The 130,017-nt window shown below is 38.6% G+C and overlaps 7 protein-coding genes across 8 annotated transcripts; 2 read left to right on the top strand and 5 right to left on the bottom strand.

Annotated features, from left to right (window-relative positions):
• Positions 1-12,810: 12,810 nt before the first annotated feature.
• LOC114279625 (malate dehydrogenase 2, cytoplasmic) lies at positions 12,811-16,555 on the bottom strand. Its single transcript, XM_028221896.2, has 7 exons — positions 16,258-16,555; positions 14,899-15,057; positions 14,584-14,759; positions 14,026-14,303; positions 13,764-13,899; positions 13,511-13,622; positions 12,811-13,046 (listed from the first exon to the last, which is right to left on the bottom strand). The coding sequence occupies exons 1-7, from the start codon at positions 16,298-16,300 to the stop codon at positions 12,952-12,954; spliced, it is 999 nt and encodes a 332-aa protein (XP_028077697.1). The 5' UTR covers positions 16,301-16,555; the 3' UTR covers positions 12,811-12,951.
• A 6,738-nt stretch (positions 16,556-23,293) lies between these two features.
• Positions 23,294-59,160, bottom strand: LOC114279595 (putative disease resistance protein At1g50180). Of its 2 annotated transcripts, XM_082875518.1 has the most exons (4): positions 58,604-59,160; positions 35,539-35,918; positions 23,713-25,493; positions 23,294-23,633 (listed from the first exon to the last, which is right to left on the bottom strand). In XM_082875518.1, exons 2-3 carry the CDS (start codon positions 35,858-35,860, stop codon positions 25,429-25,431), a joined length of 387 nt encoding a protein of 128 aa, XP_082731644.1. In that variant the 5' UTR covers positions 35,861-35,918; positions 58,604-59,160; the 3' UTR covers positions 23,294-23,633; positions 23,713-25,428. The 2 variants fall into 2 exon arrangements, 1 of the variants encoding a protein (XP_082731644.1); XR_014333579.1 differs by lacking the exon at positions 35,539-35,918 and having other exon boundaries at positions 58,604-59,009.
• Positions 59,161-62,942: 3,782 nt separating this feature from the next.
• LOC145793848 (cell wall / vacuolar inhibitor of fructosidase 1-like) lies at positions 62,943-63,633 on the top strand. The gene is made up of 2 exons (XM_082876725.1): positions 62,943-63,482; positions 63,625-63,633. Exons 1-2 carry the CDS (start codon positions 62,943-62,945, stop codon positions 63,631-63,633), a joined length of 549 nt encoding a protein of 182 aa, XP_082732851.1.
• A 13,102-nt stretch (positions 63,634-76,735) lies between these two features.
• Positions 76,736-80,200, top strand: LOC114279623 (putative glutathione S-transferase). The gene is made up of 2 exons (XM_028221891.2): positions 76,736-77,193; positions 79,664-80,200. Exons 1-2 carry the CDS (start codon positions 76,879-76,881, stop codon positions 80,036-80,038), a joined length of 690 nt encoding a protein of 229 aa, XP_028077692.2. The 5' UTR covers positions 76,736-76,878; the 3' UTR covers positions 80,039-80,200.
• LOC114279624 (uncharacterized) lies at positions 79,851-85,367 on the bottom strand. Its single transcript, XM_028221893.2, has 3 exons — positions 82,975-85,367; positions 81,993-82,105; positions 79,851-81,078 (listed from the first exon to the last, which is right to left on the bottom strand). Exons 1-3 carry the CDS (start codon positions 83,017-83,019, stop codon positions 80,910-80,912), a joined length of 327 nt encoding a protein of 108 aa, XP_028077694.1. The 5' UTR covers positions 83,020-85,367; the 3' UTR covers positions 79,851-80,909.
• Positions 85,368-92,646: 7,279 nt separating this feature from the next.
• LOC145793847 (putative disease resistance RPP8-like protein 2) lies at positions 92,647-93,474 on the bottom strand. Its single transcript, XM_082876723.1, has one exon. It carries the CDS (start codon positions 93,472-93,474, stop codon positions 92,647-92,649), a length of 828 nt encoding a protein of 275 aa, XP_082732849.1.
• A 13,036-nt stretch (positions 93,475-106,510) lies between these two features.
• Positions 106,511-107,448, bottom strand: LOC114294151 (putative disease resistance protein At1g50180). Its single transcript, XM_082876722.1, has 2 exons — positions 107,347-107,448; positions 106,511-107,194 (listed from the first exon to the last, which is right to left on the bottom strand). The coding sequence occupies exons 1-2, from the start codon at positions 107,446-107,448 to the stop codon at positions 106,511-106,513; spliced, it is 786 nt and encodes a 261-aa protein (XP_082732848.1).
• Positions 107,449-130,017: the final 22,569 nt, after the last annotated feature.

Raw genomic sequence — 130,017 nt, 5'->3', positions numbered from 1 at the left:
TTATTTTTCATATTTTTTTGTTTTTACTGAATTTTTAAAATATTTTAAGCATTTTTTTTTATTTTTTAGACACACTTAACATAAATACACCTAAAAAGTAAAAAAATTGGAAAAAAAATCTTTTAAAAATTCACTAAATTTCAAAAATACAAAAAAATACAAGAATTCAGTACAGTTTTTATATTTTTATGTATTTATTAATTTTTCAAAATATTTTTTCATAATTTTTTTACTTTTTAAATACATCTAAGTAAAGGGGCATCTGGAAAGTAAAAAAATGTTTAAAATTTTAAAAATATTCACTAAAAACAAAAAAAAAATATGAAAACCAAAAAATTCAATTTTCAAAAAATTAATCTAGAAAACTCAAACCAAACACATTGAATAACTTTTCAAACATTTTTAAGTTTGATTTGTTTCTGTTTGGCAAGAGCTTTTTTGGCTATTTTAGCCACAACAAACAAAACATCACATCTAACCCATAATCATTACACTCTTCTCCCACAAAAAAAGTCAAAAAGTCCTTCCTAAATTAAATTTTTTTAATCCAGACTAAAATAATTAAAAAAATTAAAAAAACCAAAATGTCAACCCCTTCGCAAACGGAGGCAACAAATCAATCTCAAAACATGACTAAAGGTCCTCAAAAAAACAAAACATGACTAAAGCTCCAGTGCTGTTTTGATTGCGATTTGCATCATATTGATGGCAAAAACAGGTAGTGATTGGTAAATTTTTAGAATTATAATTTGATAATAGAATTATATTTTGAGTTTGTGAGTTTTGAAATTATAATTTAAAAAAAGAAAATTTGTTTGGTTATGAGTTTTGAATTGAATTTTGAATTTTTGATGTGACATATGAAATGAGAAAAATTATTTGATTATGAGTTTTGAAAAAAATTTTGAATTGAATTTTAAATTTTTGACGTGACATATGAAATGAGAAAAATTATTTAGTTATGAGTTTTGAAAAGAGTTTTCAAAACTTAATTGAAAAACTTATAATTCATAACCAAACACACAACTCAAAATTCTAAACTCTATTATAAATTCTATTCAAAACTCATAATCAAACTCTTTTTAAAATTTAATTTAAAAAAATAATTTGTCATTTTGGTCTAAAAAAATAATTTCTATATTTAAAAAATATCAAAAATATATATATATATATATATATATTTTTCAAATAACAGGTGGCGATTGGCGATTGGCGATTGGCGATTGCAAAAAAAAAAAAAAAATCTATTCCGATCAATCGGCCGATCAACCGGCCAAATGTCCGGAAGGATGACTGGATAGACTCAAAATTCGAAAATTTCTCTGCTTTTTAGAATGAAAAAGACAAAAGAGAGAGAGAGTATGTACGAATCTGTCAAACGTGAAACAAAAATATGTTTTGAAATGTGTGGTGGAATCATATTTTCAAAACTCTATCCAAATAACACATGTAAACAGAGGGGTGGAATTATGATTATAAAACTGTGCCAAACACTCAACTTTTTCTTTATCTTAATGGAAAATTTCCCATTTTTGAAAAATCAACATTTTCTTAATATGTTGGTGGAAAAATTCCAATTTTCATAGTATGTGAAGACAAGTAATTAAAGTGTAAGTTATCAAAATGATAATAGTCACGCCGGACCAGCATACAAATGTGACATTTAGGTCAAGTTTGGCATTTTTAAAAAAATCTAAAAAGTCAAAAAGTCACTATCTTATTTGAGTCATATCATCGTATTTTAGTCACATCACCTCTCTATCACATCACATCACTTCAAATCCAACCCATATCTAACTCATATTTCATAAAAAGTCAAAAAGTACACTTATTTAGAACATTCCAAACAACCCCTTAATACTTGCAATTGGTGAAAAATTATAGGAATGGACCTCTGGGGTCTTTATATCCATTAACTGACTTGGTGACTTTCTTTTGCAGACTACCACTTTACCACCTTATTCTTTACTGAGAAAAGTTTAGGTGGAAATTCACTAGATGTGGTCCTTAAAACTCTCTTTTCCTTTGAAGGCCTCACTGGATTTTATTGGTCCTTTTCTTTTTCTTCTTCATTTCTTTGTTTCTTTAATCAACAATACAGATATAAATCTGGCTTATTCCTAACGGCTGGGACAAGGAGAGCCCGCTTAGTGGCACAACAAATAGCAGATGAAACAAATGGCAAAGGGCAATAAAAAATATACAATCTTTTTAAATCGTTTAAATATATCTTAAAAACAAACATTAACAAAATTCTTTAATTAATAGGTACTGCCTTTTTTATCAAAATTTTCAATTTGCTCTAATTCCATCCTCCAGTATCTTTTTTCACTCTTATTTTTCATGTACGAAGTACTCAATAATCTTCTTCATCTACCTCTTTAGGTAGTGGAAGGTTCTACCTGAGAAGCCCACAAGAACTAGGCCCAAGCCCAACCCAAAATCTTAAGCCCGCCAAGGCTTATATGCCAGTAAGGCCATGTTATTTTATACCGCTTTTACTAGTGGAAGGTTTTTCCTGAGAAGCCCACAAGGACTACGGCCCAAGCCCAACCCAAAAGCTTAAGCCCACCAAGGTTTATATACCACGCTTGGGACCTATGCTTTTAAGCCTTGTTTGGAAAGTAGAGTTTTTATTCAAAAAGTCAAAAAAATTATTACAAATTGTCAAATCATTCTCTCTATCTTTTTTTACATTCTTTCAAAAAAAAAATTTAAAAATATTAAAATGTCTTTTCTGTATGTTTTTTTTCATAAAAAATTTAAAAACTATTGAAAAGCCAATTTCCAAACACTCCTGAGTGATATGGAAATATAGCTAAATCCCATAAAGAGTTTGAAAGCATGCATTATTTTGGTGCCATTTGGTAACACTTACCTTTTCAGTTTATATTTACAAAAATTTTAAAATCTCAAATAAAAACTTGTTTGGTAAATTTTTTATTTATAAATCAATGGTCTCAGTTTATAAATTTAACCAAAAAATGTAAATACAAAAAAATGAGTTTACGTTTTGAGTTTTGAGTTTTTTTTTTTTTTTTATCACCCAACAGTAGCCACCACCTGCCACCATTTTCCACCATCGTCTTCCGCCATCACCACCCACCACCCATCACCTATCCCCCGCCACCACCTGCCACCACCACTCACCACCAACCACCCGCCACCACTACCCACCTGCCACCCACTCGCCACCACCACCACCACCACCCACTATTCGCCACCACCACCACCGCCGCCACCACCACCACCACCCACCCACCCCTCGCCACCACTACTACCACTCACCCGCCACCACCCGCCACCCGCCACTCACATCTACCGCCCGCCACCACCACCCGCCACCAACACTCACCACCTACCTGCCACCACCATCCACCACCCGCCACTAGCACCTACCACCTGTTCGCCACCACCACCCACCACTACCACTACCACCACCAACATCACCCACCAGCCACCTGCCATCCATTTGCCACCACCACTCACCCCTCGCCACCACCACCACCCACCTGCCACCCACCTGCTACCTACCCGCCACCAGTACTCACCACCCACCTGCCAGTACTCACCACCCACCTGCCACCACCATCCACCACCCGCCACCACTAGCCACCAGCCACCTACTACCCACCCGCCACCACCACCCACCACCCACCACCACCATCACCCACCACCCACTCGCCATTCACCTGTCACCACTACCCACCACTCGCCACTACCATCACCACCACCACCACCACTCACTCGCTACCACCTACCACTCGCCACCGTCACCCATCCACCCACCACCACCACCACCACCTGCCATCCACCACCTACCTGCCACCACCCCCACCACCACCACCACCCACTCGCTACTACTCACCACCCGCCACCGTCACCCACCACCACCACCACCCACTCGCTACCATTTTCCACCACCGTCTTCCACCACCACCACCCGCCATCATTTTCCACCACCGTCTTCCACCGCCACCACTCGTCTCCACCCACCACCCGCCACCACTTGTCATTTCTCACTCTTTTTTATATTTTTAAGTTTTTTTTTTTAACATTTTGTCTAAACTAAACGCGTTTGTAGTTTATGTTTTTCTAAAAATAAACAAAAACCAGTTTATAAAATTTTTGTAAATATAAACTGAAAACGTAAACGTTACCAAACAGGGCCTTTATATTTTTAGTTTTTAAAAATCAAAATTAATTTTTTGATATTTTCTAAAACATGAGTTATTTTTTAAAAAAATTGTTGAAAATAATTGAAAATTTTGCATTTAAACAGGAATAATTCAAAATAATTACTCTACTTTCATGTACTTGCATACTAGCCTATCACCCGTGCTATGCACGAGATAATTATAGATATTTATATTTGTTTTAGATTTTTTTTAATACATAAATTATGTTTTTTAAGATTTTTTATAAAAATAATTTAACAATCTTATCACTAATCATAATGTATGGGAGAAGTTGAAAAGGATACTGCAGTAACTATGCACGAGTTGTATATATAATTATTTGTATGAGGAGATTTTAAATGCTGATGAGGAAATTTTGACCAAATTAATAAATGCAAACTTGTGGAAAGACATGGGGATTGAAAAAAGTTAATAAATGCTGATCAAGAAATTTTGACCAAATCAATAAATGATGAGTTTTTTTTTTTAAATAAAAAATTTAAAAAATTCAGATTAAGATATTAGAGCTACCACAAGACTTGGGGGTTACAAACCTCCTTTCCTTTAATATATACTAGCATATCACCCGTGCTATGCACGGATTGTGTTTACAATTATCTATATATGTGAATTGTGATTTTTAAATGTTTTCTTCTCTTTTTTTTTTAATGTCTTCTTTTTTTCATTTTTTATATTATATTAAATTTTAATATTTTGATAATAATCATATGTGTTAGACTTTTCAAGAAATTAAATGTCTTTTTTATTATATTATATTAAAGTTTAATATTTTGATAATAATCATGTGTTAGAATTTTCAAGAAATTTTTTTTATGCTTGTTCTTAATGCATTAAACTGTTATTATGATGGATAATAATCATATGTGTTGGATTTCAAATAATTTTTTTTATGCTTGTTCTTAATGCATTAAAATGTTATTACGAGGGTAAGACTTGAGAGTTGGGAGAAGTTTTAAAATCAAGAAATTTAGATCGGGAGATTGGAGCTGTGAATTGTGATTTTTAAATTTTTTTTTAAATCTCTTCTTTTTTTTTCCATTTTTTATATTATATTAAAGTTTAATATTTTGATAATAATCATATGTGTTGGACTTTTCAAGGAATTAAATGTCTTTTTTTTATTATATTATATTAAAGTTTAATATTTTGATAATAATCATACGTGTTGAATTTTTCAAGAATTTTTTTTTATGTTTGTTCTTAATGCATTAAAGTGTTATTATAAGGGATAATAATCATATGTGTTGGGACTTTTCAAGGAATTCATATGTGTTGGATTTCAAAGAATTTTGTTATACTTGTTCTTAATGCATTAAAGTATTATTATGAGGGTAAGACTTGGGAGTTGGGAGAAGTTAATAAATGCTAAGATTTTTTTTAAAAAAAAAATAAAAAAATCAGGAAATTTAGATTGGGAGATTGGAGCTCCCACAAGGCTTGGGTTAAAAACCCTCTTTTGCTTAATATATAGTATAGATACTAGCCTATCACCCGTGCTATGCACGAGATAATTATAGATATTTATATTTGCTTTAGATTTTTTTTAATATATAAATTATGTTTTTTAAGATTTTTTATAAAAATAATTTAACAATCTTATCACTAACCATAGTATATGAGAGAAGTTGAAAATGATACTGCAGTAACTATACACAGATTGTATCTATAATTATTTGTATGGGGGATTTTAAATGCTGATCAAAAGATTTTGACCAAATCAATAAATGCAGGCATGTGGAAAGACATGTGGATTGAAAAAAGTTAATAAATGCTGATCAGAAGATTTTGACCAAATCAATAAATGCTAAGTTTTTTTTTTTAATAAAAAATTTAGAAAATTCAGATTGGGATATTGAAACTCCCACAGGCTTTGGGGTTAAAAACCTCTTTTTGCTTAATATCTATACTGTATATACTATATATTAAGCAAAAGGGGATTTTATGCTATCTATCTACAGAAAATAAAAAGATTAAATCACATTAAAAAAAGAACCATTGAACAAACTACAATTATCTAACTTCAATCATATTAGAAAATCAAATTATAAACAAAAGGAGATAACTTCAATCATATAGATCACAATTTTTTTAATACTATCTAACTACAATCATATTTTTCTCATAATAAAAAAATAATTGAAAAAAAGAACCATTAAAATAGTAAATAAAAAGATTATTTAGAAGTATTGAACAAACTACAATCAAATTTTTCTTTTTGTGAGTGTTTATGTTTATCTAACTTAAATCATATTAAAAAATCAAATTATAAACAAAAGGAAATAACTTCAATCATACAAATCACATTTTTTTTAATGATATCTAACTACAATCACATGTTTTTCATAATAAAAAAAAAATTGAAAAAAAGAACTATTAAAATAGTAAATAAAAAGATTATTTAGAAGTATTGAACAAACTACAATAACATTTTTTTTTTTTGTGAGTGTTTATGTTTACCTAACTTCAATCATATTAAAAAAATCAAATTATAAATAAAAGAAGATAATTTCAATCATACAAATCACAATTTTTTTCATGCTATCTAACTACAATCATATTTTTCGCATAATAAAAAAAAATTGAAAAAAGAACCATTAAAATAGTAAATAAAAAGATTATTTAGAAGTATTGAACAAACTACAATCACATTTTTCTTTTTGTGAGTGTTTATGTTTACCTAACTTCAATCATATTAAAAAAATCAAATTATAAACAAAAGGAGATAACTTCAATCATACAAATCATAATTTTTTTAACGTTATCTAACTACAATCATATTTTTCTCATAATAAAAAAATAATTAAAAAAAAACCATTAAAATAGTAAATAAAAAGATTATTTAGAAACATTGAACAAACTACAATCACATTTTTCTTTTTGTGAGTGTTTATGTTTATCTAACTTAAATCATATTAAAAAATAAAATTATAAACAAAAGGAGATAACTTCAATCATACAAATCACATTTTTTTTAATGATATCTAACTACAATAACATTTTTCTCATAATAAAAAAAATAATTGAAAAAAGAACCATTAAAATAGTAAATAAAAAGATTATTTAGAAGTATTGAACAAACTACAATAACATTTTTCTTTTTGTGAGTGTTTATGTTTACCTAATTTCAATCATATTAAAAAAATCAAATTATAAATAAAATGAGATAACTTCAATCATACAAATCACAATTTTTTTTATGCTATCTAACTACAATCATATCTTTCTCATAATAAAAAAAAAACCTTTAAAATAGTAAATAAAAATATTATTTAGAACCGTTGAACAAACTACAATCACATTTTTCTTTTTGTGAGTTAACTTCAATCATATTAAAAAATCACATTATAAACAAAAGAATATAATTTCAATCATACAAATCACAATTTTTTTAATGCTATCTAACTACAATAACATTTTTCTTATAATAAAAAAAATAATTGAAAAAAATAACCATTAAAATAGTAAATAAAAAAGATTATTTAGAACCATTGAACAAATTACAATCACATTTTTCTTTTTGTGAGTGTTTATGTTTATCTAACTTCAATCATATTAAAAAATAAAATTATAAACAAAAGGAGATAATTTCAGATCATACAAATCATAATTTTTTTTAATGCTATCTAATCATCATCAATAATTAAAAAAATTAATCACAAATTAAGTCAATTGATAATTAAAAAACACAATAATTTATTTTTCAACAAACATAGTGAGTTAAAAAGATCAATTACAATTTTTTTTGTCAAAATGCAATCTAATCATCATCAATAATTGGCACATTATGTGACCTTAATGAGTACAATCCATTTTGTTTTTCAAAAAACACAGTGAGTTAAAAATCAAATCACAAATTAAGTGAATTGATAGTTAAAAAAACACAATAATTTTTTTTCAAAAAACACAATCATTTTTTTTCAAAAAACACAGTGAGTTAAAAAAATCAATTACAATTTTTTTTTTCAAAATACAATCTAATCATTATCAATAATTGGTACTTTAAAAATCAAATTAGAAAAGAAAATCAAATCAAATCACAAATATTTTTATACTATCTAACTACAATCATATTTTTTTCATAAATAATTGTAAAGAAAAACCATTAAAACAGTAAATAAAAGATTAAATCACATTAAAAAAAAAACCATTGAATAAATTACAATCACATCACATTTTTTCCATAAAAAGAAAAACAAATAAATGAAAAAAAGAATCATTGACTAACTACAATCACATTAAAAAAAAAAGAATCGTTAGACTAATTACAATCACATTTTTTTCTTTGTGAGTGTTTATATTTATCTAACGTCAATCATATTAAAAATAAAATTAAAATAGTAAATAAAAAAATTAAATAACATTAAAAAAAAAGTCATTGAACTAACTACATCAATCATATTAAAAAAAAAAAGCCATTGAACAAATTACAATTACATCACATTTTTCTCAAAATAAAATAAATAAATGAAAAAAAAGAACTATTAAACTAACTACAATCACATTAAAAAAAAGAATCATTCAACTGATTATAATCACATTTTTCTCTTTGTGAGGGCTTATATTTATCTAAATTCAATCATATTAAAAAATTAAAAATAAAATTAAAATAGTAAATAAAAAGATTAAATAACATTAAAAAAAAGCCATTGAACTAACTACAACAATCATATGAGAAAAAAAGAGCCATTGAACAAATTACAATCACATCACATTTTTCACATAATAAAATAAATAAATGAAAAAAAGAACTATTAAACTACCTACAATCACATTAAAAAAAAAGAATCATTCAACTAATTATAATCACATTTTTCTATTTGTGAGGGTTTATATTTATCTAATTTCAATCATATTAAAAAATCAAATTATAATTTTTTATTCGTTAGACAAATCACAAATATTTTCATGCGCTATCTAACTACAATATTAAAACAATAAACAAAAGGAAAAGTGAATAAGGAGAAAACAAAAAAAAGACTTACTGTTTGCATACGTGGTCACTGAAGTTGAAAGTGTAGAAGTGAGAAGTCAAGAAGGAGAAAACAAAAAGAAGACTTACTGTTTGCAATAGATATGTGAAAAGTTAAAACGGGTGTGTGTATTGGATAAGTTAAAAAGGCCTGGAAGAATTTAATAAATGCTAATTTTTTTTTCAAAAAAATCAAAAAAAATTAAGAAATTAATGTTTAGATATTAGAACTCCCACAAAACTTGTGGGTTAGAGATGGATATAAATAAATAGATAGATATAGATATTTATATTTGTTTTAATTTTTTTTTAATATACAAATTATTTGTTTTGGAAAAGGTACTGCAGTAATTATGAGAAAAGTCAAAAAGTCTTGTGGGTTGAGAGAAGTTAATAAATACTGAGGTTAAATTTTTTTTTTTAAAAACAAAAAATTAGAAAATTATGATTGGCATATTGAAGCTCCCACAAGCCTTGGGGGTTAAAAATCCCATTTTGCTTAATATATAGTATAAATAGATATAGATTTTTTTAATATACAGATTATTTTTTTTAGTTTTTTTATAAAAATAATTTGACAATCACATCACTAATCATATTGTATGGGGGAAGTTGAAAAGGGTGCTGTAGTAGTTATGAGAGAAGTGAAAAAGGTTTGTGGGTTGGGAGAAGTCAATAAATGCTAAGGTTATTTATTTTTTTAAATCAAAAAAATTAGAAAATTAGGATTGGAATATTAGAGCTTCCACAAAACTTGTGGGTTAGAAGCCCCCTTTTCCTTATATAATACTAGCATATCACCCGTACTATGCACGAATTGTGTTTACAATTATCTATATATGTGAATTGTGATTTTTAAATATATATATATTTTTAAATGTCTTCTTTTTTTCATTTTTTATATTATATTAAAGTTTAATATTTTGATAATAATCATATGTGTTGGACTTTTAAAGGAATTAAATATCTTTTTTTTATTATATTATATTAAAGTTTAATATTTTGATAATAATCATATGTGTTGGACTTTTCAAGGAATTAAATATCTTTTTTTATTATATTATATTAAAGTTTAATATTTTAATAATAATCATATGTGTTGGACTTTTCAAGAAATTTTTTTTATGCTTGTTCTTAATGCATAAAAGTGTTATTATGAAGGATAATAATCATATGTGTTGGGACTTTTCAAGGAATTCATATGTGTTGGATTTCAAAGAATTTTTTTTATGCTTGTTCTTAATGCATTAAAATATTATTATAAGGGAAAGACTTGGGAGTTGGGAGAAGTTAATAAATGCTAAAAAAAAATAATTTAACAATCTTATCATTAATCATAATGTATGAAAAAGTTGAAAATGATACTGCAGTAACTATGCACGAGTTGTATCTATAATTATTTGTATGAGGAGATTTTAAATGCTGATGAGGAAATTTTGACCAAATTAATAAATGCAAACATGTAAAAAGACATGTTGATTGAAAAAAGTTAATAAATACTGATCAAGAAATTTTGATCAAATCAATAAATAATGAGATTTTTTTTTAAATAAAAAATTAAAAAAAATCAGATTAAGATATTAGAGCTACCACAAGACTTGGAGGGTTACAAATCCCCTTTCCCTTAATATATACTAGCCTATCACCCGTGCTATGCACGGGATAATAATAGATATTTATATTTATTTTAGATTTTTTTTAATATATAAATTATATTTTTTAAGATTTTTTATAAAAATAATTTAACAATCTTATTACTAACCATAGTGTATGGGAGAAGTTGAAAAGGGTACTGCAGTAATTATGCACGGGTTGTATCTATAATTATTTGTATGAGAGGATTTTAAATGCTGATCAGTAAATTTTGACCAAATCAATAAATGCAGCCATGTGGAAAGATATGTGGATTGAAAAAAATTAATAAATGCTGATCAGAGAGATTTTGACCAAATCAATAAATGCTTAGTTTTTTTTTTTTTTTTGAATAAAAAAGTTAGAAAATTCAGATTGGGAGATTGGAGCTTCCATGTACGGATTGTGTTTACAATTATCTATATATGTGAATTATCTATCACCCGTGCTATGCATGGAATAATTATAAATATTTATATTTGTTTTAATTTTTTTTTAAAATGTGAATTATGTTTTTTCTAAGATTTTTTATAAAAATAATTTAACAATCTTATCACTAACCATAGTGTATAGGAGAAATTGAAAAGGATACTGCAGTAACTATGTACGGATTATATCTATAATTATTTGTTTGAGAGGATTTTAAATGCTGATAAGAGGATTTTAACCAAATCAATAAATGCATACATGTGAAAAGATGTGGATTGAAAAAAAGTTAATAAATGCTGATCAGGGGAGTTTGACCAAATCAATAAATGCTGAGATTTTTTTTAAAAAAAATAAAAAATTTAGAAAATTCAGATTGGGATATTGGAGCTCTCACAGACTTTGGAAGTTAAAAACCTCATTTTGCTTAATATATAGTATAGATAGATTGTGATTTTTAAATATTTATTATTATTATTATTATTTTAAATGTCTTCTTTTTTTCCTTTTTTTATATTATATTAAAGTTTAATATTTTGATATTAATCATATGTGTTGGACTTTTCAAGAATTTTTTTTTATACTTGTTCTTAATACATTAAAGAGGGATAATAATCATATGTGTTGGGACTTTTCAAGGAATTCATATGCGTTGGATTTCAAAGAATTTTTTTATGCTTGTTCTTAAAGCCTTAAAGTGTTATTATGAGGATAAGACTTGAGAGTTGAGAGAAGTTAATAAATGTTAAGATTTTTTTTTTTTAAAATCAAAAAATCAGAAAATTTAGATTAGGAGATTGGAACTCCCACAAAACTTGGAGTTGAAAATCCCCTTTTACTTAATATATAGTATAGATATATAAATATATATATATATATATATATGAATCTGGCTCCAGCGCAAGTGAGAGTATTTGTCTGAAACAACTCTTATTTGTTCTGACTTGTGCTCGCATAATAATAAAAAGTACTATTTGTAGACAAATAATTTTTAAAACTTATTTAGCCTCCGTTTGGGAAGTGGGTTGACTTTTTGGCTTTTTGACTTTTTTGGCTATTTTAGCCTGGGCTTAAAAGCTTGGTTTGGGAAGGGCTTTTTGACTTTTTGACTTTTTTGAGTTTTTTTGTGAGAGAAGAATGTAATGATTATGGGTTGGATGTGATGTTTTGTTTGTTATGGCTAAAACAGCAAGTGTTCTCATCACTACTGCAATTGATAGGGGTGATCTAAGAATCCATGACACCACATAGCCTCTGTTTGGCAAGTTGATTCTTGGGCTTTTTTGGCTATTTTAGCCACAAAAGACAAAATAGGCTATTTTAGCCATAACAAACAAAACATCACATCCAACCCATAATCATTACATTCTTCTCTCACAAAAAAACTCAAAAAAGCCAAAAAGCCAAAAAGCCCTTCCCAAACCAAGCTTTTAAGCCCAGGCTAAAATAGCCAAAAAAGCCAAAAAGCTAAAAAGCTAACCCACTTCCCAAACGGAGGCATAATGTGTTGTCAAGTATTGCGTCAAAAATCATGATTGTAAATAAAAAATCTTGGACAAAAACTGCCCGTACAAATCTCATTCATTTACCAAGTAGAGGAGTTTATATCTATCCTTCCATTAAGTGTTCACATAACAATGGCATTATTCAAAACCGTAGCTGTTTCTTCCAAAAACACACAAAAGCGTGAGACCTACTACAGCATAAAGGAGGTTAGGAGCAAATTCAAGAAAGGCAAGAGTATGCCAGAGCCTTTTCCTCAGTAAGCTCTTCGGCAGTCAAGTCCAACTTTTTCCTTGAAAGATCATCAATTGGGAGACCTGAGACACAGAAAGGGAAGCAAAACACTGGTTAAGAATCCATCTAGAAAATCAGAAATTGTTGATCACCAATATATACATTTAACCTAAACCTACTAATTATCTCTTATTGGTATTAAAAGTCCAGAAAAAATCATTAAACCTAGCCATCATAGCATGCAAGTGCTAAACCAATTAAATACTAACAAAAATATGAGACCAACTATTGGAAAATATATAGGGAATATCAAGACATCATTGCAAATTTTTTTTAACAAAAAGGGGAATATAAATGCCAACAATGCAGGAGGACTAGAAAAGGAACATATCAATATCACAGGTTGGATGCCCGTATGTTCAAAATTGATTAAAATTAAAAACACACCTAAAACATAAGACAATTGCTGATATAGTTTCTGATCCCATAACTTGTCCATGTATGATACGAAAGAACTACGCATTAACTTTATTAGATGCATTCTTACCTTGAACAATTGTCCATACTCCATTGCAACAAGTAACAGGGAAAGAATAAATAAGCCCAGCTGGCACATTGTATGAGCCATCAGAGTATACACCCATAGAAACCCAAGTTCCCTGCAATGTTCCAACAGAAGAAAAGATAAGCAAAGAATGTTTTCGCTCAATACATCCCTGAACATGCAGCAATAGAAAGACAAGGAATGTGTAGGATAATTTTCGCTATAGAAATGTAGGCTAGGCAAGAACAAGAGCAACCTCTGGAGTTCCAAGGACCCAATCACGAATGTGATCACAAGCAGAGCTAGCAGCAGACAATGCGCTAGACAACTTTCTAGCCTTGATAATAGCAGCTCCACGCTGTTGGACGGTTGTTATAAATTCTCCATGCAACCTAAGGAAGGAAGTGCACAATAACTCTTCAGTGAAAACCATAAAATGTTGATCAATGCTTTAACAGCAAATCCAAGCTAACACAAACACATAACGGCCAAATATGTTATTTATACTTTCTTCATACCATTCATCATTAGCAACAAGCTCACGGACAGGCTTCTCTCCAGCTGGTGTCTTGACAGTTGCATGGTTGACATCAGGATACTGAGTTGAGGAATGATTACCCCAAATAATAACATTTTTCACATCAGATACTGGAACATTCAATCTCTCTGAAACTTGACCAAGGGCCCTGTTATGGTCCAACCTTGTCAAACAAGTAATGTTTTTCTCAGAAATTGATGGTGCAAATTCCTTTAGAATCAACGCATTGGTGTTGGCAGGGTTAGCAACAACCAAAACCTTGAAGAAACAAGAAACAAAAGTTTATCTTCAATAGAAAACATACAAACTCAGATATTACGTAGCATAATTAGAAACTTCTAACTATACTATTGAAGAAAAATTAAAACTTGTAACTCAACTTTTGCAGTTATTTGTTCTATCTATTTTCATTATTAAAATAAATATATAAAAAAAACCCCTTAAAATATTGCTTTCACAGTTCCATCTAATTTCTTTTCCAATTATTTGCTATCATCCCATTATTATTTATTCTATATCTTCTCAAAATGGCAATCACCTTGCAGTTTGCAGCAGCATAACTCCCCAGAGCAGAAGCTTGAGATTTGTAAATGGCAACATTCTTTGACATCACATCTTTTCTTTCCATGCCTTCTTTCCTAGGGAATCCACCAACCATGACTGCAATGCTGACGCCAGTGCATGCCTCAACAACATCAGTGGTAGCAACAACACCTGATACAAATATCCCATTAGATAGGTGACACAAGATCTCAAACACAAAACAATAACAAAAACCAAAAAACATGTAGTAGAAAGTAATGATCTATCATCTACGTCATGTAGTCAAAAAGAACGATCAGGAGTTGCATACCTTTAAGAAGAGGGAACGCAGCATCCACCAATTCCATTTTCACTCCATTCAATGCCTCAGCAGCAGGTGGAATATCAAGCATGTGAAGGATCACGGGCTGGTCTGGTCCCAACATAACTCCTCTGGCAATCATAGGAACAAGAGCATATCCAATTTGTCCTGCAAGTACCAACAACTCTCTCTTAATATATTGCTTCACGAAAAGGTAAAACAGGATATCCAGGTGACTCTTTTTTATTTTGAGATAAGTTATTCTTAAGGGCCCAAGTGCACCACTTGAACATAAAGAACTGTACCTAGGTACTTTTCCTTGGGGAGCACTAATCACTCAAATGATTTTGAAAAAGATATAATGTCATTTCAGAAAATTATAAGAAATAGAAAACAATAAAATGCCAAACTGTGATATGATGAAGTATTCTATTCTAAGTTATGGCCCCAATTTATGGGCTTGATTTTGACGTAAAAATGTCATATAAAGCGGTTCAAACTCAAGGGGCATTCAAGCTCACTCACATAGTCTGTAGTCTAGGTGGCTCTAAAACAAGAAGTAAACTTGGTCAAGTACATTTTTTTCCAGCTCTTAGAGATCAAAGCATAACCATAACATCAAACAAGCTTTTCTCCAGGCACAAAACTTAAGATTGCTTTATGCTTCCTATACTTAAAAAGTTCCCACCAAAAAAAAAAAAAAAAAAAAAAAGTTTTGAGAATTGCACTCAAAACATTCTAGACTAGAAAGAACAGACCAATCGAGCAACGACAAAATAGCAAAATCAAGCACACGAATTGTTCTCTTCGTACTCAGAAATACAGGGGTGCGAGCGCACATTACTTGTCTCAAGGGATGAAGACTAACAGAATCTATTAAAGCTCTTCGTACTCAGAAATACAGGGGTGCGAGCGCACATTATTTGTCTCAAGGGATGAAGACTAACAGAATCTATTAAAGCTGCTGCTGCTACTACTACTAAACAAACTAAACAACCCCTGCTTCAACATGTTTCATCAAAAAAAGTATACACTAAAACCAAGCGATCCACGATCAACACGCCGATCCAATCAGACAAATCCAACTCCCCAAACCAATCCACAACTAAAAGACAACTACAAAGACACCATCTTTATGAAACAAAACAATCTAGCCAACAAACTATGATCAATTTGGTTTTCTAATCAAGAACTTGAATTGAAACAGCAATTCAGCAGATCTGGAGTCGAATCAAGTAACAAGAAACGAAGATCGGTGCAGATGCTGAGGGGGGTAACAGTGACAAACACAGATTTTGTTGAAATATAAACAGATCTGAGAGTGATTAGTGAGTTTGAGCAGTGAAAGAGAGAAAAAGAGATTGATACCTGCAGCACCAGTGACGAGGACGCGAACTGGTTCTTTCGCCATTGTAGAGAGAGATCTGACCAAAGAGACGATGCGAAATGAGAGTGCGTTGAAAACCTGAGGAGGAAGATTGGGTTTGTGTGGTGTATTTATTTATAGTGATTTAGACAAGGAAAAATTTCGACTTTGCAATACGACGGCGTTTGAAGATTTAAACTGGTGGAACGTTGTCGTATTAATGTATGCCATTACCGTGCCGGTGCCGTGCTTTTTAATGAGGTAGACTATGTGCGTAGGGATGGCAATTTAAACCCGGCCCTGCCCCGCCCGTTGCCATTTCTATATGTGCGTGATGCGTGGAGCTCTCGTGCTTGTTTTTTGTTTTTTGGGTTTAATTTGTCTCAAGTTGAGATTAAGACTGGATTCGTCCAGTTTGGTTTATGGGATTCATTTTTTAGGTCTATTTTGATAATTCGAACTGTTTAATGTGTAGAAATTGTCGAGTACTATATGCCTGTAAAAAATCACGTTGATCGGATATCAATAGCTATGTGATCAAATCAGTTTTGTATAAAAAAAAATAGACGGTGAAACAATTAACGGTTGATAAAAAACTATTTTGTTCACATAGCTATCGATATTCGATCAACGTGATTTTTTACAGGCATATAGTACTCGACGAGTTCTACACATTGAACGGTTCAGATTATCAAACGGAATCCGTGGTAAACCCTTACGGACCTAACAGCACGGTCCAGTCCGATCTTGGACTGGACCAAAGCCACTGCCTTTTTTTTTTTTTAGTATTAATGAATTGCAGGCGCTCTCAGCAGTAGTTTAACCAAACTTTTTTAAACAAAATAAATCAAAAATTTCTTTTAAGAGTAATAATACATAATCTAATTTGAGAACTTTAAATGGAGCTCTACTGAGATAAAAGAGAGAAAGTAGAGAAAGATAGAGGGTTACCAAACCAAACCACCCCCTAGTTGATTATTTGGGGGTAAATGGATCAATTAATTATGAATAAATGGGTAAAAAACTATAATATATAATAAGTGATTTAATTTTTATTTTTCAACTATTTAATAAAAAATATCATCAGCCAAAACATGTTCCACAAATGAAATTATGAACTTATTTACATCATTCTATTTAATCATATGAAAAGTGTATTAAATTGTGTGTTGATTAATTCAATAGGCAAAACTATATCCTATAAAGTAAACAACAAAACAATTTCGTATGATTCTGCACACCTCTCTCTCAAAATATTTTATAGTGTATGTGAATGTTATTTGCTATATTATTGCACGTTCACAATAAATTTCAAGATGGAATTACAGAAAGAAAAAAACAATTGATATGAGGTGGGTGTTGTATCGTGTTGATCATATTGGTATCATGTTATTTTGAGTCTGTATCTAAATTACTTCAATATTAATCCAGCTAGTTCATTTTTTTATGTTGTGTCATATCGTTTTCAATTTTGTATTGAGTTCCTGTTATTATTTTATGTCAAAAAAATTTACCCTAATTAGAAATACCAAATGTATGGTGAAATTAAATTTTTTTTCTCCACAAGTTGATGAAATTATTTGTGAAAATATTTGAAAATGTTTCAATGAAATTAATTTAAACAAATGTTTGATTAGCAATATATAGGAGCTATAATGAAACATTTTCACAGCCTAACGTGGCATAAGTCCTTGGCTTCGGATAGCTAATGAATCTGCTTGTGATGAACTGGGAAAAGGTTAGTTTCAGCCAAACAATAATTAATTTAGTAGACTCAAAACAAAAAAAAAAAAAAAAAAAAAAAATTCGAAGTTTCAAAAATGTGAATCAAATTTATTTTGAGACTGATCCACACTATGCCAAGTCTAAATAAATTCTAGATAATTTTCCAGTTACATAATATTTCTATTAACCAAATCTATTCCAATAATAATTATAAATTATTATAACAATACTGAACTAGAAAATTATATTAAATTCTATATCCAAGTAATAATACAAAATGAAATTTCATTCCACAAAACTTACCATAAAAAGCACGTCCATTGTCTAGTTGTTTCTTAATACGCATGTATCCCTCTTTTCCTAAAACAAATAAATATCTAAATGGATTTGTTATGATGAAAATAAAATCCATACATAAAATTCAACAAGTGATTTGAGTAAATGATTATCTAAATAGATTTGTCTTGATGTTAACAAAATCAACAAATAAATTCCAACAGGTGATCAGAGTAAATGGAAGGAAAAAAAATCTAAATGCATGTGGTACACAGAAGAATCTTTAGACCCTCTAGTTTGAGTTTGAGTTGCATGCATGTAAAAGATATAAAACCCTAGCTTGTTCAGATTTACATCACCACCAGACATAAAATCTTCTCCATAATTTTCATTTTTTCCTCTAGCACTGTACTGCATGACATGACATAATAACCTAAGTATTTTAGACTCCCTCCTCACATTCATCCTTCTCCTTATCATCTTCCACATTTCCTTGAGCCACTGTCAATGTTCTATCACCCTATGTGGGAAAGATCTGATAACCAAAACATGCAAGAAGACTCCCAATTACAAACTTTGCAAGTCAACTCTACAATCAGGCCCTCAGAACTCCCAAACTGGTATCAGAGGTCCATGCAACATTGACACTAATACCTCGAAGGCTAAGTCAAGCTGGTTGTATAGCGACATTGGCTTGCAATGGCAGGTGTATCCAAAGGTCCAAGTTTGCTTAAATAAGTGCAAGGATAATTTAATACAATTCGGAGGGAGCTTATTCCAAATGCTAATCAGGCTTTGGAAAAAAATGATACTTCTAAAGTTGCTGAAGAAGCCATGTTGAAAGCTGTTACAAAGGCTGATGAATGCATAAACAGTTTGAAGAACCCAAAGCCAAAGATGTATCCAGAGGATAACTGGAAAAAACTCAAAGATGATGCCAAAAATGTGTATAATCTATTGGTTGTGAATGTAAGCATATTAAAGCAGATGATGTTTCGATAATTTACCAGTAAAGTTCTGCAGAAACTACAATGTATAATTCAATAAATGTGCTTATTTAGAGGAATACATTCAGGATGATGTCAGGATTAAATTGGAGTGATGACAACAATTTGGATAAGATAAAAACTAGAGAAGCATTCTTCAATTCATGGTATTTACAATTTTATAACCTCAACAAGTTTACATCAGGAACAAATAAAAATAGCATGATAGCATGAATGGTCTGAGAATTTCAAGTTTGTTCAGAAATGCATAGACTTTTGTTTACAAAAATCAAAATGCATAGCCATATCCTACTGCTGCTTTACATTTATTTATATATATGTGTGTGTGTATTTTGCAACTTTTTCCCAAGAATTCTCTGGCACGTCTCGAGATCCAGAATAGACTGCTCATGTGTTTTCAGCCATGAAGAGAAAGCCTGAACAACTCAATCAAAACATATGCAAGCTATAAAACCAAATAAAATTCCATATATCAATCCTAATAGACTCAAAATAGAAAATGAGAAGCTGATCGGGAAGATCAGATCCATAAAAGTGTTTCCTTTATATTACCTGTAGAAATTTAATGTATAAAGAGAAAAAGAGAATTGTATTATTGATTGATGTAGATTGATATCTATTACAATGATTCATGATTCCTATATATAGAAGAGGGTGAGTGTGTAGTAGGTAAGGAGTAGGTGAAGTGGAGGTGGTAGTGGTGTAGTGGGTTAGGTTTAGTGGAGTAGGTTTAAGTGGGTGAAGTAGGTGGAGAGTAGATGAATTTTAACAGCCCCCCGCAAACTCAAGGGGGATAGGAACTAACCAACTTGAGTTTGGAGAGAGTAACAAAACAAAAAAATACATAAAAATAAAAGAGGATAAGAGACACTGTATGGTCGTGTCAGACCATTGGTGAAGACACTGGATGGTGGTGTCATAACGTTGTAGAGGACACTGTATGGGGGTGTCATAACCATGTAGAGGACACTGTATGGTGGTGTCATAACGGTGTAGAGGACACTGGATGGCGGTGTCAGACCGATGTAGAAGACAGTTTATGGGGTCATGTCGGACCGTTGTAGCAGACACTGTGTGGTCGTGTCAGACCGATGTAGAAGACAGTTGATGGGGTCATGTCGGACCGATGTAGAAGACAGTTTACGGGGTCATGTCGGACCGTTGTAACAGACACTGTTGTGACAGTTGTTGTGACAGTTTACAGAGTCTTGCTGGACCCTTGTAGAAACTAACCGGAATCAATGTCGGGACAGTTTATAGAGTCTTGTCGGACCCATAAAGGAGCTAACCGGAATCAATGTCGGGACAGTTTACAGAGTCATGTCGGACCCATGAAGGAGCTAACCGGAATCAATGTCGGGACAGTTTACAGAGTCTTGTCGGACCCATGTAGAAGACACTGTATGAGTGTGTATATAGGCTGCCCAAAAGATATACATGTAGATATATATATCGAGCCCGCAAAAGTCGCGCCCTCAAAAGGCGCGCCCACTTTATCAAAAGATGTGCCCGACAGAAATCATCGAGCGACGAGCCATCAAAAGGCGCGCCAGACACGCGGCGATGCACGTGACCGACAGAACGCGTGTCGGCCTCTTCGTCAGGGTCTTTATAAACCGAAGCGGAGGCTGAGGCTTGAAAGCATAACAAACCAGTTGAAACCTCTGCATTCTCAGAGAGCTTGTCTCGAAGAGCTGCAAATCTTGAAACACTCTGTAACCAACCCTGTCTGACAGTACCAATCAGTAATCGCTGCTTCTCTGAAACACTTAGCAACCCAAAAAACATGGCCTCTTCTTCCCGTTCAGCTACCCAGAATATGACCTCTTCATCCCGTGGTCTACTCACTCTCTTTCCCGACCTCAATGAGTCAACAAGAGAGAGAACTGGTGCGGTGGCCAGTGAACCTCAACCAAACACCTCTGTGTTTGCTCCGTTGAACTTTCCGATGCGGTCGGTGGAGCAAAAAATGGCGGTGCAAACTGATATTGAGGCCAATCAGTATACTCTGAAGTCATGTGTGGAAACTATGACTGCGGTCACAAACTTGTCGCACCGGCTGCAGAGCAGGACAAATGAGGTGCAACAGTTAAACTCCCAGCTGGCTCTGCTCCAACGCATGTATAAGGATGCACGAGCAGAGATAAGTGTGCTAAAGGCAGAAAACAAGGAGCTGAAGCGGAAGGCCACCGTGATGTTCCGATTCGGAGGTCCGCCATATGCTGCAGTGAAGGAGCATGGAGGAGGCAACGTGCTTGGTGGTCTAGGAAACACGGAGGCAACACCGTCAAGGGCCGGTCAGGACGGAGGCAAGAAGAAGAGACCAGCGGAAGAGGCGAAGAAGTGAGGTCGGTGGGTGGCCGTCTGCAAAGAAAACAAATCTTTGGTTGTTGTGATGGTGTTTTTTTTTTTTTTTTTTTTTTTTTTTGAGTTGTGGTGTAAAATGGTGATCGAGGTTGATCCCGGAGATGAATAAAATATGGGTGTTGTGCAAATGTGTAAATTGTTTTTGTTGTTGTTGTTTTTTTTTTTTTTTTTTTTTTTTTTTTTGTCTGTGTCTATGGGTGGAGGCATGCACTTGTGGGTCCACGGTTTTGGTCAAAAAACACCAGCCCATAGTTTGGGTTTTCTTTTGTTTTTTTTTTTGCACACTACCAGCAATGGGTTTTGCATAGTGGTTTGATTGGAGATGGGGCCCGCCACTACACATGTTGGGCATCTAATATTGTTGTTAAAGCCATGTTTGAGGAGCTGCTTTTGGGTAGTGGGATTTTTTATTCTTTAAAATCATGCTGTGTATCCCCCCGAGAGAGAGAGAAGAGGAGAATGGTCTGTGCAAGAGATGTGCAAGATATTAAAATAAACATAGATATATATATATATATATATTAAAATAAGAGAAAGTTGAGTGGGGTTGGTGGGTGATAAAAAAAAAAGAAAAGCTGGGTGTGGTGGTGAGTGCTGTGTGCGTGTGTCTAGGGCGGAGCATGTGCTGTGTAGCCAATGTGTCTGTTGTGTTGTGTATGGGTATGTGTGTGTGTGGTGGGTATAACAGTCAACAACATGATCAACACCCATTATGCTCTATCCCTCAGCAGCTCAAAAAATGCATGTCCAGATCCCTCCCCTTCTCATTCATTGTGTGTTTGCTACAGTCAAATACATACATTTCAGATCCACTAGTCTTCGCTGCAACAAGAGATGGATTCTGAAACATACAGCATGCCCTATTCCCTTCACCGTCAACATATATCTTTTGTATTATCTCAACCTTGGGAATCGCAGAGTCGTGGTCGGGATCAGTCACCGGAGCCGTGGCCGGATTAAGGGGGAGATGCGCATTGGTGACCATGAGGAAGTTTGGGAAATCATCAGATGTATGGGTCCCTAGAATCAGCTTGTGTACAGCGAATAATCCATCTGTGAAGACGGGTAGCGGAGGCGATGGAAGCCAATGGACGGTGAGAGATGGCCATTCGAGTGAGTGCGAAACGATCAGATCGTAGAGAAGTGGAGTGTTCTTCTTCCATACCGTGAATGCGGAGAGGGCGAGAAGGCCGAGGAGGATTGACACTTGGAGGAGGAGACGATGGTGGCTCGATGTCGCCATTGATGAACAAATATGTGTGAGGCAGAGAAGAGTTCAGCTATGACTTTCTAGCAGCGGAGTGAAGGTATGTGTAGAAAATAAGCGGACTAGATTGAGGTCCAGCGGACAGCTAAGGTGAGTTTGCCGCCCGCCGGGGAAGCGAAAATATTAGGTTCTAAACCTGCTCTGATACCATGTAGAAATTTAATGTATAAAGTGTTTCCTTTATATTACCTGTTGATGAACAGGCTGTTGGATGCACCTCTCAATCTGCAAAAACATCTCTAGATCACCATGCCATTTCTTTACATCAACTGGCTATCAGTATTGCCAAAGAAATGTAGATGGAAAGACCTTCATCCCATTGCATGGACCAGAAAGAGCAAGAGAAACCAGAACCAAATATATCAAGGCAAAAATGCTAGAAATCAGCTAAATCGGGTGAAAAGGAAAATGAATTTACAAATATAGAATGTAAATACGTGCCAGACTGCTAGTTTTAGCCATGAAAAAAATTGCCGATGTAACCCTTTTTCCCTGTAGTGTATTGATCTCCAAATCATTGTTAAGAGAGAGATGTACACAGTTTGTTACTGATTGTTACAGCACAACTTAACTGACTAAAACTAATTACAACTGAGTTTATCCTAACTAATTGCTGTGACTAACTAACTGCAGTTGATTTTTTTAGAAAATGCTCAACTGAACTTGCATTGGTGCTGCCATAGCTATGCTTGTTAAGCTTCTGAGGTGAGCCATGGGCTGATAGCTTGTCAGGTTCCTGCAGCAATTCACAGTAGGTTAAAAACAAGACATAATAAGGGAAATCATAAGATCAAATTCATAAGATTGTGGCTTACTAAAATACTTGTTGGAACTTCTTGAAACTCCTCTACAAAAGGACTTATGTACTCGAAACAAATGTGAGGGATGTGGCGAAATTTGTGGAAATCCTCTCCTCCTTCGCTAAGCCTATCATTGAATGCTGCGGACATATCACAAATATTCAATTCATGGAGGGTAGAGATGAATCTCAATCCATCCAGAAGCATCTTCAAATTCTCACATGATGCAATGAATAGAGAATAAAGAACAGGCATGGCTCCACCATCCACCCTCCAGGTCTCCATTTGTAAATATGAATGACAGAGATCTGTGAGAAGGGGAAAACCATGAGCTGAGTTTCCTTTCCCACAAAGGATTTAATTAAGTAAAGGACCTTTAAGTTAGGAAGCTTCTCCAGTGTCACCATTGGGTCATCCTTAAGGTGAGAGCCAAACAGGGTTAAATGGGCAAGGCTTCGACAGAAATGGTGGTCGTATTCTGGTAACTTCCCTGTAATCCCATTAATGTACAATTCAACTAAGCAATTACACTCGAGCAGTTGTATCTGAAGGCTTAATCCTTCTCCTGAAGAAAAATCACAATTAACAACCAAAGTGGTTGTGTATTGTAGCCGGTGGTTGCTGACAAGGTAGTTATTGACCAACTCCAGGTCCTCAAGATTTTCCTGTATGCGTACATCTAGTCTCCGGAGATTGGTTAATGTGGTGAGACCTTTAGCATCAACCTTATCTGTAGCCAAGTTTTCTAGAATCTCCAATTTTCTCGAGCCATCTACTTGTAGTTTGCCTTCCGTAACAATAAAATAATCAAAATGAAGATAAAGATATATCAATCCTTCCATCTTCCACAACACATTTGGCACACTGATCTCAGAATTTGTCCGCAAATCAACGGTTTCCAAGTACTTTAGGTTGCCTATTGTTGACGGCAACTTTGTGAATTTAGTATTCCCAACCCCAAGTACCTCAAAAGCATTAGTTTTCCTATTTCTTTTGGCACTGATCCACCACCTTCCACCGTAACCAACTCTTCTTCAGGTCTATCAGTAGAGTCAGATTGTATTTCATTGAAATGAATAGCTCTGAAAGATCTGACATGTCTGCAGAAACGGTTCAATAGTCTTCCAAACGGATTGCTAAAGTACCCAGTGTTGAAGAATGAAACTGACAGAAGGTGCCTATCTCTTTCTTCTTGATTGAGGAGGTGAAGGTAGCTACTGTCCTTATCTTCATAGATGGCAAGTCTATGTATTTTACTGCCACTGCTGGTACCAACCAAGGTTTCCATCGATGAAGAGGAGAGATGCACTTGCTCATTTGTATGTCGATAATCAATGATTTGAAGGAAGTTTTTCTCCTTGCTAGGCATAAATCTCGCATGAGGTCATGAAGTCGACAATAAAGAAACCTTCTGCTTCCTCTATCTGTTGAGTACTCCTCTGGCTTTAATTCTACTTGAACCATGCACCTTTGTGCTAGTTCGCCCAAGAAACGTTCAGCCACATCCATCAGTGTTTCTTCTTCTCGTCTTTCCTCTTGGGATATGAAGCCTTCAGCCATCCACAATTGATATAAAGTCTCGACATTTATATCAAAACCTTCCGGATAATTGCCAAATGTAGAAAACATGACTTCAGCTGATATGGCAAGTCCTGGTAGCTGAGAGCTAACACATCCAGTATCGTTTCGTCTCGTCCTCCTCCATCTCGTCCTCCTCCATATCGTTTCGTCTCATCCCCCGCATCCTGCAACCATTTCCATTCCCAACTTCTCCATTCCTGCATCAACTTTGAATTCTGTAATAAAACGAATAGAAAATTTATCAATGCATAGAAGACCTCAATTTTTACTTAGACAAAATTACGGTAATTTCTGATTGACTAGCTGTTTTAGGTTTAGTAGGTCGACTTTAAACAAGCACATCTCCCATACAAGTTCAATTCCAGCAGGGTAGACTCAATTTAGAGAATCCAAACAAAATACAAACATGATCTTATTTAGATGAAATCGTTGTCATATAAACTACACACATTAAACCTTTGATCCTTAAAAATTATGTTTTCAAAGTGAAGATAAGTGCAGAACGGATCAATTTTCAGCAGCTTTAGTTTAATTTCAAGGTCAAGTTAGGTCTATCACAAAGCATGCTCATGAACTGGATCCATTTTAATCCATATATAAAAAGAGGGTGGTGATATTCTACGTCAAGGCAAAATACCTGCCCTGTATGTTCTTGGGATAGCCTTCATCTCCAATAGCTTCCAAGTCTCTTCTTCATTTAAGCAATTGAGTTCATGTACCAAACAATTTTGACCCACAAGTGCGGCCACATCTTTGTTCCAAGTTGTAAGGACAACTCTGCTACCCGTTTCTGTACTAGGGAAGGCTGGTGATAATCTGAGCCAATGATCTACCGACCAAATGTCATCTAGAACAATCAAGCATTTCCTTTTTTGTTGAACTTCATACAACAACTTGATTAGTTGTTCATCTATCATTTGACCAAGTTGCTCATTCTTCTCTGGTATGAGCTGAGAGACAATCCGTTGTAAAATACCTTTGAGATGGAATTGTTGAGAGATGGAGGCCCATCCAAATGAGTCAAAGTGATGCCTCACATCTCTGTCACGATATACCTTCCTAGCAAGGGTGGTCTTTCCTAGACCCCCATGCCGCAAATCGAAACCACTATTTCGTTATTGGTTTCTTGGCTAACCAATTTTGCAATTACCATCTTTATATCTTGCTCGAAACCTATAGGCAATGTTTGTTTGGCTGGACTGGATTAGGTTGGATTAGCATTCCATGACTAATAGTTCTAGGACTACGAATCTCTTTGGATTGTGTATCATATCCTATGTTTGGATTGAGGTAGGATTATAAGGAAGGACTAATAGTCCAAACTTTGACTTAGTCCTCCAATTTATATCTCACCCCTCTCTGTGGCATTGAATAGTCCATCAGATATGGAATACCATGTTCGGATGGATTGTTAGTCCGTACTTTAATTGTTTAACCAAACATCAGTTTCATAATTTTGTTGGACTATTAGTCCAATCCCAAGCTCATGTCCACCCAAACAAACATGACCATAATGTGATCCTCATGCACATGAGAATATGTCCGCCGGAGGTGGAGTCTGGAACTCGAACCTTCTCTGGCATTTCTGGAGATAATTAGACCGTAGCTTAGTAAGCTCGGTTTTAGCCCAGTAATTTTGGCTTTAAGGGTCTTAATCTGCCAATTTTATACCGAGCTGTGACTTCATTGTGTTAGGGAAAATATATAATTTTTCACAAGTAAATCAATTAATTGAAATAAAAATTAATGCGGAAAAATTAAATCAAGAGTGACACAAGAATTTTTACGTGATTCCCTCAATGTGAGGTACGTCTACGGGATCGAAATTCGATTTCACTATTGTAGACACCCCATTTTTGACGGCCTTTACGACTTGGATGTCATCACTTGCACACCCAATGATGAGTCTATATGCTTGTTAAGTACTCGAAGCCTTCAGTGGAATGCCACAGCTTTTAACCTTTCAAACCTTGCACCCCTGTTGCGTTGTTTTTGGACCAAAACCTTGGATTTTCAAGCCTGTAACCTCTGGTGGCCTGCTGGCCACTACTATGGGCTGTCGGCCATTGTTTTTAGTTGCCGGCCACTGATGTGGCCTGTCAGCCACCAGCAGTGGCTTGCTGGCCACCATTAGTAGCCTGTTGGCCACCAATGTGTTTTGCAGATATTTTGTGATAGCTGTGCCAGCTGTTTGCACAGATGCTTGCATCTGCTCCCACGTGTATGGCTGGATGTTTCTGAGGGAGGTTCATGTTTCTCTATATATAGAGGACCTCCCCTCTTGCCATGGGATTAGAAAAATTTTGGAGTAAAATTTTTCCTCTCGCTTTACAATTCTCTCTCTTTCTTGCAAATTTCTTCACCTTTGCCTATACACTCTTCACTTTTTCCTATACACTCTTAACCTTTTCCTATACACTTTTAACCAAACCTCTCTATCTATGAGTTGAGGTACCTTTGAGCCTTGTTTGAGCTCTTGAAAGTGTGTTTGTCTTGGTTTGTTGCTTAGAATTGGTTCTTTTCTTCAAGAGGTATAAAACTTTGCTTCTCTACTTGCTTTATCACTTTTTTTCCTTACTGTTTTCCAACTGTTTTTAGGCTGTCTAACTTCTGTATTTTTGGGCTGAAACTTGGGTTTTAAGGTCAATAAAGGTTGAGGGGTGATTCACCATTCTTTACACTTTGCTCTCAAGGCCTTTACACTTGTGTTTCCCACCTTTATACTATCTTTTTTTGAGCTTTTAAACACTGATTTTCAGTGTCTAAAATCATGTCTTGAAGTCCAAAATTGAAGGGGTTAGCCTCCCCTCCTTGTGTTTTGCTTACTAGCCCAGCATGATCCATATTTTAGCTTATTGTTCTAGCTATTTTTATCTTAATTCCAGCATGTTTTAAGATTTATTTAGGATTGTTTTAAGACTGTTTCTATGTGTTTGTTGCATTTGAGCTTTGTTTTGCATACTTGTAGTGCAATTGTCTTCATAAGCTTGGTGTTTTAGGCATTAGACACCATCTTATTTGAGTTGATAATGTATATTTATGGCTTTCCATTCTTGTGATCACTCGTAATCACCTCTGCAACCTCCCTCCTTTCTTGGCTTTTGTTTTGCTTTAAAAGTGGTTTCAAATTACTTGTTTGTTTAAGCATGAGATTGAGATGTCATGCTTAATGGTTTAATCTTTTTGGGGGTTCATTACCAATGGTATAATGTCTCTTTCATGCCAAAAACAACACTTGGTTTGAGCCCTCTTTCCATTAGAGGACTTAAATTCACCTTTTGGACTCAATTGATTAAAGAATGAATAGTAATCTAAAATGAAGTAATAAAATTGGTGATTAAAAAGGGTGCAAGATAATAATTTGCTTTTGGGTTCAATCGGACGTTAATTGAATCCTTGAGTCTTGAGTCGTTTCATACTCATTAGTGATGAAAACGGTTCAAAATTCATTGTCAACTATTTCCTTTGATCTTTCATGATAGGGAAGTGGTTTTAGGAGTCTTGTTTTATTGCATTCATTAAAATTGCACACTTGATTCATAAGCTATTATGCAATGAAATTGCATCCATTGGTGATTTGTGAATCAAACTTATTACCCCTTTAAGCTGTTTAAATGATAAGGAGGGGTAAGTTGTGCAAACAAACCCTTGAGAATACACTGTCTCTGCTCTATTTGCCCTCTGTTGCAGCAGGACAATCCAGTCAGCAGTGGCCGGCAGGCCACCTGTCAACCACCAGTGTAAAACCAAGCAGTGTCCTTTTGAAGCAGAACAGAGTTGGTCTGGAGGTGGAAATCAGTGCAAGTGTTCTACTGTGCAACAGAGGTATTCAGCAACAGAAACAATAGCCTTTTTTCAGGTGGCAACCACATTCATGCATGAGTCCTCCATTGATCCTCGGGATCTATGTTGTAATAATATTAGTGTTGTGATTAAATATTGGCTTTATAATTAATTAATTAGAATAATTAATTTGTCTCGCATTGTAATTATTTTAATTAGCTAGAATAGTTAATTAATTAGGTTTGTAATAATTAGTTAAGTAGTTTAGCTATTTATTCATTTCGTTTTGTAATTGTTAATTAATTAGCTTAACTTTAATCAGTTAGCTAGTTAGTTTATTCGGACCCTCCTGCGTGAGGGCACAAATGTTGTAATAACGTGTATGTCTTCCAACCCCACGTCTTTTTATTTTTTATTTACTAGCTTATGTTGGTTAGATTAGGACATCATGTTTTGATTAGCATGCTTCATGTTTGCATCCACTTGTAATGCATACATTGGGCTCGGCACATCATTCGAACTTACATTGTTAGTTAAACATTCTTTGAATACGTGTTTAGATTTAATTGATTCAAATGCCATGTTAAGTAGCCGACCCTATTTAGATTGCATATCGCGTGTGTTGCATTAGTCATATCGCATAAGTTAGGATCATGCATTTTTCTAACTTTATCATTTCTTTTTGGCTTGGAGTACTAGGTAAGCCTTTACTCGCTTTAGCATATTGCATGAGTGTGAATGTTGCCATTTCTAGCATGCTTGCCATGAGGCTAAGCGCTTAAGTGCTATAATTGTTTGAATGCTTGTGGATGAAGGTTATTTGCTTGAATTGGAATAATTTGAGTAATGTTCATATGCGATCACTTTTTCGAGTGGTACATATTCGAAATGATTTTCAAAACAAATATGAAATCAAATGTTCCAAATTTCGCAAATTAGTCTATACCTTATGCGCGCATCACATAATAATGTTAGCCTAATAATCGGAACAAGAGTATATAGCGTAAATAAAATTCATATCATGATTAGTAGAGGCCAATCTTTCATCGGGCGAGCGGGGGTGCTCAATTCATGACCTTCCCCTCTCGTACCTAAGTTCCCGAGCCGAGACAATCTTGGTAATGACGGACAAGTAGCCTTTGGCACGAGTCATGGGTTTCCTAAATTTCTCCAAAAAATATTTAGATGGTGACTCTGTATTTGGCAAAGCAGTCCATTTTTGGCAATTTAATTCAAAATCAAATTTTCAAAAGATTTGCTGGATTTGGGCTCTTTGGTGTTTATCTATTTCACATTACACTTGTGAGATCAGATTTAGAACCGTGAGAGTCCGATACTGTAGGCCTTATTCATCTTCCGAAAGGGGGGCACGAAAAGTCGAGCTACAACTATCAACCAATAGTTTCCAAACGATTACAAACGAGACACAAATGGTCTCACAAAACTATCCTCAGGTGAATTTCAAATAATCACAAATAATCTAGAGGAAAGACCTCACCAAATAGACGAATAAATTGTCTTTGAAACAAAATTAAAAAAGACCTAAAATAACGAATCCAAATCAACAACTTTTGAGCCGAAGTTGTCAACAAAACTACAAATAGTACTTCAAAAACAAAACCCACTGAGAAAGAGCACTATCTCACCCAATAATCATAACCCTGGTTGCTCACCTTTGGAAAAACCAATTAATAGGACAGCTGCTACACTTCATACAAATTAAATAATATTTCTTGGGCTTTTTATCAAAACCCTAACTACTATCAAACTAATTATAAAATATTCATTGGGCCTCCAAAAGTTAGGTATAATACATTAAAAATATATTATAACCAACACCAAACCAAACTAAATATTTTAATAAACCAATTGGGTCCCATATTCCACTAAGGAGGTATACCCAATAATTCTCCCCCTACTGACATAGGTGGAAGCATCAACCATATTCGCCAAAGTTTGACACTTCAAATGTTTGTCCCTCGACAAAGTCTTAGTTAATATATTCGAAATATTATCATCCGTGTGAACTTTTTCGAGTGGTAACAATTTCGAATCTAACACATCACGAATCCAATAGTATCTCACATTAATGTGTTTCGATCTCAAATGAAAAGTAAAATTTTTACTCAAATAAATAGCACTTTGACTATCACAATAAAGCACATACCTTTCTTGCTTCAAACCCAATTCTTCCAAAAATTTCTTCAACCATAACTCTTCTTTGCAAGCTTCCGTAATGGCAATAAATTCAACTTCGGTAGTTGAGAGAGCAACACATTTTTGTGATTTAGATTGTCATGCCACAGCTCCCCCTGAAAATGTCATCACATACCCCTGAAGTAGATTTCCTAGAATCAACATCACTGGCCATGTCTGACTCCGTGAACCTATCAAGTATCGACTTACCATCCCCAAAACACAAACACACCTTCGAAGTCCCTCGAAGATATCTTAGAATCGACTTCACCGTTGCCCAATGTTCTTTACCCAGATTAGAGAGAAAATGACTCACCACACCAACAACATGAGTAATATCCGGCCTTGTACAAACCATGACGTACATCAAAGAACCAACCGCTGAAGCATAAGGAATTTTCAACATCTCTTCATTGTCTTTCTCACTTGTAGGACAATGATTCGAACTAAGTTTGAAGTGACTCGCAAATGGACAACCAACCGACTTTGCTTTATCTATGTTGAACCTCTCAAAAACTTTTTCAATGTAGCTTTCTTGAGACAATCAAATTAGCCCCTTTTTGCGATTACAAACAATTTTCATGTCAAGTATTTGCTTTGCCGGCCTCAAATCTTTCATAGCAAAAGACTTGCTCAACTCCAATTTCAATCTGTTAATTATAGTGTAATCTTGACCCACAATTAACATGTCATTAATATAAAGCAAAAGAACAATAAATTTACCATCCAAATTTTTTTCACAAACACACAATGGTCCGAAGTGGTTTTAGAAAAATCATTATTTATCATGAAATAGTCAAATTTTTTGTACCATTGCTGCGGGGCTTGCTTGAAACCATATAAACTTTTCTTCAATTTGCAAACAAATTTCTTTTTCCCTTTATTTACAAAACCTTCCGGTTGCTCCATGTAAATTTCTTCCTCAAGATCACCATAAAGAAATGCGGTCTTCAGATCAAGTTGCTCAACTTCAAGGTTCATACTTGTTGCCATGCCAAGTACAATCCGAATAGAAGACATCTTCACAATCGGCGAGAAAATCTCATCAAAGTCAATACCTTTCTTTTGCCCAAATCCTTTCACAACAAGACGTGCTTTATACCTCAGATTCTTGCTATCATTCTTCAATTTGAAGACCCACTTATTTTTTAGAATTTTTTTTTCCTTAGGCAACTTCACTAAAACATAAGTGCGATTTTCAAGTAAGAAATTCATCTCCTTTTCCATGACCTTTTTTCTAATTATCTTTCTTTGCATGCTGAATTGCTTCTTGATAGTTCTCGAGCTCTCCTTGATTGGAAATCAACACAAATTCATTGGGAGGATACTTTCTCGAAGGTTGTCGGTCCCTTGTAGATTTTCTCAGGATTAAAATCATTCTCCACATCTTCAATAGGTAGTTGTACATCTCTCCCATTTTCATCATCCATCGGAGATAAAGGAGATGGATTCATATCAATGAGATCACTAGTTTTTGGCTCTAGTTAATCACCTTTGCCAAAGTCTTTAATTGTTTGGTTTTCAAGAAACACAACATCACGGCTTCGAATAACTTTCTTGTCGATCGAATCCCACAATCTATAACCAAATTCATCACGCCCATAGCCAAGAAAAAAACGTTGTCTTGACTTACTATCAAGTTTGGACCTTTCATTCTTTGGAATGTGAACAAAAGCTCAGCAACCAAACACTCTCAAGTGCTCATAAGACACATCTTTGCCGGTCCAAACTCTTTCAGGAACATCATTCAAAGGATATGAAGGAGACAAATTGATCACGTCAACCGTTGTCCTCATTTCTTCACCCCAAAAGGATCTTGGCAATTTAGCATGTGAAAGAAGATACCTTGTTCTTTCCACAATGGTGTGGTTTATCTTCTTGGCAACGCCATTTTGTTGTGGACTCTTCTTAACTATCTTTTGGTGTCGTATACCTTAGCTATGACAATACTCATCAAATGGCCTAATGTATTCACCACCATTGTCTGTTCGGATGCACTTCAATTTCTATCATGTTTCTCTTTCAACCATGGCCTGAAAATGTTTAAATACATCTAGAACTTAATATTTAGTTTTCAGTATAAAAGCCCAAACTTTCCTTAAATAATCGTCAATGAAAGTAACAAAATAAAGTGAGCCACTATGTGTTCTAACTTTCAAAGGACCACAAACATTCGAATGAATCAATTCCAAAACATTTTCTTTTCCAGAAGCAATTTTTTTTGAAAAGAAACTCTATGTTGTTTACTCACCAAACAATGAACACAAGTTTTAAGATGTGTATCTTTCAAACCAGGTAGAAGCTCCTTCTTGAACAAAACTTGTAGCCCATTTTCACTCATATAGCCAAGCCGTTTGTGCCACAATTCGATAGAAGTATCATCTTCAAGTGCATTGACAACACCTTTACAAATTTTTCCTTGTATCGAATAAAATGTATGAGTCTTCTTGCACTTAGCTACCACCAAAGAACCCTTTGTGAGCTTCCATATTCCATCACCAAATTTTTTGTTGTAGCCTTCATCATCTACCTTCCTGGTAGAGATCAAATTGAGACGAATGTCGGGAACATGCCTCATATCTTTAAGCAACAACTTGCAACCCAAATTTGTTTCCAAGCAAACATCACCTATGCCAATAATCTTAGACAAACATTTATTATCCATTCGAACAGAACCATAATCTCCTTTGGTGTAGGTAGTGAAGAAAACAACTCGAGAAGTCACATGAAAAGAAGCACCGTAATCAATCACCCAATTACTCTCTTGGCCCACAAAATTGATACAATCATCTTCACAAACGACCATGAAATCATCGATAATAACCGCTGTTATGTCTTCTTGCTTCTTTTCCACATTTTTGTCATGCCTTTTCTCCTTGTTCTTGAGCTTTCAGCATTCCCACTTCATGTGCCCTTTCTCATGCTAATAATAACACTTAATGTCTTTCTTTGAAAAAGAAACATCTCTTGATTTGTCACGGCTTTGATCACGACCATGAGAGAAACCCCCTGAATGAGAGAAACCCCCTGATTTTGTTCTAGTTTCGTCATTCAACAAGCTACTAGTGACTTAGCTCATTGTGACAATTCCATTGGGTGTCGAATTACTAACTGTCACAACCAAAATCTCCTAAGTAGCATCAAAGTCGGCAACTCATCATCAAAAACAATTTTCATAAAAGCAAGTTGGTTAAAAATACTCTTTATTTCATTCAAATGTTCCGGAATAGGGCTGTCATCTTTATATTTTAAATTAACCAACTTTCGAAACAAAAAGGCTTTATTTGTGGTTGATTTTTTGTCATAAAGGCCTTCTAATTTTTTTCATAAATCACGTGCCGAAGTTTCAATTGCAGCATGATGAAACACAGTATCATCAATCCATTGACAGATAACACCAACGGCTTTTTGATTAAGTCTCTTCTATTCATCATCTTTCATACCCTTTGGTTTGCCACTATCACCCTCAATAGGCCCATACAAATCTTTACAAAATAATAGGTCCTCCATTTTAGTTTTCCATGTTACTCAATTGCTTCCATTGAAGCTAGACATACGACCTACATTCCCCTCCATTGATTTTCATAAATAAATAAGCCTAAATAAATCGTAAGCTTTGATACTAATTGTTAGGGAAAATATATGATTTCCCACAAGTAAATCAATCAATGAAAATAAAAACTAATGTGGAAAAATTAAATCAACAACGACACAAGAATTTTTACGTGGTTCTCTCAACGTGAGGTACGTCCATGAGATCGAAATCTGATTTCACTATCAACTAATAGTTTTCAAACGATTACAAACAAGACACGAATGGTCTTACAAAATCACCTTAGGTGAATTCCAAATAATCACAAATAATCCAGAAGAGAGACCTTATCAAATAGACGAATAAGTTGTTTTCGAAATATAATTGAAAAAGATCCAAAATAACAAATTCAAACCAACAACTTCTGAGCCGAAATTATCAACAAGCTCCAAACAGTGCTTCAAAAACAAAACCCATTGAGAAAGAGCACTATCTCACCCAATAATCATAACCCTGGCTGCTCACCTTTGGAAAACCAATTAATATGGTAGCTGTTACACCTCATACAATTAAACAATATTTTTTAGGCTTTTTATCAAAGCCTTAGCTGCAATCAAAATGATTATAAAATATTCATTGGCCTCTAAAAATTGGGTATAATGTATTAAAAATATATTATAACTAACACTAAACTAAACTAAATATTTTAATAAACCAATTGAGTCTCATACTCTACTAAGGAGATGTACCCAACAATTTGGTGATACAGGCTGATCTCAGGAGGAAGCTTCGGATGCCTCGTTTTTTCCTTGTCTCATCTCTAAATATGAAAGTAACGATGACATCCTCTGCATAGTACGTCACTGCTCTAATCTCCACAACCAAATTGCGGATAGTATCTTGCTCATCTTGTCTTGCATCAGCATCTTTTAAAAAAAAAAAACTCTGAATCTGCCTTAACTCTGTCAAAATATCCTGAACCTCGCCACGCACTCCATGTAACAATCTTGCTTTTTCAATCAACAAATCACCAATCTTCCTCAATACAAAAGAGACAACAGCCTCAGCCATTTTTCTTTTTCCCAGTGGAGGGAGGGGCCAAGAATGAGGTGAACCAATGACCCGCAGTCTGCAATTTTAAGAGCATCATTATAAAGTTAATCAGCACAGGACAAATAAAAGGGCATTGAAACTTGTTATAGTAGGTAGGAATTCTCATGTAACAATTCTAAAATTAAACTGAAATAGACAGTGCAGAATCCATGAAAAACTTTGTCGCCTCCTCTCTAATTGTACCGAATCAGCTAATCTTTAACTTCTGAAACGAACTCTCGGTCACTAATTCTGAAACCCTCATCCCTCATCCCTCATTTTCATAGATCTCTCTTACATCTACAGCATCCTATGATTTTAGTTTCTCTCTTTTGCTGCTCGCCTCTGCTGTAATCCGCATTTCACGAGATCTTCATTTGTTTCAATCCCATAATCAATAAAAAGCTAAATTCAAATACAAAAAACAGTCATTACAGTACAAAAATCATTTTTTGCTCTTGTGAAACATTTGTGAATGGGTGAAGTGATTTTCATCAGCTAAAAGCACTTTCTTCTTTAAAAGTGAATGGGTGCCTGGCTGCTCTTCGTAATGGGTTCTAGCCTAGGTTTATTGGCTGCATTAGATGAGAAAACCTAAGATTAGAAATAGATGCAAGTGTTATTAGACATTAGACTTCACAAGAGTTTCAAAAGAGGAGTCACAACAAATGCAGCTTTTCCCAACAAACAAAATATGAAGGTTTTGGCACCACTATCGACAACAAAAATTGTGAAATCCCCAGACTCGTGAAATCTCAAGCTAGGAACATAAGCTTTAGTTCTCAAGTTCAGAAGGAGCAATTCGAACTCAAATTGTGAACTGAAAGAGTAATTTTTCTGTTGCCCATTAGAGAGAGGACACCAAGAATGAGGTGAACCAATGATGCTTTGCACAGTCTAAAATTGTGAAGCATCATTCTAAAGTTAAATCAACACTGGACAAATAAGATGGCATTGAAACTTATTATAGAATATATGAATTCTCAAATGACCAATTCTGAAATTAAACTGAAATGGACCATATGCGGAATCCATGAAAAAGACAGTGGTAAAATAAGGATGGCTACTCAAAATTCCAAACCAATAACCAAATCAGATCAAATGCTATAACTATAATTTAAATACCCGTATCAGTTGCAACAAATATCATAGTAGGATAACTACTTATAGAAGTATTATGATGCAGCTCAAAGCTGAGCGAAACTCATTTATTTGATTTTAGAAGAGTTAACTCTGCTTTATTTCATTCTAGACAGTACTTTTAAAGTAAGCTGAACTCAAAGTTTAGGACTTGAATATAAACACACACCCACACACACACCTCTCTTCGTCACCCTCTCTGCACTTGTACCCAGAAAAAAAGTTAATCTTTAATAACTTCTGTAACAAACTTTTGCTCAGAGTGTAAACTAACTCTCAGCTGCTAACTGTTATAACTGTCTTTTGAATCTGGCAATGACTATTGTGGGGATATATTTTCAGATTACCAACACGTGGCATGGTGACGCCGACGTGTCAGTCGAGGTGCCACGTGCCTTGGTAGTTAAGCCGAGGTAATCTCGGAGAAGCCGAGGTCATCTCCAAAGATATCGGAATCCGAGATAAGGGGCAAGAGTCCTAAGGCACAAAGAGGATTGAACCAAGATAAGGATAAAACTCTCAAGGAGTTTATCTTTATCACTTAAAAGAGTCCAGAGTAAGCAGTGAACTAGAGTTCATAGAAGTCATACTTCTAGTGGGACTTGGATTGAGTATATTATAAAAGAGAGGCACCCCCGTGGGTCTAATGTATGTAATTTATACTTTGAGTATTCAATTTAGTACTTGATTATCTTTGAGAGATATACTGACTTGATCGTCGGAGTGCCCCCGGGTGGAAGAACCACCGCCGGAGCTTTTTCCTTCTGTTACAGGTTGCTTAAGCCATCTATTCTGCTTGTGCTCTCCAGCTAAACACTAAACGGGCAGTGTGGTCAGATTTTCACCCACACAATTTGGCGCCGTCTGTGGGAACGAAGGAAGAATAGATGGCCAGTAACGGACAACAAAATATTGGGGATGACGCTCCCACTGGGAGTGACAGCCCAATTGATCTTGATATCGAAGGAGATAACCACAATGCAGAAGCCCGTGACCAGGGTCACAGAGAGAACGACGTCATCCCAAAAGGCGACACGTCAAAAAGAGCTAACCAAGGAAAATACTACAATGAAGATAACCTCCAGGTATGGAGGGACAGGTGCCTACGGAGGGATGAGGAAGTAAAAGAACTAGCAAACAAGTTGGCGGACCTCCAGTCAGTCGTCAACTTCATGATGCAGAATAATGTTATGCAGCCACCATACCCGCTGCAAGATACGCCGATGCCAGCGAACAACACTCAGAAGGAGGTAAGAAAAACAATCCCCGAGGTCCCTCAGCATACCAGAAGCGGAAGGCATTCACACCGGCCTTCCAGGGAAGTCGGACGGGAAAAGCCGAGGCAAGAAGAGTCCCGACGGACACACCACATGAAGAATCCAGACCCCAAAGAACATCGACATGTTCAGGGGCAAGTACTCCATTTTGACACATCCCACGAAGAAAGATCCAAACGACCCCACCACGAGGCCGAAAGCAGTGTACCAAAAAGACTAAAATCCAAAGACAGCCGAGCTCCAGGGAGAAGCAAAGAAGACTTGAGGGACTACCTCAAGAGGAGGCAACAGAATGCAGAAGCCGAGGTAAACTCCCCAGTGAAACCGAAGACAGCCTTCTCGGCGGAACTGGACAAATTCGAACCGCCCAAAAGATTCAGTATGCCGAGGTTTCAAATCTATGATGGTAAATCAGATCCAAACTTTCATGTTGGGTTGTACCTAAATTCAATGGCGTTATATAGCGGAAACGAGCCGTTGCTCTACAAAGTATTCCCCTCATCCTTTGGGGAAATTGCATCTGATTGGTTCCACAAGTTACCAAAAGGAAGTATAAAGACATGGGAAGGCTTGGCCGAGATGTTTGTGGCCAGATTCGTGACCAACAAGCTGCAACCCCTGAGGGTTGATGCTTTGATGGCTCTACGAATCACCAAAGAAGAAGGCCTCAGGGCCTATGCGAAGAGGTACTACGAGGTGTTCAACCGAATACCTGAATGCAACCAGGAAGTAGCAGTCGTATCCTTCAAGAACGGCCTGAAAGATGACTGCCCTCTACGGAAGTCTTTGGCAAAAACATTGCCAAAAAGCATGGAAGAACTTATGGCAAGAATTGAGAAATATGCCAGGGCCGAAGAAGATACATCGGGAAACAAAGAGGTGAAACAAGAAAAGGGAAACGGCTCGCCAAAGCGAGGCCGAATCAACAATGGGCCGACCAAACAAGAAATAGAATTAAGAAATAAACAGGCGGTAACCACAGTATTCCGGATCCCAATCCATAAAATCTTGGATCGGATTCGAAATTAACCTTATTTCAGGGCTCCGGCAAGAGCACCAGGGGAATTCATGGGAAGGAACGTTGGTAGACGTTGTGCCTACCACAATGAAGAAGGGCATCCAACTCAAGGTTGCAGAGCCTTAAAAGCACACTTGGAGGACCTAGTAAGACAAGGCCTTCTGAGGGACCTGGTCGATGAGGCCAGAACAAGGGAAGAGCAGGCAAGGCTGCCCCAAGCACCAGCAGCACCCCCTCCACCAGCACAGCTACCACAAGCAGGAGAACCAAGGGTGGTCAATGTAATCCACTCAAGGGTCAATGAAAACGAAATCAGAGGAGAAACCCAGAGGGTAAGACATTTACAGCATATTTATCAAGTCGGGGAAAAGAGACATCGGCCAGAAGAATGCCAAGGGCCAATAATAGCCTTTACTGAAGCCGACCTAGAACTAGTCCAACACCCGCATAATGATGCCTTGGTAGTATCCCTACAAGTCGGGGAGTGCCAAGTTAAACGCATCCTAATAGATCAAGGCAGCTCCTGTGACATCATGTATGTCAGATGTTACAAAGAGCTAGGCCTTCACCCCGATGACCTAGAACAATCAAGCGGCCCGATGGTCGGCTTTAACGGAACGCCGACATGGCCACTGGGTGCAACAAGCTTAGAAGTACAAGCCGGCACTAAGAAGATCAGGACGGAATTCCTGGTAATTGACACACCCTCACCATACAACATCATCTTGGGAAGGCCGTGGTTGCATGCAATGGGGGCAGTCCCCTCGACATTGCATCAACTACTCCGGTTCCCAACAGAGAATGGGATTGAAGAAGTCAGAGGGGATCAACTACAAGCCAAAAATTGCTCCATGGCAGCAATAAAATCCACCTGTAGTGTACAGGAACCAAAAAAAGCAGAAGTTGAAGATGAGGACATGGAAGTCCTGGAAGATGTTGGGAAAGAACCAACCGAGAAAAGCGAAGAGGCGCTAAAGAAAATCCTCGTCCAGGAGGGCGACGAAGAACGATTTTTTCTTCTCGGCTCAGGCTTAGCCAGAGAAGAAGAAAAAGAACTGGAAGATTTTTTAAGGGCAAACATAGAGGCGTTCGCCTGGACACCTTATGAAATGCCTGGCATTGACCCCGAGGTCACTTGCCACAGTCTGAATGTCGACAGATCGGCAAAACCTGTGATTCAACGAGCCAGAAGGCCGACGTTAATGCACGTCGAAGCAGTCGAGGAAGAGGTAGACAGACTCCTTGAAGCCAGGGCCATCCGAGAAGTCCAGTACCCAACGTGGCTGTCCAACACAGTAGTAGTAAAAAAGAAGAATGGCAAGTGGAGGGTTTGTGTAGACTTCACCAGCCTCAACAAAGCTTGCCCGAAAGACAGCTTTCCCTTGCCCAAAATCGACCAACTGGTAGACGCCACCTCGGGACATGAAAGGATGAGTTTTTTAGATGCATACAGAGGGTACCACCAGATTGCTATGTACCCTCCAGATGAGGAGAAGACCGCGTTCATCACCCCGAAAGGCCTGTACTGTTATAGGGTAATGCCTTTTGGGCTGAAAAACGCAGGAGCAACCTATCAGAGGTTAGTGACAAAGATGTTTAAACACCTGATTGGCAAAACGGTAGAAGTTTACATCGATGATATGGTCGTAAAGACCAAGGAATCAAAAGGTCATCTTGCCGACCTAAAAGAGGTCTTTGACATACTCAAAAGATATCGGCTCCGACTCAACGCCTCAAAGTGCGCCTTCGGAGTTGGGTCAGGTAAATTTCTAGGATATCTGGTAACAAGAAAAGGCATTGAAGCCAGCCCAGACCAAATCAAGGTCATCCTGGAACTACAGAGTCCAACATCGGCAAAACAAGTTCAAGTGCTCACTGGAAGGGCCGCAGCCCTAAACCGATTCATCAGCAGAAGCTCAGACAAGTGCAGACCCTTCTTTAACCTGGTGAAAAAAGCCACAGACTTCCTATGGACGGAAGAATGTGAAGCTGCCTTAGCCGACCTAAAAAAGTACTTGACCACAACCCCGGTCCTTTCTAACCCAATCCCAGGGGAGGAATTGTTTTTGTACTTAGCAGTCTCTGAACACGCAGTCAGTGCAGTGCTAATCCGAGAGGAAAAAGGGGAACAGAAGGCTGTCTATTATGTAAGCAAGACTCTGGCTAACGCAGAAACAAGGTACCTACCACTGGAAAAATTAATGCTAGCCTTGGTAATGGCCTCAAAGAAATTGAGCCATTACTTTCAGGCACACAAGATTGTGGTCCTAACAGAGCACCCACTGAAGTCCTTATTACATCAAGGAGACTTAACATGAAGGATAGCAAAATGGGCAGTAATACTAGGCCAGTTTGACCTAGAATTTAGACCAAGAACAGCAATAAAGGGCCAAGTTTTGGCCGACTTCGTCACAGAACTCACACCGGAAGCCATCACACCTCAGGCTCCGTCGAGCCAAGATAAGCATCGGCCCGACAAGGAAAAAGAATTCCAGTCAAAGACAAAAAAGCAAGAGAAAGAAAAGCTCAGACCATGCAGCATCTACATCGGCGATTCATTCAGACTATTCGTCGATGGAAGTTCAAACCGCCAGGGAGCAGGAGCAGGAGTACTGCTGATATCTCCAGATGGAGAAATTGTAGAACAGTCCATCCGTCTGGGGTTCAAAGCCTCCAATAACGAAGCAGAATATGAAGCATTAATTGCAGGGCTAAAGCTAGCAGCAGCAGCAGAGGCAGACGAGGTAATTGTTTTTTGTGATTCACAATTGATTGTTAACCAGTCAACAGGAGAATTTGCAGCCAGAGACGAAAGAATGTCGGCATATGCAAAGGAAGTCATCCGACTGGCAGCCCTATTCCAGAACTGCAGATTACTCCAAGTAAGCCGAGATGACAACACCCACGCCGACGCGTTAGCAAACTTGGCCAGCTCAATTCAAACTGGAAAAACAAGGACAATTATGATCGACTACATGTCGGCCCCGAGCATAGATAAACAGAGCATTGAACAAGAAGCAATGTGCGTGGGCCTTGGACCAAGTTGGATGGATGCAATCATTGCATTCCTAAAAGAGGGGAAGCTGCCAGAAGACCATAAAGAAGCACATAAAATTAGGCTGAAATCGGCCAGATTCAGTTTAACAGCGGAAGGCCATCTCTACAGGAGGTCCTTCACTGGACCACTTTTAAGGTGCTTACATCCTTTGCAGGTTGAAGATTTCCTTTACGAGATTCATGAAGGAATTTGTGGAAGCCACGCAAGGGGCAGATCGTTAGCCCACAGGGCCATTACCCAGGGGTATTGGTGGCCCTACATGCAAAAGGATGCCGAAGCTTATGTAAAGAAGTGTGAACAATGTCAAAAGTTTGCACCTTTGATACATCAGCCAGCTGCCGACCTAAACCCAGCATCCAGCCCCTGGCCGTTTGCCCAATGGGGCATGGATCTGGTTGGACAACTTCCCCAGGCAACTGGGCAGAGAAAATACTTGCTGGTAGCAACAGACTACTTCACAAAATGGATAGAGGCAGAACCTCTTGCCAAAATCCGAGATGTGGATGTCAAGAATTTTATTTGGAGAAACATAATCACCAGATTTGGGATTCCAAGAGCTATAGTTGCCGACAACGGAACACAATTCGACAGCAAACTTATCAAAAACTTTTGTGCAAAATTCAAGATCAAGAATTATTTCTCAACACCAAGTTTTCCTCAAAGCAATGGGCAAGCAGAGGCATCCAACAAAGTAATCCTGGATGGAATAAAGAAGAGGCTCCAGGCAGCAAAAGGAAAGTGGGTGGACGAATTGCCCAACGTACTTTGGGCATATCGGACTACGCTGAGAAGATCAACAGGAGAATCCCCATTCGCCATGGCATATGGCACAGAAGCAGTCATCCCATTGGAGATCGGCATCCCAGGGATCAGAACCCAGGGAGTAGAGAATGGCACCAATGACATACTCTTAGCCCGAGACCTGGATTTATTGGAAGAACGAAGAGAGAAGGCTGCAATTCAGCTCGCAGTATACCAACAACAGCTTGCCAGAGCTTACAACAAGAGAGTCAATCCAAGAGATTTTCAAGTTGGCGACTTAGTCCTAAGAAAAGTCGTCGGGAACAAGAAGGATCCCAGGGAGGGCAAGCTTGGCCCAAACTGGGAAGGACCCTACAGAGTTACTTCAGTACTTGGCAATGGAGCATATCGGCTTGAGGACAATGAGGGCAAAGCATTGCCCAGACCTTGGAATACTTGTAATTTGAAATTTTTCTATCATTAGATAAACATCATTGTTTGGCCGATATTATCAATAAAGTCTTTTCAGAATCCTTTCAACATGTTCGATTGATGCATGGATGTTTTCGAAGACATATCAAACTCAGGCAAAGTTAAGCCGATGTTATTCCCTAATCCACTTGTTGAAATTTGTAGCAATTTACAAGTTGGAATTAAGCTGATTCCTTACCTTCACTTGTTGAAATTTGTAGCAATTTACAAGTTGAAGTTAAGCCGATGTTATTCCCTAATCCACTTGTTGAAATTTGTAGCAATTTACAAGTTGGAATTAAGCTGATTCCTTACCTTCACTTGTTGAAATTTGTAGCAATTTACAAGTTGAAGTTAAGCCGATGTTATTCCTTAATCCACTTGTTGAAATTTGTAGCAATTTACAAGTTGGAATTAAGCTGATTCCTTACCTTCACTTGTTGAAATTTGTAGCAATTTACAAGTTGAAGTTAAGCCGATGTTATTCCTTAATCCACTTGTTGAAATTTGTAGCAATTTACAAGTTGGAATTAAGCTGATTCCTTACCTTCACTTGTTGAAATTTGTAGCAATTTACAAGTTGAAGTTAAGCCGATGTTATTCCTTAATCCACTTGTTGAAATTTGTAGCAATTTACAAGTTGGAATTAAGCTGATTCCTTATCTTCACTTGTTGAAATTTGTAGCAATTTACAAGTTGAAGTTAAGCCGATGTTATTCCTTAATCCACTTGTTGAAATTTGTAGCAATTTACAAGTTGGAATTAAGCTGATTCCTTACCTTCACTTGTTGAAATTTGTAGCAATTTACAAGTTGAAGTTAAGCCGATGTTATTCCTTAATCCACTTGTTGAAATTTGTAGCAATTTACAAGTTGGAATTAAGCTGATTCCTTATCTTCACTTGTTGAAATTTGTAGCAATTTACAAGTTGAAGTTAAGCCGATGTTATTCCTTAATTCACTTGTTGAAATTTGTAGCAATTTACAAGTTGGAATTAAGCTGATTCCTTATCTTCCCTTATTGAAATTTGTCACAATTTACGAAACGAAGATAAGCCGAAGTTATTGCTTAAGTTCTCATAGCAATATGTGGGTTGTTTAAACCCTGGGGAAGATGCTTAAACACTTGTTGAAATTTGTAGCAATTTACAAGTTTATGCTAAGCCGACATATGATCAACCGCCGAGGTATACAGAAAGTTACAGGTTAAAATAAAGGCTAAGTATATTGTTCATTACTTGTTAAAATTTGTAGCAATTTACAAGTGGGTCAGATTAAGATTATCATTTAATACTTAATTGAGAAGAAGCTTGCAAAGTTTACATTCTATATGTTCTATACTTGTTGAAACCTATGAAAAATTTGCAGGATAGTATCTTGCCGAAGTCAAAGTTTTATGGTTATACCCGAGGTATGAAACCCCGAGGAGATTGCACAAAGGAAGCAACATGAGGAAATATGCAAAAATTTCATAAGTACAAGACTATGCAGAAATAGTCAACAGAATATCACAAGATTGGAACATCCAGAAGAAGAACTGTGGCAGTTACATATAGAAGAAATCACGTCGGCCAAAAGAAAGAGTTTTGCATTACCCAGAAAGTAAAAAAGTACAAAGCACAAAAAAGAAAAAAAAAAAAACAGAAAAAAAAGAAGAAGGAAAAAAGTACAAAGGACAATTTTTTCAAGATTCTTCAGCATCAGCCACTGCAGGGACTGGGACCTCAGATGACTCTGGTGGTACCTCCTCGGCCACTTTCTCCGCTTCTATCTCAGCATCAATCTCAGCAATTGTTGACTCAACACTTCTTTCTACCAACAGAAGATTGGATGATAGTTGCCCAGTGGCAGTCTCCTTGGGTGCCCCCTCAGCCCCATCACCCTCCTCATCCAAAGTCAAGTCCATAACCTGCTCAGCAGGAGGAGGGGACTTGGCTTCGGCAGCATTCTTGGGTCTCCTCACCAAGGCGTCACAATCATCTTTTTCTTCATCTTCATCAACGGCCTCGGCCTCAGACTCTGATTCACCTTCAGGAGGAGGAGGAGGAAACGGTAACGGAATAGCGTCGGCCTGACGCAATGGCGAGTCAGCAGGAAGGTCAAGCTTCTTTATCAAGGACATCCAACCAAGGGAAAATCCCCTGTTGCATGCCTGCCTGACTTGAAGCTTGTAGTCTTCTGCGACATCGGCCATACCTTGAGCATAGGCCTTTTCGTCGGCCTCTTTGATTTCGGCCTCTTTTGTAGCCAGAGCTTGCTGAAGTTCTTTCTCCGCTTGGGCCTTCTGAACCTCGGCCTCTCTTTTCTCGGCCTCAGCAACTTTTCTAACGGCCTTAGCAGCTTCGGCTTTCTCAAGAGCTAAAGTTTGAACTTTGGTTGCAGCCTCGGCTTGATCCTCCAACTTTTTCATTTTTGCTTCAAGAGACTTGATCTCTCTCTTCATAGAAGATGCTTCCCTTTTCATATCAACCAACCTTTGACGATTTTCAAAGGATTGCATGGCAAATGAGTGGGCATGTTGAATGGCCTGCAGAAAAACAGAAATGTGAGACAGTACTCTCAGTGAAGAACAGAAGAAAAAAATCACAAGTACAAACAGAAATACTTATTTGAGCAGAATGTTGGAGCATAAGAGCATAATTTTCATACTCACTAAGCTTGCTATTTCGCTCCAAGTCATTTGGTAGAAGAAGAGCAGTGCTAAGGGCGACAGCAACATTAATGTCGTCAGCACTTTCACTAGCCATGATGGGCCTATCCTCCAGGGATAGATCAGGGGCCCAGGGGACGTCGGGCTTCTTCGAAGCCGAGGTCGTCGCAGACGATGACCTTGGCCTCTTTGTTTGTGTAGACCCTGAGGGTTGGCCCTCAGCAGACCTTTTGGTTGAAGTAGAGGCTGATTTTTTGCTTTCAGCTAGCTTCGAAATCGGCAGAGCATCCTCAGCCTCGGCATCTGTAGCCTTGGCCTTAGGCTGAGCCTTTTTTACCCTCTTCGGTTTGGGTGGAAGCATTGATTGCGTTGGTGCGGCTTCGGCGTCAGTTGGAAGGTCGGCGAGAAGATCTTGGACGACAGGCCTTGGACGAACCATTTCGGCTGTTTTTACAAGCTTTCTTCGGCGTTTACGTTCAGGAATTGGTATTAAGTAGGGGGCCGAAGTTGATGGAAGATCGGCTGGGTCAGATGTGGATTCTTGATCTGTTCGGGATGTAGAAGCAGTTAAGGTTGTGGCTGTAGGTGGAGAAAGGCTCTTTTTCCTTTTTCTTGGGGCGTCGGGTAAGGTGGATTTGTATGTAGGGATGAAGTTTAGTAATACTGGGGCTTTTCGTTTATGGATTGGGAGGCCAAGAAGTGTTTTCAGATCTGTTCCTGGGAAGAAGGATTGGCGAAAATTTTTCGGTGGCTGATGAAGATCTGCAAAGAAACAGGCGTCAGAAATAAAGTATTAAAGTCTTAAGTAAAAACAACTAAGTATTGACTCAGGGCTCTTACTCTTGCCCTCTGTAAGTGTTCGAGGAAGAGGGTAGAGGTGGACATCTTCATCTGGGCCAAATTCCCAATTTCCAGAAGCAATAAGAAAATCATCTCCAGCCCCCTTGTTGGAGTCTGGGAGGTCGGCTATAATTTTGTACTGAGTGGATCTCGGCTTAAGGTAATAGACAAAACCCCTATCCTTCAGACCGAGAGGGCACATGGTATAACAATATTGAAGGTCGGCTAGGGTGATTCTAAGGTTTTCTTGCCTAGCTAAGGCAATAATACCGTTAATTACCCTATAGGAATTGATAGTAAGTTGCATAGGGTTCAGCTTATAGAAATGGAGAACTTGACGAAAAAGGGGATCAAGTGGAAGCCGAAGTCCACATTCGGTAAAAGCAACTATTGGAAAAGGCATTGTATGATCTGTGGGCACGATGGTATCATTATCCCCAGCCAATTTAAGATGAACGTCGGCTGGGATAGAGAATTCTTGCCTAAAGTATTCAAGTTTTGTCGGGGTATTTACCCTATGCCTCCACATACCCATTATGTTGGATTAAACTAAGAGGAATATGTTTCAGAAGATGGGCGTTTTTCAGGTTTCCCTAAAGATTAAGGGTTCTATAGACAAATCCCAAATCAATGAAGTATGAAGATAAAAATCGAGGGCACAGATCTGGGGCAGATACAAAAAAGAGAAAACAAAGACGAAGTTTCAGATTCAAGAACAGAGGTATAGTTCTCAGAAACAATAGAGATACAGAAACAAATCAAGAACAGCGGCAAAGAGAATGATGAAAAATCATAAAAGTTCAAGGCATAGCCACAAATTCAAGATACAAATAAAATCAAGACTTCGAGCAAAGATCAGTAATGGCGACAGACAGACAAAAGCACATAAAAAGAATGGAAGAATTAAAGGAAAGGATCTTACCAGGACAAAGGAAGCCGAGGCAATGTCCGCCGAACCCAGAAACCGGTTGCAACAGCAAAGAAGGCTTTGCAAGAATGAGGGGTTAAAAGCAAATCCAGAAGAGAGATTAAGGCGATGGCAGATTCGAAGAAGAATGAGCTTTCAGAGAGAGAAAGAGCAAGAAGACGGAATGAAAAAGTGAAGAAAAGATAGAGGCAAAAAGTTTTGTCAAAAATATGAAACGACGGCAAAATTAGGGTAATCATTACGCCTAGGGTAACGCACGCGTCAGGCGGCGCAGACGAAATGAACAGACAGCTTCAGGCGCGTCACCGACACGCTCCAATAAAGATGAAACACGTAAAAGAAACAGTTAGATATGCATGACAACTCATGCGCATGGGAGAATACGATCGAAGCCTTGTTCTCCGAAGAGAACACGTCGGCTGAAAATAGATAATCTTGGCAAAATAGATTTTGAGCCATTACTCAGAATAGAAGTGACAAAATTTCGGAATAGGTTCCATCACCTCAGAATGCCGAGGTAATAGAACCTAGGGGGCAGTTGTGGGGATATATTTTCAGATTACCAACACGTGGCATGGTGACGCCGACGTGTCAGCCGAGGTGCCACGTGCCTTGGTAGTTAAGCCGAGGTAATCTCGGAGAAGCCGAGGTCATCTCCAAAGATATCGGAATCCGAGATAAGGGGCAAGAGTCCTAAGGCACAAAGAAGATTGAACCAAGATAAGGATAAAACTCTCAAGGAGTTTATCTTTATCACTTAAAAGAGTCCAGAGTAAGCAGTGAACTAGAGTTCATAGAAGTCATACTTCTAGTGGGACTTGGATTGAGTATATTATAAAAGAGAGGCACCCCCGTGGGTCTAATGTATGTAATTTATACTTTGAGTATTCAATTTAGTACTTGATTATCTTTGAGAGATATACTGACTTGATCGTCGGAGTGCCCCCGGGTGGAAGAACCACCGCCAGAGCTTTTTCCTTCTGTTACAGGTTGCTTAAGCCATCTATTCTGCTTGTGCTCTCCAGCTGATCACTAAACGGGCAGTGTGGTCAGATTTTCACCCACACAACTATATGCCATTTGAAGATATATAAGGAAATTTTTTTTACTTGTACCGTCCCTTGTGGGCCTGTTATTAGCCACCACATTATAAAATCTACCACTACACCTAAGCTCTCATCATATCAATTCATCACCTTTTATGTTAATACTAGAATACCCCATTATCAAAAAATAATAACTATAATAAATTTATTACAATTATTATTATTGTGCCCAATAATTAAAATAATAATAATTAGAGGTTGGACCATATTATCAGTGCCCTGTAAAACCAATGTTTTAGGGGCAGCCAATCAATTAGCTCCACAATATAATTTTTCTGTTCTTTCCCCTTATCTCACGTTGCTTCCCTTGTGTCTTTTGTTGGAAATGGTTGGGAAAATTCTGGGTAAACCAGAATTTTTTTCTAACTTTGGCCTAATTTTTAGGTGGGATCCGTGCGTTGATTTTCGCAGGTCAAAGTGGTAACGCGTTCTATGCTGCGTTGAGATTCACGTGGTATATTTGGTCGCTCAAAACCATTATCGAGTGAATGAGAAATTGAAACCAAAGTGTGCTTCATGAAAATGGAGTTTTGGTGAAAAATCCTTAAAAGTTGAAAAGTGGCTTGTCCCACATTGATTTGGTGGGAAGTTTTGCGTGGGTTTATAAGGCATGAGATTGGAACTTGGGGTGTGCCCCAAGGGGTACCTAAGTTTTGTAGAGAGGGAGGTTATGGGCTAGACCCATTGGACCCAAAAATCACCACATGCGCGCACCACTGTCCAGGCGGGCTGGGCTTTTGGGCCCAATACTAATTTTTTTGGACCAAAAATATTTGAATTTAAATTTTATTTTTTGAAATAAAATTTGTCCAAAAATTAATTTCGAATTTCTGTCCAGATTTAAATTTTAAATTCAAATTGTTGCACCTCTTCACAGACAGATTCGAGTCTGTCCAAACTGAATTTGTTCTGGTCAAATTCAAATCAAAACAGGTTCTTGAATTGGTTGAAATTCAAACCAAATAGTGCCTATCTGTTTAATTTAAATTGAACAGGTATTGTACTTGTTTAATTGAAAATTAGCAGCCACCAAGCCACCACTTCATCTTATAAATAGACTAGTCCCTCATTTGGATTTTACTCCAATTTTCGTACTTGACCTGTGCTATAATTCTCTACATTTTGTTGCACTTAATTTCCGTAAGAAAGAGTGTAAACACTTAGTGTGTTCGTTAGGCAAATAATTTGTAGTGCTGCTATTGTTTGTAGTTAGTTGATCATTTCATCTTGGCAGACAGACGTCCACATTCTGAAAGCACCGTGGAGAGGACGAATCTGTCTTAAGGATACAGTGTCAAACACTGGACTTGATCAGATTATTATTCAAAGAAATTAATCAAGTAAGTTATTTAATTTATTATTCTGTTTTATTTGTTTATTTAAATCAGATTTTAATTTTATTTTTGTAACAAAATAAAATCTGTTTTTATTTATTTAATTTTATTTCTAATTTGATTTTTGTAATCAAACAATTTTCTCTCATTTCCTTTATTTCTTTTATATTCTGTTTGTTGTTAAGTACACAAACAGAATTAATTAATTACAGTGAAGATTGTCCAACATCTCCTACCTGCTATCAGTGCTTCCATCATAGACCACCTATGTTACATGGACTCAAGCATGGGGTGCCAGGTGCAGGTGAGTATATAGAGGGTGGACCTATCAAACCTCTCTCGGTAAAGAAGAATACTATTTTTCTATTTCTAATATGTTATGTGAGATTAATTCGTGTTATATATAACATATAGTGTCAAAAATAAATTTATAAGAAGTGTCCAATGCAAAGTATCGGATATTGTTAGAAAAAATCTGATTTGGGTGCACAATCGACAGTCAACAAGCAAACCAATTTTCACAAACAACAAGATCAAGCAATGTGGTTGTGTGTCTTAATGCCTTGACAGATTCAATGACTTTTTTGAAAGTTTACTTCCTAAAGAAACAAAGCAGAATGTAACAAAAAATTGATTGATAATGATAAAACTTGTCACTCAACCATAAAGATTAAATTACAAGTTAATAAACATTACAACTGACAGAGGTTTTCAAGTACTGAAATGCTACTGTTATTACTATTGTTACTGCTAACTACAAGAACTGCTACTCCTAAAACATATTGAACTACTTCTAGATTTCTCAGGTTGAGAGTTGGATTTTTCTGTCCTCTTTCCTTCGAATCTCCAACCTTTATGCTACTGGCCCTACTGTTCATTTGCTGACACGCGCCCCACCACGGAGCCAATTATTTCCACTTCTTGCACAACTGCCCATGATCTTCATAACCGCTTGTAACTGTCTCCTCTGCTGTAACTCTCTCTTTTACTTCAGTCTATACAAACACACCACGTGCCCTGCATCAGTTACATGCCTAACTTCAAGGCTCCACTCCTGGGCCACGTTTGACCATACCTCTTTGCGCTACCAGATGAATCGACAAAAGAAAGCTGCCTCTGCCACCTCTATTACCTTGACTGCCTTTCTCTTGTTATCTGTTCTGCATTCTAAGACCCACGCCCTACTACAAAACTCATTGCTTCACTCACTCCTATCATCCACTGGATCAGCTCTCTATGCTTTGTTATGCTTATCGATAGAGAAAACAATTTTTAGTACCAACAGATACATATCTCACACCTTTGTCTAAATGTCGAATGTTCGACACTGGTAACATAGCATACTACCACCCAGGGACAAACTCAGTGTTGTGCCTAGGAGGTAGAAAACAATCTCACAAGTAAGAACACACAGTGATTTATGTGGTTCGGCAAATCGCCTACGTCCATGGCCAGCGGATTTCACTATATCGAGTGAAATACAAAGATTACAAAGGAGATACACTCTGATAATTGTTTTTTTCTCTATTTCAACTCCTTCCTTGGCCTCTCTATTTATACACTCAACAGAAGGTGAAGAGGTTGGCTGGCCTTGCACATGGCCAACTGTTCCTTCACAAAAGTGGTCGTCCACCTTTGTGACTTGTCGGTTGGCAAGTTGTGTTGCTGCGTTGGCTTCATATAGAGAAGAGATCACTCCTCACATGGGGTGATCTCCAACAAATCACCCCCTCAACCCATGTAAGTAGTTCGGCTGAATCTTAGCCCAATCTTCAACAAATCTCCACCTTGGCGAGGATTCTCTTATCCAACATAGTGATCGATTAACACTGTCATGCACCCGAAGGTGCTCAGTTCCGAGAGATGTTGACCAAGTCCAAACATTGTTGGAACTGGATCCTAGAAACCACTTTTGTGAGCATATCAGCCAGATTATTTGCAGTACTAATCTTTTGAAGCAGAATATCCCATTCATTCACAATTTCTCGGATGAAATAGAAACGGACATCAATGTGCTTGGTGCGGGAATGATGAACCTGGTTCTTTGCCAAACAAATGGCACTCTGATTGTCACAGTCACCTCAACGTGCTTCTGAATAATATCCAAGTCCTCAATCAACCCATGTAGCCAAATAGCTTCCTTTAAGGCTTCCATCATTGCTATGTACTCTACTTTTGTAGTAGACAGAGCCACCGTTGATTGAAGCGTTGACCTCCAACTCACTGGCCCTTTAGCAAGTGTAAATAAATACCCTGTTGTTGATCGGCGTTTGTCCAAGTCACCAGCATAATCTGAGTCCACATATCCAACCAAATTCTGTCCGAGTCGGTTATCTTTCTCGAACTTCAATCCCAGATTAATCGTGCCATGTATGCACCTTAGGATCCATTTCACTACCTGCCAGTGACCTTTTCCTGGATCATGCATATACCTGCTTACCATACTCACAGCATGTGAGATATCAGGCCTTGTACAAACCACAGCATACATTAATGTACCAACTGCATTTGCATATGGAACTTGTGCCATATGCTTCCATTCTTCTTCTGTGCGTGGAGACATTAAAGCACTAAGCTTGAAATGAGGGGCCAATGGTGTACTCACAGCTTTTGTTTTCCCATTTATGCCAAATTTGTCTAACACCTTTTCAAATATTGAGTTTGTGTCAGATGAACCGTGCCCTTCTTCCTGTCTCTCTTGATCTCCATGCCAAGAATTTTCTTTGCTTCTCCCAAATCCTTCATTTCAAACTCTCTTGCTAACTGTGCCTTAAGTTTGTCAATCTCCTCATTGCTCTTTGATGCAATTAACATATCATCTACATATAAGAGCAAAGAGATGAAGGACCTATCTGGAAGCTTACGAAAATATACACAATGATCAAATTGACTTCTTGTGTATTCTTTCTCTCTCATGAATCGATCAAATCTCTTGTATCACTATCTCGGGGACTGCTTCAATCTGTATAACGATTTGTTCAGCTTACAGGCCCAATTCTCTTTTCCAACAACTTTGAAACCATTTGGTTGGGACATGTATATCTCCTCTTCAAGATCTCCATGTAAAAAGGCAATTTTGACATCGAGTTGGGCAAGCTCGAGATCAAACTGTGCAACCAAAGCTAGCAAGATATGAATAGACGTGTGCTTCACAACAGGTGAGAATACCTCATTGTAGTCTATTCCTTCCTTTTGGGCATAGCCTTTAGTTACCAATTTGGCTTTGAATCTGATGTTGTTTTTGCCTGGGATGCCTTCCTTCTTGGTGTAAACCCACTTACACCCAATTGCTTTCTTTCCCTTTGGAAGTTGCACCAACTCCCAAGTCTGGTTCTTGTGAAGTGACTCGATCTTTTCATCCATAGCCTCCTTCCATTTGACACTTTCTGCATTCTGTAGGCTTCTTTGAAAGTGTAAGGAACATTGTCTTCAATGATTGAAAATGCATAGGCTACCATATCGGCCATCCAACTGGGTTGCTTAGTAACCATTTTTCCTTTCCTGATTGCAATGGGTTCTGATTGTTGTGGGGCCTCTGGATTTTCATTTTCATCTGAACTCTCTTCAGAGCTATCTATTGAGCCTTCTTCAGGATGGTTGATTAGTTGAATAGTCTTTGCTGGAGTCTCAAACTCCACCTGCACTGACTTCTTCAATGCTTCATCATTTTCTTGAGGATTTGGTTGCTTCAGCATTGTAGCTTCATCAAAGGTAACGTCTCTTTTAGTGACAACTTTCTTTGATTCAGGGCGCCAGAGTCTGTATCCCTTGACACCGTCACTAAAGCCTAAGAAGACAGCTTTCTTGGCTCTAGGATCTAACTTAGATTCTGTAACATGAAAATAGGCTGGACATCCGAAGATACGTAGCTGATCATAATCAATAGCTGGCACTCCTGACCATACCTCCATGGGAGTCTTGCTATCTAGTGCTGCAGCAGGTAGTCTGTTGACAAGGTGACGAGCATAGTTCAATCTCTCGCCCCAAAATGCCTTGCTCAATCCTGAATGTGATAGCATACACTAGACTTTCTCCACCAAAGTGCAGTTCATGCATTCTGCAACTCCATTTTGCTGCGGTGTTCCAGGAATTATGAAATGTCTCACTATCTCTTCATTTTGGAAAACCTCAAAGAAGGGATCTGATGTGTATTCCCCTCCTTTATCAGATCTGAGCTTCTTGATCTTTTTGCCTGTCTGGGTCTCAATCATTTTCTTCTACATAAAAAAGATTTCTAATACTTCATCTTTATGCTTTATTGTGTAAACCCATACTCTTCTTGAAAAATCATCAATGAACGACACAAAGTAGTGTTTACCTCCAAACGAAGCATTCTTGGAAGGACCCCATACATCGATGTGAACGTAGTCTAGACTCCCTTTGGTACGATGAATAGCAGTACCAAACTTGATTCTTGTTTGCTTGCCCAGTACACAATGCTCGCAGAACTCAAGCTTCCCAGTTTTGTCGCCTTTCAACAGGCCTTGCTTTACCAATCCTTATCAAGCCTTTTCTCCAGTATGCCTTAAGCGCATGTGCCAAAGTCTAGAAGTGTCTGACGCATCATCCTCTGAGCTGGTGGAGACAGCCACTCTCCCTGTGACTATAGAGCTGTCTAGGAAATATAAATTTCCTTTTTGAGTGCCCTTCATTGCAACAAATGCTCCTCTAACAACTTTGAGGACTCCACCTTCCACAGTTACTCTGTAACCTTTGGAGTCTAAAACTCCCATTGAGATGAGATTCTTCGTCAAATCTGGTACATACCAAACATCTTCAAGAATTCTGATTGTTCCATCATGTATCTTCAATCGAATTGTTTCAATCCCTTTTGTCTGGCAAGCTTGGTCGTTGCCCATCAGTATAACTCCTCCATCGTACTCTCGTAAGCTCGAGAACTAGTGCTTGTTAGGACACATGTGGTAGGAACATCCGGAATCTAAAATCCATTCATCAGACTGGCCAAGTGATGAAACTGTAAAGGCTGATCCTTCACCATTATCTCCATCTTGTGCAATGTTCACCTTTTCTTCTTTTTTGTCTTTATTGGGACAATCTTTTGCCCAATGCCCCTTCTGGCGACAAGCAGCATACTCGTCTTTTGCAAGACGTCTTCTATCTGATGATTTCCCTTTGGTTTTTGAGCGAGACTTTCCTCGCCCTGTATATCTTCTGTTATTCGTCCTGTCTCTGACTGTCAATGCCTCGGATGTTGAGTCCCTGTTTGCAGATTTATCTTTCCTTCTGAACTCATTATTTACCAAGGCGTTTGAAACATCAACATACTTGATCTTTTCCTTACCGTACAATAAAGTGGTGGTGAGATGATCATATGTGCCAAGCAAGGAATTCAACAGTAACAGTGCTTTATCTTCATCATCAATGTGATCATCCAAAATTTTCAAATCGGTAAGAATTTTGTTAAAATTGTTAGGTGTTCGTTCATCAAAATACTTTTCTTATAGTCGAAACGAAACAACCTCTTCTTCAAGTAGAGCCGGTTCTCAATGCTCTTTGTCATGAACTTGTCTTCCAGCGCCTTCCAAAGCTCCTTCGCAATATCATATTCTGTGAAAGCATACTTCTCCTCTTTTGCAAGGCAAAGTCGGATGGAACTGTAAACTAAGAGATTCACTTTCTCCCATTCTATCCCGTCCAGGTCATCTAGTTTGTCTCCTAAAGCGAAGTGCAGGTTCATTTGGACAAGCATATCTTTAACTTCGCATCTCTATATGCCGAAGTTGTTACTTCCATCAAACTTTTCTACCTTGAACTTAGCATGGGACACCGGGGTCCAATGCCTAGAGTTGTTTGCAGCTGCGGGGCTGCTTGTAGACTCGGCTGATCTCCTTTTTGTAAATTCTGTCATTGAGACTTTTAAAAAATCTCCACTACAACAATAGCGTACGCTTGAAATGCCTGAACACGGCAAATTCTAAGTTCCCGAAAACTTCACTGAAAATTCGAGTCCGAATCTCAAAAAACGAAATCTGCGGTTGTGTCCGGAATGGTTGATTTAGCCAGAAAAGCACTTTCTCCATCTCTCCAGGGACCTCAATGAAATTTCTCTAAATTCAGGGGCCAAATTGTAATTTTCCAAAACTCTGGGGACCTTACTTCAATTAATAGAAGTTTCAAGGGATAAATTGCAATTTTAGCAAGATTAGGGGCTGAAATGCAATTTACCAAACTTTTAGGGGCCTCCCTGCAATTTCAAAAAGTTTGGCTGACTGGGATTAATGACCTGGCAGATGCGACAGTTGAGCTGGTGGTGACGTGGCTCAACACGTGGCAGTGACCTTGCTGACACCTGGCGTTGATGTGGCAGCTTCCAAAAAATGAATTGGAAATTTGTTTTGGAAAGATTTTGAACCCTTCACCCAAGGCTTCAAACCAAGTCTCCCACCACTCTACCACATGTTTACTTGTGCTATGTTAGTGCACAAGTAAATACTTAAAGCCTTTAGAACAGATTGACTTTTTCAGCCTTTGCTTTTTCGCTGGATTGTACTTTCTGCGAGTCTCCGACCGTACTCCGTCAAGCGCGTGAGGACGCGTAAAGTGTCCTCGTGGGTTGGTCTTTCCAGATATGAACTCCTCTCGTCGAGGCGTCGTCCTGGTAGGCTGAAAATTGAATTTCGACAACTTCGAAATTTTAAGTTTACAGAAAATTGCTCTGCTTTTCGTACAACAATGCTCTGATACCAATTTTTTGTGCCTAGGAGGTAGAAAACAATCTCACAAGTAAAAACACACAATGATTTACATGGTTCAGCAAATCGTCTACGTCCACGGGCAGCGAATTTCACTATATTGAGAGAAATACAAAGATTACAAAGGAGACACACTCTGATAGTTGTTTTTTTTTTCTCTATTTCAACTCTTCCCTTGGCCTCTCTATTTATACACTCAATAGAAGGTGGAGAGGTTGGCTGGCCTTGCACATGGCCAACTGTTCCTTCACCAAAGTGGCCGTCCACCTTTGTAACTTGTCGATTGACAAGCTGTGTTGCTACGTTGGTTTCATATAGAGAAGAGATCACTCCTCACATGGGGTGATCTCCAACAAATCACCCTTCAACCCATGTGAGTAGTTCGGCTGAATCTTTAGACCAATCTTCAACACTTAGCAAGAGACCACCATAGACCAACTGAAAGATTGTCTTCAACAGTGTTATAAGTACTATAAATGTCCTTTGTATAGCAAATAAACAGCCCCTGGCCTCCCAGCCAAAAGGCTGTTAGAAGAATGCCAAACAATAAATAAAGCATTCTTAAGTAATTTCTTTCCCTGATTTTTTTTTATATAAATAGCACTACAAGAATGTTCTTAGAGTTGTATCTCTTTAATAATTGATTACAGTTGTAACATGTACTTAATTTGTTATCTTTAAATTGAATTGTTCCCAATAAATCAGAAGTTGATAAAGAGGCCCTTCAAAAAATAGTTGTTAGCAACAGTTAAAACAATTCAACATACCAAAAACATGTCATATGCATGAATATATGTTGAATTATTTTAATTATGCACACATGTATAAAAAATTGTTTATTTTTTATAAAAATTTATGAATAATAATATAAATTCTGTGGATCATGTTTATTTCTAAAATAATAGTGACAAATTATAAGATAAATTAAACCTGCCACCACAAACACCACCACCACAAGCCACCCCACAAACACAACTGGCTGCCATTCACAGGAAAACCGTAAGGGTCTGTTTGCTTTGGGAAATGGGTGTTGGGATTGGATTAGGATAGAGGTAGGGACTATAACATTAATAAGGATAAATTATACTACACCCCTTCTATAATTATGAAATAACACTGCAACCCTTCTATTGGTTAACACCGTTTAGTACATGTACAATGGTGAAATATCGATAACACCCTTGTTTGAGATGTTAATTTTCGTTTTGTAAAAAGAATACACAGAAAGAACTGCGAAGAATTCTAATTGTAATTCAAGAAATGCAAACAAACCTAATGACAAATACAAAAGATTTGCTATTTCCATTAGCAAATTATCAATAATAAATGAAACTTGTTGAATGAAAGCCACCACCAAAAGTACCCAGAATCACAAACCCCCAATAGTGCTCTCACATAATATAGATGAGAGATGAAAGACAGAGATGGAGAGGGAGAAGAGGGATACCCAGATTTGGTGATCCCACATCACTAGCTCCTTTCATCTAAACCATAACAGAGGACCCATCGATGCAAGACTCTCTCTCTCTCTCTCTATCAATGATTTCATTGATGAAGACCCATCCATGGGCGAAGAAGGTAGAAGAGTCGAACTAGCAGCATGATGGAAGTAGATTGGGGGCTGAGGTGCTGCGATACAATGGAGGCAGAGAGGTGTGTGACAATAATATTTTCCTTCTACGCTTTAGCAGCATTCTATCTATTTGTAAATCTTGTTGATACCTTTGCTTTGAATGATTTTTACATAGAAAATGACTCTCACTTTATAGGTTATGCTTGGAATTTGATCATTAATATGCATGTGTGAATTGATGAATATATTTGAACATCTCCCTGACCAAATAGCATTGAGGACTTTTTTGCTGGGTTGAGTTTCTTAGGCAAATTGGGTTGACCTTTTGTTTTTTTAATTTTTTGGATTGAATTTTATGACTTTTATAAGAAAAAAATGTGAAATAATTATAATTTGAATGTAATGTTTTGACCTAATTTGGAAATTTCGTCTTTTTAGTTTTTATTACTTTTTTGAGTCACCATACCTCTTTATTTTTTTATATATTTTTGGTAAAATACATAATAAAAATATATATGTGTAAAAGATTTATTAATTTTATATAATTTTATTTTTGATGAATAGAAATAATTTTTTAAAATCTAAAAATATTTTTTTGACATTTATTTTGTCAAATTAGTTTATATTTTATTAAATTGATAATTTTGCCTTTGAAATTGAGCAATAGTATATACAATTGTTCTTATTTGAAATAAAATTCAAAATTTAAAATCAAATATGTTACAATAAAAAAGTCAAGGACCAAAGTGATACAAACCCTAAACTATCGGGACTTTTAATATAATTCGCCCTAAATATTTCTTATATAATTCATAATTTATTCAGTAAATATTTTTAGATATGCAAAGTATTATACAGAATTTCATTAGGGTCACAGGCATGACAATCACATAGTGCTACACATAATTCCACCCATGTAGTTTAGCGTAATTCATGGTTGAGAAATCGTTTTAATTCTGAAAAAAACTAGAGATTTTAAAAACTTTATCTAATCTTTTACTAAATATATCTCATATGAATTTATGCCTAAAAGTTAAACGAAGAGGTTAATATACATACTTTTTCTTTAAAAGTCAAATCATATGACCTGTTATATGTGTAAAAAGAGCAATGTTTGAGATCCTTAATTTTTTTATTATAATTTTACTCATAATGATATGTTATGATAAGTGTCAACTTTTGATTTGTTACAAATTCTCTTACTACATCATTATAGGTATATTTGTGAGTCAAATGTATAAGTCTCTAACATTACTCATGTATGGAAAAATGAATTTAAACATTAATTTGATTCATAATCATCATCACTGTGTTCAAATTATTATGGATCATAAACAAATTAAAAATTTTACTATACACACCCCTTGAAAGGCATGGAGCATATGCACTTATAATTATGTCATTTTCTTCTTTAGTTATAATTATTTTTTTCTTTAGTTATGATATTATTTTAATTATAACTCATAAGAGCATCTCCAACGGTAGTAGGCATTTTACCTATCTAAATATTACTATAAAGTATATATTTTATTTTACCTATCAACTATTTTATGTTTTTACTCCAACCATACTCTTTATTTTAGCTATTTATCCAAATACTATTAATTTTATAGAATGCCACGTCAACAACAAAGATGGAGGGAAATGATCCTAATGATTGAATACATTTTGCCTAGCGTTGAAGGCTAGCTACATGTAGCTAGTGAATATGAGTTAAGCCAAAATGCCTAATCATATGCCTAGTGCATTGGAATTGAAAAAAGTGAATCACACTAGGCATTTTAACTAACAAGTATTATATGCCTAGTGCATTGGAGATGCTCTAAGATCTTTAGTTATGCCTCATGTGGTGTTTGGTTATGATTATTTATTTATTTATTTATTTGTAATTATAACTTATAAAATATTAAATTGTGTCATTTTCTTCTTTAATTATAAGGTGCATATAGTACATATTTTTTAAAGAGTGTATACCATACTCATTCTCTAAACAAATACTATTAAGTTTGGGCAAACTTCACTTTACCCCTGTAGTTTGGGTCAAGTGCGGTTTACCCCTATGACATTCAAAAATCACTACATAACCTCCTGTAGTTTATGGAATAAAACGCACTGTTAGTTTTTTTTGGTCTAAGATAGCAAAATATGAAAGCCACGCGCTTCTATAGAGAGTGAGTCCGCTTTTATGACAAAAATATCCTTTTTACCTCTTCAAATTTACAAAAGATGTTATTCTATTTTCAACCTTCATTTTCTTCACCTCTTTTCTCTCTCTCTCTCATCAAACCACCACCCATATCCATCCGCAGCCCCTCCCATCACACACCATCCTTAAACCTCCCCCCACATCAAATTGATTCATCCCCAAAATTATATTTTACATACACATACACACACACACACATATATGTACAATGAAGAAATAACATGGTTATACAAACATATATACATTCATATACATATACATCATCATATACATATAAATCATTATATATATATATATATATATTTTTGGAATCAACATCATCATGCTTTTGGAATCATAAAATTATTTTGGATTCATCAACATCGTCATCCGAAACATAGAGTAAAAACCATGGAGTTTATAAATTGGAATACAATCAAAGAGTAAAAATAGGCTCCGTTTGGTGAAACTTTCAAAATATAGTTTCACACTCATTTTTGAGTGTGGTGTTTGTTTATCGTTTTCAAAAATTAATTCCACACTTACTTTTGAAAACTCTTTCCAATGCGGGAAAATTTGGACTAACTGATCGTTCTACCGGACGTCCCACCGGTCGTTCAGCTGGTTGACCCAAACAGTTCTTTTTTTTTTTTTTTTTGAACTTGTTATTTTTATATTATAAAAAAAATATTTGTGAAATTTTTTTTAAATTTTTTTTATGAGCTTTGAATAGAATTTTAGGTTGTGTGTTTGGTTATGAGTTATAAGTTTTTATATCAAATATCATATGTCACGTCACTCAATTCAAACTCAATTTAAAACTTTTTTTAAAACTTATAACCAAACAAATTTTTCGCACTCAAATCATAATTCCAAAATTCACAAATTCAAAATACAATTCTATTCTCAAATCATAATTCTAAAACTCTACCAAAAACTACCATAATGTTTTGGGTTTGATATGTATATATGAAGATGAGATCGTAATCTGGGTTTGATATGTATACATACACATGATCAAGAAAAAGATGAAGATGAGATTGTATATGTATATATATGTATATGTATGTAAACATATAAAGTTTGAAATGGAGAGAGAAAAGAAGAAAATGAAGACGGAGAGAGAGAGAGAGAACTGAGTTATCCCTGAAATGGAGAGAGAGAGAGAGAAGAAGATGAAGATGAGAGTATAATTGTCAATTTATAACTTCTGTTAACAGAAGTTAGTGTGCATTTTAGTCCATAAATCACAAGGAATTATGTAGTGATTTTCGAATGTCAGAGGGGTATACCGCACCTGGCTCAAACCACAGGGGGTAAAGTGAAGTTTGCCCTAAGTTTATAATCCATTTTGATTTAACCACAACCCCCCCCCCCAAAAAAAAAAAATTCGAAGTTTTTTTTAATTTTTACTTTTAACGTGTAATTCATTTTTATAATGATCTGAACCACACAAAGTTTATAATAGATTTAAATTCTAAATACTTTCCAGTTACATAATATATCTATGAACCAAATCTATACCAATAATAATTATAAATAATAATTAAAAAATAGAAATTTATATTGAATTTTATATCCAAGTAATACATTTCATTTTACAAAATTAACCTTGCAAACACATACATTTGTCTAGATGTTCCTTCATAGGCATATGTCCCTCTTTTGCCAAAATCAAATAAATATCTAAACGAATTTGTTTTGATGAAAGCAAATTCCATAAATAAATTTTATCAAGTGATTAGAGTAAATGATTATCTAAATGGATTTGTTCTGATAAAAACAAAATCCACAAATAAATTTCAACAAGGTGATCAGAGTAAATGGAAGAAGAAAAAGAAAATCTAAATGCATGTGGTACACAGAAGAACCTTTACACATTCTAGCCAATTTGAGTGTGAGTTGCATGTATGTAAAAGATATAAAACCCTAACTTGATCAGATTTACATCACCACCAGGGATACAATCTTCTCCTTAATTTTCATTTTTGCTTCTAGCAATGTATAACATAACAAAACAACGTAAACATGAAGCGTATTTTAGACTCCCTCCTCAAAATCATCTTTCTCCTTACCATCTTCCTTATTTCCTTGAACCATTGCCAATGTTCTATCACCATATTTCGAAAAGATCTGATAACCAAAATATGCAAGAAGACTCCCAATTACAAACTTTGCAAGTCAACTCTGAAATCAGGCGATCAGATCTCCCAAATTGCTATTAAAGGTCTATGCCTCATCGCTACTAATGCCTCAATGACCAAGTCAAAGCGGTTTTTAAGCGACATGAACATCCTTTATAAGAAATATCCAGAGTTCCAATCTTTCTTGATTAAGTGCAATGAAAAAATTAGGACAATTGGGTGGGAGCTTATTCCAAATGCTATTCAAGCATTGGAAAATAATGATACTTCTAAAGCATCGGAAGAAACTATGTCCAAAGCTGTCATCGGGGCTGATGAATGCATAAACAATTCGAAGATCAAAAAGCCAATTGTAATTCCAAAAGACCCACGGAAAAAACTTAAAAATGATGCCAACAGTGTGTATAATCTCTTTGCTGTGAATGTAAGCATATTAAAGCAGATGAAGTCTCCATAATTTACAAGTAAAGCTCTGCAAGAATTATAATATAATTCAATAAATTCAATAAATGTCAAATTATGGTTGTGGTTTTTATAATTTGACATTTATTCTATATTTAATCCAGGAGTATTGAATTTCATTTAATTTGTTTTTAAAGATGTTACCAATGAAACAACTCCTAACTAATTCACCCTATGTTTTCAAAATCTCACTAGAAATAAGTTATTTGGAAACTGAAGAAATTAGATCAATGTGTGGTTTCTTAACTAATTCAATTTTTTTTATTATAATTTTGTATCTGGTCCACTGGACCGACTATTCCGGAATACTAATCCTAGACTCTACTTGCGGAAGGCCCAATTAAAACTAGGGCAGAAGTCACCGTATGAACTGATCTTAAAAATTTATTTCCATTTAAGAGATTTTGAATCTAAAACCTTAAAAGGGATCACACCTCCCGCCCTGACTATTGTTGTTTATGGTTGACAGCCCTCACTATTGTTAATGAACAACATTCTTATTTTCTCTTAATTTTTAGGCAAGCTATTAATTTAGTGTCTCATATCATATCTAATCACCTCATCACTTCAATAAAGTGTCATTTACATAAAAAAAATTTAAAACAAAATATCACAACCAAAGATTATTATATATTCAAGAATTTTATTTCAGGACCAAAGATTTATATATGTAGGAATTTAATTATGAACTAAATTTAAACCCCTGTCTTTTCATACAAACAACATAGAATTGCTCAAGGAGGAACTCCATGATCCAGTTTAGCTTATTGAGCATGTCACATCCCTGTTTCGATTATCCATTCTATTAATGTTTTTAAGTCTTATGGATAGATCATCCATAAAATAAAAATAAAAAGAATGAGATTGATCCAATAACCGTTGCCGCATGAATTTATCATTTTTGTCTTTTAAAATAAAAGACGGTAATATGATATGAAAAATAGTCGTTTATTTTTTTGAACACTAAAATAATAAAATTACGGTGTTATGGTTACTAGATCAAGCTAAATTTTTAGGTGAATAATCTACACACATAAACTTAAAAAATAAATATAATATGTTAGAAGCGGGACCCATGAAAATGCCAATTGATCGGACTGAACTATTCATTCCTAGAATCCATTTTTGTGCGACCAAGTGTAATTCTAATTTAATCAATTTATTTAGATGATGAAAACAATACTTGATTTGGAAACCAATTTGAAACTTTTTTAACTTGAAAATAAATGTGATGGTGATGGATGAATTTTGGCAAAATTTCTGCATAAAGAATTCGATAAATGACTTTTTGACAATGAAAATGCCTTGGTACTAATTTTGGCATCATATTCAACAATCAAGACCAATCAACGCTCGCATTCGCAAGAAAAAAATGATTTTGGGTTGGGGCCTCCTTCGTAATATTTAACATGAGAAAATGAATGAAAAGGAAAGAGATAATTACAAATAGATCCTTGTGCATACTGGATTCCGCACTAGATGAAAATAGATCGGGGCCCTGCACTCGGTTGGACTATCCAGGGACTAAGGCTCCTACCACAGGAAGCATCGTTAGAGTTGCCCGGCCGGGGTTGGCCGGATAACCCCTCCGGTGTGGGAATTAGTGATCGGAGAAGGAATGAATATCGAATAGAGTTTGTAAGTTTGCTTGGAATTGTTTTTTTGTGTTATCTTCCATGTGAAGTTTATATTGTATATATATGTTGGTTCCTTGCTTGCTTCTCAAGGTGGGTTCCTGGGGCTTAGATGCTGCCAGGTGTCCTTTCAGCATTGCTTATAGTAGGGGACCACCTGGTAGTTGCCTTTTAATGTATATACTCATTGTAGTCATGCTGATAACAAACCACATTCCTTTGGCTCAATAACTTCCGTGATTCTAGGTGTAGGGGACCAGCTGAGGTGGCAACTTGCACATGCACACGTTCACAACTTCCATGTTTCCCTGTGAGGTTTCCTCAGCTCGGTATCATTATGCCTCAGCTCGGCCTTGTATAGGATCATTCATAGAGATGGGTTAGTCTTTTTCGGATATCTTTGTATGGGCTCGACCTGTTATCTATTCGGTCCACAGATTCAGTATCGCAGCTCGGCCCAACCCAGCACCACGGCTGGGCTAGCCTTTCCACTGCGGTGTTGGGCCCAAGTGCTTGAGGACTTGGGTGGACTGTAGATCATGAAGTTTGGCTCAACTGGTTGGCCTATATATTCATCCAGCCCACTCAGATTCGGACTTCAGCGGATTGGGCCAGCCCAAGGCTTGAACCCGACCCATTTCACATTTAGCCCCTTCATTTGCCCCCTAGCTTATGCTAAGGTTCCCCTTGGGGGGAGCTATTGTTCTGCTCTCCAAGCATCGCGTCGTTTCGGTTCTCCACCGGTTCGACCTTGGTGACGGTTCAATCCTGATACACAATTCCTGCATGCGTCCTTTCACGTAACACGTGGCGACGTGTGATAGGTGTGCAGAGATAGTGCGTCGATTCCATACTGAAGTTCGTGCTCCGTGTACCTGCGCGCCGGCTGGTGTAATTAATGTTCTGGCTGATAATACAAATCCCTTCATTTGCTTTTCTCGTTCCTCTAGTGAGTTCCAAAGAGAGAGAAAGAACTCTTCCCATTCCTCTAAACCAATCTCGTTTGTGCTCTGCTCAGACTTTTTCGCTGCTGATCTTGCTCTGCTACCACTGTTCTAATCTCTGTAAGTCCTCTTGTGATTCTTCTTCTCTTGCTTCTTCCTATCTTGATCATCTTGTTTGGCTCGCTCGTTGTCTGTATTCGATACTCTGTTATCTAAGTCCTACCTTTGTCCCATTAGGTTTGTTAAATGGGAAAATTCCGTTCACTGGTTGATACCCTCGAGGCCATGGCTATGTTTCGCCTAGACTATAATATTCCTAACGACGTTACCCTTTCGTTGGCGAAAGTAGACGCCAAGCGTATGGGCACGAGGAATTCCGTCGCTTTTCCTATTGCGGCCATAGTCCAGGGAGGGGTTCGGTTTCCTCTTAACCCGTTGGTGCGCCGGTTTCTACATCAAGTCCAGTTAACCCCAATGCAAGTATCTGTGAACCTTTTCCGTGTTGTTTGCGGTGTATCTGCCCTTAATAGATGATTGGGTTTGAATCTTGACATATGGGATATCTTAGGTTGTTATACTCTTTCTCATAACAAAGACCACAATACATATTGCTTGCGTGTTCGCTCGTTTGATTGCCATTTGGTTATCGGGTTACCTGATTCGGATAAACACAACGATGATTTCCTACAAGTTGGTGGAAACTGGGAGTTTCCCGTCGGTACTGAGTTTCAGTCTGAGCGGATGCCTCAGAAAGACGGCTACTCAGGTTCGGGCCTCTCCTTCTAATGCCTTTTGCGTTTCTTACTTTATTTTGAATATTGCTTTGATGGTTCACTCCTTTTTTGTAGAGGCCTCTTGTTTCCAACGAAGACCGAACCGAGAGAATGCTGAAGCCATAAAAGCTGCCCTGAGGTATAAAAAGAAGTCTGCACCTGAGTTATTGGACTACCAGTCTACTTACCGTTTCGTTATTCCAAAGAAGGCAAGGCTCGCTGCTGCTCTTCTGGACCCTGATACTATGACTGACACGCCTCTCACTTCTCTGGTCACGAGTCGTCGCAGGAGTCAGGGTGCACTTTCTGAGAAAACACTATCTCCTATCCCCAGTTTTGCAGGGAGCGGGTCTGTGGCGAAGAGAAGGGTGTTGGTGGATTTAGAAGCCGAGGCCTTCGAAGCCTTCCATGTTTTGCAAAACCCTCTGGAAAAGACCGAGGTGAAGAGCCTCATGGAGGTGAAGGTGGAGGTTGGAGCTTCTAGGACCCCTGCGACTGCTGCCGAGCCTTCAACTTCAGTCACCGCGCGAGCAAAAAGAAGAAGAAGGGAGGCTGGCAAAGCAGTGGTGGGGAGAGCTTCTAAGGATCCTGCTGAGGATGATGCTTTTGAGGAATGAGAGCCGCCAATATCGCATGAGGGCAGGCCTATTTCCACTTCTGATTTAGTTGTCGCTTCACAAGACTTTGCCTTTGATTTGACTAAGTTTTTGTTGATACCGGTTGATATGGCCGACCACAATGGGCCTCATGATATTCCTATCTTGAAGGGGACCCTTCAGATGATGACTGCTGTAAGTGTTTCTTTATTGTTGCGTTGCTGTCATCTTTTTTCTAAGTTCTTCGTTGTCCTTTGCAGTGTATCCAGAGAATGCATCTGTTCATTACCCGTGCTGAAGAGCTGGAAAGGGCCATGTTGGAGGCCACAATGAACGCAGAGAGATTGACGGTAAACTTGGAGTCAGAGAAGGAAGGACGCCGAACCGCTGAGAGGGAAGCATTTCGTTTGAACAAGATTGTCGCTTCGGCTGAAAAATTGAAGGAGGCTGCCATTGGGACACAGACTCAACTTAAGGGGAAGGTGGCCGAATTGGAGGCTGTTATCGCCGTGATGGCTGCCGAGCGTTTTGCGCTGGAAACCAAACACTGGCAATAGGGTTGGGATGAAACCATGGCTGCCTATAAGGAAGAGGTGTTAGTGCTGCGAGATAAGCTCTTCGTGAAGGGTTGGATGAGTGCCTTGATTGCTGCACTGGTTCCTGAAGGCTCTTCCCTGTTTCAGGATGTCCCCGTTCCTTCGAGATCCTTGTGTTCGAAGACTGTTTCCACCCCTGCTGTTCTTTCAGCCGAAGTTTCCCCAGACGATGATTCTGCAAGCAAAACCTAGGACAGGAATGTTGCCGTTGAAACGGTAGATGTTGAAAGGATTGAAACCCCAGAGACTGAAGCCACGAGAGATGTGGTTAAAGAGGCTTCTACTTCTTTGGAAGTTGGAGCTTCCTCTACTTTTCCTCCCGCAGACGGCCTGGACAAAATTGCTGATGCTGCTCCTGAGTTGACCGCTGTTGATAAATATTGATGTTGAAAGGATTTGAACATTTTTGTTTCTTTCTCCTTTTTTTTTTTTTTTTGTGTTTTTCCTTTGATGTACCGTGGCTCGGTCTCCGTGACGAGCTTTCTTTCTGCACTTGCCAAGACAATTTTTACTTTCTCTTTTCTTTGTTGCTGGTTGTGAGGCCATCTGTGCCTTTTGTTGGATGATGGACTTTTTCTCTTTGAACTTGCAATCTGATGCCTTTTGTTTGGCTTTTAAGATTGAATGTTTTCTATACTGCTTGCCCTCGGCCGAGCACTGTTGGGGCCTCGGGGCCGAATAGATGCTCGGTCTGGTTCTGTGCTGCTTTTAAATAGATGCTTTGGTTGATTTTGTATTGCTTGCCCCCGGCCGAGCATTGCCAGAGCCTCGGGGCCGAACTGATGCTCGGTGTGGCTTGTACTGTTTGCCCCCGGCCGAGCACTGTTGGGACCTTGGGGCCGGACTGATGCTCGTTGTGGCTAACAGATATGTGGTATGACTGTGCTTGAGTTTGTAAGTGGGTCATACTTAGGTCCGAGTTGGTTTTGAGAGAAAACAATTGTTTGCCCCCACCTGGAGCTAAGTAAGATCGGCACTGAAGACTGTGCTCTTAGGTAAAACCGTTGAAGTCTGTTTCAACTTTGATAGCATAAGAGCGCCTGAACGGAATAAAGACATGAAAATGTGTCTTACTCAGGTCCAGCTTGGTTTGAAAAAACAATTATTTGCCCCCAGCTAGAGTTGAGTAAGACTACTGCTAGAGGCCTGCTCCTGGCTGAACTTGGCCAAGTTTGTTTCAACTTTGTTTGTTCGCATTAGTACTGACGTGTTGATACTTAAGAAGTTCTGTAGATGCAAAGGTGTTTACTTAAGATATGTCAGTGTGGTTTCCACCAAGCAATTCCGCTTAGCTAAATAGAGATGTTTTCTTAAGATATGTCAGTGCGGTTTCCACCAAGCAATTCCACTTGGCTAAAGTCCAATTTAGTTACCAAACATAATTTCACCAAGCAATACCACTTAGCATGTTTGAGTACTAACCAAATCTAAATTCCGTTTAGTCGTTCTGAAACTAAGTCCGTTTGGGTTAAGGCCAAAGCTGATTCCGTTTGGTAAGTACCAAAGCTAATTCCGTTTGGTGAGAACCAAAGCTAATTCCGTTTGGTAAGAACCAAAGCTAATTCCGTTTGGTAAGAACCAAAGCTAATTCCATTTGATAAACATCAAAGCTAATTACAAGAATTTGATAAATTTGAGAGAAGTGGGGAAACATTTGCATTGGTCAACAGATAAATGCCTTTACATTCTGATAGAGAAGTTAGGGGATAATTCTATTGATAATATTTCTTGAGGTTTGCTACGTTCCAGGGTCGAGGTATAGCTTTGTCATTCAGATCCTCTAAGTAGTAAACTCCATTTCCAACAACAACTGTGACTTTATAGGGACCTTCCCAGTTAGGCCCAAGTTTGCCCTCGCTAGGCACCCTTTTGTGATCCATAACTTTCCTCAAAACCAATTCTCCTGGTGTAAATTGCCTTGGGAAAACTTTTTGGTTAAAACTTCTGATGAGCTGCTACTGATACGCTTCAAGTCTGATCAGCGTTGTCTCTCTTTGGCCCTCTGTCATATCCAGTGCTTGCGTAATAGCTTCCTTGTTACTGGAGCTTTCAAATAATTCAGACCGAAGGGTTGGGAGACCTACTTCGAGCAGGATGATGGCCTCCATTCCATAAGTTAAAGAGTAGGGTGTTTCTCCCGTCGAGCGCTGTGCTGTGGTTCGGTAGGCCCATAATACGTGAGGTAACTTTTCAACCCATTTGCCTTTTGCATGTTCAAGCTGCTTCTTCACTCCATTGATGATGGTTTTGTTTGACACTTCTGCCTGCCCATTGCTCTGTGGGTATCCTGGAAAATAGTTCTTATACTCAATTTTGAGGTTGGCACAAAACTTTCTGAAGACCTTACCATTGAACTGTGTTCCATTATCCGCAATCAGTACCTGCGGAATGCCGAAACGGACCACAACACTCCTCAAAACAAACCGCTTCGTGTTTGCTTCTTTGATACTTGCCTGTGCCTCAACTTCAACCCACTTAGTGAAATAGTCGGTTGCGGCAATGAAGAATCGCCTGTTCCCAGTGCCTCGTGCCAATGGTCCGACAATATCCAGACCCCATTGCGCAAAGGGCCATGGGCTGGTGAGTGGAGTGAGAGTTTTGGTTGGCTGATGAATGAGTGGAGCAAACTTCTAACATTTGTCGCACTTCTGTACATACTGCTGCGCATCTTGTTGCATCCGTGGCCACCAGTACCCGTGAGTGAGGGCTCGGTGTGCCAGTGACCTTCTGCCAACGTGGCATCCACAAATCCCATCGTGAATTTCGTAGAGAACATTCTCGACGAGATTTGGATGCATACATAGGAGGTAGGGGCCAAGGTAGGAGCGTCTGTATAGCTTCCCAAATGGTGAGATCCAGAATCGAGTTGACTTATGTCTGACCTTGTTGGCTTCCCTTTTGTCTTCGGGGAGTGTACCAGATTTCAGAAAAGCAAATATCGGATCCATCCAGCTCGGCTCTAAGTTGTTGCAGAGGACTGGAGACGTAATACTCGGTTCTGGTACAAACTCAACCCAAACTTTTCTAGCATCCTTTGTATCCACTGATGAGCCTAGGCATGCCAGAGCATCAGCGTGGCTGTTTTTGTTTCGACTGATTCGTTCTACTCATATGGATTGAAATTTTCTGAGCAGGTCCTTGGCCTTTCCTGCGTACATAGCCATTCTTTCATCTTGTGTTTCATAGACCCCAGAAAGTTGGTTGACCACTAGTTATGAATTGCTGAAAACAAGAAGCTGTTCTGCACTAAAGTGTTCGGCGCTACGTAAGCCAGCCAATAACGCTTCGTACTCGGCCTCGTTGTTTGAAGCCTTCCAACCGAGTCTGAGAGCCTGTTCCCAGATAAACCCTTCTGGTGAAATAAGTACGACTCCTGCCCCCGAGCCTCGGTTATTGGACGATCCATCAACATAGAGCTGCCAGATGTTTCCAATAAAGAGTTTCCAAGCTTCCGAAGCACAGGGTTTTCCTTGTTCGGTAGTGCATGGCACTTGTGCCGAATACGGATCCCCTGGTTTGGTGCTCTGGGTGGGAGCAAATTCTGCGACAAAATCCGCTAGGCCTTGATCACTGTCTTAGGTTGATACCGAATGTCAAACTCACCAAGTTCTACCGCCCATTTTGCTGTTCGGCTAAAGAAATTGGATCTGCTGAACACAAATCTGAGAATGAATTCAGTGAGGACGTTTATAGTATGCCCCTAGAAGTAATGTTACAGTTTTCTTGAGGCGATAAGCAGCGCGTATGCTAATTTTTCCAACGGTAGATATTGTGTCTGGACATCTAATAAAGTCTTGCTGACATAATATACAGGCCTCTGTTCCTTATTAACCTCTCAAATTAATACTGCGCTCACGGCATGATTTAAGACTGCTAGATAGATGTACAGCTCTTCTCCCGGCTTTGGTGTGGACAGTAGAGGAGGTGTGCTGAGGTATCTTTTGAGACTTCGCAGTGCTTCGGTACATTCGCTACTCTATTCAAATGCTGCCTTTTTCCTTAAAAGTTGAAAGAAGGGCTTCATCTGATCTGAGGATTTGCTAATAAACCGATTCAGTGCGGCTGCCATTTCGGCTAGTTTCTGCAACTCTTTAGCCTTTGTTGGTACTTCAAGATCTTGTATTGCTCTGATTTGATCCAAATTCGCTTCGATTCCTCTGTGAGTGACCATGTATCCCAAGAACTTCCCTGTTTCTACCCCGAAAGCGCATTTCAAGGCATTGAGGCGAAGCTGGTGGTTTTTTAGGATGCCAAAAACTTCTCTCAAGTCTGTGAAGTGATTTGTAGTGAGCTTGCTTTTTACTACCATATCATCTATATAGGCTTCCATGGTTTTTCCTAGTTGATCCTTGAACATCCGAGTGATCATTCGCTGATAGGTTGCTCTAGCGTTCTTGAGGCCGAATGGCATTACTTTGTAGCAATAAGTTCCTCTTGGAGTAATAAACGCTGTCTTTTCTTGATCCGGACCGAACAGTGGTATCTGATGATAACCGCTATAAGCGTCCAGAAAGCTCATGCGCTCATGCCCTGCTGTCGAGTCTACTAGTTGATCAATGCGAGGCAGCGGAAAGCTATCTTTAGGGCAGGCTTTGTTCAAGCAAGTGAAATCAACACAAACTCTCCATTTTCCGTTCTTTTTCTTGACTACAACTATGTTAGACAACCATTGCGGGTACTGAACTTCTTTGATTGCTCCTAAGGCCAGGAGTTTTTCGACTTCGACAATTACTACTTCGGTGTGCTCAACTGAGGATCTCCGACTTTTCTATACAATAGGCCGAGATGATGGGTTGATGTTGAGCTTGTGGCAAGCAAATTCTGGGTCTAACCCTGGAGTATCATATGCTGACCACGCGAATACCTCCATATTTTCCCTCAGTAGTTCCAGCAGCTGAAGTTTCTCATCAGTGCTTAGCGAGGTACCGATAAGGAAGTACTTTTCTGGGTCATTCTTTTTTACCAAGACTTTCTCCAAATCCTCTACCATCTTTTCCTCTGGGGTTCTCCCTATATCTTCTAAGATTGGCTGTTCGGCCACTTCTACCGTTTGTACCCGATTGCAGAGCTGCTTTGCCTTTAATGCTACCATGAAGCAATGTTTGGACGCAACTTGATCCCTTGAGATCTGCTCTACTCCGTGTTCCGTTGGGAAACGGATGAGCTGGTAGTAGGTTGAAGGGACTGCTTCCGTTCGATGAATCCACGGACGGCCAAGTATGGCGTTGTAAAGGGATGGTGTATTAATAACCAAGAACTCTATCTGGAGGGTTTTTGTCCCCGTCACGACTGGCAACATTATTCTGCCAAGCGACCATTCTGGCTGTGAATTGAAACCGACCAACAGGGCTGCCGCTGGGGTGAGGTGCTGCTCGGAGAGACCAAGCTTTCTGAATAAATCATAATACAGTATGTCTGCTGCACTGCCCTGATCTACTAGGACTCATTTTACGTCAAATCGTTTCCCAATTCCCACAGTTATAATTAATGCATCAGTATGTGGGTGCTGTATGCCTTCTAAATCTTTGCTAGTAAATGAAACTGTGCACAAGGGGGGTTTAGGCACTGTACGTACCTTTTTTGATGCAGGCTCCACTGACATGACTCGCTGAATTTGCGCAGCCTTAGCAATCTCTTCCTTCAATGCCTCCTTAGATTCCTGAATTGCTGTCCCGTGGATCACATTTATTATCAGCCGAGGCGGATGCTCGATATTTGCTTCTGGTGGTGGGTTCCCCAGTTCGGTCATTTCCTTATCCTGATTAATGTAATCCCTTAGGTGTCCAGCTGTCACTAGGTCTTCCAAGTTTTGCTTTAGTGCCCTGCAGTTCTGAGTCATGTACCCCCTGTCTTGATGATAGGTGCATCTGAGCTTCTGATTGCGCCGAGCTGGGTCCCCTAACATTTTCGACGGCCAAATAAGGAAGGGCACTCTCGCGATATTTTTCAAGATTCGATAGATTGGCTCTTTGAATACAGTCACAACGGCTTCGTGGGATTTGGACTTATCCACCTCATTCATTGCAATTTCTTGGTGTTCTCCTCGATCTGTTCTCTTCTTATGCCGAGCTGTTTGTTCTGCTGACGCTACCTCGATGGGGATCTGATCGTCTTCGAGACGAACGTACTGCTTAATCCTGGCGCGGAAGTCTTTCAAAGCTGTGGCCGGACGCTTGGTAAGTGATTGTCTCAGCTTACTTTCTGGGCGTAGACCATGCTTGAAGGACATAACGACCATCTGCTCGCTACACACATTTTCTTCCAGGTCATTGTGCTCTTCCCAGTACCTCCTAGTATAATTGCGCAGCGTTTCCTCCTGCTCCTTTCGGAGGCCGAACAGTGTATCCGGCTCCTTCGGGATCTTAGTGTTGGAGACGAACCTGGCTAGGAACTTTTCGGAGAGTTGCTTCCAGCCATGGATCGATCCAGCAGGGACACGATCGAACCATCGAAGTCCGGTTTCTTCTAGGCTGGATGGGAAGACTTTACACATCAGTGCCTCATCTCGGTTCCATAGGGACATCATCTGTCTATAATGACTAATATGTGTCAGCGGGTCCGACTTCCCATCGTATGGAGTGAACTTCGGTGGGGTGAATTTCTTTGGAGGTCTCATGGTCTAAATCTCCGGGGAGAACGGCGAAGAGACGAGCCTGTCCAGCGTTTGATGTTCTCTCTGGTGAACAGATTGGTCCAGATGATCTCAATGTTGCTCGTTCTGCCTATTGCCGATCAACCAAGTACGAAGGTCCTGAGGAAGGTAGTCAGTCTGTTGGCTAACTGTCTTCTGCCTTTTGGCCCTTTTCCGGCATGACCCACGGGTGTGACTGCTTGCTGCCTCACTCTGTACCGGGATAGGTTGGCTTTGTTGCCCAGACTCATTCTTGGGGAATTTCTTCACTAGTGGCTCTCTGGATGAGCTCCTCCGCTGTAAACGAGAGGGCTCCGCTTCCGTCTTCTTTTTCATCGGATCACCCAGCACCCTCTTAAGTTGGGCTTTCAACTCCTGTATCTCCATCCCCATGGAGTCTATGATTCGATCTCTCTAATCCTTTTCCAGAAGAAAGTGATGAGAAAAGCTTCCAGCGAAAGGTAATCGATGCTCGACGGATTCAGGGGTTCGATTATTGTTTCCAGTTTGTTCCTCCGGGACTGTTGGGAGTGCCAAACCTTTGTCCTTCGTCTTCTCTGTCTGCGGAGTATGTGCTAAAGGCGGAACGTCCTCAATCCCCATCGCCAGAACTGAATGCATAGCTTAGAGATGAAGTGATCCACGTTCACCGCACCAATTGTGCGTACCGGATTCCGCACTGGATGAAAATGGATCGGGGCCCTGCACTCGGTTGGACTATCCAGGGACTAAGGCTCCTGCCACAAGAAGCATCGTTAGAGCTACCTGACCGGGGTTGGCCGAATAACCCCTCTGGTGTGGGAATTAGTGATCGGAGAAAGAATGAATATCAAATAGAGTTTGTAAGTTTGCTTGGAATTGTTTTTTTTTATGTGTTACCTTCCATGTGAAGTTCATATTGTATATATATGTTGGTTCCTTGCTTGCTTCTCAAGGTGGGTTCCTGGGGCTTAGATACTGCCAGGTGTCCTTTCAGCATTGCTTATGGTAGGGGACCACCTGGTAGTTGCCATTTAATGTATATACTCATTGTAGTCATGCTGATAACAAACCACATTCCTTTGGCTCAACAACTTCCGTGATTCTAGGTGTAGGGGACCAGCTGAGGTGGCAACTTGCACATGCACAAGTTCATAACTTTTACGTTTCCCTGTGAGGTTTTCTCAGCTCGGTACCGATGTGCCTCAGCTCGGTGTCATTATGCCTCGTCTCGGCCTTGTACAGGATCATTCATAGAGATGGGTTGGTCCTTTCGGATATCTTTGTATGGGCTCGGCCTGTTATCTATTCGGCCCACAGATTCATTATCGCAGCTCGGCCCAGCCCAGCACCACGGCTGGGCTAGCCTTGCCTTCCACTGCGGTGTTGGGCCCAAGTGCTTGAGGACTTGGGTGGACTATAGATCATGAAGTTGGGCTCAAGTGGTTTGCCTATATACTCATCCAGCTCACTCGAATTCAGACTTCAGCGGATTGGGCCGGCCCAAGGCTTGAACCCGACCCATTTTATATTTACCCCCTTCAATCCTGAATATATATATATATATTTATTTATTTATTACTCGTTTTGATAATGAGAGAATTTTGAAACTTTTTAAATGTATTTTGTGTTTGTGTGATTACCATTTGGTATGGGTAATGATATTGATAAATTTTGATCAAATTAATAAATAATTAAGACATTTTGACTTTTGTTTATTGAAATATAACGTGACAATTGTGAGTAATTAAATTGTATATATTTAAAAATAATTTTAATTAATATATATATTTAACTTGGTCCGCAAGACTAGTTTTCGTTTGGCAAGAGCTAAACGACGCTTTTTTGGCTATTTTAGCCACAAAAGACAAAATAGGCTATTTTAGCAACAAAAAACAAAACATCATATCCAATCTATAATCATTACATTATTCTCTCACAAAAAAAAGTTAAAAAAGCCAAAAAGTCAAAAAGCTCTTCCCAAACCAAACTTTTTAACCTAGTCTAAAATAGCTAAAAAAGCCAAAAAATAAAAAAGCCAATCCACTTCCCAAACGGAGGCTTAGTGTAATGGATTGAGCTATCTAAACCATCCAACTAGTCAAGATTGGCGTCTAAAGATGCAAAGTTTGACTAAGTCTAGTTTGGAATATGTATATATGAACTTATTAGCACCAAGCAACAAACATATCTATTATATCTCCAATGGCAAGTGAGAAAGTAAAGCTTTTGGGATTTTGGGTTAGCCCATTTTCCTTCAGAGTAGAGTGGGCACTAAAACTGAAGGGTGTTGAGTATGAATACATTGAAGAAGATATCTTCAACAAGAGTCATTTACTTCTTGAATTGAACCCAGTGCATAAGAAGGTCCCAGTACTGATTCATGGCCAGAAGGTGATCCTTGAATCTTTTGTAATTCTCGAGTACATCGATGAGACATGGAAACAATGTCCATTGTTGCCTCAAGATCCTTATCAAAGAGCCATCGTTCGATTTTGGACTAAGTTCGCCGAGGAGAAGGTGATTTGTTCTTGACTTAAATTTTCATTATCCAATTTTTTTAATAATCTTGAATCCTTAAAATAGATTATTGGCTTTACTATTGATTCAATTAGTAGCTTGGAAATTGGAAAAAAAAAAAGGGTTTTGATTTTTCTTCTTGAGTTCATGTGTTTTCCATTGTAAAATCTTTGCTAATTAACTGTTTTATTCATTTTTTTGTGGTATTTTCTTTACTTGTAGCTTTTTTTGCTAAGAAAGATGTAATATAGCTTCTTCTTTTCTTTTTTTTTTTACATAAATTAGAAATATATTTATTTAAAATACAGATTGTCCCAAATATTTTTGAAAATTACAAATGTTTCATTGTCAACATTTTTTATTTAACAGAATTAATAAAAAAAATAAAAATGTTAACTACTCTCTTATACAACAATAAAATTATCAAAATTTTTAATGAAATATTTTTGTGACATCATTAAAAAGCTATTAATTGATTTAATAATTTATTAATAAAAGAGATCGATTTAATAATTTATTAATAAAAGAGATCATTTGTAATATTATTAGAAATTTGAATGGACCAGATATAACATTTATTAATGAAATGAGTCATTTATTCTGCAATTAGAAATTTAAATGGGCGAGATGTAATTTTATGAGATAATTTATATTTTAAGCAAATATCATGATGTTTGTAATTTACCCTTCTTTTTGTTAATTTATTATTTTATTTTAAACCTAAATGCTTGAATGAATGGTTAGGGTGTGTTTGGTAACGTTTACGTTTTCAGTTTATATTTATAAAAATTTTATAAACTGGTTTTTGTTTATTTTTTGTTTATTTTTAAAAAAACATAAACTACAAACGCGTTTGGTAATTGACAAAATGTTTAAAAAAATTTAAAAATATAAAAAGAGTAAGAAATGGCAAGTGGTGGCAAGTGGCGGCGGAAGACGGTGGTGGAAAGTGGTGATGGCGGGTGGGTGGTGGTGGTGGTGGTGGGTGGGTGGGTGACGGTGGCGGGTGGTAACGAGTGGGTGGTAGTGGTGATGGCGGATGGTGGGTGGTGGTGGCAGGTGGGTGGAGGATGGCGGGTGGTGGTAGCGGGTGGGTGGTGGTGACGGGTAGGTGGCGGGCGGTGGTGACGGGTGGGTGGGTGACGGTGGTAGGTGGTGGTGACGGGTAGGTGGCGGGTGGTGGTGATGGGTGGGTGGGTGATGGTGGCGGGTGGTGGGTGGTGGTAGCGGTAGGTGGGTGGTGGTGGCAGGTGGGTAGCGGATGGTGAGTGGTAGCAAGTGGGTGGTGGTAGCGGTAGGTGGGTGGTGGTGGCTGGTGGGTGGCGGATGGCGAGTGGTGATGGGTGGTGGAAGGTGGATGGTGAGCGGTGGTGGCAGGCGGGTGGTGGTGGCGGACGGGTGGGTGGGTGGTGGTGGTGGTGGTGGCGGGTGGTGGTGATGGTGGTGATGGTGGCAGGTGGTGGTGATGGATGGGTGGGTGACGGCGGCGGGTGGTAACAAGTGGGTAGTGGTAGCGGTAGGTGGGTGGCGGTGGCAGGTGAGTGGCGGATGGCAGGTGGTGGTGGGTGGTGATGGTGGGTGGGTGGGTGACGGTGGCGGGTGGTAGCAAGTGGGTGGTGGTGGCAGGTGGGTGGCGGGTGGTAGTGGTGGTCGGTGGTGGTGGCAGGTGAGTGGCGGATGGCAGGTGGTGGTGGGTGGTGGCGGGTGATGGTGGGTGGGTGGGTGGGTGACGGTGGCTGGTGGTGGGTGGTAGCAAGTGGGTGGTGGTGGCAAGTGGGTGGCGGGTGGTAGTGGTGGTGGGTGGGTGGGTGATGGTGGTGGGTGATCAGTGGTAGCGAGTGGGTAGTGGTGGCAGGTGGGTGGTAGGTGATGGTGGTGGTGGTGGTGGTGAGTGGTGGGTGGTGGTGGCCGGTGGATGGCAGGTGGCTGGTGGTGACAGGTAGATGGTAGGTGGCTGGTGGTGGCAGGTGGTGGATGGTGGTGACAGGTGGGTGGTGAGTGGTGGTGGCAAGTAGGTGACGGGTGGTGGTGGCGGGCGGTGGATGGCAGGTGGGTGGTGGTGGTGGTGGCGGCGAGGGGTGGGTGGGTGGGTGGTGGTGGTGGTAGTGCTGGTGGCGGCGAGGGGTGGGTGGTGGTGGCGAGCGGGTAGCAAGTGGGTGGTAGCTGGTGGTGGCGAGTGGTGGCAGGTGGGTGGTGAGTGGTGGTGGCAGGTGGTGGTGGCGGAAGACGGTGGTGGCTAGTGTTGGGTGGTAAAAAAAAAAAAACTGAAAACTCAAAATGGAAACACATTTTTTGTGTTTTCATTTTTTGGCCAAATTTATAAACTGAGGCCACTGATTTATAAATCAAAAATTTTACCAAACAAGTTTTTATTTGAGTTTTTAAAATTTTTATAAATATAAACAAAAAACTGAAAACGTAAGTGTTACCAAACGGCACCTTAATATTTTTTGGTGCATGTTTGTTATAGCTTTTGGAAAATGCATGGATGGCTATGTGCTCAGAAGGAGATGAGAAGGAAAGAGCTCTGAAAGCATCCATTGAGGCCATAGAGAAGATAGAAGCAGAGCTAAAAGGGAAGACACAGTTTTTTGGAGGGGAAAGCATTGGGTATTTGGACCTTGCACTTGGATGGATCTCTTATTGGCTTCCTGTTTGGGAGGAAGTTGGGTCCATGAAAATTGTAGACCAAATCCAGTTCCCAAACACCACTGCCTGGATGAACAATTTTCTCAAACATCCTGTGATCAAGGACAAGTTGCCTCCCAGAGATAAGATGATTGTTTATTTCAAAAAGCGCAGCAAAGAAATCGCATCCCTCATTGCTGCTGCCAGAAAAGGTTGATTAAAAATTTCAACATTTCTAGTTGTTTTTCGCTTGCTTCACTTGATGAAGATGAGAATAAATGTTGAAAATACACTGGAATACATAACTAGCTAGTAATTAGTTATATACCTAATGGTATGGATTGTTGGCAATGTAATAAAACAATCATGAGTTTTGCTATGTTCTGTCAGTTGTATATTTTCTGATATGGATAGTTTGAATTGCATATTTTCTTATGCAATATCCATTGACAAAGAATTTTCTTATTATTACCCATGCTGGTTCTTCCTATTCTCATTGTAGTTTTTTTTCAAAATGAGTTGCACTTTCAAGGCTACTTCTTTTTCTTCAAAAAGAAAAGGGAAAAAAAGAGAGTTCATATATAAATATATAAAACAGAACAAGAACATAACAGAACTTACTGATCTTATTGAAAGCAGACGTAGCTAGAACTTGAGCTGTATGAACAGCCCACCAAGTAGCTTTAGTAACAGTAAAGTGAAAACTTAACAAGCAAAAATTGAAGGAAAAACAATCAATGGCAAAGATCGATAATCCCATGAGGGTGTTTATCACGCAAGAAGAATATATAATCCGGAAGTGAAAACAAAGAGAGAATAATTAGAAATTCCAAGTGTGTAGTTCGATTGTTCCAGCCATCTATTTATAGGCTACATGATATCTCTTTTATCAGTGGTTACATCCATTGATATTGAGTCTCCAAACCCAATAGTCACTATGCTTCATACAATTGTGTCTCTTTATTTAAATTCAGACCAAACCTTCCAGATTTACATCCTCCTTGCGGGAAGGATCAATCACCAAGCCACGGGAAATAATCACATGCAGAGAGCCACACTGTATTATGGTGTGGTCATCTCTATTTCCATCAAAAATCACATCTACAATTATTGTCTTCCAAATCCAATAAACCAAACAAATTACAGACCATATACGCCTCCCTCCTGGACATCAAGGTTGAAGAAGCATAGAAGGATGCACTACCCAGGCTGAATCTGCACTGCTTCTTAGCCTTGTCTATAGCAACTTTGACAGACCTTCCCGATAAACCAAAAAAATGAGGATTAGAACCAACAAAATAAGAGGAACAAACAATTTAATTCATTGCAGGGCACTAAGACCTCATCATCCTGAAACAAATTAGCAGATTGGTAAATGAAATTCCCAGATTTGGATTTTGATTAGGCCTAATCATATTCATTTGGGTACACTTCTGTCAAACTTTTTATTATCAACTACCATGTTTCAAAAATAAATCAAAAAGGATTAAATCACGGTATGCAGCTACAACTGCATTGATTAAACCAATTTGATATTCAATGAGAAAGAATGAATTCCATATTTCATCCTATTTGAACTATTACTTAAATTTAAGCTATCAAATCATATCTTGCTTTTCGATTTTTCTTCTTGAATTGATTTGAGCATAACACAAATGTATAAAATTGAAACATGACACTACTGATGAATAAAAAATATGACAGTACTAATTAATAAAATCATGGCAATACTAATGTGTTAGTGCTTATTCAATACCACTCAACAGGGCCAAGTTTCCTCTCCAGATTGATAAGAAAAATGTTTGGATTCCAGTTTTTATTAGCTCTAACCATGTCACTTTTGTCAAACTTTTCAAACTTTTGGATTCCCTGATTTCATTCATTTTTTTTTTCTTTTTTTTCTACTGAAGAAAATTTTATTGAAAAAATTAGATAAAGGTCAAACCAGCCTAAGATCAGTGTGGATACACATTCATAGATAGAGTTAACCTTGCTACTTCATGATCATGAGCCACCTGATACAAGATCCTCTAGTATAAGCAAAAGAAGAGTTACGAAAAGATAGAGCAAATATGACAATCAGCTAGCATAACCTCTGCTGCAACGCCAGTTCTATGCATAAAATTTAACTCATAAACAACTTGTCGAGCTTCACTTTCAAGAATAACTACCTGAACCCTTCAGCTTCAACGGAGACAAGAGCCTCCATAACAACAATGCCTTCAATTATCTTCTTCATCTTCATCGTCTTCATCTTCTTCTTCATCTTTATGGTCTTCTGGAACTGATTTGAACATAGCATAAGCACATCAAATTGAAACGTGACAGTACTAATGAATATGAACATGACATTTGTAATGATCAATAAAAATTCTAAATGTAGTTCACTATATCTTTTGTTTTATTTTCTAAGAGAAAAATTTTCTTAATTTTTTTTAAGATTAATTACCTACTTTCATGATTTTGATGGGCCTGCAACAATTCACAGAGGGTAATTGCTGTGTAAAAATAAAAAATTTCTTCCTAATTTATTACATAACTAATTCCAGAGCTATGGAAAGGATAAGATGCAATTTAAAAGTTAAATCCCATGTTAACTAAAGTAGGTTTGTGACCAATATGTAAATGACAGAATGAGAAATTCACCAACCTAATTTTTTTTCCTTTCAATGTAGCCATTGATAACTTCATTTATATAGCACTCCATGGTGAGAAATAAATTTAATTAGTAAAAGAGAGATAAATAGATGTTCCCAAGGTACTACTAGGAGCCAAAAATACAGGCATGAAAAAATATGAACAAAAATAATGTGGAGGTATAGGTACATTATAAATGTGGGCTCCACTATAAGAATTAAATTTGGACTACAAATTATTTTTCTAGATAATTTTTTTATTTATTTTGGTTGGGAGATACTAAATGGTGTGTACCATATGCAAGTTATGCCATTTGTGAGTTTGATCATCACAAATAGCTAACAAAAGGACATACCGAGTTTGATGTTGATGCTCTTAGCTAGAACATGAGGTGCACAGCCTACTTAGTAGCTTGAGTAACACAAAAGTGAAAACCAAACAAGCAACTAAATTACATACAAATTTAATGTCTTGCACTAAACCAGACAAAGTAGAGCTATATGTCAACATGTGCACCTCAGATATCTCCGATATGCTTGAACCATCATGGCTGAAGAGCATAGAGGGATGAACAACTTAATTCATTACGGGGCACTAAGATACTGTCATCCATCCTGCAACAAATTACCAGGTTCGTAAGTGAAATTCCCCGATTAAGATTTTGATTGGGCCTATTCATTTGGGTACACTTCCATCAAACTTTTCATTTTCAATTACTAGGTTTCCAAAAGAAAACATAAAAAGGCATTAAAATAATAATAGTGTACAGCTGCATTGGTTAAACCAATTTGATATGCAACAAGAAAGAATGAATTCCTGATTTCATACTCATTCATTATCAGCATAAGTCCATTGACAAAGAATTTTTATATAACCCAGGCTAGTTTCTTTCTTTTCTTATTGTGGTTTCTTCAAACAGATTTGCGCTTTCTAGGCTCCATTCTATAATTCCTTGTTCTGTTTTTTTTTCTTTTCTCTTTTGTCTAACATATGCAGATTGATAAGTACATATGCAGATTGATAAGCAAAATGCCCGGCTTTGAATTATTGTTAGCTCTAACCAATCAATTGAGTACACATCTCTGAAACTCTTCATAATGATTTCATAAGTTTCAAAAAGAGATTAAAAGCATTGTATGAAGCTGATTGAAGCAATGCAATAAGTACCGAGAAATACTAAATCCTTGATTTCATCCCTTTTTTTTTCTTTTTTTTTTTTGGTCACCCAAAGAAAATTTTATTGAAAAAATAGATGAATTATAACCAAGAGCTGCCTGGTGCAAGATCTTCTAGTATAAACACAACAAGAGTTGAGAAAATATCAAGTAAATATATGACAATCATCTACCACAACCTTTGTGTCAACACCAGTTCTATGCATAGAATTTATACCTGCACTGACAAGAACCTCCCAAACAGCATTGCCTTCAATTCCATTCAGCCGGAATTGATTTGAACATAAGCATACATAAGCATATAAAATTGAAACATGACAATACTAATGAATAGGAAGATTACATTACTAATGATGAATAAAAATATAACAGCACTATTGTGTTAGTGTTAGTACTTATTTAGTGCCAGTTGAAAGGGGCAAAGTTTCTTTCCAATTCCAATTCTAGTTCAATATATTTTAGCTTTTATTTCTATGGCCTTCAGTTTTTTTAAAGAGAAATTACCTACTATCATGATTTTGATTGGTTATTCATGGTGGGTAATTGTCGTGTAGTAATAAAAAAATTACATTCTAATTTATTAGCTAACTAATACCAGAGCTAAGATGTGAAAGGAAAAGATAAGATGGAGATACAAGCTAAACCTAAACCCCACATTAAGTTAAGTTAAGTAGGTTGTGATCAATATGTAAATACCACAATCAGAAATTCACTAACATAATTTTTTTAAGAGCAATTACTTGTTTTCATGATTTTGATGGGTCTGCAACAATCCACTGAGGATAACTTGTGTGTAAAAATAATTTTTTTTCTTCCTAATTTATTACATAACTAATTTCGGAGATATGTAAAAGGAAAAAATAAGATGTAGATTTAAAAGTTAAATCCCATGTTAAATAAAACAGGCTGTGACCAGTATGTAAATACCGCAATAAGAAATTCACCAACACAATTTGTTTTCCTCCTTTCATTGTAGCAGTTGATAACTTCATCTATATAGCACTCCATGGTGAAAAATAAATATTACGAATAAGAGAGAGATAAATAGATGTCGTGAGAATAATGCTAGAGACTAAAAATTTAGACAGAAAAATACCAATAAAAATATTGTGTGGTGTAGATACAATTATATATTGTGAGCTCCAATATAGGACCTGGAAGCAATAAGCAAACTGAAAATAAATGAGATGTAGATATAATTTTTTAAATATATATGAAATAAGTCTACTCCCAAAAGAAGTACAGCTTGCATGTGAATATTCAAGAGAGAAGTTATTGGCATAGGTAGAGCATATGTAGAAAAGGGAAAAAAAGAGACAAAGAGGGAGAGATGGGTGGAAGAAGTGCCGATCTTCACTCTACTCTGTTTCTGAAAAATTCTTCTATTTTCTTGTCTTTGTCAGCTTACCTTAATATCAAAGATTAAATACAAAATTGTGATATATTAAAATTCTTACCGTTCCTCTCCTTCTTGGCCATCGACCACTCGAAGCCTGTCATTGAATGCTTTAGGCATATAGGCAATCTCCAATTCTTGGAGGTTAGAGATGAATCTCAATCCAAAATTTATTGGGGGTCTTGCTCTTTTCGTGTTAATTACTCTTGGTTTTATGTGTTTACACATTGTTTAGGGAAAGGCTTGGGTCAAGAAAAAATAAAAATAATTGTGTCTTTTTCTCCAAACATTTCTCCACCTGAAAACTTCTTCTCGTGAATATATATATATATATATATATATATATATATATATTTATGTTTGGTAATAAAATCAAATAAAAACAAAGAAAACAAAACAAAAAACCCAGCACAAGGTGCTAACATCATATTTGTTTAACCATGTTGGTTCGTCCTTCTCTCATTGTAATTTCTTCAAATTGAGTTGCACTTTCTAGGCTACTTTTTTTTTTTCAAAATAAAAAAGTTTGTAGGGCAAATGACACATGTAGTCCCAAAAATGTAGTTCTTCTGTCAATTTAGTTTTTCTACTTCTAAATTGCATCAATTTTAACTCCCAAACTATCATTAAACAGGCAAATGGGATACATCTGAAGAAAGAACAGAATTTAAGGCAACAGGGGGGTTGACAACCCAATCAAAAGGTAAAGAGTTTGTGTACAAAGCCTTTGCTATCCAATGGCTTGCGCCATTGTTGACTAAATCCAATGGGCAAAATAGCACATTCACTATAGAAAATTGACTAAATTCAATAGGCAAAATAGCACATTCACTATTCTTAAAGTGATTAAGGGATTAATATCTAATTTGAAATAACATATTCCCTTTTGAATGGACCATTTGTATGCTCTCCATTTCTGCCAAATTTGTTAAGGAGTTCTTTTTTTTGAGCTGAAAGGCACTAACACTTTATTAACCAACAACAGAGGATACATTAGCAGAAGATACATCAGCAGATAGAAAGGATAAAAGACTATCTGGTGGGATCACTGCCCAGGATACAGGAAGAGCCTGAGAGGCTTGGGATGTGGCCACCCAATGTGCTACCCGGTTGTTGGATCTGTGAGTCCACGAAAAGGAAAGATGATAGACAGAAGCAAAGTAGTGAATATCCATAATAATAGCACTCAACTCCCAGGGAGGTACCTGTTCTGAAACACACAGTTTGATAACCATTTGGTTGTCACTCTCAATCTCCACAAAGGACAAGTTATGGGCCCTAACCATAAGGCAAGCCATGCGGACAGCGAAAGCCTCAGCTTGGGAGGCTGAAGAGGCCGAAACAGTCCTGGCGTTACCATCAATTAGTTGGCCATTGGAATCCCGAATAACTGCTGCAATGGCAGCCATGGAGTTCCGTTGGCAGAAAGAGGCGTCGCAATTTATCTTGAAGTAACCAAAGTTGGCTGGTATCCATCCTGAGACAGGGGTAGAGGACAGAGAAGTAGGCCGATGATCTTGATTGGTGATAGTGCTTAAGAGGTCTGCCGGTTCAGTCCAAGAGTGAGCAATTCTATGGAGTGTTGCCAAAGGATCCACAGGGATATTATTGAAGACGAACTCGTTCCTCGATTTCCATATGAACCAACCCACAATGGCAATTTTGCTGAGAGAGGCCTTGGCATCAGAGAGGGAGGAGGCTTGGCTAATGATATCACTTGTCCATTGAGACACATTTGGGATTGAGCCAAGGGCTATCCGAAGGTTAAGTGAACTTCCAAACCACACAGCTTTGGACCAAGAGCAGTCAAATAACAAATGTTCCACTGTTTCAGTAGCAGAAAGACAGATTGGGCAGACCGCTGAAGTGCCACATTTGCGCCTGAAAAGACCAGCTTTGGTTGCGAGGAGGTTATGACAAGCCTTCCACCAAAAGTGCCGAATTTTGGGTGGAGTCTCTAATCCCCAAATAATCTTCCACATATTATTGACGAGGGATATAGAGGATGAGGGAGAGTTGTCCGAGGATCGGTCCCTAAGAGATCTGGCTAGAGCATATCCTGATTTTACTGAGTAGAGGCCGGACTTGTTGTGGTGCCAAATGACCGAATCATCACGTCCCTCCACTGCAATAGGTATAACTGATATGGCTTCAACTTCGGCTGGGGAAAGACAGTGCAACAGTGGGTCCAAATGCCAAGACTTATGAACCTGATCAATTACGTCTGCCACCATCAGAACATCGCAGGTGGGAGGCTTTGCTGAAAGGATATTGAAACCTTTAATGGACAAGTGAAATTGCACTAAATTGACACCATATGAAAACTAAAAGGCAAAATTGATAGAGTTGAAATTACATGGACCAAATTGATTCCAAAAGCAAATTATAAAGACCACAAATATATTTTTACCCATAAATATATAAAACTAAACAAGTACATGACAAACTAACTGATCTTATTGAAATCAGACTTATTAGGTAGAACATAAGCTCCATAAACAGCATACCAAGTAGCTTTAGTAACAACAAAATAAAAACTTAAACAAGCAAACAAATTACATATAGTTTTAATGTCTTCCAATAAACCAAACAAATTAAAGTCCACATAAGTCTCCAGCCAAAGTAACTTCACCAAATTAATTAGAACTATATGTGTCAACAAGTGAACACCACACAGATATCCATTGATATATGCTTGAACCATCTAAGAGCTTCCAGACAAGCTCTTTGCCTCTGCCATCGAGGTTGAACAAGCAGCATAGAAGGAAGCACTAAGACAATATCATCATCCTGCAACAAATTAGCTGTTTGGTAAATGAAATTCCCCAATCTGGATTTTGAACATGAACTCCTAAGTTAAAAAATAAAATAATAAAAAGGATTAAAATCATAGTATACAGCTGCACTGATTTAACAAATTTGATATGCAACTAGAAGAAATGAATTCTTGATTACAAACTCTTTGAACTCTTACTTGATTTAAGCAATCAAACCATATCTCGCTTTTCAAATTTTCTTCTGGAGTTGATTTTGGCATAACATGAACATATAAAATTCAAACATGACACTACTAATGAATAGGAATATGACAGTACTACTTGTGAATAAAAACATGACAATACTAATGTGTTAGTACTTATTCAATACCACTCAATAAGGGCAAGTTTCCTCTCCAATTCTAACAAGAGTGAGCGTCTTTTCTTTACCCATCATATAAAATTAAAAGATCCCAGTGTTTAAATTGGGTATCGGTGTCTTATGAAGAATTTTTGTACAACTGAGGCTCGTTGCTTCCTTTCTTATTGTAGTTTCTTCAAATAGAGTTGCATTTCAAGGCTTCATTCAATAATTCCTAGATTAGAAATTTAGCTTCTCTTCCTTGTTCTGTCTTTTTTCTTATTTTTTATCTAACAAAAGTAAATCTGCAGATTAATAAGCGAAATGCCCGAATTTGAATTTTTGTTAACTCTAACTAATCAATGTGTAAACTTCTCTCAAACTTTTCATAATGGTTTCATAAGTTTCAAAAAGGGATTAAAAGCATTGTATGAAGCCAATTAAAGCAATGTAAGCAACGGGAAATAATGAATCCCTGATATCATTCATTTTTTTGTCACCAAAAGAAAATTTTATTGAAAAACTAGATGAAGTTAAAACCAAGAGCCGTGTGCTGCAAGATAACACAGCAAGAGTTGAGAAAATATCAAGTGAATATATGACAATCATCTACCACCACCTTTGTGTCAACACCAGTCCTGTGCATAGAATTTATACCTGCAATGACAAGAACCTCCCAAACAGCATTGCCTTCAATTCCGTTCACCTGGAATTGATTTGAACATAAGCATACATAAGCTTATAAAATTAAAACATGACAAAACTAACGAATAGGAACATTACATTACAACCTATCAAAAAAAGGAACATTACATTACTAATGATGAATAAAACATGAAAGTACTTATTTAATGCTAGTTGAAAAGGGCAAGGTTTCTCTACAATTCCAATTCTAGTTCAATATATTTTAGCTTTTATTTTTAAGTCCTTAATTTTTATTTTTATTTTTGAGAGAAATTACCTGCTGTCATAATTTTTATGGGTATGTAGCAATTCACAGTGGGAATTGTCGTGTAATAAGCAAAATTTTCATCCTAATTTATTACCTAACTAATGCCAAAGCTAACATGTGAATGGAAAAGATAAGATGGTGATAGAAGTTAAACCCCATGTTAAGTTAAGTAGGTCTGTGATCAATATGTAAATGCCACAATCAGAAATTCACCAACATAATTTTCTTTCAATGTAGCAGTTGATAACTTCATCTACAAATTAGAATAAATGTTGAACATACTTTAAAGAGGTAACTAGTTAGTAAATTATTTACTATTGATGACTGGTTTTGTGAAAGTTATGCAGTAGACATATCATATATTATCACAAAACCTTGAATGGTTGGCAATTTACAACAAACAGTGTGATTAGCTATGCAAATAGTTTGAACAAAGAATTTTGTTTATACCATGCTGGTTCTTCCTTCTTTCATTTTATTTTCTTCAAATTGAATTGCACTTTCAAGGATCCATTTGATAATCGTAGATTAGATGAAAAGCTCCATTTTTTTTTTCTTTTAATCTACATATATCTCCAGATTAATAAGCAAAATGTTCAGATTCCAATTTTGATTAGCTTTAGCTATGTAATTTGCATACACTTCCGTCAAACTTTTCATAATGGTCTCATAAGTTTTAAAAGGATTGAAATCATAATAAACAGCTGCGAGAAAGAATGCATCCTCTGATCTCATTCTCTCTTTTCTTTTCCTTTTTTTCTTTTTTTGGTCAACCAAAGATAATTTTATTGAAACACTAGATGAAGGTCAAACCAGCCTAAGATCAGTCTTGATACATGCCATATCAACCATAGAAATTACATTCATAGATAGAGCAAACCTGGCTACTTCATGATCATAGGCCATCTATGAAGCACGGATACTTCAAATAGGGTGACGTATCCGTATCGTACTCGTATCGGATACCGAAACTCCTTAGATACTCGCGGATACGTATCGGATACTTATTAAAAGTATCGAGTACTTCTTAATTATTTTTTCATTAATTTTGGAGTATCAGATACTTAATTTGAAGTATCGGATACTGCAAGTCATGTTTACTTGTTTTTATGAAATTAGAATTGCAACATTTCTTGCATAGTAATATAATATAATATAATTGCAAGCATAAATATAAGAATATTTTTCTAATACTTTGTTAAGTTTTTCGATAAGAAGAGCAGAGTGAGTTAAATAATAGAATTTATCAAATTGATGTATCCTAATTATTTCATACATGTCCCTATGACTACATAGAAAGTAAGAATTAACAAGACAATATAACAATGGTAAAATTAAACATCAATAAATAAATAAGCAAGTAAACTTGAATACAATATTTTTCACTAGTGTCAAAGGAAAAAGCATAGGGACAAGTTGTGAATTGTTCTATTATTGTAATATAAATATATTAAACTTGATATTGAAAAGAAATATTTGCAAGACCTATTAAAAATTTAAAAAGTAAACAAGCTACTAGCTTAAATTAATACAAAATTCTTAAAGGTTAGTATTTTGCATTATAAAATTACATTGTGATTTCTCAACGTTCTTTAGCTTATGTGTAACTCACTATTAATAATTTTAAAAAATATATTTTTCACAAACGTATCCTAACCGTACCGGTATCCTATTTTTTTAGGTTTTATCGTATTGCCGTATTCGTATCGTGTCGTATCCGTATCTCGTATCCGTATCTATGCTTCCTAGTGGGCCATCTATTTTACAAGATTGTCTAGTATGAACAAAACAAGAGTTGAGAAAATACAAAACAAATATATGACAATCAGCTAGCATATCCTCTATATTAGCACCAGTTCTATACATAAAATTTAACTAATGAACAATTTGCTGAGCTTCAATTTCAACAATTATTACCTTAACCCTTCAGCTTCAACAAAGACAAGAGCCTCCCTAACAACAATGCCTTCATCTTCTTAAAAGTCTTCACCTTCATGATGAATATAGTATAAGCATGTGAATTTGAAACATGACAATATGAATGAATAGGAACATGAAATTAGTAATGATCCATAAGAACATGATGCATTATCTTTTTAGTGCTTATTAGTACCCCTCAATACGTACAAGTTTCCTCTCCAATTCTAAATATAGTTCTGTATCTGTTTTTCTTTTATTTTTAAGAGAAAATTTTTCTTAATTTTTTTAAGAGCAATTACCCGCTTTCATGATTTTGATGGTTGGTCTGCAACAATCCATAGAGGATAACTGTTGTGTAAAAATAAATTTGTTCTTCCTAATTTATTGTATAACTAATTCCAGAGCTATGTTAAAGGAAAAGATAAGATGTAGATTTAAAAGTTAAATCCCATGTTAATTAAGAAATTCACCAATACAATTTTTTTCCCCTTTCATTGTAGTAGTTGATAACTTCATCTATATAACATTTCATGGTGAGAAATAAATATTAAGAGTAAGAGAGAGATAAATAGATGTCTTCAGAATAATGCTAAAGACTAAAAATTTAGACAGAAAAATACCAACAAAAATATCGTGTGGTGTAGATACAATTATATTATGAATTCTAGTATAGGACTTGGGAACAATAAGCAACTAAAAATAAATGAGATGTAGGTATAAATTTTCAAATATATATGAAACAAGTCTACTCCCAACAGAAGAACAGTTGCATGTAAATATTTTTCAAGAGGAAAAGTTATTGGCATATGTAGAAAAGGGAAAAAATGAGACAAAGAGGAAGAGAGATGAGTGGAAGAAGTACTGATCTTCACTCTCCTCTATTTCTGAAAATTTCTAGGAAAAATAACCAATAAGTCCTATTTTGTTTTTAAGATTACTATCAAGTTCAATATGTACAATTAAATCTTATTTTTTTATAACATATTTTCAAAATATTTATTGCTCCATAATGTTGGATGTTATCTCAATTTTATCCCTAATTTAATATTAAAGTATTTTTAATCTAAGTAAAATAATATTTTTAATTGTAAAAATTATGATATTGTATTAAAAAAAATCATAAATCACAATGAAAAACTTATCAAAAAGTGCTATTTTATTTTGAAAATTATTATTAAGTTATATCAAATTATGAACAAAGAATTTCATAAATAATTTTAATTTATTAGAAATATTATAATTAAATTATTTTTAATTGTTCAAATTAAATGATTTTTAATAAACAAAATTATAAGTATAAGATTAATAATTTTTACAATTAAAATTTTAAATTTTAATTAAGTTAAATTTATTTTTAAAATTGTTGTTCATATTAAATAGGAAGGATAAAATTGGAATAAGACGCCAATATGCTGTAGTGAAATCTTGTGGGAACCTTTTATTATAAATAAGACTTACTTATTTGAATTAAAACTTGATATTCATTAGTAATCTCAAAAGTAAAAGAGGATTTATTGATTATTTTTCTAAAATTCTTCTATTTTCTTGTTTTTGTCAGTTTATTTTAATATGAAAGATTAAATACAAAAACTGTGGGATATTAGAATTCTTACTGGTCCCTTTTGGATTCATCTAGAAAAAGGAATTGTTTTACCGTCAAAACGAATGGAAGGGACGTGGCTAATTTTGTGAAAATCCTCTCCTTCTTGGCCATCGACCACTCGGAGCCTGTCATTGAATGCTTTAGGCATAGCGACAGTCTGCAATCCCTGGAGGGTAGGGATGAATGTCAATCCATTCGGAAGCATCTTCAATTTCCTGCAGCATGCAATCAGTAGATAAGAAAGTTTAGGCATGGCTCCGTCATCCACCCTCCATTCCTCAAGTTGTGAACACAAAAGCATTAGATGCTTGAGATGAGGAAAACCATAAGCAGAGCAAACCATTTCCTTTCCTACAAAGGCTCTTTCTAAGGATAGAATCCTTAAGTTAGGCAGCTTCTCCAGTGTTGCCATTGGGTCTTCCTCAAGTTTAGAGTTCTGCAGGGATAAATAGTTGAGTCTTGGGCATAATAACTGGTGTTCGTATTGTGGTAACTTACCTATAATCCCATCTATACGCAATTGAACAAGGCAAACACACCCAAGCAATTGTCTCAGGAGGCTTAATCCATCTTCTGAACACAAATCACAATGTAGAAATTTAATGGATGTGTGCTGTAGTCGATGTTTGCTGTTAAGGATGTAGTTATTGACCATTGTTAGGTCCTCAAGCTTTCCCGCTATGCATACATTCTCCAAACTCCAGAGATTGGTTAATTTGAAGAGATCTCTAACATTAACCTTATCTGAATCCAAGTTTTGTAGCGTCTCCAGATTCCTCAAACCATCTACTCGTAGTTTGCCTTCTGTACAAAAGTAACGATAAGGAAGATAAAGATGTACCAATCCTTCCATCTTCCATAACACATTTGGAACACTGATATGGAAGTTTGTTCGTAAATCAAGGGTTTGCAAGTGTCTAAGGTTGCTTATTGATGATGGCAACTTTGTGAATGCACCCCTATTTATACCCAAGTACCTCAAAAGGATTGGGTTTCCTATTTCTTTTGGTAACTCTTTTTGGTCCTTTTTTTTTCTGTCAAATGGATTTCCATCGAAATTTATTACTCTAAGAAATTTGGATTCTTTGGAGAAACGGGTCAATTGTTCTCCAAATGAATAATCACAATCATCACCTATGAAGAATAAAATTGTCCGAATATGCCAAGCTCTTTCTTCTTGTTCAAAGAGATGAAAGTTACTATTCCCATCTAGATTGATGACAAGTCTTCTTGGGATATGAAGCCTTCAGCCATCCACAATTGATATAGTCTCTTTGCATTGATGTCAAAATCCTCAGGATAATTGCCCAAATAAAGGAAACATGCCTTGAGCTGATATGGTAAGCCTTGGTAACTCAAAGCTAACACATCCAATACTCTTCCATCTTGTCCTCCTCCTCTTCTCATGTATTAAAATTTTGTTGCACTTTCTGCCAATGGCTCAGGGTCAAGTTTGTTCCTAGAAGTCCTCCAAGTACTATAATGGCTAGTGGTAAGCCCCCACATTGTTCAACCATTTCTATTCCTAACTTCTCCATCATTGTGTCAACTTTGAATTCTGCAACAGACCAAAGTGTAAATTTATCAATGCACAGAATACCTCTTGTCTTAGTTGGAGTATGCTAGTTTATGTTATGCACTCTGAAGAAATTTGCAAAAATGTTTTACATTACACCACAAAGACTTTTTATTGTCAGTTGTTATGTTATGTTTAAAACTTTAGAAATAATCTACCAACTTGCCATTTAATATACCTTGGAATAAATACCACGACATATTAATAAACAAGAGAACTAATCCCAACCATATGAAACAATCTATCAGCCATGATTTCAAGAAGAGAATAGTAAAAAATTATATGCCCACAAAATGAAAGAAATAAACATTTTTGTTGTAGTTTTGCATTGAATGTGGTTGTGTGAGACTAGAAACCTGAAGAATCATTTTCACATCATTGTCTTACTCTTTTTCTTTTTATTTCATTGTTCCAATTCAAAATTTCTAGCAAAATTATGTTATGTGTCACCACTTCTATTTCAAGATTTGTGGTGTAGTCTAAATTCAAGAAAATCTATGAACATAACATTGATTAGGTAAAAATGAGAATTAAAACAATAGTAGAAATATATAGATCTTATAAAAAAAAAAAAAAAAAAAAAAAAAAAAAAAAGAGAAAGTGCCATTGAACTACAAAAGCGAAGGATGATAGCATATTATAGAAGTAGTAGATATGGAGTTAGATCACAAAATACTTGAAATTTCACAACAAACTAACCTGCAGTATCTATTTTCGAGAAAGCTTTTTTCTCAAATAACTTCCAGCTCTGTTGCTTACTTAAACACTTGTGGTGGAGGATGAAACCACCTGGATCCACAAATGTTACCACATTTTTATTACGAGTAGTAATGTTTATTTTGCTGCTGGTAGTATTTACAGTAAGAAAAGCATGTACTAAATGAGAGGGGGATTTATGATCTGGAATTGGGCCGAGGTAACGGCCGAGCAGGTTGAGAGCCTAATGGTGCATGGGGCCGAGATGATCGACTATCCGCCTGGAGATGGGCTGCCAGAACTTGGGCCGGGCAGAAATTGGGCCAAGTGTGTGCCGCCCCAGACCGTAAAGAAGCTGCTCGGCGAGGCAGTGCTCGGATGGACCGAGCTGCTTGATCAGGGGATGGTGGAAGCCAGACAAGCTGAATGACCGGCGCCCGGAAAGGCGTGGTTAGCCGAGGTAATCATTTGATCGGCAGTAAGGCCGACCACAGAAGGTGCCTCGGGCTAGGCTTTGCCGAGATGCCGCCTAGCCCGGTCCTCCTTGGGCTTAGCCAGTGAAGTGCTTGGGTATGAAGCACGGCACGGCAACGGATAGAGCAGCTCGGCTGCCGAGCTCCAGCTGTGAAGGCAGGCAGTTAAGATTAGGTGATGTTCAGCAAGTTTTATGCTGACAGATGGGATATCGAAGCCACGTGTCAGGAGATGACTGGGAGTAGATATGGGGCGCAGAGGGTATATAAGCATGTCTGCGCCCCCCATGCGCGGACACACGAACACTTTTGTAAGGAATTCTTACACTCAAGCACTCCACTCTCTCTCTCTCTCTCTATCCTAAGGTGTGTGCTAACTTGATCGTCGGAGGGTTTTTCTGGCCACACACCGCCGGGTAGCTCACTGTTATTTGCTCGCAGGTGATCGGACATAAACGGAGCTCGGAAGAAAGGAGTACGGGCTTGCCGGAATATTTGCTCCCCGTATAATTGGCGCCGTCTGTGGGAAGCTTGACAGACAAAACCTTGTCTTCCGGGTTCATCTGATCGCCGTCCATGGCGAACAACGATGAGTTTCCGTTGTCTGCCATAGATGGAGCCACCCCGGAGTTCACCAGAAGGAGAGAAGGCCCTCTCGCCATCCATCCAATGGCGGACTTGGGGACGCCCATCGGAGGACAGTCAGGAGACGCGCGGGATAAGCGCAGAAGAAGTCATGGACATTCACGGAGTCCAGACGGTCACCGGCGGAGGAGAGACTCACACGCCAGACGTCTGAAAAATAAGTTGAGGGATCAAGACGCTGTCATCCGGCGAATGGCGGCGGAGATGGAGGATCTGAAGCGGCATGTCAAAGGGAATGGTGTAGCTGGAGTGGGAGACCACAATGAGCGCACCCCATCCCGCCGTTCAGGCGGTCAGAGTCAGCGACGTACTTAGTCCATATCTATTACCAGAAGTTACCAGGTTGGTGATTCTGACGTGCATGCAGAAAAGTCTAGCGCGCAGGACAGCACCTACAGACCCTCACGTCCGGTGACGACGTCGAGGTACTCTTACTCTGCTCAGTCAGAGGATTTACGGGCAGTCTTAAAGGAGCGGGCTCGCCGGCGCGAAGCTCAGAGAATACCTGCTTTCCAGCGGCTATCCTACGGGGTTCACGCCAGCGAGGAGGTCGGAATGCCTCCACCCCGTCAAGCAGTGCCACTCTTTGAAGATACAGACTTGGCTAGGCTGAGCGCCACCCCTTTTTCCCTGGATATAGAAACAACGCCGCTTTCGGCGGGCTTCCACCAGCCTAAGTTCACACTTTACGACTGAAAAACCGATCCATACATGCATGTGAGCCACTTCCGACAGGTTATGGCCGGACATAGGCGCAATGACGGACTTATGTGCCTAATCTTCCCGTCAAGTTTAGGCGAGCTGGGCTTAAAGTGGTTCAAGAGGTTGCCGGAAGGGAGCGTACAAAGGTGGCATCAGTTGACCGAGGCGTTTGTTACACGCTTCAAAACTAACACAAAAACACCAAAGGAAGTCGATCACTTGCTAAGTGTCAAGATGGAACCGAGCGACACACTGAAGGCATACAATTCAAGGTATTGGAAAACCTTCAACGAGATGTTAGACTGCCCGGTCAACCTTGCAATCACGCAATATAAGCGTGGTCTCCCGGTCGGACATAGACTGCGGGACTCGCTTACCATGCACCAACCGACCTCCATGGGCCAACTCATGCAACGCATCAATGAGCATATCCGAGTAGAGGATGACGCGTCAGCTTCTACCATGAAGGCCACTCCGGTAGCAACAGACAAGAAAACAGCAGGCAAAGTGCACGCAGTTGAGCAAGAGTCCAGCCGCTCAAGTGACCGAGTAGAGGAATCGGACCGTGGCTCGAATCGTAAAAACCGGGGTAGAGGACGTCGGAATGACCGAGATGACTACCCCCGAGATGATGTAGCAGACGCAAACAGAAGGTTGAAGGCAAGAACTGGCATAACCACGGTCTTCAAGATTCCAATCTATCGCATACTTAGTGAAATCCGAGACGAGGAGTATGTCCGGTTTCCTGCTAAGTTGGGCGATGGACAAAAGGGCTACAATCCGGGGTATCGTTGTACGTTCCACCGGGAGAGAGGCCACCGAACTGAGGACTGTCTGCCTTTGAGGCAACACTTAGAAGAGCTGGTCGCCGCCGGGCACCTAGACCTTTACATTGATGGCGGTGTGAAGCCGAATCAGGCTCTGATCAATCCCAGGGGACAGGATGACCGAGATGCACCACCACAAGGAGTTATTAATGTCATCCACGGCATCGTGGAACCGGAGCGTGTTTGCGAACTCCGGGGCATGATAAAAAAGGCAGAACATATGAGGGAAGTTTTGTCGGTACAGCCTGCCATCAAAAGGGGGAAGACTAAAGAAAAGAACGTGATTAGTTTCACCTCAAGGGATCTAGAGCGTATCCAGACGCCGTACAACGATGCCCTAGTAGTAACACTACGCGTCAAGGAATTTGATGTTAAACGGATCTTGATCGATCAGGGAAGCTCGGTCGAGATCATGTATTATGATGCGTTCAAGCAGCTCAAACTCCGGGAGACAGACTTGGCTCTGGCAACTTCGCCACTGGTTGGATTTAACTCACAACCGGAGTGGCCCTTGGGAAAGATTATCCTGCCGGTCAAAGCGGGATCCGTGGTCAAGCAGGTGGAGTTTTGGGTGCTACAAGTGCCTTCGACGTACAACCTTATCCTTGGAAGGGGATGGCTTCACGCTATGCAAGCTGTAACGTCAACCTACCACCAGGTGATGAGATTCCCCTCGGCTATGGGGGCAATCGAGGAGATTTGGGGCGATCAAGTCATGTCCAAGCAATGCTTCGTGGCGGTCAACGGGAGCCAGGCTGCCAAAGGATTCGTTCAAATGATTGAGGGACCGGAGGACCAGGGTGTCTTGGATGATGTGGGCACCAAGGTCGAAGACAAGGCTGTTGAGGAATTGGTTGAGGTGCGAATTGATACAGAACAGCCGGACAAGTTCTTCTTGCTCGGTTCAAGTCTCACGGCCATAGAGAGGACCGAGATAGTTGAGTTTTTGATGGCCAACATCGAAGTCTTCGCATGGTCGCCTTACGACATTCCTGGCCTCGACCCAAGTTTTATGTGCCATCACCTCAATGTCTTCCCTGGAGCAAAGCCAGTCATCCAGCGAACAAGGAGATCGGCACTGTATCACGCCGAGGTAGTTGCAGAGGAGGTGAAAAACTTACTTGAGGCACGAGCAATTCAGGAAGTGCACTACCCTCGGTGGATTTCCAACACAATAGTGGTGCCGAAGAAGAATGGAAAGTGGCGAGTTTGTGTCGACTATAAGACAGTCAACCGAGCTTGTCCCAAAGATAGTTTCCCTTTGCCGCGAATTGACCAGCTCGTGGACTTGACGGCTGGACATAATAGGCTCAGTTTCTTGGATGCCTACCGCGGCTACCACCAGATCGCCATGCATGGGCCTGACCGAGAGATCACCTCTTTCACGACTCCAAGGGGACTCTTCTGCTACCGAGTTATGCCTTTTGGTTTGAAGAACGCCGGGGCAACCTTTCAGAGGATGGTGACCTAAATGTTTGCTCTTTTGCTTGGCCGGACAATGGAGGCTTACATCGATGATATGGTGGTAAAGAGCTGACATGAAGCAAACCATTTGTCCGACTTAGCCGAGATGTTTGCCATTCTGAAGAAGCACAAGCTGCGCTTGAATGCGTCAAAGTGTGCCTTCGGCGTGGGATCCGGAAAATTTTTGGGATTCTTAGTCACGAACCGAGGCATCAAAGCAGACCCTACTCAGATCAGAGCCGTGCAAGAATTGAAGCAGCCCAGCTCGGCTAAGGACGTGCAACATCTGGCCGGGATGGCCGCCGCGCTTAATCGGTTTATAAGCCGGTCATCAGATTGCTGCCGCCCTTTCTTTCAAGCATTGAAGTCAAAGTTCTCGTGGGACGCTGAGTGTGACCGAGCTTTGGCCGAGCTTAAGGAATATTTGTCTACTCTGCCACTGTTGGTTACACCAAAGCCAGGAAAGGAGCTTTACCTTTACCTTGCCGTCTCCCAGCACGCGGTCAGTGCGGTGCTAGTCTGCGCTGAAGGAATCAAGCACTTCCTAATTTTTTATGTCAGCAAGACCTTGCTGCCGACTGAGACGAGATATTTGCCACTGGAAAAGCTTGCGTTGGCATTAATGATGGCTTTGAGGAAGTTGGCGCATTATTTTCACGCCCATACCATCGTCGTACTGACCGAGTTTCCCCTCAAGGCCTTGTTTGAACCGGCGGACTTTTCAGGCCGAATTCTTAAGTGGGCAGTCGAGCTGGGACAGTTTGATGTGAAGTTCCAGCCACACACCGCTATCAAAGCCTAGACCTTGGTAGATTTCGTCGCCGAGTTCTCACTTGGCACTCATCCGGTTTGCCCGGTCGATATTACCGTGGCAGATGATGAGATGCGCGCAAGACCATCCGTGATACAACGAGTTCGTGGAGGTAGCGACGCAGAGTTTGCGCGCACCAGTGAAGCACCCTTAGTTTGCACGGTTATACCACCCCGTGATGCGATGACGGAGTTGAGTATCACCGACCCATCCGCTCTGTCCGGTCCCGCATCACCAAGGGGGGAAGAAATTGAACCACACAGCTCAGAACCTGCGGCCGACATAACACCGCAACCTGATGATTCGCCTACGGACTTGAGCATTACCGATCAACTTGCTGAGTCCGGTGCCGAATCATCAAAGGGGGAAGGAATGGACCCACACAGCTCAGGACCTGCGGCCGGCTTAACACCGCAACCTGATGATTCGCCCACGAACTTGAGCATTACAGAACTTGTTGAGTCCGGTGCCGAATCACCAAGGGGGACTGAATTGGAACCGGTCAACACAGAACTTGAAACCGCACAGCCGAGCAGTGGTGACCCCACTGCCCTTCGCAACTCTCAGGACCCATCAGACTGCTGGAAGCTTTTTGTGGGGGAAATGTGGAAGCTTTTTGTTGATGGAGCGTCCAACCGTCATGGTGCCGGCCTAGGTATCGTTCTTATCTCCCCGGATGGCCTAACCATTGAACATTCTATCACGTTTGGCTTCCCAGCATCTAACAACAAGGCTGAGTACGAGGCACTTCTCGCCGGGCTCAAGAGCGCAATTCGAATGAAGGCTGCCGAGCTCCTGGTGTACAGTGATTTCCAGCTTGTGGTTAACCAAGTCTCAGGGATTTATGAAGCAAAGGACGACAGGATGGCGAAGTACCAAGCTCTGGTCAGGGAACATATCAAGCAGTTTGAGGCAATTAGAGTGTAACAGATTGGCCGGGAAGAAAACAGCCGAGCTGATGAACTGGCCGGCCTCGCTTCCATGGTAGATAGTACGTCTCCAAACCCCCTGTTAATTGACTTTCTTCCGCGGCCAAGCATTGAAGACGCCGGGCAGACGGATGTACTCTGCGCCGTGCTAGGTCCTTCCTGGATGGACCCCTTGATCTTGTTCCTCAGAGACCGGACTCTTCCAACTGACAAGAAAGAAGCACACAAAATCCGAGTGAAGTCAGAGCAGTTTTGGCTCTCTCCATCTGGCGCGTTGTATAAGAAGTCCTTCACTAGTCCTTATCTAAAGTGCGTGCACCCGAATAGTGTGGAGGCCTTCTTGTACGAAATTCACGAAGACATTTGTGGAAGCCATATAGGGGGCAGGTCCTTAGCCTACCGAGCTATTTCGCAGGGATACTGGTGGCCGTGCATGCAGGCCGACGCACAAAAGTACGTCCGTAAGTGCGAAAAATGCCAGAAATTTGCCCATCAGATCCATCAGCCTGCTAGGGAACTTCTTCCCCTCACCAGTCCTTGGCCCTTCGCCATGTGGGGGCTAGATATAGTGGGGCCACTGCCAACAGCACCGGGCAACCGGAAATTCTTCATTGCGGCCACAGATTACTTCACGAAATGGGTTGAAGTTGAGCCCTTGGCAACCATCAAAGAGAAAGACGTGAAGCGGTTTGTCTGGCAGAACGTGGTCACGCAGTTTGGCGTCCCCAAGATCTTGATCTCTGACAATGGCATCCAGTTTGACGGTCGCCTATTCAGAGGATTTTGCGAAGATTTGAAGATAGAATTCTACAACTCCACCCCGGCTTACCCGCAGTCTAATGGTCAAGCCGAGGCATCAAACAAGACTATACTGGATGGGTTGAAGAAACGGCTGAAGAAGGCAAAGGGAAAATGGGCTGAGGAATTACCCAGCATCCTTTGGGCATACCGAACAACCCCGCGGTGATCTACCGAGGAAACTCCATATGCTTTGGCTTATGGCATGGAGGCGGTCATACCCCTGGAAGTTGGCATGCCCACCCTAAGAAGCGAGAGTTTCGAGCCCGAACTGAATGCCGAGGCTATTGCCTTGGAGTTGGACCTGGTGGAAGAGCGTCGGGAGAAGGCCCTCATCCATGTGGCCGCCTACCAACAAGAGCTCTCCAAGAAATACAACAAGACGGTGCACCCTAGACCATTCAAGGTTGGTGATTGGGTTTTGAGGAAGGTTATGGGCAACACCCTGGTGCCAGGAGAAGGCAAACTAGGGGCGAATTGGGAAGGACCCTACAAGATCACCGGTCGGGCGGGCAAGAGGGCTTACCACTTGGAGGATCTAGAGGGAAGAGCAATACCTCGGCCATGGAATGCGGCCAACTTGAAACTGTATTATTTTTAAGCTTTGGCTTTCTTTTCTTGTGCAAAGAAATTTTTTGGCTTGCATTGCAGAATGTAATTCTTTTTGTCAATATATAGAAGTAATTTTGCTTTAGCACTTGGACTGTTGTTTTAATGTTAAGGATCGAGATGATTTACTCCAGTTGGAAGAGTTGGTGTTTTGTCCAACTTCGGATTCCCAACCGAGATGATTTACTCCGGTTGGAAGAGTTGGTGTTTTGTCCAACTTCGGATTCCCAACCGAGATGATTTACTCCGGTTGGAAGAGTTGGTGTTTTGTCCAACTTCGGATTCCCAACCGAGGTGATCTAACCCGGTTGGGAGTGTTGGTGATTTGTTCAACTTTGTTATTACCAACCGAGATGGTTATTTCGGTTTATGAATTTGCTGTTTTGTTCTGCTTAAGTACTTCAACCGAGTTATGAATTCCGGTTGACGAGGTGTTTTGTTCAAACAATGATTTATACCGAGATGTTTTGCTGAAGATGGAATTGATGACAACCGTGCAAACACTTGGCAAAATTTGAATTTTTCATTGATAAGAAAATCAATACAAAAGGTGGGGACAGAGCCCGGTTACATCAGAAGCGTTGAAAGCAAAAATACAAAAAAAGAAAAGAAAACTAAACTAAGGGGGAGAGATTGGTAAACTCGTCCTCGCCGGCATCAAGGTTGATGGTTGGACTTATGTCTTGGGCACCGGGCTTGTCATTGCCGGGCTGCTCTTGCACCTCGGCATCCTCTGCCTCAGATTCTGTCTCGTTGTCTCCCTCTTCAAGCCCTTCCTCGGCCTTAGCTTGCAAAGCGCTGAAGACGTCGTTTGCATAAGGCACGAGGTAGACCGGTAGCGAAGCAGGAGGAGGGTTGGCAAATACGTCGGTGTCAGAGCCCTGGCCGAGGTGTTCGTAGGCGGACTTCCAGCCAGCTTTGAAGTAAATGTCTTGTGTTGCAAAGACTTGTTTCTTGTAGCTCTGCTCGGCTTCGTTGAAGCCGGCGTTGTTAGCAGCCCGGCAGTCTTTCTTCTTCGACCTTTTGAGCGCGCGTACCTCGGTCTGGAGCTCATCCCGCTTTTTCTCGGCCTCTTCCAGCCGACCGAGCAGTCTGTTGTTATCTGCATTTTCCATCTCAAGCGAAGACTTAGCCTGGCCGAGCTCGGCTTGGAGGCTCTCAACTTGGCTGGCGGTATCACTCGCCTTCTGCCGAAGCCTGTGGATGCGCTCCATGACCAAGTGCTGCTTTTGGATGGCCTGCAAAATGAGAATTTGATCAGAGAAGAAATCGTGCAAACACTTGCGAAAATTGAAACAGAGGATTGAACTTCTTACCCTGGTCATGGACTTCACGGCGGATTTGACTAGCCAGGTGTCAGGAACGTGGTCGCTTCCAACCACGTCGCTGGGAAGCAGCAAAGCCTTTGAGAGGTCGAAAGCAAGCAAGTGCTCCTTGTCGCCTTTGATCGAAGCATTTGCCGGGATCTCTTTTCCCCGGTGTTTCAACTGCGGCCGCCATGCTAGGATGGAGCTGACCCTGTCGGCAGGTTGCTCGGTTTCCAGTTCGGTGATGAGCTCGGCAGAGGGATCGGCCCGTGGTCTTTTGCCAGCCCGGCGTGTTTCTTGGCTAGACTGCCCGGCGGCTGGAGACGCTAAGGCGACCGTAGCGGCGCTCGTTTGACCGGCAGCCGGGGAGCGGGCGATGACACTCGGTATCTCGGCCAAGGTTGCGGTGAGAAGGTTTTTGATTTGACTTCTTTTGGCCATTTCTTGTTCGTCTGTTAACCGGATTAAGGGGACGTCAGGAAGGGTAGGGTCTAGAGGTGGCGAAGGAGCGCGGAGGAAGTCTGTTACTCTACTCCGGCGCGGAGCAGAATACCTGTAGGTCGGGGTGTAACCGAGTAAATCATTGCAATCTCGGTGGGAATATCGAAGCACGGTCCGAATTGCCTCGACGTTGGGAAATTGATAGTTGGCTTGCAAGGCTTGGATTGCTGCAAAAGAAACAGGAAAACCGGTTAGTTACAGAGTAAAGAGGTAGGCTAACCGAGCAAGTTTGAGCGGTTTACATGAGGAACCGAAGTCCTTGTTTATAAACCAGCCTGGCACCTCGGCTGTTTCGTAATTGCCCGACACCCAGAAAAAATCGTCGTCGTGCAGATCTTTATCCGGGGTGCCGGTTACAATTTTTTCCTTGCCCGGTATGATTTTCAAGTAATAAGCTAGGCCGTCACCGGTGTGACCCATTGTGTATTGCCTTAATATCTCGGCTAGACCTAAGTTGGTGCCTAGCCGATTGTTCAATTCATGAACGCCGTTGATAATTCTATAAGTGTTGGTGGACACTTGTGTGGGTGCCAGCCCGGTGCGGCGGAGGAACTCGGTGATAAGTGGGTTTAGTGGGAAACGGAGGCCTCCTTCGACAATTGACAGCACGGTGAAGGGGCATTGGTCTAGTCTGCCCCAGGGTGTTGTCTCCTCTTCAGCCAGTTCGAGATGGACGTCGGCCGGGATGCCGTACTCCTCTCTGAATGCAGCTAACGCGGCCGGAGTATCCACTAGGAAGCGAAATTTCCCCATTTGTGGTCGGACTGAGGTAGCTCGGCTGAGGTGTTTGGCACAGTGGCAATTGGTAATTGCTCGGTCTTGAGAGCCTGAGGAATGGACAGTGGTCCCCTTGGACTCTGTAGGAAAAGGATGGCAAGTGTAAGTGTGAGCGCGGTCGCGCGGAAGGAGCTGGACTTTAGCTCGGTCATTAAGGATGCCAAACCACCTCGGCCTTCTAAGCTAACTAAAGAGCTCGGTCGCCCAGGCAGGCCAGTTGTTAGCCCGATTGAGCGACCATTTCCTTTTGTTATCTCGGTTTTTGCTGGGGTTGAGACAAACATGTTATTTGCTCGGTTAGATTTGTTTTTTGGATCAAATGAAGACCAGGAGCCCGGTCCGCCCCAGTTCTTCAATGTTCTTCAGGAAAATAAAGAACACCAAGAACAGTGGGAGGTTTGGAACGGTTTCTATGGCCTATGCCCTAAGAGCTACGTTTTAGTGCCCTAATGTGTGTAATATTAAAGAAAATAGCAACAAAAGAGGGATCGAAGGTCTTACCAATGAGGGGCAACTGCTTTTCCTTCGAGCACAAACGTAAAGAACGGCAAACGAGGCTTGGACAAGGATGCTAGAGCTCTGGAGTCGAATAACAGAATGGCAGTAGGAGGAAATTGAGTTTGGGGGGGTCTTGTATGTATAGATAAGGGAGAGACCGCCCAAATTCAAATTCTGGCAAAAACGGCGGGTTGGCTGCTCGAGGACCAGTGGCAGCCCGCTACGTGTCCCCATTTATGGCGACGTCGGAACTAAAGAGACAGGTTGAAGAGTCGAAGAGCCAGCCGGGCTACTTTCGAAGAAGAGGACGTCAGCCGAGGAGTATAACCGGGCAAGTTAGCAGACAGTTATGTTAACTAGCCCGGTCGCCCTTTGTCATCTTGAAGACCAAAGAATTGTTACCCCGGTCAAAGTATAGGTAATCCCAGTCACGCTCTCGCGGACGAAATTAAGAGGCAATTGAGAGGGGGATTTATGATCTGGAATTGGGCCGAGGTAACGGCCGAGCAGGTTGAGAGCCCAATGGTGCATGGGGTCGAGATGATCGACTATCCGCCCGGAGATGGGCTGCCAGAACTGGGGCCGGGCAGAAATTGGGCCAAGTGTGTGCCGCCCCAGACCGTAAAGAAGCTGCTCGGCGAGGCAGTGCTCGGATGGATCGAGCTGCTTGATCAGGGGATGGTGGAAGCCAGACAAGCTGAATGACCGGCGCCCGGAAAGGCGTGGTTAGCCGAGGTAATCATTTGATCGGCAGTAAGGCCGACCACAGAAGGTGCCTCGGGCTAGGCTTTGCCGAGATGCCGCCTAGCCCAGTCCTCCTTGGGCTTAGCCAGTGAAGTGCTTGGGTATGAAGCACGGCACGGCAACGGATAGAGCAGCTCGGCTGCCGAGCTCCAGCTGTGAAGGCAGGCAGTTGAGATTAGGTGATGTTCAGCAAGTTTTATGCTGACAGATGGGATAGCGGAACCACGTGTCAGGAGATGACTGGGAGTAGATATGGGGCGCAGAGGGTATATAAGCATGTCTGCGCCCCCATGCGCGGACACACGAACACTTTTGTAAGGAATTCTTACACTCAAACACTCCACTCTCTCTCTCTCTCTCTCTCTCTCTCTATCCTAAGGTGTGTGCTAACTTGATCGTCGGAGGGTTTTTCCGGCCACACACCGCCGGGTAGCTCACCGTTATTTGCTCGCAGGTGATCGGACATAAACGGAGCTCGAAAGAAAGGAGTACGGGCTTGCCGGAATATTTGCTCCCCGTACACTAAACTCTCCTAAACATCTGATGACCAAATGTCATCGAGAACCAGTAAGCGTTTTCTCAGTTGTTGAAATTCATAAAGTAACTTCACTAATTGATCATCTATCATATTCACAATCTCCCCACTTTTCTCTGGAATGAGTTTAGTTAGGATCCTTTGCAAAACATCTTTTAGTTGCCATTGTTGAGATATTGAAACCCAAGCGAAGGCATCAAAATGGCACCTAACGTCTTGGTGATGGTACACTTTCCTAGCAAGGATAGTCTTTCCCAAACCAAGCATGCCACAAATGGAAACAACTCTACGGTGTTTGGCTTCTTCACTCACCAATTGTGCAACTAATATCTTGATATCTTGCTCAAAACCAATAAAATCCTCATCCTTAACATGGGAATAAGTCCGTCGAAACTGAAATTGCCTTTGAAGAGCAGAACTTGAGCCTTCTCTTTCAGGGGTCATAGCAATTAGTTCGTAAGTTGGTAATGTTGCAGTAAGCCCAGTGATCTTGCTTCTAATCCTTTTAATTTCACAGCCAATCTTGCGCCGAGTTATGAGTTCATTGAAGATGCGAGTAGATCTCGTGATGAAGTTTCGAAAGCCTCGCCTTCTCCTGGGCTCAACCTCAAATACAAAAGTTGCTATCACATCCTCTGCATCATAAGCAATTTCTCTGTTTTCCGCAACCAAATCACGGATCTTTTAAAAAACATTGCATCAGCCTTAACTCTCATCCTCTGCATCCTCTGCATTTTTCTAATACAAAAGTTGCTATCACATCCTCTGCATCCTTCTACTTGTTTTGCATCTGCATCTTTTAAAAAACATTGCATCAGCCTTCACTCTCTCACCAAATCTCCAACTTGATCGCGCACTCCGTATAAGAGGTTTGCTTCTTGAATCATCAAATCAGCATTCCATTTGGCTGCAAAAGAGAAAACAGCTAGAGCCATATTTCTTGAGCTTCTGGTGTGTCTGAGAGCTTTCTAACTTTGATTGATAGAAGCACGAACCTGTAGAACTTGCTAATAAACAAAGGGAAAGTTTACAATGTGCACCTTCTAAAAGAGCATATGATATGCACTTATTGTATGGTTCATATCGTGCCACATCATAAAAAATGACCTGCTAAACCGGTCATCTAATAGGTTATATGAAAGAATCATAACTTTTTTGAAATATCATAACAATATTACAATAAATCATAACAATGTCATAATATACACTACGATATCATAACAAAGACACTATCAATCGTAACAATATGACAACGACTCATAACAACTGTAGTTATTTTAACAAATTATTATAACATTTGAATCGTAACATTTTTTATTATAATTCACCATGACAAATCATAACTTTTGGTAGTACAAATCATAACTTTTACTAATGAATCATAATCATAATACCTTCTTTTTTTTTTCTTTTTCTTTTTTTATCAGAGAAAATTAGAAAAACAAGAGAGGCAAACATGACTACGTCAAGATACTGATCAAACCCAATTATAATCCTCCATCTAGGTACGTGCTTCGGAATAGATTCAAGGCTTGGAAATCAAGTGGTGTGGTATGAGACATCTTGGCTTTTGCTTATTCAAGGTCAGAGATGGTCCATGATGCTCTCTTTGTTATTGCCAAGATGAAGATATGAAAATCCAAGCTTCAATCTTGACCTACAACAGTTTGTTGTACAACTTAAGGCACACTAGTATCATGTGGGATGTATATGATGAAATCAAAGCTAGTGGGACTCCTCAGAGTGAACACACCAATTCAATTCTAATAGATGGTCTATGCAGACAATCATTGCTACAAGAAGCAGTAGCCTTCCTGCAAGAGAATGAAGGGAAGCATTTTGGGCTCTGTGTTGCTTCATTCAATACTCTCATGTCAAGGTTCTGTAAAATGGGTTACGTAGATGTTGCAAAATCTTTCTTTTGTATGATGTTTAAGTATGGACTACTTCGTGATGCATACAATTACAATATTCTTATTCATGGGTTATGCAAAAATTTTCAGATGCAGAGAATATAGATGGAACAATCAGTAAAACAGGGGCAAAACAGATCGCTGGAGTTGCACTTCATGGGATGGTCTTCTAGGGTGAAGAAGATCGCCGGAGTTTTGTCTGAAAGGATGAAGGTTTCGGACCAAAACAACGTGAGGCTTTGTGGGATGAGAACAAGCAGTAAAGAAAAAAGAAAAACCAGTTCAACAGGTATTCAATTTTTCTAATAAAATTATTTAATGGTTCAGATTAATTTATATATATCTAATGGTTTAAAAGTCAGGCGCATATGATATGCACAATTTAATCACGTGCACGTTTTAACAACTCCCATAAACAAATAATACAAATCAGCAATCCATTTAACTGAAATTTTTCTTTGGGTCCACACGGTACGCACTTGTTTCCACAGTGGTTGAACTTTCAACAATCAGCACACTTTCTTGGAAGGAAAATTCTAAAAGTGGACTAATTATTCTCTCTATTAACTATGTTAACGGTTGGTTAGAGTGTACTAAGGCCAAGTTTGGGAAGATCCAAAAAAGTCAAAAAGTCAAAAAGTTATTTAAAAAGTTAAAAAGTTAACACTATTCACCAAAAGTCAACAATTACGGCTGCACAACTCCCAATTCAAATTTTTCCCTACAAATCAATTTTTACAATTTTTTATTACACATTTTTCAATAAAAAGTCAAAAAGTTAACCCAAACATCCATATTTTCAACCTCAATTTTTTAGTCCAAAAAGACAAAAAGTGCACTTTTTTAGTCTTCCCAAACTTGGCCTAAAATAAGTGTATTTTTTATTTTTTTAATTAAAAAATTAAGAAAAAAATATGTTGTTTGGAATAATTTTTTGATTTTTTATTAAAAAATATATATTAAAAAATTATATAAATTAGTGTATAAAAAAAGATTTTATAGAATAGCTGTACAATAGGCTGAATTGAGCGACAGCGTCGGCAGATTGTTGTTTGGGAGATGATCCCTTACTTTTTGGGCATTAAATTATAGGTGATGTTTGGTCAGTGAGGCCCACCACGGGTCCCGTTTTGCTAATCAAAACCGTTGAATATATAGAACTCGTCAAGTATTATATTCTTGTAAAAAATCATTTTGATCGGATATCGATAGCTATCTAATCGGATTAGTTTGTTTTCAACCGTTAATTATGACACCATTTATTTTATAAATTTTAACTGATTTGGTCATATAATTACTGATGTCTGATCAATGTGATTTTTTATAAAGATATAGTACTCGACGATTTCTACATATTTAACAATTCAGATTATTAGAAAGGGATCTATGATAATCCCCATGGACCAAACAGTACTGTATTATTTGTACACTTAAATAAGTGCAATTTTCCCACAAGTCACCTCCGCTGCTCCCGTTAGAGTTGTTTGACCAGGAAGGCTGTCTAAAATTAATTTTTTAATTTTTTTTGGGGTGAATATTGATAATTTTTAATTTTTTAAATAATTTTTTAATTTTTTGATTTTTTTTTTTTTTGAGTACCCACACCAGCCATAAAATGTACTAATTATTATATTTTCTAAAAGATCTATAAAAAATTGTGGACAAATTATAAATTATCATTGTATGGGTACTGTTGCATTTCATGGAGGTCCATATCAGGTCTATTACCATAGACCAACTTGGGATACTTAGGCCTTGTTTGAGATGTTTTAAAAAAGTTAAAAAGTTAGAAAGTTAAAAAATTATTATTTTATTTAAGTTAGATCATTTTATTTAAGTTATATTATTTGTCTATCACATTACTTCAAATTTAACTCATATTCAACTCATATTTCATAAAAAAATAAAAAAATACACTTATTTAGAACATTCCAAACAACTTCTCACAACAATATCATGTGGTGCTCCAGCGGGGGTCTTTTGAGTTATATATATATATATATATATTTCAAATCGTTTATATTATAATATTTGTCAAATATATTATTTATATAAAAAATTAAATTCATCAAAAATCCTTAAATTTATGATCAAATACTAATATTATTTTAAAAAAATATAAAGATTAAGTTAACAGTTTATTTAAAAAAAAAAAACAAATGTGCTCTTGTTACAAGGTTATAGATGTCCAATCAATGTAATTTTTTGTATGGATAATCTACTCAATGAATTCTACAATATAAACGGTTTGAATTATCAAAAAAAAGAAGGGCAAATTATACTAACGGTCCCTATAGTTTGAGGCTTGTGTCATTTTGATCATTGACTGTTCAATTGTGATACATTTGATCTTGAATTTTAAATCTTGTTTCAAATAAGGACATTTGAAAATACAATTACTTAATTTCAAGGGCAAAATCGTCAATTTGATAAAATATAAATTAATTTGACAAAAATAAATGTCAAAAAAATATTTTTGAATTTTTAAAAATTATTTCTACATACTAAAGATAAAATTATGTAAAATTGATATATCTTTTAGACATTTATATTTTTTTCCAAATTAATTTTTATTATGTGTTTGGATGATAATCATGTAATGAGTTTTTGTTTTTATTTTCATTAAATTGGTTTATATTTTTTCATAAGTCAAATATGACGATAACTTTGATATTATCATTAAATCAATCCATTAAATCAAAAAATTCAAAACTAAAAATATTTCATATATTAAATATATTAAATATGTATTAAAATTCTAACAACCACCACTACATAATTATCATCCAAACACGCAATTATATTAATTTGGTAAAATAAATAAATAAATATTTAAAAGATTAATCAATTTTACATAATTTTATCTTTTGTTGGTAGAAATAATTTTTTAAATTTTTTTTTAAAAAAAATAATTTAAATTTTTTTTTTAAAATTGATATTTATTTTTATCAAATTAGTTTATATTTTATCAAATTGACGATTTTGCCTTTAAAATTAAGCAATAATATTTTTAATTGTCCTTATTTGGAATAAAATTCAAAATTCAGAGTCAAATATGTCTCAATTAAAAAGTCAGAGATCAAAATGATACGAATCCCAAACTATAAAAACTGTTAGTATAATTTGTCCAAAAAAAAAAAAAAAAAACTCCACCAAGACACCACAGTAGCCTGTTGTGATTTAGTCATAGCAAGATCTCCCAGTCTGCCATACGCCGTTTCCGCCGGCTAGGGATGGCAATTTCAACCCGGCCCGACGGGGACCCGATCCCCCGACCTCGATTATAACGGTTTTTCCCTGAAAATTATCCCCATAGGGCCGGGGATGGTATTAAAAATAAAATCCCCGACTGTTTTCAGGCCGGGGACGGGGATAGGTACCCCAACCCCGGCCCCGTCCTCGAATTATCCCCACTTAACTCCCCGGATATTCTCCGAATATTCCTCATAGATATATGTAATGTTTGACTCTGCCTCACTCTGACTCTGAGTCACTCACATGCATTTCAAAAGATGCATTTCGTTTCTCTCTCATGGTCTCAGCCTCTGTCTCTCCCCCCCCCTCTCTCTCTCTACGCAGCTGCTCTCACGGCGTCGCCGTCGTCCCTCCATCGCCGATCTCCCTCCTCCCATCACCGCCGATCATCAGCCTCTTCCTCATCGCCGCTGTCCGTTGTCCCTCCTCCACACAGTTGCTGTCCTCCTCCCCCCCACCCCATCACCGTCGTCCCTCCCCCCTATCGCCGCTGTCCTCCTCTCCTCTCCCCATCGCCGTCCGTCACAGTCACCCATCTTCCTCAGATCTAGTTGAAAACCCCCAGATCTGGTACGATCTAGTACAAAAATGGACATTTGTTTGATTTTTTTTTTAATTATTTTTTGTTGGTGATAATGATGATGTTGATGATGATGGAGTCACTGATGTTGCCGGACAACCCCAATTTGAGCTGGGATTGTCTAATTTTTAAAATATTTGAGCTTGAATTCAACTGGAAAACCCCAATTTCTGAAATGAATTTTTTGAATTGATCTTTTGTTTATTTATTTATTTATTTGTTTTGACGAAAAGGAGCTTTAGAAATAGCAGAAAGTTTGGGATAAGAACAAACCCCAAAATGGGTTTTTTGAATTGATATTTTATTTATTTATTTATTTTGATGAAAAGGAGTTTTAGAAATAACAGAAAGCTTGGGATAAGAACAATCTCATTGCTCCCAATCTTGCTCATCGACCAAACTGTTACTGCTGTTTTGTGTGGCTGCACATTTTTTTTTCAAGGCTGGGGAATGTTCGGGGTCGGGGAAGCCCAATCCCCGCTAGCGGGGACGGTGAGAGGTTCCCCGTCTGGGATCGGGGCCGGGGCCGGGGGGATTTCTACCATCGGGGATCGAGGACGGGGAGTGCGATCCCCGGCTCCGCCTCCGCCCCCGCCCCGTTGCCATTCCTACCGTCGGCTAAATGTACCCCCCGCTTATTTATGAATATTGGAAATTCAGCTACTTATTTTTCAAGCACGTTTCGTGTTAATTACTATTATTTTTTTGAATGGTTGAATTTTTTCGATATTCACATTTTAATAGGAAAGAACTGACAATTTATTGGATCTGTCACAGTTCTTCTTGTAATAATATAAAATGTTCATTTTGTAAAATTATCGATGTATATTATTTATGAAAAAAAATTAGTTCGATTAACTAATCGTAACATTTTATTTTAGGGCATTTATTTTCGAAAAAAAAAAGATAACAAATATATTTAAAAAAATAAACCATTTATTTTTCAACAACAAATGCTATAAAATAAAGGGCAAATTACAAACACCCCCTCGAGGCTTGGTAAAAATACAGATTCTCCCCTGAGGTTTGAGAAATTACAAATTACCCTTTGAGGGTCAAATTTTCATAACAAATTAGGGAAAATTAGGAGGGAATTTGTATGAAAATAAAAACCTCAGGAGGCAATTTGTTATGGAAGTATAAACCTCAGGGGGTGGGATGTAATTTCTCAAACCTCAGGAGGGAATCTGTATTTTCACCAAACCTCGAGGGGGGTGTTTGTAATTTGCCCTAAAATAAATTGTTATGGTTATTGGATCAATTTAATTTTTTTTCTTTGCGGATGCCACACATTGAGGGTCATACAAAATAAAAGATTCGAATTATTGAAATAACCGTGCTAGGACTTCTGAACTCCATAAATTCTCTCATACTAAGTTGTAAATATAAAAGAAGAGATTAAGTTATATACAGGCGTCACGTAAATATATGTTTTACGATAACCATGTTCTTCTGACACGTAGTGGGAACACAACCTTCTTTGACTCCTCAAACTACCAGAGGCATAATATGGAAGCTTGGGCAAAAATGGTTTCTCCAATGGCATGCTATAGCATCTGCCAAATTTGGCAACTGCCAAAATCTACTAGGTCACCCAAAAACCAACTGCTTTCTTCCTTCCCTCCTCCCCTTTTGGTTGGGCCTTTTCCAGAAAAACCTCCCAAAAATGTTTGATTTTTTTTTTTTAAAAAAAAAAACAAAATTCACCATGTTTTTTAAAAAAAAAAAATTCACCAATTTGTTACTTCAAGGTGTGTCTAAAATAAAATCACCAAATTCACCAATTTGTGTCTTTCCCAAACACAAATTTCACCAATTTATAGCTTTGAAACAAATTTCACCAATACAAATTTCACAAATTTATATAAATTTCTGAAGCAATCACAAATGAATTTTAGAAGATAAATACTTGGATTTAAAAGCCGAATTTATACAAATTTCTCCAATATTCATCTTCTCCATCAGAAAAGCCAATTTAAAGGAATGTGACCATTGGAGTTTGGGGTTAGGGTTTGAAACTCGAAAACAAAGACACAGTCGACTAGTGGTTAGGACGTTGAGGGTTGGAGAAGAGGGTTGAAGATGAGGGTTAGGCCTTCAAAGGATAGGTGGATGAGGGGGTTAGGGCTTCGAGGGGTAGGGATAGGGATAGATGGATGATCTAGTGGTGGTTCTGAAGAGAGAGAGAGAGAGAGAGAGAGAGAGAGAGAGAGGCAGAGAGAGAGAGTGGACTTTGGAATGGAAATAAGGGGAGAGAAAGAGAATTAGCGAGTGTGAGTAAGAGAAAAAAGGGGGTGGATGAGAGAAGATGATCTACAATCTGAAGATGAGGTGATCTGTGATCTGAAGAGAGGGTGATCTGCAATCCAAAGTTCATGATCTGTGATCTACGATCTGAAGCTGAAGTTCATAGAGGCTCATCGATTTCTCTCTCTCTCTCTCTCTCTCTCTCTCTCTCTCTCTTTGTGATAAAGAAGCTGAGAAACAGGGGGTTCATCTGAAGACTAGAGAGACAAAGAGATAGATAGAAAGAGAGACAAAGAAATGAAGATGCTTCCAGATGGTTCATCCAAACTGTTGGATTAAATAATCTAACAGTGCTCTTTTGTCCCTTTGTATTGTACATGAATTATATTATTAAAAAAAATTAAAGTTTTTAAATTGTTTATATTTGTCTAGTTGGGTACAATGTAAATTTTTTTTTTTTAAAAAAAAAAGTTTTAAAAAGGTCACAAAAGACAAAACGAAAACAAAAAAAATAAAATAAAATAAAAAATCACTAAAAACTCGATATCCAAACAATGTCTACAAACTTGGAGGGAAAGTTGGTTGAGATGTGCCAAAATAGCATTTGTACCATTAGAGCATCATTGCTATAATTTGGTAAATTACTACTATTCATTGCCAAATTATAGCAATGGCAATGGTATTATAGCAAATACCATTGGAGATGCACTTACATCAATATTATTGTTTTTCCCTGCAATGTGAGCATTTAGTTAACCTCTTTCTCATCAGCAAGTATCTAATGCAAAAACCACCGAGGTGGTGGCCTGATGGTGAAGACAATTTATTTTTCAGAAGTAAGTCAAGTTAGACTTTTGGGAGGTGCAAATATATTGGGTTATTCTGCTGGTTCTCTGCAGAGACCTCACACTATACTCTGATTAACACTTGGCCTCTTCTGAGACTTGTGACTAAGCTCTATTGGTGTTTCGGTAGTGGGTTCCTTCCTATGAAATGTCGTTTGGGAATAAATTATTTTTGTAATTTTTTGACTTTTACGAAAATATGTGCTAAAAAAATAAAGAGAGTGATACGACAACTTATAGTGATTTTTTGACTTTTTAACTAAAACTAAAAATTGTCAAAAGAGACCTGAGTTGGACTAAATCAGGTTGACAATCGATTACCCTAGAACCTAGGTTCACGAATACAGTGATAATACCTCGTAACAATTTTTTTTTTTTTTTTTTTGTTCAAAATAAAAAAAGAAAGTATCCAATGCAAAACCTCACGCTCTCACACCCACACCAAAATCACCCAACCATGGCTGTAGACACATTAATCATCAACCCACTCTCACCCTAGTCCGCACACTCGCCAAATGCCTTTCCCAATAAGAATGTAACAAGGATAGCAGGTCTAATATCATTAAGTGTTTAACTAATTAAAAATTGATATTTGTTAGATTACATCTTTGTGGATCAAATTGTGAAAGATTTATGAGAGTTACATGCATTTTTCTACTCCCTTTCATCCCCAAATAATGTTGTGTTTGGTTAGAGGATTTAGGAAGAGATTTGGAAAGGGAAATAGAAAAGGTATGTGAAATGTGAATAAAATATACTTATATTTCACCTAATTTTACGTAAATTTTTCATTTTCTTTTTCAAAACTCTTCCTAAATCTCCCAACCAAACATAGTGTTATTCTGTTACACATCTCGACGACGTCTCCTTCCCTGTCGGAAATCCCCCAATACAAAATTTCACACACAAATGATGGATGATCTCATGTTCAACTTGTTTTGTGTCTGCGTCTTTTAAAAAGCACTGCATCTGTCTTAACTCAACCAACAAATCGTCAACTTGGTCGCATACTCTGTATAAGAGTTTTGCTTCTTGAATCATCAATTCACCAATCCATTTGGCTACAAAAGAGACAACAACCTGAGCCATATTTCTTTAGCCTCCGGTGCATCTGACAGCTTTCTAACTTTGACTGATAGGAGCACAAACCTGTAGAACTTGCAAATAAACAAATAAATTATACAAGCACCGATCAACATTAACTTGTTATAGATTGTTTAAAATAATGCCTAATAAAACAATTGAGGCTCTGGGTCTTGTTTGGGTCCACACGTTATGCACTTGTTCCAAAGAGTGGTTGAACTCAACAATCAAGCACATAGTTATTTTTATTTATTTATTTTTTATTTTTTTTTTTAACAGTGTTAGCTGTATATATCTATATTGTCATATTGTGCACCATATCATATTGTGTTTTACCATGTTACCATATTATGCATTACTTACCATATTGTACATTACCATATTAGCTTCTCTTTTTCCTATATAAAGGAGTCTTGTATTCACTCATTATTCATTCATTGAAATATATAGAGTTATATTCTCTCTCTCTCTCTCTCTCTCTCTCTCTCTCTCATAACATGGTATCAGAGCTATAATTTTTTTTTTCTTTTTCTCTGCTCATTGCCAGAATATAGAATATATTTTCTGGTACCAAGGTCACTATTTTTTTGTCACTATTTTTCTCCAAGACTACCATCAACCTACTTAGAATTTCCAAACGATTCCAATGCCACCAAAATCGTCTCCAACAGACTAGTAACGCGTCCTCACGCGCCACCTACATCACCGCGCATCACATCCTTCCATCGCCACGCTTACATACGCCTTCACACGCTTCTTCTCTCTCCTACGCACAACGTCCACCTGTCTGCTAACCTGCGTTGCGCCCCTGCGCACTACTATGCGCCGCACCTTACTAACGACGTTAGCCCCCTACTGCTGACGTCAGCCCTATCCCTTATTTGGCACTGTTTCTTGTTTTGGCTATTTTTCATCTAATTTCGGCTTACTTGATTATTTTGGGCCAATTTCTAACTATTTTCGACCTTCCGGATTCACTGGTGCACTCAGTTTTACCTAGTTCTACTTCAACACCACCGGACGCTCTTTGTGAGTCATATTTTGCTCACTCCATGGATCATGCAAACAACTCTTCTCAACATAATGGTTCTTCTTCTCAGCACAGTGGTTATTCTAAACCACCTACGACTCATAGTCGGTATCACACTTCGGCTTATTTTGCTTCAACTGCTACTCATCGCCAGCTACCTATTCAACATTCTCTAAGTCACTCTTATGCACCTTCACCAATCTACACTTTTCATGATATTGAAGCCATTGTGAAAAAGGTTCTTTCTACTTCTACTTCTACTTCTACTTCTACATCTACATCTACCTCTACCTCTACCTCTACCTCTACCTCTACCTCTACCTCTACCTCTGGTACATCCTTTACTGCTTACTCAATCACTTCAAGCACCTCTTCTTGGTATTTTGATTCAGCTTGTTGCAATCATATGACCTCTGACCCTACACATTTTTCTTCCATTACATCTTTTTCTAATTTACCAGTTATTCATGCCGCTGATGGCTCTCAAATGCATGTTAGTCATATTGGCTATATCTTCACGTCTAATATCTCTCTCCCTCACACTTATTTGATCCCCAACCTTACACCTAATCTTATCTCTATTGGTCAACTATGTGATCTTGGCCTCGCTGTTTTATTTTCTCCAACTGGATGTGTTGTACAGGATCCGAAGACGAGACAGACTCTTGGGATAGGTCGAAGAGATGGTCGTCTATACGAGCTCATCCATCTGCGCATTCCATTATCCAATACTTCTCCTATCCCGACTACTGCTCCTGCTACTACTAGTTCCCCTCTTGCTTTATGGCATTCTCGGTTAGGTCATGTGCCTTTTAGTCGTTTACGATCTCTAGTTTCAAGTGGTCAATTAGGTCCTGTTTCAAATGATACAATAGACTGTTTATCTTGTCGACTTTCCAAACAACTTGCTTTACCATTTCATACTAGTACCTCTATGTCTCATGCACCTTTTGGTCTCATACACTCGGATATTTGGAGGTCTTCACCTAATACCCATATGGGGGGATCTAAATACTTTGTCATATTTGTTGATGATTTCACTCATTTTACCTAGTTATTTCTTATGAAATCTTGTTTTATGTTACACCAACTATACTATGATTTTTCACAAATGGTCAAAACTCAGTTTTCTTCCACTATTAAAATTTTTTGTGCTAATAATGCCTAAGAATATAAAAAAAAAAACTCATTTTTTGCGATTCTTTCGTCAAAATGGTACACTTTCTCACTATTCTTGTCTTGGTACCTTCCAACAAAATGGTCGTGCTGAGCGTGAACATCGTCATATCTTAGACATTGTTCGTGCTCTTTTAATATATTCTTCTTGTCCTGAACATTTTTGGAAAGAAGGTGCTCTCACAACCGTCTATACTATCAACCGTGTCCCTTCCCTTACCATCAACAAACAAACCCCATATGAGCGTCTGTATGGCACACCTCCTGCCTATACTGGTCTTCGTGTATTTGGATGTGCTTGTTTTGTTCTTCTTCACCCCCATGAGCGTACCAAATTAGAACCTCGAGCCCGTTTGTGTTGTTTCTTGGGGCATGAGATGAACATAAAGGTTATCGTTGTTGGGATCCTTTTTCTTGACGTCTCTGTGTCTCTCGCCATGTGGTATTTTGGAAACACAAGATGTTCTCTTCTCTGTCTATGTTTCATTTGTCCAGTCCGCCTACTATACCATTCTTTTACATATCCTTCTCTTCTATTTGAGGAGCTTGATACAGATCCTACTTTCGACATAATGACTGCGACCCATCTTGAGGATTCTACTCCGCCTCTAGGTCTTGCTGCTCGACTCTTTAATCTTGAGCTTGCTTCTGCTCATGCTCCTACTTCTGCTCATGCTCATGCTCCTGCTCCTACTCCTGCTCCTGCTCCTGCTCCTGCTCCTGCTTCATCTCCTTGTCTTGTCTTCATTCCTTCTCACAATGAGCCTCATGCATCCCTTGATTCTACTCCATTATCTTCTCCACCAGAGGCACCTCTTCGTCATTCTACTCGGGTAACACAACCTTCTGTACTTCTTCGTGATTTCATTGTTGGTTCTAGTGCCTTTTCTTCTCATGAACCTACTTCCTATCAAGAGGCTTGCTCTAATCCTCATTGGCAGCAAGCTATAACTGATGAACTGCAAGCTTTTGATAAAACTCATACCTGGGATGTAGTTAACCTTCCACCTGGAAAGAGTGTTGTTAGTTACAAACAGGTTTACAAGATCAAAACCAATTCTGATGGTTCTATTGAGCGTTACAAAGCTCGACTTGTTGCCCAGGGTTTTACTCAATAATATGGGATTCATTATGAAGAAACATTCGCCCCTGTTGCTCGTCTTACTTCAGTTCGCAGCCTCCTTGCCATTGTTGTTGCTCGCCATTAGAGTCTTTGTCAGATGGATGTCAAGAACACTTTTCTCAATGGTGATCTCACTGAGGAAGTTTATATGCAACCTCCTCCTGGTTCCTTAGTTTCGTCCACCAAAATTTGCAAGCTTCACCGTGCTTTGTATGGTTTGAAACAAGCTCCTCGTGCTTGGTTTGCCAAGTTTAGTTCTACCATTTGTGACTTTGGCTTCTCCTCTAGTGCCTGTGATTCTGTTCTATTTATTCGCAAGACAAAGCATGGTATTATTCTTCTTCTTCTCTATGTGGATGATATGATCATCACTGGGAATAGCACAATGGGTATCTCTAGTCTCAAACAGTTCCTCAGTCGCCAGTTTGAGATGAAAGATTTGGGTCTACTTAGCTACTTCCTCGGCTTGGAAATTTCTCAAGATCTTTCTGGTTACTTTCTTACTCAGGCCAAGTATACATCTAATCTCTTAGCTCGTGTTGATCTTACCGATTGTAAGATTGTGCCTACCCCAGTTGATTCTCAGACTCGTCTCACACCTCTTGATGGTCACCTATTATCTGATGCTACTTTATATCACCAGCTAGTTAGCAATCTTGTCTATCTAATGGTTACTCGTCCAGACATTGCCTATGTTGTTCACATTGTCAGTCAGTTCATGGCTACTCCTTGCTCTCCACACTATGATGCTCTGGTTCGCATTTTGCACTATGTTTCATGGTCTTCACTACTCAGCACACTCTTCTCTATAGCTACACACATTTTCTGATACAGATTGGGTAGGAGATCCTACTGACCGTCGTTCTATTACAGGGTTCTACTTCTTCTTGGGTGGCTCTCTCATTGCCTGGAGTAGCAAGAAGCAAACTTTTATTGCTCGTTCTAGTGCTGAGGCTGTGTATCGTACTCTTGTTGACACTACTCAAGAGCTTGTGTGACTTTGGTGCCTTCTTTTTGATATGGGCGTTTCTCATCCTACTGCCACTACCCTCTATTGTAACAATCAGAGTGCCATTCAGATTGCACATAATGATGTCTTCCATGATCGCACCAAGCATATTGAGATTGATTGTCACTTCATACGACAACATGTTACTAGTGGCACTGTTCGCCTTATATTTGTTACCTCTGCCGATTAGACAGTCGACATCTTCACCAAGGCTTATCCTCGAGGACGCTTTTCTGATTTACTTTCCAAGCTCAAGTTGATATCTACATTGCCACCTTGAGTTTGAGGGGGGATGTTAGCTGTATATATCTATATTTTCATATTGTGCACCATACCATATTGTGTTTTACCATGTTACCATGTTATACATTACTTACCATATTGTACATTACCTTATTAGTTTATCTTTCTCCTATATAAAGAAGTCTTATATTCACTCATTATTCATTCATTGAAATATACAGAGATATACTCTCTCTCTCTCTCTCTCTCTCTCTCTCTCTCTCTCTCTCTCTCTCTCTCTCTCTCTCTCTCTCTCTCTCTCTCTCATAACAAACAGAATCAAGCACAATGTTTAATGTTTAGTGAATACTTATTAGTCTCCATTAATTATGTGTTTTGAGTAGAGTAGTTATTCAGTCTTTTAAGAATTTCATATTAGATTGTCGAATTAATGGTATAGAAATAAATAAATACATAATTTTAAAAATAAGAAAATAATAGACAAATTACAAATTATCATTGGATACAGGGATATATGTTATTTTTATTAAAAGTATATTAAAATGTATTTTATTAAAAAAATGTAAAAATACATCACAATATGTTAAAATATATATTAATTTTTTAATTATTTGGACATTTTTCACATGCCTATAAGACTGGAATTAGCAATCACTCTTCCTGGAGAATAGAGGAGACATGGGCACATGGTGCTGTTGTCATTTTCCACCCACCAAGTTTGCACAGAAATTTAATGGAATTGTTAGCTAGTGGTTTGTATTGTAGGTCCTCTGCACTTTTAAAAGAAGACAGAGGGGAAAAAGATAAAAAAGATTAAAAAGATAGCCTTTACTGTTATGGAACTTCATGTTTTAGAGTAAGGCTCTGTTTGGAAAGCGTGCATTTTTTTTTAGTTAAAAAGTTACTAAAAAAAATTTAACTATTAAAATAAAACTCATACAAAATATTATAGATTCATTTTTTTACAACACCGTTGCAGCATGGTGCATAAGCCAATTTTTTTTTAAAAAAAAATTTACCTCACACAATTCTAAATGAAAATGCATTTACATCAAAATTCAAGTAGAAACGATGAGACTATTACAAAATTTTGACAATTGTCAATCTTCTGACAATTTAACATAAGAGCTAGCATTGTTAAAATTTGGAATTATATAGTCTGATGGAGAGAGAAATCAAATTTTAATCCGGCAAACGGTTTGAGTGTTGCTTCTTGGAAAGCCAAAAAAAAAAAGGGTGCTAATAGATTCATCTGATAGATATCAAAAGATGAACAGAGTCTCAACCTCATTTACAAGGCATTTTCTATACCATGTGAAAGCAATGAATCCTATGAATGAATCTTTCCAGTAACAAGAAAAAAGCAACCTTTTGCATACATATTTATGACTATTGCAAAATTGACCTGACCAAAATTTATTGAGGTCTTGCTCTTTCCGTTTTAATTACTCTTGTTTTTATATGTTTACACATTGTTTAAGGGAAGGCTGGGTGTTAACTACGTCAGGAAAAATTATATTAAAAAAAAAAATTGGGTCTTTTACTTCAATCATTTCCCCACCTCAAAACTTTTTCTCATGAATTTAGCTACTTGAATCAACAAATTGCCGATCCATTTGGCTGTGAACGAGACAACAGCCTCAGCCATTTTTCTTTGGCCTTGGTGCAGCCAAGAGAGCTCATGAGTTATCTCTGATCAATACAATAACATTTTTGTTGTGAGTGTTGATTTCTGACCACACTGCCAAATAAGTACTTAGATGGAGAACACCGGCAGAATTATGAGATTCCGGTGGTGGTTCGTCTACCCGGGAGCACTCCGACGATCAAGTCAGTACTCAATTATTTCTCACAGATAGCAATTAGTGCCTAACTCACTAGCCAGAATATCAAAAGCGTACCTTATACCCACGAGGGGCCTTTCTTTTATAATGAGCACTGACCTGATCTCTGTAGAAGCCTAGCTTCAATGGACTGTGGCTCAATGCTAATTTTGGACTCCTAGTTAGATTGAGATAGACTCCCTGAGAGTTCTATTTTTATCCAAACTAAGGTCTTCCCCCATTCTAGGACTCCTATTCCTAATCTGTTCTTCTCGGATTCCGGTATCTCGGCAGATAACCTCGGCCTAGCCAAGATCACCCAGGCGGCATGACCAAGACACGTGGCACCTCGGCTGGCACTTCGGTGCCACCTTGGCCACGTGTTGTCATTCCCAAAAATATGCCCCCACAACTGCCCCCTAGGTTCTATTACCTCAGCATCCTGAGGTGATGAAACCTATATCATATGTTCATACAGAACGTCGGCTAAGCTTACTCTATCCTCCATTACCGAGGTCAGTATTCATCGGCTCTATATGACCAAGCTCGTAGTCTGTCTTTATCAATGCTTGAGAACCAATTTTTTTTTTTCAAGTTCTTTAGCTGAGATCGTCCCCATAGCCGAGGTCTCTGCTTCAGTAAATCAAGAACTCCAAGAGTTTCTACACGCGTATAAGCTGTCACGCACAGCAACTCAACCATTTTCGCCACGCGTCCCTTCCCTATTGAACCATACCTGATACGTGCCATCAAGGCGCGTCGCTTCTGCGTGCACCGCCTGACAAACACGTCATCCTAGGCACACTAATTGCGTTTTTGCTTCCTTTTCATGTTTTGATAAAAATATTTCTCTCTCTCTTTGTCTTTTTACTTTTGCACCACTGTTCTCGCTCAAGCTCTCTCTCCAAATCCTCCATTTCTGTCTCCTTGAAGCTTTCTGCAACTACTCCGTTCACCACCTCCGGCGAAGCTTTTGCTGCTCTTCTTCGCTCACTGCCATCGTCTGACTCCAATGTACTTCATGCTGGCTTCATTTTCCTCGGTAAGTCACTGTTCCCCTTTTTTTCAGTTTTTGACTTACTTCGAAATTTGTTATGCTTATACACTGTTACTGTGATTCCATCCATTTGAATGATTGCTCGTGTTTCAAATTTCGTCATTCATGTATCAAATATGTCTATTTTATGATTTCTAGTTGTTCAATCTTTTTCTAGGTAGACATCTTGCTCATATGCTTGCTATCTTGCCACTGTCTTCGACTTCTGCACATCTATGTTTTCTTTTTAATGTTCTTTGAATTCTTGTTTGCCTTCTTGAGTCTGAATCATTATTATTTGTCCTGTTTTCTTGTTGCTTTTTACAGATTCTTGCTCCTAATTTCTATTTCAATAGCTCTAGGTTTGGGATTTGCCTTAGAACCCACAAACTTTAGGAAAACTATAACAATCTCCCCTTGATCTCTAAAAAACCCCTTCCCCGTTTCTGTTTTGGGTTTAGCCGAGGTTATGTCAAACCCATACAAACCATTTTTTTCTGAATTCTCACCTTGCCCCTCTTAGCCAACATCATAGGTATGTTTAGGTGGAGGGTAGACACTCCTACTAAACTAGAGTACCTTAGGCAGGAATTTTCCATCCTCGCCGATGTCCACCTTAGGCTAGCAGGGGAGGAGGACTCCATCATGCCTAATGGGAACTCCATGCCTTTCCCTGTAGTGGCTTTTATTGAGTGTGGGATTAGGTTCCCTCTTGACATCCTCTTCTGCCAAGTCCTTCACTATTATAAGCTTAACCCGATGTAGCTAGCCATTAACACTTACCGAGTCATTAACGGTATCATTTCCTTAGCCAACCGAGAGAACGCCAGGGTTACTCTAGTCGACATCCAATACTGCCACACCATATGTGGCCTTAAATCAGAAAAAAAAGAAGAAGCTACATTTATTACCTTAAGCCGAGGTCGACCAAATACAAACTCATCGCCGACCTCCCTGATTCCAACAAGGGTGCTGGAGACGATTATTTCATCGTCTCAGGCAACTAGGAGTTCCCACCAGATAATGACCTCCATCTCTACCCTTTGAGCCGATCAGTCTTTAAAGAGGGAAATGGTAAGAAAAATTGTCACTTTTTATTTGCTTTCAAGTCTTTGTTTCTGTTATTCCTTTTATGTGTTCTAATGGTTGTTGTTTACTTGCAGTTCTTCCCTAGCCACCAAAGGACTTTCGCAAATCCTTCTACCCCAGAAAGGATTTCAAGAAGCTATTGGGTTTGCTAATTGACCAGCGGAAATCCCCTTTGCTACTCAACTACATCCCAACTTACAAATCTGTACTGCCCGACGTTCCGATAAAAAGAAAGTCTCCTCCTTTAGCAACAACTCCCCTACCTACCTCATCACCAAGGCCAGACCAGGCCTCAACATCTGACCCAACAGAGCAGCCATCAACTTCTGCTCCACAATTGATACCACATTCTCAATGCCAACGCCAACGCCGACGTCAAGCTTCACTGCTTGCACCAGCAAGCAGAACTCGTAGCCGAATACGCCGAAGTACTGAGTCGTCGGCTTACGATACAGCCAACCCACCGACCGCATTTCCAGCAATTCATTTTAGAACCTAGGTTACAGTCACTACCACCGCCGAGGAAATAGGGCGCAAGAAGGCCGTAGCTGAAGACCTGTTGGCTGACATCCCGAACGTCGTGACAGTCCGATCTTCACTTTCTCAGTCCCAGCCCAAACCGAAGCCAAAAAGGCTGAAAAAGGCCCAAGCAAAGGCAACGGTAACTTAGATCGACACTGAGGACACCTTGCCAATTTCAAAATTGGCTGAGGGTGAGAAGAGTTCCTCTGCCGCTGAGAAGAGGCCCGCCAAGGCCGAACCATCTGAATCCACTAAGTAAAAGAGGCTGAGGTCAGACTCCGGGCCACCTTGAGTTCTCTCAAATCTAATGACCCCTGGACCCCTTCAAGCACAATTGAGGACAAGCCAGTCAGAGCCGGCGACAGAGCTAATGACATTGATGTCGGCGTTGCCCTCTCTACTGCCTTACTCCTTCCCAAAGACCTCGAACGCAACGCCGAGGTCACGAATAGGAAAATTTCGCACTAATGTTGCAGCACTCTGTATTGCTAAATCCTTAGCATTTGGTACTCAGTATTTTTTGTTTTTAAACTTGCTAACTTTACTAACTTTGTTCTTTGCATTTCTTCTAGGAGATCCAGCATGCCCACTCCTTTGCAATACAAGTAGAGGAGATTAAGAAGGAGCTGGTCCATAAAACCAAGGAGGCTGCTAGTTTGCTCAAGTCCTTAAATAAAGCCGAGGCCAAAATGAGAATGTTGATAGATTAGGCCAAAGAGGCTAAGAAAGGCCAAGACGAGGCCGAGGAGAGGGCAGGTGCTGCTGAGGCCGTTGCTATGGTTCTAAAAGCCGAGAACAAAGAGGCCAAAACCAAAATCGCCGAAGCCCAAGCCAAGCTCCGGGCTGCCTTGGCCACAAAAGAAGTCGAGATCAAAGTAGCAGACGAGAAGGCCTACGCCGAGGGGGCAACCGACGTCCATGAGGACTACAAAAAACAAGTCAAACAGGCATGCAACAAGGGTTACACCCTTGGCTGGAAGGCTGCCTTGAAAGAGTTGGCTGTCCCCAAGGATTCACCTCTCCGAGAAGATAGCCGCCTTGTCCTGTCATTCCCTCCCACTCCAAGCCAGTCCGAGGACGAAGTTGAGTCCGAGGAGGAGGCCGAGGCCATTGAGACCGAGAAAGTTGAAGCTGTTGGGGCCAAGTCCCCAACTTTGAATGAACAAGTCTTGGACTTGACTCATGGTGAGGAGGATGAGGTCTCACAAAGTGTCTCCCTCAAGAAGACTACATCTGAAGTACCAATCGCCGAGAAAAGCCTAGATCAAACCCTTGAAGAAATTGATGCTGAGATCTAGGCTGAAAAGGTTGCTGAGAAGACTCCCCAGTTGTCTTCCGAGGCCAACCCACAACCAACTGTTGATACCGAGTAGTTCATTTTGATGTTTTTCTTTATTACTTGTACCTTGTATTTTTTTTTCTTCTTTTGAACAATGTCTAGCTTTGTATTTGGCCGATGTGCCACTTTTGTACTTTGAACAAGCAATCCTTCTGTAGGCCGAAGTGTCTTTCTTCCCTTTGAATGCAATTATAACTTCTTTGTGTTTGAATGCTTCTTTCCCTTCTATGTATGTTTATTATTTCCACACTTAGAATAATTTTGCATGTCTTCAGTTTATTCTTTTAGTTGTATAGTCTCCTCAGATTAACATACCTTGGACATAACTTCCAGTCTTGTTCATCTCGGCCTTGACTTAACACTTGAAAACATTATAAAAAATATTTTCACAAGTGTTATTTAAAACTTGCCATTTCACTTTTACTTATTAAGACTTCTGTCTTCCATTATCTCAAAGTAGGGCACTCTAGTCATCTCGGCAACCAGGAATGTACGTCTTACAATATTACCTCGGTTTATCTTTAACTTGTAAATTTTTCTGAAATTTCAACAAGTGTTTAAGCCAAATTTAGCTTGTAAAATGTTTGACAAGCCTTCCCAGGCTCTTAAACTTTCTTTATCATTCTCCAGCTCTCTGCCCCATAATGTAAACTTAAGTTTCAGTTATCACATTCAGCATGTGCCTATGATCTTGTTGCTGAAGTTAAATTCAAACAGAGACTAGCCGAGGTTCTCAACCTTGGTTCCTCTGTTAATCTTACTCATATGCACTTAGTTTCAATCTGTGTCTGACTCTGCCGATATGGCAAGTCCAAGTTAATTAAAACTTAGTTCAACTCCATTATATGCAAGTATAATTTCACCTCTGCCATATAATGAGTTTAAGCTATTCGTCATGTTTCAATCAGAAACATCGACAACTTAGTTCAACTCCATTATATGAAAGTATAATTCAACTCTGTCATATAACGAGTCTAAGTTATTCGTCATGTTTCAATCAGAAACATCGCCAACTTAGTTCAACTCTATTATATGCAAGTATAATTCAACTCTACCATATAATAAGTCTAAGTTATTCGTCATGTTTCAATCAGAAATATCGCCAACTTAGTTCAACTCTATTTTATGCAAGTATAATTCAACTCTGCCATATAATAAGTCTAAGTTATTCATCATGTTTCAATCAGAAACATCGCCAAAGGACTGGTCAATCGTATTACACAAGTTTGAAATTAAAAATCGAGTTAAAATTTTATTAATTACTTCGGCTAACAAAAAACTTTAAAAAACAAAAGGTCTAATAATAAAAAAAAACTTTAGGTTGCAAGTATTCTAGGGTCTTGGCAACTCTTTGCCTTCACTGTCTTCAAGCCAATATGTCCCATTGCCCAGGACCGAGATAATTCTATAAGGTCCCTCCCAATTTGGGCCATGCTTGCCCTTTCTGGGATCCTTCTTGTTGCCGACGACCTTTCTCAGGAGGAGGTCCCCAACGTGAAACTCTCGTGGGCTGACCTTCTTATTATAAGCCCTAGCAAGCTGTTGCTGGTATGCCCCCAGCTGAATTGCTGCTTTCTCCCTTCTTTCTTCTAACAAATCCAGATCTCAGGCCAGGAATGCCTCATTGGTCCCATTCTCTACTTCCTGGGTTCTGATCCCTGGGATGCCGACCTCCAGTAGAATGATTGCTTCTGTACCATAAGCCATGGCAAATGGGGACTCTACAGTTGATCTTCTCGGCGTAGTCCGATATGCCCAAAGCACATTGGGCAACTCATCCACTCACTTTCCCTTTACTGCTTCCAACCTCTTCTTGATCCCATCTAAGATAACCTTATTGGATGCTTCTGCTTGACCATTACTTTGAGAGAAGCTTGGAGTGGAGTAGTAGTTCTTGATCTTGTACTTTGCACAGAAGCTCTTGGTTAGTTTACTGTCAAACTGCGTACCATTGTCTGCTATTATTGCCCTTGGGATGCCGAACCTGGTGATGATGTTCTTCCATATGAATTTCTTCACATCAACGTCCCGAATCTTTGCAAGGGGTTCAGCTTCTACCCATTTCGTGAAGTAATATGTTGCCACCAACAGGAACTTCCTTTTCCAGTCGCTTGAGGTAGTTGTCCAACAAGATCCATGCCCTACTGGGCAAATGGCTAAGGGCTGGACACTGGGTTTAAATCTGTTGCTGGTTGATGTATCAAAGGGGCAAACCTCTGACACTTCTCACACTTTCTGACATATGCTTCAGCATCTTTCCACATATAGGGCCGCCAGTACCCCTGAGTAATGACCCTATGAGCAAGTGACCTATCACGACCTAAACCCGCCCCTAAGAGTTTAGCATCGTAACCGGCCAGTAATCCATGATTACCAAAGGCCTGCTTAACAGTAATAAGAATAATACAGAGTAAGGGGCTGGCGAAAGCCAATCAATAAACAAAAGATGTCCAATGAGCTGTGACAATCTGAGTGGAAGAAAACGTTTATGGACCATTCCACATTCATAACCATAAACATGTATACATATCGGATACACATAACATACAGGTTAGGGATCCAATCCCTTTACCATAGCTGTACAGTCAAAGGTCTTAACATTCATTACAAAATAGGGACAAAAGGGTGAATCTGTGACACCCCAAAACAGCCTTGGCTTGAACGGACTCGGAACCTCGAAGTGAGGCACAATAGTTGGCTTGACAAAACATGAGCTTAACTTGACGCTCCTAGCTTCGGTCCGGTGCCTGGCCACCAACATACATATATATAAACAGTGAGCTAAAGCCCAGTGAATAACAACTGTGTAAAGGGGTTAAGAATGAATGTCCTTTCAGAAATTAAAACAGTCATTTGCATCAGTAGATCAGTTATTCAATCAGTGGCTCATATTTCATGCCATATCAGTCATTCAGAAATCATAGCGATCATACGTGGTACATCCAATAGCAGAACAATACAGTAGGTCTTAATAGACCGAACAGTCAGTTGATGGCCATCAAAGCAGTAAACAGTAGTAGTTCCGAACATTGGAACTGACAGAGATCTCTGTAACAGTAGCAGTAATAGTACAGTAGCAGTAGCAGTAGCAGTAGCAGTAGCAGTAACAGTAACAGTAACAGTAAGTTGCTATGGATGCCACGAGTATAGTTCATAAAACAGGACAAACATTCATTTGGTAGACAATGTCA

The sequence above is a fragment of the Camellia sinensis genome, chromosome 6 (genome assembly GCF_055761805.1).
Source record: "Camellia sinensis isolate YWXY chromosome 6, ASM5576180v1, whole genome shotgun sequence".
Taxonomy (NCBI): Eukaryota; Viridiplantae; Streptophyta; class Magnoliopsida; order Ericales; family Theaceae; genus Camellia; species Camellia sinensis.
The sequence above is the reverse complement of the archived record's forward strand: the minus strand, read 5'-3'. Positions and strand labels throughout refer to the sequence as shown.

Coding starts and splice junctions, on each gene's coding strand:
- LOC114279595 (XM_082875518.1), bottom strand. CDS start 35,860: ATGGCTGAGGCTGTTGTCTCTTTTGTATTGAGGAAGATTGGTGATTTG. Junction 25,494..35,538: donor CTGTATCACCAAATTGTTGG/GTACATCTCCTT, acceptor GTTTTATTACAG/AATTCAAAGTTGATGCAGGA.
- LOC145793847 (XM_082876723.1), bottom strand. CDS start 93,474: ATGGAAGGATTGGTACATCTTTATCTTCCTTATCGTTACTTTTGTACA.
- LOC145793848 (XM_082876725.1), top strand. CDS start 62,943: ATGAAGCGTATTTTAGACTCCCTCCTCAAAATCATCTTTCTCCTTACC.
- LOC114279623 (XM_028221891.2), top strand. CDS start 76,879: ATGGCAAGTGAGAAAGTAAAGCTTTTGGGATTTTGGGTTAGCCCATTT. Junction 77,194..79,663: donor CTAAGTTCGCCGAGGAGAAG/GTGATTTGTTCT, acceptor TGTTTGTTATAG/CTTTTGGAAAATGCATGGAT.
- LOC114279624 (XM_028221893.2), bottom strand. CDS start 83,019: ATGCTCTTCAGCCATGATGGTTCAAGCATATCGGAGATATCTGAG. Junction 82,106..82,974: donor GCATATCGGAGATATCTGAG/GTGCACATGTTG, acceptor TGTTCAAATCAG/TTCCAGAAGACCATAAAGAT. Junction 81,079..81,992: donor GTTGAAGCTGAAGGGTTCAG/GTAGTTATTCTT, acceptor TTTATCGGGAAG/GTCTGTCAAAGTTGCTATAG.
- LOC114294151 (XM_082876722.1), bottom strand. CDS start 107,448: ATGGCTCTAGCTGTTTTCTCTTTTGCAGCCAAATGGAATGCTGATTTG. Junction 107,195..107,346: donor GCGATCAAGTTGGAGATTTG/GTGAGAGAGTGA, acceptor GTTTTTTAAAAG/ATCCGTGATTTGGTTGCGGA.
- LOC114279625 (XM_028221896.2), bottom strand. CDS start 16,300: ATGGCGAAAGAACCAGTTCGCGTCCTCGTCACTGGTGCTGCAG. Junction 15,058..16,257: donor CCTCGTCACTGGTGCTGCAG/GTATCAATCTCT, acceptor TGGTACTTGCAG/GACAAATTGGATATGCTCTT. Junction 13,623..13,763: donor GGGTCCTTGGAACTCCAGAG/GTTGCTCTTGTT, acceptor GGAACATTGCAG/GGAACTTGGGTTTCTATGGG.